Source organism: Dermacentor variabilis, chromosome 7 (assembly GCF_050947875.1).
Source record: "Dermacentor variabilis isolate Ectoservices chromosome 7, ASM5094787v1, whole genome shotgun sequence".
Classification (NCBI taxonomy): domain Eukaryota; kingdom Metazoa; phylum Arthropoda; class Arachnida; order Ixodida; family Ixodidae; genus Dermacentor; species Dermacentor variabilis.
Window position 1 is genome coordinate 100,680,047 of NC_134574.1, and position 121,896 is coordinate 100,801,942.

Sequence of the window (121,896 nt, forward strand, 5' to 3'; positions counted from 1 at the left end):
CTTAGTTTTGAGTAACGAACTTTACGTGCCTTCACCAGCGAAGCTAAGCCGTGTTAGACCTACCAGCCATAACATCCACGATCGAATTTGGCATCAGCGGCGTCTAATGAATCAATGTTCATAACGCACGCTCGTTGAGAGAAATCGATAACCGCAGTCACTTCTCCTAGCTTGCGAACTTCACGCGTTACAACGAATCGAACCCAGTTTGGTGCTAGGTTAGAGCCGTCGCTTCGATGGGTGCCGCCATGTTTGTTTACGCAAATCTTTTGGGGCAACTTTTGGGGCTCCCTCTAAATCAGGGAAATAGCGTGCCCGACGCGAAACCCAAACGCAGTTTGCGTATCGCGCATTCGCAATGGCTTCGACGCTATTTATTTCTTTGGGGCCTCAAAATGTTTGGGGCCCGTATTCTGAAACCCTCTACTACCGCTAACTGCCGCAATGTTTAAATGCATAAACTGCCAGTAACGACACGGCCGCTGACATTCAGTTCTTTTTTGATCGTGGCACTATAACACCGAGGGACACGTTTGTTTCTTGCGCAGCACTTTTCGCTCACCTCATCAGACGACCGTGGAGGAAATTGAACATAGATCATGGGGAAAAAAAGAATAGTACAGCACAAAATTTATGAATTTCATTATAGATATGATATCAGGGCGTAAGTGAATTAAGTTACAAGTTGAGTTACTGGAGTGTCTGGGATAATTAGAATTAATTAGAGATCACTGTGACGACCTAGGACAAAATTCAGAATAAATCAGAAAAAAATGCAAAACGTAGTAAAGCACAAAATTACTGACTTACTTATATATAGGATAACAGATCTTAAGTTTAGTTAAAAGTTTATTTACTGAAATGTCTGGAATAATTAGAATTAATTAGAAATCACTGATTACTGCACACCAATGCACAAAATCGTCCGCTTTAGAGACCCGCCATGTGAGCAGACTGGCGAAATTCCTGGAAACCCGAAAGTAGAAAGCAGAAGTAATGACGTCACTAATGAAGTGATACACAAGGTGGCGGCATGATATTTAACCGGCCAAATAATGGAAAACAGTTGCCTCCGAATTCGGTTCGCGCGGTGCGTTCGCCTAATGTTTAACTAGAGAACAGCAACGCCGAGGCGCGAGTGCCACCAAAGAGACACCCAAGTCAACGATTAGGGTCGCCTACCATGTTTTGTTGCACGAGAACACTGGTATAACCCACAGACACTTCAAGGGCGTTGCGATTGGACAGACCGTCACGAGATGCCCCCAACAGTGTTTCTGTTTCCGTCTATGGCGGCAGAATCCTGTTAATCCGTAGAGCGTTATGTGCTATGGACAACCTACAACTCTCTATTGCGAGATGAACATAGCGCAGATCCCGAACTCACCCACAGTCAAAGGAAACTGAAGTAAAACATACCAAGCGTGATGAGTAGCTGTTCATCAGATCAAAATAACGAACGGGCTATTTTCCTTCAGTGCAGACCTTTCGTAATTGAGAACAGCGGCTGGTGATAGAAGGGTAAAGACTGTACTCCATGACTGAACTCCTCGTGCAGTCGAGGATGGCAGAAAATTAGATAGGGTGATGAAATTAGTAAACTTGCAGGCACAAATGGAATCAGCTAGCGCAAGACATGGAAAATTGGAGATTGCTGGTAGAGGCCTTCGTCTTGCAGGGGTCATAAAAATGGGCTGTCGATAATGGTACTTCTGGGAGTGCTTTCGCATGACTCAATCCCGCGCAACAACGAAGCATGGTAATAAAGCAACACACCAATCAAGCTGCTGCGTTTAAAACTTCTAGCGCAGACAAGTTACTGGCGTAGCTGGGAAAGCCATTCACAACAGGCACCATTAGTTGTGCAGTATATCAATAGAGCGTGTCGCCACCACTCTTAACCGGCAATTTTTCGATGAGTACCGAGCCAGGCGCGTGGCTACACGGGCGCTATCTTCAAAACGATATCCGATGAGTACAGAGATTAGGTGCGCCGAGGGCAGATAGCTTCGTGTTCGCTGTGTTCTCGCCGCTCAGTTCGCGCTGAAGCGAGAGGCAGCACGAAGGTCCATTCGCTCGCTGCTGCTGCCGCTCTTACTCGTGCCAGCGTTTTGACAGCGAGTGTGTGCGCTCATGGAGGGAGACGTATTTGTTCGCTTGTGCGCGCGTGACACCATGCCTGCTAATTTAGTTAGTAAGCGAATGTTTACAAGTTTATACAGCAGATACAACTACTATATTTACTTCGTAGAGCAGTTTACTAAACTGACATAGCAATCTATGCTTCGCCTTTCGGGTGAAACTGCGACTTCTTTCCGCGCATGTGCATTTGGCTTCTACAAAGAGAAGCACAAACATTATTTGTCTGAGACCACTATTTGAAGGTGTGATTTTTTTTAGATGCGCTCATGACCAGTATTAAATTCGCCTACAACAGAAGGAAAACTAAACAACGAATACAGAAGGTGAATTTTTTGTGATGATTTAGTAGTGACGTAGTCGTTCAACATGTCGAAAAGGTCATTCTCATCGAGAGCACAACTTTTGTAAGCGAGATCATTTTGAAGTTGCAGTTAAAAAGTTGAAAGAAAAAATGTGTTTTTGTCAATATTTGCAACATAAAAAATACCTGCCATATATAAATAGATAGCTTTAAAGAGTCATTGCTTATCTGCTGGCTTGAAATGTAAAAATTTGTTTAAGCCGTGCAGGTCATGGTTGAGATTCCTACTCTTCATACGTGCGTGAATAGGCAAGGTCTTTGGCACATGGTCCTTTCAAGTTGAAGATCTATGTGGCTGTTTATTATTCCAGTACAATTGTAAAATATAGTGATGAAGCTCTTTCATGCATCGCCGAGATACACGTATTGCAGGAAGGCCACCATAAACCCACAATAGGGAATAATGTAGTTGACAATTCTTCGATCAGTCGGACTCCTTAAGATTACTGACAGCGAGTTAGCTACGCGGTTGCGAGTGTCTTATTAGGTGCCTGACTCTGGATATGAAAGACTTCGTGCACTGCTTGAGCTGACAAAGCGGGTAGCAGTTAGACATAGCACGGTGAAGAGCAGACAGAACAGCAAAAAAGTAAGAGCTGCGAGCATTTGGGCAATAGCTACTATAGTGTCTTCGAGTGATCTGCTAAGGATATCAGCATACAGAAATCCTTACCACGCTGGAGTTGTCGCCTTTTTGTCTACAAAGCCGGCTAAAGCATATATCAAATAGAAAAGTGAGTGCCAGACCTAACTGGACTAACTTTTAAAAAATGCTCTCGCCTTCCTTCCAGTCAAAGGGAGGAATGACGTCACTTCCCACGTCAACACCACCGGAGCCTGCGCAAAGCCACCGCTTCGCAATGGTGTTGGCCAGCTGCGGAGTCCCCGTTCTCCTCGGCTTCCTCGTCATCTTCCTTTCGAGCTCGCATCGGCACGCTGAGGGCCGATCGTTGCAGTGCAGCACCGAGGACTGCCGCCGGCACGCCGAGCTGCTCACCAAGGAGCTCGACTTGGCGCTGGACCCGTGCGAGGACTTTCAAGCGTACGTCTGCTCGGCGGTGGCTTCCACCTCCGATCCCAGTGACAACTTCAAAACGGTCATGGACGGACTGCGGCTCTCCTGGTACCAGCAACTCAGGGACGTGCTACGCGGCGGCTCGCTCAAGCTCCCCATCGGGAGAAAGGCGCTCGCCATGTACAGCTGGTGCCGGGACAAGTACCCGTCCGACGCGCCCGATTTGCCACGTTTCCTGGACTTCCTCAGGGGCCAAGGAATGAATTGGCCCGAACCGCCACGATCATTTCAACTACCGCTCCAATTCGTCATCAAGCTTGCCTATTTGTGGCATGCCCCGTTTTGGATGACAGTGAGTGTGCTGGATGTGCCGGATCATACTTCTCCAAGCACGGACCCAAGTCGGCGCATCCAGATCCGACCGAGCAATATGGTTCCCATACGGCTTCGCCACCACTGGGTCGCCAGTCGCGTCTACACCACGTACTGGGAGCGCTTTCTCTTCCACATGTATCCAGACAACAGTACGACACCCGCCATGAACGTGACTTTTGTAGACGAGGTCCGTGAAATGGAGCAGCACATACTCGGAACGTCGAACTCCTTGGTCAATTCCGCATCGCCGAAGCCGAAGGTATTCTCGTTCGGTGAACTGTCAACCCACGTTCCGAGCGCCTCGGCTCCTGAATGGCTTCGAAGCTTCCGGAAATCCATCCCTCTGCGACGGCAGCTCAGCTTCTAAGACGAAATCGTGGTCAGCGACGACCGCCTTCTGCCGGCAGTCAGCGGATTCCTCGAGAAGTACGACGAAGCGCTGCTTAACATGCACCTGACGTGGCTTTTCATGCAGTACTTCGCTCCCGTGGCAGATTACGACATGCTCGTTGACCACTATGGCAGCAAGCACAAGGCCGCGGTGTATTTGCCCGTGTTCTGCGGCCACCACGTGGAAGACACGTTCAAGGTGCTTGTCGTTGCGCTCGACTTTGTCTATCGGTTCACGGCGCGGGACGTCAAGATGGTTAACGACGGTTTTGACGACGTAGTTTCGGCGGCCGCGGAAAGGGTCAGCGCTTCAGACTGGATGGACGATGAGAGTAAGGCGCGACTGACCGAGAAGATATTCGCTGCGAAGAAGTCACTGTGGCCGCCCGACGCTCTTGTGAACGCTGAACAGTTGGAAAAGCTGTACCATGGGTTACCCGAGAATACTACGAGTTTCGCGCATCTATGGGTGGCCACGAAAATGGCTTCGACCGTAATACTCACGAATGGTAGATACGAGGAAGTGATAAGGCTGCCTTGGAACAGTCTGCCTGGCTACGTTGTCTACGATTACGTTTCGAACACCGTGGAAATAGCAACTGCCGCCATCGCGCCACCCCTATACTATTCGAACGGAGCAAAGGCTATGCTGTACGGTGGGCTGCTGTTCCTCATGGCGACTCACTTGGTTCGTGGCTTCGACAGAGAAGGCGTCAGGTGGACGCCCAACGGAACAGAGGTCGGCGGCATCCTGTCTAATGCGAGCCTTTTCGAATATCACGACAGGGAGCGATGCCTGGACGACGATATAGAGCACAGCCTCTTCCCCGAAGTGCCTGCTGTTGACATTGCCTACACCGCCATGAAGCAGTCCCACGTTCGAGACGGTAGCGAGCCCCTGGGACTGCGCATTGACCTCTCGGAAGACAAGGCGTTCTTCATGACGCTCTGCTACACTTCGTGCGAGATCACCGGTAAGGAGCGCTCCCACAATTTCGACTGTAACAAGATGGCAAGAAATTCCAAAGCTTTTGCAAAAGCTTTTCACTGTCCCACGGGATCTAAAATGAACCCCGATAAGAAGAGCAATTTTTCTTCTTGACGTAAGACGATGAATTGCCACAGTGTCGAACATTACCAGTGGCTCTCTTCTGCGGGTGAAAAGCATCTAGTTTCGTGTGTTTGAGTCAAATTTTTTTCGCAATTTTAAGATTACCGTCATGGCTTCCTCCTCTGTGCGTTTAGCTTTCTATGATGCCTTGGAGTTGCGCTGTGTGCATAGATGCGCTGAAAATCAGAGAAGCCTTTGTTTTTGGATAGAATGTGTGCAGCGCAGAGAACTGGACTGAATCCATTGGAACATTACTTTCATGTTTATTCCCCCACGTACTTCGCTCTTCGCTGCGTGCAATGCTATTGACTGGAAATGGCGTAACAAAATCCAGTTTCTACTATAAGTGCGCTTTCAGAAATCTGCTCTGCAACCACGGAATTTCCAAACGACATTCGCAACTTGTGTAGTTTTCTCCGCCATAACTAGAACCGAGATTTGCATGAATGCCGATAAAGTGGATGCGACAAAGCACCTTTCCCGTGTGTGAAAAGCGCGCCACGAGAGACCGGCATGCTCGGCTAGGCTGGCACGATGTGCCCCTGCTCGCCTTTGCACCCCCTGACAGTCGCAACCCGTCACTTGACTGCCAACCACAAGGTTCACATGCCGCGCTTGTGCACGGCCGTGCGGGTGCTGGCTGGTCCGCCCATGCGCCCTCAGACCCGCTCCAGCAATCTGGCGCTTACGGCGACGGCGCGACCCCACCTCGAACGTGTATAATTGGTACTGCAATAAAACCCAAGAAAATCCGTGTATTCGACCACCTACATTTAGGGAGAAAAAATGATAGGCGACCGTAATGTCTGACTCATACTGGCGCTACCACCTCAGCGTTGGGGTTCTTTAGGTTAAAGGGAAGCTGAAACACTTTTCGAAAAAAATGAGTTCTCTGCGGCATTCTACATTTTTGAGGCCCCTGAACACGAATATCTGGTTCAAAAAGTGCGGAGACAAACGCAAGCGGCTGTTTTTTCAAGAAAACGTGCACCGGCGCCTCGGGGCATCGCGCGAACGCCGCTGTTGCCCATGGTTGGTCGGGGCCGCTGTGACGTCATTCGCGGCAGTCGCCGGTCGGCGCCGCCGTTTCAGAGCGTAGCACGCTTTTCTGTTCTGGCGTCATAGCTGAGTTGTAAGCATTATGGAACGTCCTCGATGTCTCGGACAGCTTGTATTTTCGCCGTACATGTTCGAACCGACAGCCGATACGGAAAACGATAGCGGCAACGGCGGCAACGACGATGTTGAGTGTGGCAACAGCGAGAGCGATGTGTGCACCTTCTCGTGCGTTGGAAATCTTAGCTGGTACGTATGTTTTCTTTTTCCATGTAGCTGCACGTTCCAATGACGCTAAAGTGCCACTGGGAACTTGCTGCTGGAAGAAGAACATGGTTGCAATATCCGCGATGTCAAGCACCTTGCCGCTGCTTGTCTAAAGTCCCGTGGTTTTTTTTAGTGTTGATACACGATCGCGAACATAAGTGCCGCGTTTCAAAGCGAGCACATGCAGTGCTGCGAGGTACAGTCATGGAAGTTGCTTAGCACACACATCCAGAGATGGACAGAGGTATTATATGTGCAATATTCATACTATGGTCCGACGACTTTGCGATTGTGGCTCGATCAAGAATCGGTATGCGTGCTCCATGCTAGTGTTGACATAAAGATATTAGGCAGTATTAGCACCGCCTTGTGGTAAACACGATAACTGCAAGCGTACGTAGAACGTCACTAGGCAAGCCTATACTCCATTTCATACCTCCGGTGCAACGCTGTGGAAGCTACGCATGAAGTCCGGTCACCAAAATTTATTACTGCGCACGTTTCCGTCTATGCTTCGCAGCGTGCCAGCAGCGTTTGCTCGCGCGAGCATGCACGTGAAGCTGCCGCGACGGGCTGCAATTAAAAAATGCCGAAAAGAAAATTGATTTAAAAGAACGTGTTAGCAGCCATATAAGTACACGGATTGTTTCTATGGGTAAATTCTTTTTTTTTCATTCAGAACCACGTTAAGAATAGCTTATGTCAAAAGTACATCCCATCCGGGCCCACTCAACCTCTCGGGCCACACACAGGGAACTCCAACCCTGCCCTTGATGAAGATTTCAGCGTGGCAGAGATTCATGCTGCCCTGCATAAGCTGAACAGCCGTTCGACGCCAGGCCCAGACGGTGTTACGAATAAAACACCAAGAAATCTAGATGACCCCTCGGTGCAACAACTCACCGAATACATCAACAACTGCTGGCGCCAGGGATCCACTCCCCCGACATGGAAAACGGCCAAAGTAATCCTCATCCGCAAACCCGGTAAGCCGTCTAGCCTCGCCAATCTCCGGCCCATATCGCTAACTTCATGTGTAGGCAAGGTCATGGAGCACGCACTCCTAACCCGTGCAAACACTCACCTCGAAGACGTGCTTACCCCCACTCGATAATTGGCTTTAGACAGCATCTTTCCACCCAAGACGCTATGCTCCAACTTCAGCATCAAATCCTAGATGGCAAATCCCGTCACACGAAGGCGATCTTCGGCCTCGACCTCGAGCGCGCCTTCGATAACATAAGGCACTCCAACATCCTCGAGCGCATCTCCTTGCTCAACCTTGGAGAACGCACTTACAACAACGTAAGAGACTTTCTATCCAAACGGAAGGCCTTCCTGTCGGTCGGAGACATTCGATCGGAGGAACTCTCCCTCGGTAGCACGGGCACACCGCAAGGCTCTGTCATTTCCCCAAATACTGTTTAATCTGGTTATGCTCGGATTAGCACAAGAACTACAAAAACTTGACGGCATTGAACACACCATATACGCCGACGACATTACAATCTCGCCTGCAAAGGGCAGTGACGGCCAAATCGAAACTGCCCTACAAGACGCCACTGGGGTCGTAGAAAATTATCTTGAAGGCCCGGGACTCCGCTGTTCCCCTGAAAAGTCGGAGCTTCTCCTATACCACCCCATACTCTGTGGACGCCCCCCGCGGGGCTCCACGAATAAACGCCAATACGATGAAATAGAGCTCAACCTGAGGGATGGCAGACCTATACCCGTGGTCCCTAGCATCCACGTTCTTGGTATGACCATAGAAGCCAACGGAGCTAACTCTACGGCTATCTCCAAGATCCTTCGACAGACCGCTAATACATTCAGACTACTGAAACGAGTGACCAACCGGCGAGGGGGTATGAAGGAAGAAAGCCTCACCCGCCTTGTCCACTCTTTCATCGTCTGTCACATTACTTACGTTGCGCCCTTTCTCAACCGGTACAAAGCTGAAAAGACTAAACTGGACATTATCATCAGAGGAGCCTATAAGCAGGCCTTAGGACTACCCAACCACACCAGCACGGAACTTCTACTACAATTAGGTATCCACAACACGCTAGACGAGTTAATCGAAGCCCAACGTCGATCCCAACTAGAGCGGCTTACCCTAACGGAAACGGGCCGCAGCATTCTAAACAAGCTTAATATCACCTACCACCGTCAACATAGGGACAAACACCCAATACCACTCGACATTCAGCAATGAATACACGCCGACCCTATTCCAAAAAACATGCACCCAGACTACAACAAAGAACGCAGGAAGGCACGAGCCACCTCCCTCATCAAAGCTTATGCCAACACCGCGGGCGTCACCCTCGTCGACGCAGCTGAGTACCAAGATGGACGGTGCTTTGCGGCGGTTACCACGGCAGGCGGCTTGCTCCGACATGCTGCCAGCATCGTTACCAAAAATGCCGAGACAGCCGAGGAAGTGGCCACCGCCCTGGCCACTCTTGACCCAGCCTGTCACACCATACTGAGCGATTCTCGCGCAGCAATCGACAACTACATCAAAGGTCGTATTTCTCAGCAATCACTCCGTATCTTACGACAAGCCCCGCATTCGCCTGAAAATCAAATCACCCTCGTCTGGATCCCAGCACACGCCGGCGTTGTCCACCGGCACCCCACCAACCTCAACAAGGTTACACACTCCGTAGCACGAGGACTAGTCAACCGTGCCTGAGACGGTGCTGGTGCACCCGCAGGACACGACCGCCTTACAAGATACAACGACCTTGTGAAATCATTTTACCTCGCAAGAAGAACGTTCCCCACCCCTCACCGCAAGTTAACCAGGGCACAGGCAACCAACCTTCGCCTGTTACAGACGAATGCATACCCCTCCCTCACACGCTATCACACTATATACCCCGACATCTACCCGAGCCAGTCGTGCAAGGTCTGTAAAACTGAATCAGCAACACTCCCCCACATGCTATGGAAGTGCAAACGTCAATACCCAGACCTTAATCCCGTGACCCTCTCGTCGAGATGGCATGCCGCCCTGCGCAGCTCCCATCTCGACGACCAACTCTGGGCGACCCAGCAGGCCTACGAAGTGGCGAAGGGGCAAGACCTCGACGTCCCATCGTCGGAGGCCTAGGCCCAGCCGACTGAACTGCTGGTGCTCATTAAAGTTCACTCTCTCTCTCTCTCTCTCTCTCTCTCTCTCTCTCTTCATTCAGAACTGAGCTTGTATATGGAAAATTTCTAAAAAATCAGGTCAAGAAACACCGAACTTTTTCTAAGTGCGAACGCAGCCACTGCAAGAAGTATCCCAAGCCTCCACAGCGTTGCACCTGATGTATGAAGCGGAGTATGGCGACGCTAGCAACAACGTGTTTCCGCATTTGTCGTAAGGCTATCCGGCTATCACGGAAATGCTCCGAGCACAGCACAGTTGATTTCGTCGGCACGAACTTATCTCTCCTGACCGCAAGGACCCACTGCGCTGGAAGCTTCTTGTCCTTCGGGAACCCGTGAAACACCACATCGTCTCGCCCGCCTGTATTCGCGTAGCGGAATGCTGCACAGAACGAGGGTATGTTGGGCGCCCTTGGCTGTAGGCACTCACGCAGCACAGAAGGAAAGAACAGTTTACGAAAATCGCAAAACAAACGTGAGCGGCGGCGGCGGCAGATCTCTCGTAGCGTCGTTCAGTAAAGCGCAGGACGGAAAGAGGCATGCCAGCACATGCCAGCACGCCGGTCCGGCAGCTCGGTCCCCGCGAATGACGTCACTCTCGCCGGTTCTCTCCTCTGGGAACCACCTCACCCGGCGCTCGGGGAAGCGATGGGGGCGTGTCCGCGGGGGTGATTTAGAAAGCGATTTCCGCCCCTTATATTAGCAAAACGAAGAAAAAAATTTCGGAATCGTAAATTATTACGTCTGTTCTTCCCAATCCCAGCAATTCATGGAAATTGAAAACCGCTTCAGCTTCCCTTTAGCGAGCGAACGTCTTTTCCCTGGTACAATGCGCGGGCGAGGAGGAAGCGCAGCGCAAGCCATCTTGCAGGGCGTAGCCCCCTAGCTAGCGGCACACGAAGCGCACCTTACGCTCCCTATCTGGTGCCGACGTCAGAGCATGTAACGAGCACGCGGGCGCAGCTGTTGCGAGCAAGCGAGCGAGCGAGCGAACAGGTGAGCGCCGGGAGACATGCCAGAGAGGAGGGAGGGACGTTACAACCGCTCTGCTAGGCGGATGTTCAGTCTATGCCAGGTATCTGTTTTTCATTAATTAGCCGGTCAAATATTATGTTACCTTCTTGTGTGTGACGTCATTAGTGACATCACTACTTCCGCTTTCTACTTCCGGGTTTCTAGGAGTTTCGCCAAAGTCGTGCTTACATGGCTGGTCGCTAAAGTCTTGAGATTCTGTGTTTTGGTATGCGGTAGTCAGTTAATCCTAATTAATTCTAATTATTCCAGATGCTTCTCTAACTCAAATTTTAACTAAACTCATGCTTTGGTATATCTATAATGAAACCCCTGAGTTTTGTCCTCCACTATGCTTTATATATTCTTTTTTCTACTCATTTTGGATTTCGTCCCCGGTCGTCTCAGGCGCAAGAAACTGACTGCTGCGCAAGAAACAAGAGTGTTACTCGAAGCTCATGCCACTGAATAAACTAGGAGGGAGCGTAACGGATCCATTTCGAAGCCTCGAAAAACAAACCGGCCCGCCACGGGATCGATGTCAAGGTAGGCTTTAGTGCCTTCCGCCCGTTTATTCAGACGCCGTAATCACTGCTTTGGGCGCTACAGATGTTTTTATTCTGTCGGAACACAATAGTCCACCATGCAACAACGCTGCATCAGGTTTGGCACACTCGCAGAACCCGCACGTATTCAATGAACTACCAATAAAACGCAAATAACTAAGACAACTAAGGAAGCAACACGTAGGTGGGTTCTGCGCCAGTTAAATATATGTCCTAGTTATTTGCTATGATGCAGAAGGACTACCAAATATTATATGAAAATAAACATACATAGAGTAATTCGAATTAAGTATTATAGGTCAAGGTCGTACACTGCACGCAAATTGAAAATCATGGAAACATTCTTCTTAATTACGGTCGACACAAGCGTCCTTCCAGTCTGACTTGAAATCAATACGTTCTTCTCGCCTGGCATATCATGAGAATTTACATCTCTATTCTGCCTTGTTCTTCAAAAAAATAGACATTTTTCATCAGGGTTCATCTTCGATCCCTTTGAACAGTTAAAGGCTTTGCCAAAAGCTTCGGAATTCTGCGCCACCTTATTGCAGTCCAGGCCCAAGGGGTCCCTGTCTCCCGAGCTCCTGCACGTCAAATAGCAGAGCGTCATAAAAAAGACCTTGTCCTCTGTAAGCCTTTTGTTCAGAGCGAGGGGTACGCTTCCGTCACGAATGTGGGCTTGCCTGAGGGCTGCGAAGGACATCGCGGAAGCCGGCACTTCAGGGCGCCTGCTCTTGCCGAGATGGGAAAGGCAGGCATCTTTCTGCTTGAATTCACGCTGCGTCGATGCAGTCACGATGCTGCTGACCTTTGTCCCCACTGACGTCCACTGAAGGCCTTCGTTGTCGATGGCCCTCGCCAGCGCAGTTGCCAAGAGGAACAGCAGCCCTCCGTGCAGCATAGCCTTGCTACCGTGTGCGTAGTACGCCGGTTCTGCGATGACAGACATTGCAATCTTCACGGTGTTCAACGCGTAGTCGTAGCTCGCGTAGGACAGGGGAGTGTTCCAGGGCAGCCTCTCCGCTTCCTCGTAGCCTTCGGTCGTGTTCATCAGGAGCATGGTTCTTCTGCTGTCGATCCAATACTCGGCCAAAGAGGCGTCCTTTCCCGGGAACGCGAAGTAGATGCTGTCCAGCACGCCTTCCTTGAGAAGATCGTCTGGAGGCCAAACAGCCATCTTCGCAGCGAGCAGCTTCTTCGAGATGTGGTCCTTACTGGGAGGGTCCATCCAGCTCGACTTCTGGACATTGTCGACGGTCGCCGAAACGAGGCCGTGGAAGCCATCGTCGATGATCTTTCTGTCTGCAGCTGTGAAGCGAGAGACCAGGCTTAGGGCAAGGATGAGGACTCGGTACGGTGCTTCTACGTGGCGGGCGCAATACATAGGTAGCCAAGCTGCTGCTATCTCCGTATCGTTGCCGTAAAAATCCACAAAAAGGCGATAATCTGAGATGGGAGCGTAGTACTGCACAAGGAGCCAAGTTAGGTGCATGTTCAGTTGCCTTCTGTCGTAAGTGGAGATTAGCTTGGCGATTGTCTTCAGCAAGTTGACGTCGCTCACCACGATGGTATCGTCTAAACTGAGTTCCGGTTCCAGAAGGAGGGCACTCTGGAAGCTTTGGCGCCACACGCTGTTCGATACGTTGGGTACGTGGTCTTCTAAATTACCGAAGGAGAACGTCGCCGGCTCAGGTGCTTTCGATGTGAACACGGCGTTCAGTCTTTCGAGCACGTCCTTCTCTACGGCGATAATTTCATCAACGGCACTTTCGTTCAGGCGAGGTCTCGACGCCCTGTCCGGATATAAGCGCTTGCGGTACTGATCCCAGTAGTGAGTGTAGCCGTAGGAGCTTGTGGCCTTCTTGTGATTGCTCCACATGTCGGGGATGTGGAAACCAGGGTACAGCAGGACACGTCTCCCCCGAGAAGATTGATTCGTTGACTTAAACAAATTCACAGTTATCCAGAGCGGGGCTTGCCATTTGTAAGAGACTTTCAGGATGTAATTCAACGGTGAGGGCAATTGTGCAGGCAGCTCGGGCCAGCTTAGCCCTTGGCTCGCTAGAAAATCGAGAAAGAGTTTTGGCTGCGCCTTGTCCGACGCGTAATGAAGGCACTTCTCGTACATGGCCAAAGCTTTCTTTCCGGCAGGGATCTTCTCAGCACCATCACGCAGCATGCTGTGAAACTGTCCGTACCATGACTGCACGAAGCTGTTCATTACGGCCACTTTCGAGCTACCCGGACCAGAGGAATTACGCGCCGCCGAGCAGACGAAGGCGGAGAAATCCTCGCAAGGATCGAGCGTCCAGTCGATATTGTCGGTGAGTAGCTTCGCGTGCTTACGGCAGTCTTCAGTACTGCAGAGCGGCAAGGACTTCTGTCCGCTCGAAGACACAACGTAGATGATTAAGGAGGAAGCGACAAGGATTGTTCCGAAGCACGCCAAGGTTATTGCTATCTTGTTCCGTTTACCGTCCCACATGGCTGTTGACATACCGATGATTGAGGTCGCAACTGCCTTCTGCTGTAATAGACAGGAAAAGGGTTTCAGGAGGGGTGAAATGATGATCAGGGGAACACGCTGCTGAATTAGTTTGTTACACATGCGATGCTATAGCAGCTAAGGCACGGACACAGAAAGGACAAAGGCGGGCGCTTGCGAGCAGTGCTACAGAGAAGAGAATGATATGCGATATGCATGATATTAAAAAATAATAGTGCTAAAAAAACAGTGCTACAGAGAAGAGAATGATATGCGATAAGCATGATATTAAAAAAATAATAGTAATAATTTCTGGGGTTTTATGTGCCAAAACCCCCAATACGATTATGAGGCACATCGTGATTGGAGACGCTGGGTTAATTTTGAACAACTGGGGTCCTTTAACGGGAACTAAATTGCACGGTACACAGTTGATTTTGCATTTCGCCTCCATCGAACTGGTGCCTCCGGGGCCAGGATTCGATTCCGAAACTTCGGGCTTAACAACGCAACACCAAAGTCACTTCGCGACCACGGCGGGTGATATTCATGGTATCTCCAACACAAACAATATATTACATTGCTTACAATCGATGTCGGGAACAAAAAAGTCGCATGTAATATGACGGCTCGTGTGCGCTACTCCTTACAGATAATAACACTTGTGAAACGTGGTTTCTGTTCTCAGGGGTATAAATTAAACAGGGAACCACTGCTGTGTGGCGTGCCTCATACGAAACCTTCGGTGAAGTTTCGGGACGTTGAAACTTACAACTCACTTTTAATACTGATATTGTGTCAGTTTTCTGATACATGTTATTAAAGCAGCAGGTTTTAGCACCTTCGAGCCTTTACTAACTATTCACGCGTGTGGCTGTGTCCTTGCAGTGACACAAGGACATGACAGTTCAGATCGGAACCCTCATGAGTCTTATGACAGTGAGCGATAAGACTTCTCATGCACACAAGTATATGAGGAAACGAAATAAAACCAGCCGCCGTGGTTGCTCAGTGGCTATGGTGTTGGGCTGCTGAGCACGAGGTCGCGGGATCGAATCCCGGCCACGGCGGCCGCATTTCGATGGGGGCGAAATGCGAAAACACCCGTGTGCTTAGATTTTGGTGCACGTTAAAGAACCTCAGGTGGTCGAAATTTCCGCAGTCCTCCACTACGGCGTGCCTCATAATCAGAAAGTGGTTTTGGCACGTAAAACCCCATAATTTAATTTTTTTTAATAAAACGCGGTCAGAGCAGTACTCAAGAGCTTCGTCAAAATAGGGAACCTTTTCCAAGGAAAAAAGCACTAGGAGGCACTCTCAAATTAAACGGAGAGAATGACGGCCGTATTGAGACACACCGCTATGCATGGAGCCATAACTTCAATCCTTAGATCTGAAGTTAAATCACGCCTCAAGATAAAACCACAGAACTAGTTTAACCCTTTGAGGGTCGATTTTTCTTGCCATATGAGACCGCCCAGTGCAGGATCGATTTTTTTATTGCAGATTACTATTCTTCTGAGTGACCTATATCGAAAAAAAAGAATTCCGTAATTTTTCTAGGGTGACCGTAAAGTGAGAAAAAAATATTTTGGGTTGGTATATATCTACTGTTTATTCATGACTAACAACAATACAGAAAGGAAATAAAGTTACAATAATTGAAAATTTGATGCATTGTTATATACATAAGGCTTAGAAAATGTACACACGCGAATATTTTGCAAGTTTAAAATGTTCCTGTTCTTACACTAATAGACAGTCTTAGAATAAGTGCCCCAAACGATTTGGGGCCCCGAAGAAATAGCATCGGAGCCACCGCGCATGCGCGAAACGCGAACTGCGTTTGGGTTTTGCGTTGTACACGCTATTTCCCTGATTTAGCAGGAGCCACAAAAGTTGCCCCAAAATATTTGCGTAAACAAACATGGCGGCACCCATTGAAGCGACGGCTCTAACCTAGCTCCAAACTGGGTTCCATTCGTGGTAATGCGTGAAGTTCGCAAGCTAGGAGAAGTGACTGCTGTTGTCGCTTTCTCAGGTCTAGCGTATTTTCTGAAGATTGATTCATTAGACGCTGCTGATTCCGAATTTGATTGTGGATTTTATGGCTCATAGGCCGAGCACGGCTAAACTTGACTGGTGAAGGCACGTAAAGTTGGTTACTCAAAACTATAAGGGCAACTAATTGTTTTCTGCTTACAGAATAACCTCTAAATAAACTCTAAATTGTAATCAAACGCGAATACACGAAAATCAAAATTACTATTTTTATCATAAAATGGTATACTTTATTTAATTATTTCTAATAGCTTTTCTTTGACGCCGTAGTGGCGCTGTTAGCGCAAGACGCTATCCGCAAACGCAAAGCCCTATTCTGAAATTCTTCACTCCTGCATGCCCCAATGCTAACACCCACAAAGCTCTTTGGGGCCCCAAACTATTGGGGCCCCTGTACTAATAGCTCTAATATTTACGTCCATATGGCGTAATCGAACTGCGTAGGTGAGCGCACTCAAGAAAACTATGCTTGTGTGCCCGTCAAAAAAGCAAACCGTGTGACGAACATCCGCTAATCTTCATCTTATCGCTAACCAGATGCAATTAGATATCGCGAGTCTCCCTCCCCCCCCCCGAAGAAAAAGAAAAGGAAACGCATCCACGGCGGCATCCTTCCTATGCGCACCTCTGTGAGCACTAGATGAGCGAGAAGCAGGTGGTCGCCCGTTGAGCGATTAGTAACGAGATAGCCATCAGTTTTGTTAGCGCAAGAAGCCAAAAGCGCCTGCGGAACAAAACACAAACCGCCGCACGCCCGCGCGCGCGAGTAAAACCCCTTGTTGCGTTTCGCCTGCGACACGCGGTTTTGCCGGCGCGACTGCGGCGGGGCGGCAGACATTTTGGCCCGTTCGGCGTCGCCGCAACGCTCCCCGCCAGGCGTTTCCAGGCGTTTCCAGGCATGTTCCGATGCCACGTGTCTTCATGTGCGTGTGTGAGTGTATGTGCCATTGTGCCCGAACCAGGCGATGCGACAGCAGGGGTCACCCTCTCCTTCCAGTCATTGTGCCCGAACCAGGCGGTGCGACAGCAGGGGTCACCCTCTCCTTCCAGTCTTTGTGCCCGACCGGCGGCAGTGTGCGTCACCTTAGCCCATTGTACAATCACGTGCTCATCTATTGAGGGGTTCCTTCTTGCCCTCAACTGCGAGAGTATAAAAACAGCTGCCCCCGGACGCCAAAAGGAGGGCTCCGATTTCTTCTGTTGAGTAAAGTGCTCTCCCGTCTCTCTACTTCGGTCAACCTGACCGCCAACTCTTTGCGATGTTAAAATAAACAAGTTGTTTTGTTGTTACCAGTCGACTCATGCTTTGCCGGGACCTTCGGATGCTTCCAGTTGTACCCCAGGCCGCCAGGCCAACGCTACCCTTGGGGCTTGCGACCCAGGTACAACCACGGGCGTCAGCGCCGAGTTCCCAACAGATCGTACCAGCGGTGCGATTCAAACAACTGTCTGCCAGCGGTGAGATCGCGACAACGGAGGCCAGCAGCGAAGAGATGCAGTTGACTGTATGCTGAGCAGCTCAACGACGATCCGGGAGCAGTGCAACGAGCCCTGTGTGACGACTGGTTGCCTGCAGCGGAACGACTGCGCGGAATTCCTGCCTGCGAGGTTTGGTGAGTGCGGGACTTTCTTCTTCTGAGCTTTGCCAGGCTTTTGTTAGTGTCAGAAACAGAGCTGGTAATTGTGGTTGTCGTTGCTGCCGGGTTAGTTTGCGGCAAGACAATAGTAAGCAGTAGAGAAAGCAGCATTCAGAGCAGCCATGGATTTGAAGTCGTTGCGCAAACCGAAATTGTTGGAGCTTGCAAGAGAGTTGGGTCTGGATGTCTCAGACAAACTAAGAAAACCTGAACTGCTAAAGGCTATTCTTGAGTTAGAAGCTGAGGATGACGAGCTGTCGGAATGCCTTGAGACCATTGAAGAGAGGGAGACTGCAAAAAGACAGGAGCGCGAACTTAAAGAGCAAAAAGAAAAAGAAGAGCGCGAAAGTAAAGAACAGAAAGAGCGAGAGCAACAAGAGAAAAAAGAAGAGCGTGACCGTCAACACGCTTTGGAAATGAAGCGTCTCGAAATAGAGATGGAACGCGCTCGTAATGGAAGTCAGGCACACGGTGCAGGAGAACGCGTATTGTTCAAAATGACTGACCTGATGCGGCCGTTTAAGCTTGGAGAGGACATTGGTTTGTTCCTGGTTAACTTTGAGCGAACGTGCGAGAAGCAGGGGTTCTCTCGGGAAACGTGGCCACAGCGCTTGCTCACTTTGTTACCCGGCGAGGCGGCCGACGTAGTCGCTCGCTTGGATAGAGAGGAGGCAGAGGATTTCGACAAAGTAAAATCGAGTCTGCTAAAAAAGTACCGGCTGTCTGCGGAGGCGTTCCGTCGGAAGTTTCGGGAAAATGAGAAAGGCAGAAGTGAGTCATATACAGAGTTTGCGTATAGGCTTATGTCAAACATGCAGGAGTGGCTCAAAGAAGAGAAAGCGTTTGGTGACCACGATAAAGTTCTGCAGTGCTTCGGGCTAGAACAGTTTTATAGTCGGTTACCGGAGAACGTGCGATACTGGGTCTTGGATAGGCCAGACGTTTGTACGGTGGCTAAAGCCGCTGAGCTAGCCGAGGAGTTTGTGACGCGTCGGGCTCGCGGAGCTAAGGACGGTCAAAAGGGTGAATTTGGCTCGAAGTTTGAGAGGCCGAAGTTCACACCCATGAGAGCAAAGGGGAACACGCGTAGTGCGGATGCGAGTGGAAGCAGTGCGACCGAACCTAAGGAGACGGCGGCAGCCGAAGCCGAACGCAGAAAGCGGTTCGAGATGAGGCAAGCGCGCGTTTGTTATACGTGCCAGAAGCCGGGTCACTTTTCGGCGCAGTGTCCGGAAACAACACCAAAAGTTGTGTTTTTTTCAATAGGCAGCACTGACGAGAACATGAAGCTTCTCGAGCCTTACATGCGAGACCTCCTCGTGAACGGGAAAGAGTGCCGAATGCTTCGCCATTCCGCAGCTACGATGGATGTAGTTCACCCGTCTTATGTAGAACCCCATATGTTCACGGGCGAGTGCGCATGGATCAAGCAAGCCGTGGAAGCTCATAGCGTGTGTCTGCCGGTAGCAAAAGTGCTTATTGAAGGACCTTTCGGAGCGCTTGAGACGGAGGCGGCAGTGTCATCTATGCTACCCCCCCAGTACCCGTACCTATTTTCAAACAGGTCCGATCACCTCCTGCGCGAGAAGGGGCTTTTATTTGGTGAAGCTAGTGTTCAGGCCTTAACCAGATCGAAGGTTCGGGAGCTCGCTGCAAAGGCGGTAGTTGCGGGGCCGACGTTATCAAACAACGAAAAAGGGTCAGAGGCGCAGCAAGCTGATATTCAGAGCACGCCCGAACTGAATAAACTTGAGTCTGTAACGTTAAAGGCGCCAGATACTGGAGAGGAAACGCCCGACACGGGAAAGTTAGAAGAGCTATCTACTGATTTGCTCATCGGGCCTACGTCAGACGGACTTGATAGGTTGCTAAAAGTCAGCAGGTCGGCTTTGATAGCCGAGCAAAAGAAGGATTGTAGCCTAGAAAACATACGCTGCAATGTCAAAGAAGGTATCGCCAGGAAAACTGCGCGTTTTGTGGAAAGAGGTGGAGTCCTGTACCGGAAGTATCTAGACCGCCGAGGAGTGGAGTTCGATCAGCTGATCGTGCCTCAATGCTATCGTCAGGATCTGTTGCGCTTGTCACACGGGGGTTCGTGGTCCGGACACCTAGGAGTTAAGAAAACTAAGGACCGTCTCTTGCAAGAGTACTATTGGCCAGGGTGTTTTCGGGACGCAGACCACTTCGTGAGGTCATGTGACACCTGTCAGCGGGTGGGCAAACCAGGGGACAAATCGAGGGCGCCGTTGAAATTGGTACCTATCATTACGGAGCCTTTTAGACGGCTCGTTATTGATACAGTGGGACCTCTGCCGGTAACAGCCACGGGGTACAGACACATTTTGACTGTGATCTGCCCAGCGACAAAGTTCCCTGAAGCAGTGCCGCTTAAAGAACTCAGCTCAGTTGAGATAGTTAATGCACTACTGTCCATATTTGCGCGAGTTGGTTTTCCTGCGGAAATCCAATCAGATCAGGGCACAGTGTTTACTAGCGCTTTGACGACAACTTTTCTCGAAAGGTGTGGGGTAAAGCTGCTACACAGCTCAGTGTACCACCCACAGTCGAATTCCGTTGAGAAGCTCCACTCCGTCATGAAGCGCGTGTTGAGAGCGTTGTGTTTTGAACATCGAACTGACTGGGAGCTGTGTCTGCCTGGGGTGATGTTTGCTTTAAGGACCGCGCCGCATGCGGCTACGGGGTTTTCGCCAGCTGAACTGGTGTACGGTCGCTCGCTTCGGTCTCCGCTTCGCATGCTTCGAGAATCATGGGAAGGCAGGGGCGACGACCCAGTCGTGGCGGAATACGTGCTTAAGCTCCTCGAACGCTTAAGAAGGGCACAGGAGTTGTCAGGTGAAGCAATGGCAAAGGCCCAGCAGAGGGCCAAGGTTTATTATGATCGGACCGCCAGGGCCCGTCGTTTTGAGGTGGGCGATGAGGTCATGATATTGCGCACATCGCTAAACAACAAACTAGACGTGCAGTGGGAGGGCCCCGCACGAATTGTTCAGAAACTGTCGGACGTTAACTACGTGGTAAGTCTGCCAGGAAAGCGGAAAGCACAGCAAGTTTACCACTGTAATCTGCTCAAACCTTATAGACAAAGGGAAGCAGTGGTGTGCATGATGGTAAACGTTCCTGAAGAGCTTCCGGTCGAGCTTCCGGGACTAGGCTCAGTGACGAACAGGGAAGACACCGGTCAAGTCATTAGTGACCTTATCAGTAAAGCACCGCTGTCGCCCGAGCAGAAAACCGAACTACACCAGCTATTACAAGAGTTTCAAGGTCTGTTCTCTGAGAGGCCTGGTAGGACTTCTGTACTTACTCATGATATAGAACTTACCTCCCCAGAGCCAGTACGATCCAAGGCGTATCGGGTGTCACCCCGCCAGAGCGATATTATGGAGGCTGAGGTAAAGAAAATGCTACAGCTCGGTGTTATTGAGGCAGGTGAGAGTGATTATACCTCCCCTTTGATTTTAGTTGAGGTACCGGGCAAGGAACCTCGTCCTTGCGTCGACTACCGCAGGCTTAATTCCATCACTAAGGATCAAATTTATCCGATCCCTAACATCGAGGAGCGCCTTGAGAAAGTTAGTAGCGCTCAGTTTATTTCCACCCTAGATCTTGTCAGGGGTTATTGGCAGGTTCCACTTACAGAAGAGGCTAGTAGGTATGCGGCGTTCATTTCACCAATGGGAACATTCCGTCCTAAAGTGTTGAGTTTTGGTTTGAAGAACGCGCCATACTGTTTTTCAAGCCTCATGGATAAAGTGTTGCGGGGACAGCAAGAATTCGCTTTACCGTATCTAGACGACGTAGCGATATTCTCCGCATCCTGGTCTGAGCATATGGCACACTTGCGGGCAGTGCTAACCCGCCTGCGCGAAGCGGGCTTGACAGTCAAGGCTCCTAAGTGCCAGTTAGCACAGGCCGAGGTTGTCTACCTCGGTCACGTGATTGGTCAGGGTCGTCGCCGCCCCTCTGAAATAAAAGTGGCCGCTGTGCGAGACTTTCCGCAACCGCGCACCAAGACCGATATTCGGTCGTTCTTGGGTGTCGCCGGCTACTATCAGAGGTACATCCCTAGGTACTCTGATATCGCGGCTCCCCTGACGGATGCTCTAAGAAAGACAGAGCCTCAAACAGTCGTCTGGGACGAGACAAAGGAAAGAGCTTTTAGCGCCCTAAAGAGTGCCCTAACAAACCAGCCTGTGCTACGATCGCCAGACTATACAAAAGGGTTCATTGTTCAGTGCGATGCTAGTGAGCGAGGCATGGGCGTTGTACTGTGCCAACGGGAAAAGGGAGAAGTAGAACACCCCGTCCTGTATGCTAGTCGTAAGCTGACCAGTCGTGAGCAGGCGTATAGCGCCACCGAGAAAGAGTGTGCATGTCTCGTGTGGGCCGTTCAGAAATTGTCATGCTATCTAGCCGGCTCGAGGTTTATCATTGAGACGGATCACTGCCCTCTCCAATGGCTGCAGACCATCTCTCCCAAAAATGGCCGCCTCCTGCGCTGGAGCCTCGCTTTACAACAATATTCCTTTGAGGTGCGTTACAAAAGGGGGAGTCTCAACGGTAACGCCGATGGCTTAAGTCGAAGCCCCTAACGTAGGAATCAGCCTCAAAATTGTTGGTTACTGATGTTTTTCTTCCTGAGGCAGGATTTTTTTAACATATTGCTTTTGTTTAGTGTTTCAAAGTGATGATATGCTTTCTAGTGCAATTTTCCAATTTGTGGACGCGTTCTGAGTGATGCTAGACTACTGTAAGGAACTAGGCAGTGGTATAAAAAGGGGAAAGAGCCTGGCAGGGCTTAGTGAGGGTTGTGCCGTGCTTGCTGACTGAGCGGTTGAGTTTCAGCGTAGTTCTAACGCTTGCCGGGAACGAGAACAAAAATGTGAACTCTCCCGAAGTCACTTTGCAGTGTCCCGTGCGAACCTGAACGAGAGAACGAGGCCTTCTCTGTGCGCTGCGCTCAAGAAACGTCGAGGGACGCCCGACTTCGGTTATGAGCATCATCGAGCGACATCCCTCCGGACAGCGGATGCAGTCCCCTGTCCATCGGGATCTCCTTCCCCCGGCGGGGCGGTCTGTTGCGTTTCGCCTGCGACACGCGGTTTTGCCGGCGCGACTGCGGCGGGGCGGCAGACATTTTGGCCCGTTCGGCGTCGCCGCAACGCTCCCCGCCAGGCGTTTCCAGGCGTTTCCAGGCATGTTCCGATGCCACGTGTCTTCATGTGCGTGTGTGAGTGTATGTGCCATTGTGCCCGAACCAGGCGATGCGACAGCAGGGGTCACCCTCTCCTTCCAGTCATTGTGCCCGAACCAGGCGGTGCGACAGCAGGGGTCACCCTCTCCTTCCAGTCTTTGTGCCCGACCGGCGGCAGTGTGCGTCACCTTAGCCCATTGTACAATCACGTGCTCGTCTATTGAGGGGTTCCTTCTTGCCCTCAACTGCGAGAGTATAAAAACAGCTGCCCCCGGACGCCAAAAGGAGGGCTCCGATTTCTTCTGTTGAGTAAAGTGCTCTCCCGTCTCTCTACTTCGATCAACCTGACCGCCAACTCTTTGCGATGTTAAAATAAACAAGTTGTTTTGTTGTTACCAGTCGACTCATGCTTTGCCGGGACCTTCGGATGCTTCCAGTTGTACCCCAGGCCGCCAGGCCAACGCTACCCTTGGGGCTTGCGACCCAGGTACAACCACGGGCGTCAGCGCCGAGTTCCCAACAGATCGTACCAGCGGTGCGATTCAAACACCCTTAAACTTCGTAAAGTACTGCCACGCTTTGAAGAATGCCGCCTCCTCCTCGCGCGATCTGGCCGAGGCCGACGCCGCGTCGCTATTGGCCTAATAGCATCACGTGGGCCCTCGCGCCGTGCATCAGCGCCATTTTTGCTCGAGCAGCGTCTACGGAGTGGCGAGGAGCGCATGTTGGCGCCGTCGCTACGCTCGAGCAGTGTAGGCGGCGCCATGGTCGAGGAGGGAGCGTGAGAGAGAGGAGAAACGACGAGGAGTGAAGGCGGAGAAGGAAAGTGTCACTACTTTACGAAGTTTAAGGAATTTTATGCGCGAGCAGTAGTATGTAGACGCGCGGGAGCAGGTCTATTCGACTCAGCCAAGTTTCTCTGCGCCTTCTGGACCTATTCACTGTGCATTGCACCTAGACCCTCGATTGCCCAGGCGCAGCAGGGCACCCTGCACCCCCGTGCTCGACTGAACGGCGTGCAAGGCAAGGTGCCGCCACGGTGCAGCGCACCCTTGAACCTTGCAGCGAGTGGGTGCAGCCCGGCACACCGTAACTGACACCCCCTCCACCTTTTCGTTTGTGGTGCCGTGCACCTGTTTCTGAATCGAACAAACCTAGCAAACTGGCTCTAAAACAAACCGTGCAACGAAAACGGAGAGAGGGAGGCGCGAGAAAAAAATTCCCTGTATTGCCACATAGTGGCAGCACATGCCAGGAAAAAAAAAAGTTAGGAAATTGGCGCGCGTTTTAAACGTACAGACGGCGCCGTAAATATACGGCATCTACCATTTTGGACTTCTTCGCGGTGCCGTATATTCACGTCACTGACACTCAAAGGGTAAAGGCTAGCAGTAAGCGTGTATTAAAAGAAAGCGAAGCAGGAAAAACATGCGTGAGCTCTGTGTCCATTTAAAAGTGGGAAATAAGAATGAAATGTGCTTCGAGGAACGGCTGAGCAACACCGACGGGAAGAGGCCCGCCGAGCCACGTCTCAGCCCGTCCGCGGAGTAAATCAGTGCAAGGACCCCTTCTGCGGGTTGAATATAGCTTCACGAGTGCACGGCATTCATGCCTAATGCATGTTTTGCATTGACGTCATTGTCGCTGCCATCTTGGTGCACTAGCAGATCGAGAAGCTGCGCAAACAGGGAACGTGGCAGCAGCATACCGGGCGCATCTCACTCTGAGCGACAACATGCCCACAGCGATAATCCGGTGAAGAACGATGAGCGTCGAAAAGCAAAACAATCTACGCGTGATTGGACGGCACACTGAAGTCATCATGGCAGCCACGTTCGGGCATTAGCACGTTGAGATGGCGGGTCCCGTCCGTGATGTCACGCGTGAACTCTCTACACATCGTTCTAACGCCCTCCACACCAGCGCTCCCATCACCCCCTCCTAGCCCCTGTTAGCACAAAATTTCAACATCTGCTTCACAATGTTGTGAGAATCAATCAAACTAAAAGAATTTAATTATGGGGTTTTACGTGCCAAAACCACTTTCTGATTATGAGGCACGCTGTAATGGAGGACTCCGGAAATTTCGACCACCTGGTGTTCTTTAACGTGCACCTAAATCTAAGTACGCGGGTGTTTCCGCATTTCGCGCCCATCGAAATGCGGCCGCCTTGGTCGGGATTCGATCCCGCGACCTCAGCAGCCTAACACCATAGCCACTGAGCAACCACGGCAGGTCAAACTAAGTGTGCCGTCACCTGCGGTGTGGGGCCGGCTTGAGCAGCTTCTGGTCGCGGTGGATCCTGATTCTTCGCCGTGGGTGATGCCGCATCAGCTTTGCCGGCACCACTTGCCTCCTTTGTAGCCGTGGTGTTTCCTTTGGTGCCTGAGGGTACCGATGGAACGCCTCTTGCCGCAGGATCCTCTCCGGGTCCATCGCGGGCAGCGCCCTTGCCATGGCTGGTAGCAGCCCGGCGTCCCTTGCCCTCCTTGGCGCTCGGCTTCTGCGATTTACCCCGATGTCATGCGTCATCGAGAGTTATGCAAAGGTGTGAATACACAGCAAGCAATCGGTGCGTGAAATCACGGGACGACGCTGGGTGTGCAGAATGTGCAGTCATGTTTTTTTTTTTTTTCAATTCCGCGCCCACGTCACTCCACGCCTCCGGATCAATTCTGACCACCTCGGTTTCTTTAACGTATGCTTAACGGCCGGAACATGATTGTTTTTGCCTTCCGCTTCCATCGCAACGCGGCCGTCACAGCGGGAATTAAAAATTGGAGGACGCCTAAGGTGCGCATTCAAGAGTGGAACGCGATAGCTTCCCGGCAACTGCAGCTTATGTAACCGTAATGTTTACCGCGAAACAATGGCGGCCAGCGCTACGCGCGAAGGCGAGCTTTCTGGTAGAAACGCTGCCTCTTTCGTTGGCCTCCTCCGGAGGTATATAGTGCACAGCCGCGCCAGAAAAAAAAGATCATGTTCAGGTTTCTGTTATTGTTTCGCAATTTTAATATTTAAGTATGAAAAGAGTTAATGTAAAAAAGCATACACTCTCGGCGTTTTGTTTCATCACATTTGTTTGTGGGCTCGCGAAATTCGCGAAATTCCGAGGAATAACAATGTCAAGAATGTAAGAAAAGGAATGAGCAACGTTAGTGATAGAATGGTGTAGAAATATAACCTGCATATACCGAATGCCATACAGCAAGGCGTGTAATGTACATATACCTAAATATGTGCGGGAATTTTTGCTCACGGGACGTCGGCGCAGTACGCCGACGCCGACATCGCCTTTCCTTCGACACGGGGCCTTTAAAAAAAAGGACGACTGTGAACTCAGCAAGCCAACGACATAACCACTGGGCTGTGACAACGTGTCGCGTCGTCGCACATACCAAACATTGAATCCTAACAAACCAAAAAGAAGATAAAAGACGACACTTCGTTTTTAATAAGGAATTGTTGCAATCGCGGTAGTAGAAAGGAGCCCACGTTTGGTGCGACCAAATGCACGTCCTGACTGCCTCGACTTTCGTGCACTTTTCTATCGGGTTCTCATATTTGTCGAAACACGAATTGACGTCAGTAACCACGTTTACATCACTAAAATGCCCATCGGCTTAATTGAAGGACTTCATGCCTTTGCAATCTGCAATGAATGCACACGACGAACAAAAGCGACACGAACATGCAAGAGTAGCGCCCCGATGAGCTGGGGCTGCAATCACTGCATCTGGAATGCCTCGGCCGTTGCCTCTGCATGATGCACTGCATGGCCACTCATTTCGGGCTTCTGCTGCCGGGCCCTCGACGTCCCCACATGATAGGTCGAAAGCCACGGGTAAAATGACATCGGTTTACCAACCCACACAATTATACAACACTCACTGGAAATCCGGAGCGCTATCACAGAGAATGTAGACACGCTGACATAACTCCTAAGCCTCGCGAACCACTAGAACTAGTAATTTATGCAGAACGTCATCCGACAAAGGCTGCAACCATCTCTTGAATCCAAAGGCTTCCTTCCAGACACTCTAAGGTTACTGGACTAACATGTGTACGCGAGACATACTTCTATATTTAAAGGACGAAGTCATGAAGAGTCCATGTTTCGTGCAAACCAGAACTCTACAGGTGCTCTGGACCTCCGTGGATCGTTCGACGTCTCGCATGAAGTAATCCTGGACACTCTCGCCTCCGTTCGATGCGTACGACGGGTTCACGACTATGGCACGGCCATTCTCGCCGACAAAACTGCAACCACAGGATTAGGCCCATATCGCACTTACACCGTCAAGCTAGCCGGACGAGGCAGCCCACAACGCTCCGTATTATCCACAGAGCTACTTGAAGCCAGAAGGATGGAGTTAAGACAAAATCATGCTATATATACTGGGTATCCCACCATATCTAGAGCCAACAAATTAAAAATGAAAGGTTCGTCGGAGGCGAATTCAACCGAACGCATACTATTCGCAATAGCCTATAGTAACTCAGACAAGTTTCTGTTCTACCCATAACTCGCTAATTAATTAGTTTTAATTACCGAACCATTTATTTGTTGGCTGAGCACCCAAGTATGATACGCAGATTTGTACAGCACCTTAAGAAACTACAGATCTAGTTGTTTCCTCTACGAAACGTCTCACGTAGTCGTTTTTTCTGCGTTGCAAATACCGCGAAATATGAAAAAAGGCCACGTGATGGAGCGCTTGCGCAGCGGTATCGTGCTGCTCTCAAGCGTGCGTTCGGTGAACATTGTCGGCTCCTGTCGTATGACGGCGAAAATGCATGCTGCTGGCCGAGCCCTGCCGATGAGACAATTAACGCCCTGCCGTTCCCTCGTCGCCATTCATGATGTAGTCCACCTTGTTCACCAAACGCACACTTGAGTGTAGCACAATACCACTGCGCAAACGCTCCTTCACGTGACTTTCTTCACATTTCGAGGGCTTTACTTGCGACCCGGAAAAAAGGACTACGTGAGACGTATCGTAAAGGAAGCAACTCGATCGGTGGTTTCTGAAGGTGATCTACAAATCTGAGTATCATACTTGGGGTTCTCTGCCAATGATTAAAAATGTTGGGTAATTAAACTTGTTTAATTATTTAGTTATGGGGAAAACGATAAAATTGTATGAGTTGTTATAGGCTATTGCGAATAGCACGCCTTCGGTTCAATTCGCTTCCGATGCGCTTTTCATTTGTAAATCCTTGGCTCAATTTATGTGGGACACCCTGTGTATACGAAGGTTATATACCTGCGGCGAATGCTAGCAAAAGAGCCTATGTAGCCCCCCCGTACGCCGACCCATAAGGCAGTACCAGTGAGCAAATCCTTGCTCATCGGAATACCTAAATAAATTTCTACATGAAACCTTAACGTATAATGTTGGCTGTTAATTAGGTGTATAGATAAGGCGCCCTGGTGAATTTATACAAATAGTACATAATGTTAAGAGTATGTTCTATTTGATTTGCCCATTTGTGTACCACTGGGCCCGTGCCCACCATTGTCCAATCCTCCAGAATCACAGGAGGTAGTACGCGTAGGTGTCGTGCAACCATAATGCATCGGGGCCTTCCTGCTCGCGACATGGGTGCATTCGGAGACACCTCACTGTCCCTCAAACTGATTATTTGGTGCCAGCATTTTGCTTCATAGCTTGTGAGCGATCGATGTGAGGATCAACGTAAAAATTGCACGAGATTAAAAAAACTCGGTGACTTTTGGAGAGAACAAGCATAAATCGTGCATTCGGTCGCGCACTGCGTAGTATGAAAGTAAGCAGAATAGTATACGCGTCGCCGTTATCTGTTGGAATTTTATTACACGCCGCTCGACTGAAACTACGTTTGGAGAAAATTCCAACTTGTGTTCAAGATTTACAGATATGCTTTTCTTTTTTTTTCGCCCTTGCTTGCTTGTTCAACCTTGAAGGCTTGCCTGTTTCCGCCTCTTCCAACAGAGGGATCGTGGAGACACAGTAGCCACCATCACTGCCACACGGAGTAACACTTAACAAGGGCTCGAAACCGCTATTATGCGTACAATGTTTCAAACAGTCTAGTCATATGCGGGCGACATTGTGAACTATGCGAGTTAAATACAAGCAACATAAATTGTCATTGGAACTGTTCGAAAGAAACAGCTTTTCTGGAATTTGCGTTGCCAATCTGCAAGGACGCAAAGCGTTTTGTATCTCTTTAAATTATTGTTCGATGCTCACTTGTCAGGATGCTTCGGCACCCGTTGTGTGAGCATTCTTCTGCCCGATATGCTTGTGCAACTGTCATCGTTTATTGCAACGCATACACTCGCCCCTTTCGTTGGAACACCATAGTGCGGCAGCCGCTCCATGGTGTCGCATCCATTAGTCTTTGCGGAACATAGTGCGGCGTGCGGTGAGCCTTTCGGTTGCTGGGCCGACTTTCTCGCTCTAATTTGATCCCGTAAGGCTCCCTCCTATAGCTTTCCCTTCCTGCGTGATTCTCGTAAAGCCTGCATCGCTGTATATATATATATATATATATATATATATATATATATATATATATATATATATATATATATATATATATATATATATATACATATATATATATATACACTTCTGTCGCTGCTTTCACGTATATGAATTACTAATGTTTATATACCACCTAAGGTTAGGCCGTCTTCATACGTACATCAACATAGAGCGCTTAAACAAGTGTGTACCGGGTGTCCCAGCTAACTTTAGCGCGAGTTTAAAAATATTCATATGCGACGCAGCTGGACAGAACAAAGGTAATGTTATTCGCCGCCGCTGGGAGATACTCAAATTATATTATAATTAGATAAAGTATTATACTTAGATGAAAAGTGTTAATCAGAAAATTGTAGAGCGACGTGAAAACTCCCGATACAGCTCTGTGTTGCTGTTCAATACGTGCTGCATAAAAGTGTTTTCGAGCGTGAAAGAAGCCCAGAAATGGTCAAATCGCCACGCTACTGGACGCTCGAAGCACTTTGCGTGCATTCGCGAGCTTCATTCACGCCTGGGAAAAAAAAAAAAACTTCTTGTGGCCGCCGACGCCAGAGAACTGCTGGCTTACATGCGCGGGAGAACCCGGTGACGAGCTGACGCTTGCCGGAGAACCGAGTTTCTTCGGCGACAGCGATTGCTGCTTGCCAACAGCTCGCCGGATCTGGCGACCAGGGCTGACCGCGGCACCGGCGATCGGAGTAGCCGCCTCGGACGCTGCAGCCGCGGCATTCCTGGAAGGCGACTTCACGCCGTGCGCTCGAGAATGGTGCCCGGCTTTGTGCGGGGGCGCAGGGCTGGGAGAGCCGCTGGCGATCGGAGAAACGGCCTCGGTCGGTGCGGCCGCGGGATCATTGGAAGGGGACCCTGTCGGCTGCTCCTTTCCTTGCGGGCGCTCTTCGGGTGCTTGCTCGTCGCTCTTCATGTCCATAGTGTATTAAACTGTTGAACAGGGCCAGTGATATATATAAAAAATTACCTTCTGAGGCTTTACGCTCAAGTTCAACACTCACCCGTAAATACGGTCCGCGCGATCATTATTAATTTCTTTTTTTGTTTTTTGCTATTCGCCGCCACTAGAATGCAGCCTCAGCGACCGGGATCGAATCCATCACGTTCGCTTTGAGCACCGAAACGTCGTGACGACAGAGCTACCGCGGCGTGTAGTAGTTCGTGCCTGCGGCGTGATTCCCCGCTCGCAAGTAGTTGGGGACAGCCAGGCGGGAAGGGTACCGGATAAGACAAGTGCACATGCGTTGCCTATCGTCGTCAGATTATCTCTTCGCGCTGTCACCAAATGTAGAACATCTGGCCCAGTGAACGGGTGCTGTCTCTGTTCTGTCCTTTACCATGTATATATAGACACGCTATATAGCCATGGGCTAGCAAGTAGATATAGAAATCTAAAGAGCGCGAAGGACTCGAAAAACAAGAACACAAGCGTCAAAAGCGGTGATCGTCAACTGAGTTAGCGGTAGACCAGTGCTCTGTCGTTTGTATTCTTGCTTGTACTGCACTTATTGCTGTGTTTAGGCTTCGACCGCTGTGGCGCGTTGTTAGTCCCAGGTCAGGCGCTGCAATGAAACATGGCTCTTCTGATGTCAACAGAAAGATATAGCATTGCGGAAATGTGTAAGTGACGACGTATAGTACTGTGATACGTCCAGGGAGGTCATTCTGTAAGCGTCCAGTTAGTGGACATGTACATATCGTCTGCTGCTGAAGTGCTGTTTGGCTGGGGTCGCCTGTCTCCTTCTGACGTGTACTTCAGCGCAGCCAATCAGAACTTCAATAGCAGAAGAATGGCCATGTCCACCAGGTGGACATATACAGGATACATCCCCCCGTTCCCCTTATACCCAGGAACACCGCTGCTGGCGACGTCATGCGAGTGGGTGTTCATTAAAGGCGTAAACTTATTTTTCTTGAAGATGGTTGATTGTATTTCACTCACATTATACCTGAAACTTCACGACAGTGATACAAGCATCGCGCATCAACTTCATGCGGCATTTTGTTAGTACAAATGAGGATGAAAATGCGCGTAAATATGAATAAAAAAAGAACTTGATGTACGCTGGCACATCCCGGACCTCAAATATCCACCGATGGAAATGGCTCTAGCTTATTTTAGTGAGTTCAAAATAACCGCCAATCGTTTCTTTTTTCGCCGAAGCCACGCGTAGTCGTGACTTGCCACAATAACTGCTACCTTGTATTCCTATTTTGTGACGGAGGTCTCCAACTTCTCCTGCTGCCGGCTTCGAATGGAAAGACCTGCGAACACAGTCAACCAGTCTTTCTTTCAGTGTAACGGCAGCCGGGAAAGTGACGGCGTTTTGAGACAAATGCGCAGGGGGATTGCTTCTATCTCTTATTTGTATAGAGCTTACAATAGGCGTGCACGCAAAAACGAAAATGTTAAGTTGAATTTCATCCACGGTTTCCAAACACACTCCTGACTCCTCAGGGAAATGTTGAAATCTCAGAAATCCACATCTCCGACGAGGAAAATGAACTACTGCCGACGCTGAGTCATCGCACAGGTTACGCTACGGGCAGCAGGTCAAGTTACGCTGTCGTTTGTTTATTGTCAAGGCTCCCGGGCAATGTAACTGGCACTACTGTTGTCGGGCGGGTTTTTTTTGAAACACTAACCATGCTGAACATAAACATAACACGCTCCGTTTTTTATTATACACACTTTTCTTTTTGCATGAAGACAGTGGCCCGAAGCGCAACCAAGATAAGACGGTGCACCATATGGCTGGTGAGAGTGAATAAGTAACGTGACGGTGCAAGCTCCGGTTAAATCTGCCCCTATCATGGAGGCATCTTGATCCGACACCACTACCGGATTACATTAAGTGGCTCCAGAATAATAAGTGACATAAGAATTACTAACGTGAAAAGCAAAGCTGGCTTTATATATTAAATTACTAGCCACATGCCGTAAGCACACCATGTCTTAAATTTATCGATGGTGGTTGGAAAGTTTTACTTTCCCGTGCGGATATAAACAGTTCGCGGCAACTTGCAGTGACTGACCAAAAGATCTGTCCAATGGGTAAATTTTTCAAGAGAAACGTGGCTTGTGCATATGAAGCCCGACTTCCATATAATGGCAGGCAGGGAACAAAAAAGAAAGGTCTCCCTTGACTGGCAACGTACTCTCGAAAGGCCAGGGTTCGGATTCACAAAAATATTCTGACGCTAGAGCAGTTCGTGAGAGCAGATCTCATTCCATCGTGATGTTGAACGCATTAGGAAACGCAGCTGGTAAACGGCAAGCATATCTGGCTAGAGGGTTTCGATTTTGGGCCACGAAGTTTGAAAAAACTAGCCCACCTAGTACCATTGTTATTCACGCACTGCCATCAAGTTATAATGCTAGCCTGTGGAATAACCTTGTTATAAAAATCTACGTCTGCGCCATTTTGATCCCTCATTCATTATAATTCATTTTGATATCTGATCTAATACTACTGTGGTCTTCCTTCGAGACCAGAAGGCCTGTACGGATAAGATATAAGGGACAAGCCACTGTCGAGAAGAGATCGTTAGACTTTGGAAATTCATGATCAGAAACGAAGCCGCGGAAATAAGTATTGCCTCACGAAATGGTGGACGTGAAACAGCGCGTTGTTGCACTCTCAGGCAAAGTTGCACCCTTTGGCTTGCCCCTTCTGCCACACAACAATAATCGCTATCTGCCTTGATGCGTTTCCTTTCTCTAACGCAGCGAGCCCGGAACTTTCCAGTAACGAAGGGCACGCGCGTTATCAGAAGGGGCACTCCAAAGGGTGTAAACTGTTCTATGCTGATAACGCGCGTGCCGTTCGCTACTGGAAAGTACCGGGCTCGCAGCGTTAAAGAAAGGAAACGCATCAAGGCAGATAACGATTATTGTTGTGTGGCAGAAGGGGCAAGCCAAAGGGTGTAACTTTGCCTGAGAGTGTGTTATTACTCGTCTAGTTGCCAGCGTATATGACCGTGAACATCGCCTGCCAAAGACAGGACAGATAGGTAAACAAAGTTGTCCACAACCTGCTCGTTGCTGTGGCTTTACAGGTTTGAAAGCTCAGTATCGACTATGCACACTAAAGAAAATGTCTATTTTCTCCGAATGAAGTCAGAGAAGCTATCAGAAGCTTAGTTTAGGCGTAGATACCGAATGACAGCCAGTCCTTCTAACATCTAGAGTGCTAGTAGCTTGCGAGCTCAAAATGCTTTTGCATAAGAAGGCAGTAAGCGAACATGTCGAGCGTCCATACCTCTCAGTCCTTCTTGGCGAAACGGTTGCTGCTTCCTGAAACGGGGTTCTCTTCGGCTACCGCGTCGCGTGCTGGCACGAGCTGGTGCTGCTGCAGCTGACTTCGAACAGTGGTGCGTACCCACCACAGGTGATCGGCCAGAAATGGGTGGCGGCGGAGGAGAAAGAGGAAGAGATAATGGCACTGTAATAATGAAAATGATAATAATATGGTGGTCACCTTTATGGACACCATGTAACCATACTACCCAGATGCCTCAGAGTGCGTCTCAGCCACTCGGGGCGCTTACATGAACATGGAAAAAAACGAGTCGAGTCGGCTGGAATCGCCCTGTCGGTTTCATGTAAACGCTAGCCGGTCGCAATGAACGACCGTCGAGTCGAACTGACCCAGCCCGATTGCACGGAGCAGGTTTGACCCAACCCGACTCGCTTACAGCACGCTTGCAAATGCGAACGGGTCGGGCCAGCCCACGCTGAGAATTTTATGTGCTAGGTATGTGCCACTGGAAATGTGCCGCTTTACAATGAAGAAAAAGATCCCTTAAATTTCGCGGATGCTGAGCGGAATCGAGTCCGTATCGCCGAGGTTCCTCAAAGACAGCAGACTTATACGCATTAGCAGACTGCGCCACAAATACAATGCGTGTGTGGCCCTCTCCGTTGACCCTGTCGCTGACTTGAGTCACTGAGTATATGCCACCAGCTACGGTAATCGAGGGAACAATTCTCAGCGTTGGAAGGAACCGGCCAGCCACGTTTTTCGTCTTGGAGGCCACGCACGGACTTCTCGGCGGTGCCACATAATGGCGCAGCCGTGGCCAGAAAGAAGCGCGAACGATGAGCTCGGTTGCCGCATTGCATACGTTTCTCCAGGTTTGCACCCACCGCACCGCCATGCATTTCGGAGTCAATGCGCAGGCTTTGCGGCGGCAGTGCTAGATGGCGACGAGTGCTCTTGGGGAAGCGCGAAACAGGCTGCAATACATGTCTCATGCCTAACTCGTTTCGACGGTGGCAAGACGAGGTGTCACTATATTGGCGTTGTATTTTCGTCATTGTAGCGCGGCACATTCCCAGTGGTACGAATCTAGTAATCCGAGTCGGCATCAAAGACGTTCGTTGAAGAGAGGCGCTCACATAGACAAAGTGGCATATACCCCATACTCCAAATCGGCTCCAAAGAATTTCTTCGAACAGCGATACCTACCTAGTCCGGCATCTACAGTGACCCATGTCCGCGTGAAAGAGCTTTGTTGAAGAGCGGCCCGCATGTACACATTGCCATCTTCTCAGTGACTCAAGTTGTTCCGACGGTTGCTTTGGAAGCATCTTGCTTCAGCACAGAAGCCCGATGTGCTGCCTACCCAGTGAACACAGACAGGTGGGAGAACGGTTAGAAACAAACTCGGACGGGAAGACAGACAGACAGACAGACAGACAGACAGACAGACAGACAGACAGACAGACAGACAGACAGACAGACAGACAGACAGACAGACAGACAGACAGACAGACAGACAGACAGACAGACAGACAGACAGACAGACAGACAGACAGACAGACAGACAGACAGACAGACAGACAGACAGACAGACAGACAGACAGACAGACAGACAGACAGACAGACAGACAGACAGACAGACAGACAGACAGACAGACAGACAGACAGACAGACAGACAGACAGACAGACAGACAGACAGACAGACAGACAGACAGACAGACAGACAGACAGACAGACAGACAGACAGACAGACAGACAGACAGACAGACAGACAGACAGACAGACAGACAGACAGACAGACAGACAGACAGACAGACAGACAGACAGACAGACAGACAGACAGACAGACAGACAGACAGACAGACAGACAGACAGACAGACAGACAGACAGACAGACAGACAGACAGACAGACAGACAGACAGACAGACAGACAGACAGACAGACAGACAGACAGACAGACAGACAGACAGACAGACAGACAGACAGACAGACAGACAGACAGACAGACAGACAGACAGACAGACAGACAGACAGACAGACAGACAGACAGACAGACAGACAGACAGACAGACAGACAGACAGACAGACAGACAGACAGACAGACAGACAGACAGACAGACAGACAGACAGACAGACAGACAGACAGACAGACAGACAGACAGACAGACAGACAGACAGACAGACAGACAGACAGACAGACAGACAGACAGACAGACAGACAGACAGACAGACAGACAGACAGACAGACAGACAGACAGACAGACAGACAGACAGACAGACAGACAGACAGACAGACAGACAGACAGAGCATTTTGGAATGTGCGAAGTGTACCACTTTTCAATGACCTTTTGCGACAACACCCGCCGTGGTTGCTCAGTGGCTATGGTGTTGGGCTGCTGCGCACGAGGTCGCGCGATCGAATCCCGGCCACGGCGGCCGCTTTTCGGTAGGGGCGAAATGCGAAAGCACCCGTGTTCTTAGATTTAGGCACACGTTAAAGAACCCCAGGCGGTCGAAATTTCCGGAGTCCCCCATTACGGCGTGCCTCATAATCAGAAAGTGGTTTTGGCACGTAAAACCCCATAATTTAATTTTGCGACAACGTTTTAGCGAGCTGTGTCATGAATGCAACCGGTATCTGGTGCTCTTCAGTGCAAATATCACCAACTTGGTTAACTCAGTATGTGTCACTGGGTATGCGGCCAGAGAGGGAACAATTATCAGCGTTCGGATTCGCCGACGCGCCACGCGTCTCGTCTCTAGGGCACGCGCGCGGACTCCTCGCCAGCGCCACTAGATGGCGCAGCGTGTCCGTAAAATAACCATGGAGGGGGGAGCCCGCCATCTGCCGCGTGATGCCATTCTCGGTGAATTTCGAATACGTGTCCGTGGTATGGGACCCGTACACGAAGGATAATGCGAGTTTCCCCAGAGGGCGGTATGTCTGTCTCTACATAACCTCCTACAAGCCAACATAGGTCAGTGGGTATGTGTAATTGAGTATGTACCTCAGTGCAACGACCCTCTTTTATGCCAACTTGGGTGATTGGGCATGTACCACTGGTTATGCGGTGCTCCCCAGTGACAAAAAAAGTGATTAAGGCTGCATTTTTAGGATTGTAAAAGTGGAAAGAAGTGTGTGCGTATGAAGTGTGGGAAGCCGGTCATGGTCGTAGAGGCAAAAAGGGGGAAGGGAGAGCTTAGATGACAGGCAAATATATATATATATATATATATATATATATATATATATATATATATATATATATATATATATATATATATATATATATATATATATATATATATATATATATATGACTCATAGGAGTATTCCCTCGTACTTCGTATGATGCGAGGTGTGCAATAAGCATAAGCGTCTCCCGGGTTGCCAATCTGGCCTGCTGACAACCATTCCGCTCCGTCAGACTATTTTTCACACAATCGGGATTGACCCCGTCGGCCAATTACCAACTGCGGCAGCAGGGAACCGCTACACGTTAGTCGCAGTGCATTACTTATCGCAGTTTGTGGAAGTTGCTGCTGTGCCTTCTCTCGCAACTAGCTTGGTCATAAAATTTCTGCAGCACCGTGTTGGATAGAAACGCGGGCTACTGAATTGAAGCTGATTTCATGCAGAGCGACCACTTACTGCAGTCGCGAACTCCGAACTTACCACTGGTATGCTGGTGTCGAGCACCACTTCGGCATACCATCCACAAGCGAACAGATTAACGGACAGCTATAACCAGGCCCTGCGGGCTCGACTCATACCTTACTGCAGGAACAAGAAACCAAACGAAGCGGACTGGGACATCCACCTCCAAGTAGTTACGCAGTTGACACCGCGTTTCAGACTGCTATTTGAACTTTCCCGTATGGAGTCGTCTAGGGCTAAATTCCAAAAGTGACCGCCGTCCAAAAGCCTGGATGCAACTGTAAAGGTCGGATGCACCGCTTCGCGACAAACCATCTGCCTCAACGTTCGGGCTATGGCACGCAGAAGAGGTACCGGCAAACAAGACCCAGAAACGGTACTATATGATCGCCGTCACCGACCAGCGCCGCAATACCAGGTCGGCAAAGAGGTGTGGGTACAGCAATACACTCAGTCGCCAGGCAAAAAAAAAACTACTCAAAGTTCGAAGGCCCTTTCATCATCACTCAGAGACGGCGTGAGAACACGTGGTCTGCAGGCTACCGGGATAGAAAAACGCGTGTGGACCAACGTAGGAGAAACAACTTAAGAGGAAGCTTTAGCTCGGGGCCACCTCCAACACGGCCTGCTCAAATACATGTAAAAAGCCAACACGTTTTTCTGAGATAACCACTGGACCGATTTTGATGAAATCTGTTGAATTTGAGAGGGAAAGTCAAATTCTAGTGACTGTTGGAAGTGTAATTTGGATTTAGATCCTGAATTTTGTTAAAAAGATTTTTCAAAATCCGAAAACGTGAGAAAAATATACGCACGAAGTTTCCAAGTTTATTGCTCTGCATTAGGAATAAATATCGCGGTTCTGTAAACGGCATGCATTAGACCATTGAACGAGGACTAATTCGATACGTCATTTGATATCTTATGTCAATTTGTTACGTTGTTTACAAGGGTTCTGCTAAAGCTGTATTTCCATATCACCAAATAGCTTGAGATTCATGTGTAACATATCAATTTTGTCCGCTTTAGATCTACTATTAGGTGCAATTCACAGAAATGAACTATCATTTTTGGTTGATGACTTACAGGGTTGCAAACATGATAGTTTCGTTTTCTTGAATTTTTTTTTGCCAATTCCTAATAAAATATTGACGACCTAAATCAAAAATTCCAAACCAACAGTCTCTACATTTTAAGTTTTTCTGTTAAATGCAACAAACCTCGTTAAATGTAGTGCAGTGGTTGTTAAGAAAAACGAATTCTCTTTTTACTTGTATATAAATAGGAGCACCGGAGCTAAAGCTTCCTCTTAAGGAAATAGACCTTCGGCAGATTTGATGAGCCTGCTGTGTTTGTTTCTGCTTTTTTTATTAATTTTTACAGATGTGATGCAGTAACAGTAGGACCGAATATGACGATCGCGGTCCAAAAGTCAGAACTGTATGGTGGGGCATATATATATATATATATATATATATATATATATATATATATATATATATTATGAATATATACATATGGCATAGATATACAGTGAAGTAGACGCGAGAGCGATTTATGATCATTTCGTGCAGTCATTTCGGCCAGGGTCCGGCCTTCATCAGAATACAATGCATGGCCTAGGTAAAATTTATATACATGCGAATATCAACCAGATGAAGGCATATTTACATAAAAACCGAAGAAAACGCGCGAACAGAATGCGTGTCTATAGTTCTGACGAACAGTTGATATATGTCTAAACAGATGGCGTTTGCAAACACATCATTTCAATATATGCACGAAATATGAAATTCAAAAGAATTATCAGGTGACAGCAGAAAACGTCACCGAATTGGGGCTATGTCAGCAATCAAGAACAACAAATGAAAAAAAGCGAAAAATAGTGACGTGCTAGTAAAAGGGCAATATAGTGCCGTACTGGTAAAAAAGAAGGGAAATGAGGGAACATGTGACGGGCTCTGTGGCCAGGCAACTCAATTTTCCAACACTTTCATTCAAACCAGACACGACGGTATCAAGCTTACAGATAAGAAAGGATTCACGGGCTTCTCTATCATAATTTGAACGAAATCCAGATTCAAGCAACGTGACTTTCATCTTATCAAATGAGTGGTCAGGGAGATGTACGTGTTTTGAGATGGGCAGGTTGGGCAACGTATTAGGGTGGGATTAGTGATTGTTAAAGCGCAATCTAAAAGGCCCTTTTGTTTGTACAATATACTGTTTCTTGCACAGTGTACATTCAAGCATATATATTACGTTTTTAGTATCGATGTTGAAATCGCCTTCGATTTCTAAGTGAAAGTTTGAAGCCGTACTAGTGACCTGCTGCGATGTACAAATGTAGTGGCATACTTTGCATCGTGGTTTTCGGCAAGAATGGCTTCCGATGGCGTCAGGGCAGTTATTCTTAGATGATGATTATAGTATATCTCGAATATTTCTAGCTCTACGGTATACTACTTTAGGCGGCTATGCGAAGATGTCTTTGAGGCGCTCACTTTGCATCAAAATATTTTGGTGCTTCATTAGTACATCTGAAACACGCGGGACTGACGAAGAATGCGTTAGGGCAAGATTTGCCTGGAGTGAGGGACTCGGTTCCTTGCCGGTGAACAGAAGCGCCCTACGGTCATGCACGTCTGCGCATCTTATTGCGTCGTCAATTAATTGGGGTAGATAATTTTGTTTATCGGCGACAAATAGTCACTTGGCGTTTCATAAGCTACCGGCATTCTTTACATTATCATACTTCAGCACTCCGCCCATCTGCTTTTCCTCGTAAGCATACACCTGTGACTCTTATAATTCAATAATGTGTCTCCGGTGCTGAGCAGAATGGAACCCGGATCGTATCTGTTTAGACACTGGACACGCGCAGTCTTTACGGTGGCGCAACTAGATGGTGCAGCTTGTCTAGTGGGAAGCGCGAGACAGGAATCCGACTGCATTAACTTATGCCTCCTTCCTGATACATTTCGGCGTTGGCAATGGCAGTGACATTGATTCGATGCTAACCGCAAAACCGTGGGCATTCATAGCGAGATCGGTTTCGCCATATTTTATTTTCATCCACGTCCAATGAGTTGCTCGTGAAAACAATTTGTCTGAACACGAAAGTGTTTTATGCCGGGGTACACGCTTGACTTCCTGTAACGGATGCAACGGATGTGACGTCGGCTCCAAGGAGTACAATAGCCGGGTGGTTGCAACACTGTTGAAGGTACACCAATTCTTAGCCAGCAGGAAGGCCTAATGCCCCTCGAGATGTGTCCATCCGCGCCGCGTCGTCTGCTCTGCGTCTGCTTGTCATCCTGTTACATGCCTCATGGTTCGTGGATTAGCTGTCTTTACATGCATGCCACGGCAGGCCTTCGCTTTCCCTGTACGCTTTACCTGCACTTATCTTGCACCCACTTTCGCATGCAGTACGGGCGAATGCCCTTACATATGTTAACCTGCGCCACAGCGTCTTCTCGTCGTCTACTTGGCATTTACTCGCTACCGCCATCAAGTACCATGATAGAGCGGGGTGGCAAATTAATGACGCAGTGAACAATTAGGCATCGTCAAAGCATTATGAATCCTAGTGCTGTGGCGCCATCTGCTAATTAGAAATCAAACAAGCTTTACCCACTCGGTTCCGTGTCTGTAGTCCCAGCAGCGTGAAAATAAACAGCCGATCTCAATAATTACGATAAAACAAACCTAATGATTCGACCTCAGCTTGAGAAGAAACTTAGCGATGAAGGATTTTACCGCTTGTTTCTTGCTGACAGCGCGGTGAGCCAGTAACAAGCGGATATTCGGATCGAAGCGGGCAGTCTGGGCTGAATGGGTGCCGCCATGTTGGCTGCATAATCACGGTGGTTAGGGCGGCCATTACGGTGAACGGCGGTATCTGCCATAGTAATTCTCGGTATACGACGTGCATTCGCACAGGTTATAACATGTCACGTATCGTTGTGCCGTACTAAATGTAGCGATCAAAAATAAAACTATCTAGCGTATACCCAATAATCAGCTGCATTTACGCCCGGAACTATATACCGCTGCGCAAGGATATTACCTGTGTCCCCCCTCGTACCTTCAGCAGTGCTGCAACCAGCTTGAGAGGTGGAGATAGCAGTCATGGAGATAGGAAAAATATAGGAGGGAGCATTACTTCACGCAGCCAGCCTTGGCGAGAGAACGCTCAGTGAAACCACACTGGTGGCCCAACACGTGACATCTTGTGTCGAGATCACGAGATCAAGATTTGTTTAGATGTTTTTTTTTTCTTTTTTTTTCGGGGGGGGGGGGGTTACGTGCCAAAACCACTTTCTGATTATGAGGCACGCCGTAGTGGAGGACTCCGGAAATTTTGACCACCTGGGGTTCTTTAACGTGCACCTAAATCTAAGCACACGGGTGCTTTCGCATTTCGCCCCCATCGAAATGCGGCCGCCGTGGCCGGGATTCGATCCCGCGACCTCGTGCTCAGCAGCCCAACACCATAGCCACTCAGCAACCACGGCGGGTCTGAGATGTTTGGTTCCCAGTAGATGTGGGAGTAGGTTTTATTCGGTCCGCGCGTGATCAGCTGTAACAATAAAATTCAAACAGCGCTAAACGACAGGACCAGAATGAGGAGACACGTTGGGAGGAGACAAACACGGCGCTGATAGCAGGCGCCGTGTATCGGCGCCGTGTTTGTCTCCTCCTCATTCTGGTCCTGTCGTTTAGCGCTGTTTGAATTTTATTGTCACCATGCAACACCACCTCGCCCAATCCGCTGCCCTTCTGCTGATCAGCTGCCCTGCCGTGGCTCTGCCTGCAGAGGGGGAACACTAAGACCAGCCGCGCACTTTCACGTGTCGGTCGTCATCACGTGTTGGGCCATATCACTGGCCCGGCAGATTTTGGCTTCAATCGCGCTGTGGTATGCTCCCTCCTCTTTTTCTCCTTCCTCCATGATGGCAGTGGAGAAGCGGAGTACTGCGTCGTGACACTAACGAGCGCTCGCTGTCGGCGCTCGTTGGTGTCACTACGCAGTTTCTAGCCGGACATTCCGGCAAGAAATGGCACGCAACGATGAGGAGCTCCCGAAATGCTGCTGCACGACGACGACGAATATTGGGGTCATGCTGGCAGAGAGCCGCCAGCTCTGCCACTCGCATTCTCGAAGCTGAGCGCGTCGCAACTCGACTGGCTGCCCACGACACTATACGCAGGCGGACCAAAATGCTCGTATACCGTCGCCGAAGCGACTCGGCAGCTGGGCGCCGCTCACCAAGAGAACGCCGCACGCCAAGCAAACATCCAACACGGTCGCCGACGCGCAAATTGGTTGCCTTTCGCTGCAGCGAAAAGCGAGTTCACGAAAAAAAAACGTGCAACTGCTTCTGTAAAGGCACGTTTCACTTTCGTGTTCAACCGCTTGCTATGTAAGAGGGATCAACCCCAATGCTTTTCTTTGCTTTTCCGACGCGAAATGCCCAGCGCCATTGCGTGCTCGTTTACAATAGGTCCTCAAAGCCAATCTGCCCCTTCGCTCTTCAGTTAAATTTCACACGCGACAAGATTTCCTATTTGAAGTGCAAAGTGTAATTGGCGAACGTTAGCGCAGGAGGCCATTGCATCTTTTCAGGTTCTACGCACGCCTTCATAATTACTGTCCCGCTCCAAAGTACTGTTGTATTCCAGCCATGTCGCACGACAACGTGGCCGCTCGTAGGCCAGATATAACCTGCGAATAACGCGCGCATACTCAGCACTATCTTTGGTTCCCACTGTCCAAAAGAAGAGCAATATTCAGAAAGAGAACGGTTTTATCACACAAATCGCAGAGAACGCAAAGCAAAGAGAATACAAAGCGCAGAGCATTTCAGGCACTTGTTCAGCGGGCTCAACATTTCACGAATAAGCAACAGGAGCGCCGCACAGACGAGCACGGAGAAAGAAACTAAAACAAGTACCACACTCTGCCAAAAAAGATATTCACTTCAGAAAAATACCAAGTAAAATGCGAGTATACCGGTCCGATCGTCACTGCACAAGTCACTGGAAGAGGTGTTCTAAACACCGAACTACTTTTACCCGTGGCCATTGTCCCGAGCCGAACATTGCGGCTAGAAATAGTACACAATGGCAAGCAGCTCCCGAAATGCTAGTGCGCGGAGATGCCGAATATTTAGGCAATTCGGCGAGCGGATGGCTTTCGATACGTGCACTGTTTCACAAGACGCAAGTGTGCAACAGTGGAGCTCCGTGTCCATTCACTACAATCTCTCGCTTTGCGCACCGCTAAAAAGAAGCCGCACTTCGTGGCGTCGATCCTGTTGGCAAAGGTGATAATTTAACGTTACGTCAAACGGTAGCGAAAACCGCAATAACAGCATGTCGTCCGGCAAGAGTCTCTGTGGCTGCAGTGCTGACGTCGCAGTTCACTCGCTATATTAGACTTCTACAATTGCGTTGGCCATTAACAATGTGCACAGCGTCCAGAGTGAAACGCATGCGTCAATAAACGGTAAAGAAGCCTGCGATTAGAGCCTCTCGCTGTCGACTGCTTGCTTTAATGCACGTACTACCAGAGGAATGACTCAACCAATTTTCTCCACGCCAATGCAATAAGCGCGAGTTCAGATCGCAAGAAGGGCGAACCATAAGAACGTTCACAGAAATGTACCAACTATATGTAATAAAATCGTCCACAATTATATCCTAAAGCACGCATTTTCGTCCACAAGTTATGCAGCCACTTGTATCGTTCACAAGTGCTCTAATTCTCGTCTGTGTCCGGTCAAAAAATGGCATTTCTTGTCGGGGTTCATCCTGGATCCTGTAGGGCACTGGAAAACTTCAGCAAAAGCTTTGGAATTCCTTGCCACCTTGTTACAGTCGAAATTACGGGAGTGCTTGTCACCAGAACTGCTGCAAGAAACATAACACAGCGTCATGAAGAAGACCTTGTCTTCCGAGAGGTCATCCCGCAGCGCCAGCGGCATGCTATTGTCTCGAACGTGGGACTGCTTCATGGCGGTGTATGCTATCTCAAAAGCAGGCACTTCCGGGAACAGGCTGTGCTCTACAGCACCGTCGAAGCATCGTTCTCTGTCGTGATATTCAAACAGTGTTGCATTGGACAAGATGCTTTCGACTTCGGATCCGTTGGGCGTCCACCTTACACCTTCTCGGTCGAATGCACGGACCAAGTGCCTCGCCATGAGGAACAGGAGACCACCGTACAGCATGGCCTTCGCCCCGTTCGGATAGTACAGGGGTGCTGCGATGGTGGCAGTTGCCATTTCCATGATGTTGGAGACGTAATCGTAGTTAACATAGCCTGGAAGACTGTTCCAAGGCAGCCTCATCACTTCTTCGTATTGACCAGTCATCATTATTGCGCTTGCACTCTTTCTCGTTTCCATCCACAGGGCGGCGAAACTCGTGGCATTTTCGGTGAACTCGCCGTACAGCTTCTCCAACAGGTCAGCATTCACAACGGCCTTCGGAGGCCACAATGATCTCTTCACAGCGAAGATCTTCTCGGTCAATCGCGCCTTACTCTCATCGTCCATCCATTCTGAAGCGTTTACCTTTTCCACAGCCGTCGAGACCACGTCGTCAAAGCCCTCGTTCACGGTCTTGATGTCTCGCGTCTGGAACCGGAAGATGAAGTCGAGCGCAGCAAGAAGAATCTTGTACGATGCTTCTACCTGCTTGCCACAGAACACAGGCAAGTAAGCCATGGCTTTCTGCGTGCTGCCGTAGTGGGCAATGAGAATGCGATAATCTGACACGGGAGCGTAGTACTGCACGAGCAGCCACGTCAGATGCATGTTCAGCTGCCCCACGTCGTACTTTTGGATAAGCTCGCTGACGGTGCGGAGGAGGCGGACATCGCTGACGACGATCTCATCATCGTAGCTTAGCTGTCGTCTGAGCGGGATGGATCGCTGGAAGCTGCGAACCCATTCAAGAGCCGAGGCGTTCGGAACGTAGGCCGAGATATTGCCGAAGGAAAACACCGCCGGCTTCGGTGAGCCTGAGTAAAACAGCGAGTTCAAGGTTTCGAGTATTTGTTCCTCCATGACTCGGATCTCGTCGACATGAGTTTTGTTGGTGTCCGGTCTCGTACTGCTGTCCGGATACAAGTCATAAATAAAGAGTTCCCAGTACTTAATGTAAGCGTGTCTAGCTATCTGATGGTGGTGGAGCAGTGTAGGCACGAGCATGCTCGGCCGAATCTGGAACCTGAGCCTTGCAGCTGGTGGAGATTGATCCGGGGCCTCAAGCACACTCACCGACATCCAAAACGGGGACTGCCACGAATAGGCAAGCTTGAGGGCGAATTGTAGCGGTGGTTCTAACTCTCGCGCCGGTTTAGGCCAGTCCAAACCTTGTTCCCTGATGAAGTCGAGGAAAAGCGACAAATCAGGCTTATCCGACGGGTACTTGTCCACGCATCTGCTGTACATGGCGAGCGCCTTCATTGCGACGGGAATATGAAGCGTGCCACCGTTAAGAATGTCCGGGAGTTGCCTGAACCATGACAGCCGCAGTTCGTCCATGACTCCACTGAACATCAAGCGGTCAGAGGATGAGCGCGCCGCCGAGCAAACGAATCCATGAAAGTCCTCGCAGGGGTCCAGCGTCCAGTTGAGACCCTTAGTGAGCAGCGAGGCATGCGCACGGCAGTCCTCCGTGTTGCATAGCGGAAGGTGGCTCTCAACGCGCTGATGCAAGCTCGAAATGAAGATGACGAGGAAGCTGAGGGCAGCGACGAAGCCGCAGCTGGCTAACACGAGCGTGCAATGGTAGTTTTTTGCAGCGGTGCGTTCCGAGGTTTGCGACGAGACCGGAGATATCGCACCGTCTCTTGGCTGCAACGAACAATTTTCATTGTTATCAACGAAGGCTGTTTGCCGTAGATAATCTGAACTCCGCTTCTTCAATATCTTTAGCGTACACTTTACTAAGAGACCAAGGAGGATAAATGCGTTCAGTGGAGGCTTATAGGCATGACATTACCCTGGTACGTACCTCAGATTGCTTTACTGTACTTCTGTAGCAATTCGCCTATATTCTAGGTGTCTTGATTTTCGAACAGTGCTATAGCGCACCGATCGCTTTACATTCCTGTCTACAGCTGCGGACGAAGGAATCATATCAGGCGGTATGCGGAATCATTAACTAACCTAACACTTTCAATTGATAGTAAACAGATACACTTACAGTTCGTTTATACCTGCAATAGCATTTTTGCAACCACAATAGACAGTTGGCATAGTACTTTTTAATTTCATCACGAGTTTTTCTACTATAGCTTGAAAATATTCTTACTCAAGAAAGGTCCGCTCTTAATGATAATGGAACTTTTGACATCCTGAAGGAATGAACCCCGCATGTGCTTTGCTTTACGTCTGTACTTGCACGTAACTTCACAAAGTGGGCGTTCACGATCTGCGCTATGTCCATGGCGCAACAGAGAGTTGTGGCTTGTGCCTAAGCCCCTTACCATTGGCGAATTATCGGATTCCGGCCACTTTGAATGGCGAATGATTATGTTGATGATGATTTTATTGGCATCCCCTCTGAAAGGGGGCGACCCCACCGTCTCCTTGTTCTACAAAGACTCCTTGTCTTCTTGGTATAATCAGAATTCACTGCAAATATCCCTCTTTAGCATGTTGTTTACTTCTCCTTGATCGTTTATTTCTTGATTAATACACCTATCCCTTTATTGTATACATATATACACCTGTGACGATTCCAGTTCTATCACTCACGTCACTGCTTTTTTCTAGCAACATTACAAATGTCTTTCGATTATTTCGACAGCTGAACAGTTAAGGATTTTATCCTTGTTTAAATACTCCGTTTCTGGAAGGTGGACGGATTTCATATGGGTCTTGCGGGGTGAAAAAAACAATACATTTAACTTGTCCGTAGATACATTAGAGCTTGCCGAATTCCGGGTTACTGGAGAGCTGCGCGGCAGCAAAAGCGCTGGTATAGCGACATCTGAAGACGCATAGTCTAACCAGAGAGAACGCAAATATAGTACTACCGTTACTTGCATGTTCCACTTAACTGATGATGTACAGCGTTGGTGGTGTTGTCATCGTTAAAGAGACTGAAAACCGCGCAAAATGTGCCGTGATATGTGGGTGGAAATGAGAAGTCCATGATATACAGTGATTAAATCTAGGGATGTTATTCGCGACATAAAAGGTTATTAAATAACACAAAGAGCCGCGAGAAAGGGTACCTGGCACGAGCTGGACATGAAACTTTGGTACTTGGGATGTACGCACTCAGATTACGGTACTCAAATCGGCTGTTATTAAGTGCATCGTGCGTAATGTTTGACAATCGCAGTCGTTATATTACATTGACGTATGCGCTTTATGCTATGCCCATATTACGAACGTTTGTATTATCGAACGCATTGTAGTTGGACGCATCGTCAGAAGATGTTCACAACATTCTGGCATCTGACGGCTTCCGTAACCCAGTGATCCGGAAACGATATTTGCGTACAAGCTAGAACAATCAAATATATTGGCCTACTATTATCTGGACTTTTGCTACAGCAAACACAAGCCTCTTCCTGTCGCGAATATTTGTTGAGGTGTGTTTTTTCTCCCCAGGCAGCTGGCAGGACCTTGTATAGCGAGGCAAAGCCCTTTGTGTGGCCGTGGCTACACTGGTAGCGACAACATTGTGGTGATCTGTGCAAAGACAACGCATTTTAAGCATTTCCGTGTTACGCTAGTGTTCTCGTGAAATAAAATTTAGAAAATGGCTCAATGTTGACGGTCATGTTGAGCCTGACAGCTTATGGAGTAAAGCGGAAAATAGTAACGCTCTGCGGTTATATCTCTGTGTTCGCCCTAATTAATGTCTGCGCCATACAATGGCGCCAACAGCTCGTCCGCTTACGTAGACGCTTACGTCATCGCTAACCTGGAGACATATACACCGGGTACATTGGCCATCACCGGAGTAGTTTATTTATTAGCTGCCGCGTTGGTGTCGCCATTATGATGTGCAGTGTTTAATCAGTTTGGGCGCCAGTTTTTATTCGAGGGACCAACAATATTTTCTATTTGACTTTGGGTGCGAAACGTTTCAAGCGGCATATTCGTTACAGTCAGTATTTCTTTCCTTTTTCCGCCGACGTGAACACTGAAACAAAACATAAGCGTTTCAAACCGTTGTCGTTGGACAAAATTCCGAAAGATGTCGCCACCAGCATTGCTACTGCGATTCAAGGCTGTGCTAACGCAGTACTCTCTAAAGGGTAATACATTTATGAACGAAATAGAACTACCAAATCCCTCTCCCCCCACCCCCAGAATAAAAGAAGAAAATCTGAAATTTTCCTCGAGCAGCTGTGTTTGTCCGGAGTTTACATACGAGAGAAAAAGATGGTTCCACAAGAAGCAGGTGCACTCACCTTGTTGGCCAGTTTGGCAAAAGGACAGACTCTCCGCGCAAGCCCCAAGTTGCCGGGAGATGAGGCAGGCTGGTCGTTTGGCTTGCGTTCCATGTTGGGACTCACGGGGAGCTGCGCACCGCACAGCATAGCCTATTGTCAGTGGTGCCAACACGCTCCACGAATACTTCATCGCTTAGGGGGCCACGCATCGCGTGCAGTCCCGGCTAAAACTAGTACATTGGACAAATGTTTTTTATTATTACTAACACGCCTTATCTGATGCCTGATTCGTTAGCAACAGTCTGCGTGCCTGACACATTCAGAAATTTATTACGGGTTAACGTATACGGGCGGTGCTACCTTGCTCGAAAATTAAATTTTTTTTCTGCGGTACATACGATGGAATCGCCTGTCGTTAAATGGTACAGCCAGTCCACTCTCTTGAAGGAGATACAGCGCAAGCGTTAGCTTTAACGCTTGCGCTGAGAACACCGCAAGAGTCATCGAGAACACCACTGTCCTTATTGGGGTACTATTTTGATACGACGTGGGATAGGTAACTCTCACAGCTGCCGTTATTGTCAGACTGCAACGGAGTATGCCTCATTTATGCCGTCAGGTGTGTACTACATTAAAGTAAAAGCGAGGGGATGCACGTAACAGGGTAAGGTGTCGCAGGCTTAAAGTAATAACAAACTAATAGGGGTTGCCCATGGGAAAGGACTCCGAAACAAACAAATTTACATGGCTGGTATGACGACGATAGCTAAAAAAGGTTTAAACTACGGGCGAAGAGCAGGCGAGAAAAGCCCAAAAAGGTCACGTACATGTGGCACCTGAGGCAAAAAGGATATTGCACATCCGGGTCAAGGCCATGGGTGGTGGCGCTGGCTAACACACTCAAGTCTAGTTCTAGTCATCATCATCAGCAGCAGCAGCAGCAGCAGCAGCCTGGTTACGCCCACTGGAGGGCAAAAGCTTCTCATACTTCAACTACCCCGGTCATGTACTAACTGTGACCATGTTGTCCCTGCAAACTTCTTAATCTCATCCGCCCACCTAACTTTCTGCCGCCCCCTGCTACGCTTCCCTTCCCTTGGAATCCAGTCCGTAACCCTTAATGACCATCGGTTATCTTCCCTCCTCATTACACGTCCTGCCCATGCCCATTTCTTTTTCTTGATTTCAACTAAGATGTCATTAACTCGCGTTTGTTCCCTCACCCCAATCTCTTAACGTTATCCCTTAACGTTACACCCATCATTCTTCTTTCCATAGGTCCTTGCGTCGTCCTCAATTTGAGTAGAACCCTTTTCGTAAGCCTCCAGGTTTCTGCCCCGTACGTGAGTACTGGTAAGACACAGCTGTTATACACTTTTCTCTTGAGGGATAATGGCAACCTACTGTTCATGATCTGAGAGTGCGTGACAGACGCAGGCATACTCAGATCATGAACAGCTGGTTGCCATTATCTAGTCAGCAGGTTGCCACAGTTCTAGTAAATATAGATAAATTCCCAGAAAGTTGATGGGAAAACGGCGCTGCAGTGGCTCAACTGGTAGGAGGATCGCACGCGTAATACGAAGACTTGGGTTCCTGCCACACCTGCGGCCAGCTCTGCTTTCAAATACTTTGATTTCAATTTTTTATATATAATTCAATTGAATTAAAGCACACATAATCTCCCCTTTGCTGTTCTTGGTGCTATTCGTATTACATATATGTAATACATGTGAAAGGATAACCTTTTCAAAAGTTGCGTTGTTATTGTGACTTACATAGGCAGATAAGCCGGCCAGAGATATCCTCTGGTCACCCTCCAGGTCGTTCTTTTGCTTTCTCTGTCTCTCTTTTTCTCTCGGTGTTTCACGCATGAGGAATTGCATTCAGTAAAACATTTTTTCAGACTAGGTGGTTTAAAACTGAGGACAAAAGAGATGCGCGAAAGAAACAAGAACCAGACGATTATACAAGACTGGCGCTTTCTTTTAAATAAGGTTAATTCGTTTCCAAATCAGGTATAAACCTCAATTGGAGGTAGGGGCCAGTGCCATGTACTCGCCTCGTGCTTCTTTCTTTCATGCTATCGTTCTGCCTTGTAGTAGTTGATTCATTTACTCACCTACCACGCACTTCGAACGAGTGGAATCGCCGGCACCCATCAGTGAATACTGTTGCAGACGACAATAAATTCAGTAATGCACAGGCTAACATCGTTTCCACCTGGTGAATGATCATTTCATTTTTTTACCCCTGCCGACTACTGTGTAACAAAAAATAAATATATTCCAATTTTTCTTCGGTATAGCTAGCGCCGTACAAGCAGGAACAACCAACAGTTTTCATGCGTCCTCCCGTACTGCCTAGTTCTACCAGTGATGTCATTTTGCCTTCAGCGTAGTTGAAATAAGCATGCAATGATCCCGGACCTGTTCCAGACGACCAGCAGCTCCGGCTATCAGCTTGTGCGGCGACATCGTTCTCCGCGTAGTCCGTTGGCTCGGCTCCAGTTGACCTCTGGAGGCGCTGGACGCGCGACCCCGGAGGGCACGCCCTGCTCCTCCGTCCCGATCCTTGGCCGAAGCCTGCTCGGCGGATCCGCCGGCGCTGGTCGACGGGGCTGCGAAGGCCACGGAGGACGCCGATGTCACGCCGCTCGACACCGGAGCGGGCTCCACCGGCGAAGTGCCGCCTCCGTGATCGGTGCGCTGACCTCCGTCGGCGCTTGGTGTCGGTACTCCCACCTTGGGACGGGAAATCGATAATTTTAGCTAGGCGACCACTGGCAGCAGGCAACAAGCAACGATTAGGTTACGGGATGACATTGCGGGTGCCTATAGGAGGGAGTGCTAGTGGCCTACGTGAACTATGGTTGAAAAGCTCGGCGCACAGAGCCAGGGCACTCCATGTCGAGCGCATGCAGCGCTTCTTCAGAATTACAAGGTTCACGATGTGACTGTGGCCACTACTTGCCAGAGAGGCCATCTCCTGCCGGCCATCTCGTATGCCTGCAGGGCGACTCCAGCTAGGAGTTGAGGTGCCTCCTCGGCGTTTTGACAGAAAAGCCGCTCTTCTTGAGGCCTGAAACCGTTAACTAAACTTTGAAAACAACTTTATTCTGTACGTGTGTGTCTGAGTGTACGCGCTGTAGGAGCGCTTTGATCATCGCTGTGTTTGCACCAAAATTATCACTCACCATCTAGCAGCATGCCATGCGATCGGTGTCTAACATCTCCAGTTTATCGGCAATGCCCAAAAATCCTTTTTACATATGCCACCTTTCGTTTTTTTTTTTTTTTGCTCTTTAGAAAAATATTTTAAAAATTACCAGTGACATAAGAAATTTGTGAAGCCTTGCCGGTTCACTTCGGAAAGCTGCCGAAATTACCAGCACAAAAAATTGCATTTACCGGAATAACTAACCGCAATGCCGCTAATAAAGTAGATGTTATTGCGCAGTTTAGGGCACATATTACAATAGCGAAATCTAAGCCGACCGTAGTGATATCACGTTCGCTTAGCAGAACGTGCAAGTCTAGCGCCGCGTTTGAAGTACTCAGGCTTACACCATCCGATAAAAAAAGAGGAAAATGAATTGTGGGATTTTACGTGCCAAAACCACTTTCTGATTATGAGGCGCGCCGTAGTGGCGGACTCCGGAAATTTCGACCACTTGAGGTTCTTTAACGTGCACCTAAATCTAAGTACACGGATGTTTTCGTATTTCGCCCCCATCGAAATGCGGCCGCCGTGGCCGGGATTCGATCCCGCGACCTTGTGCTCAGCAGCCTAACACCATAGCCACTGAGCAACCAGGCTGGCAGAAGAAAATGCGAGGAAGTCGAATATTATGCACTGTAGGAATAGATCCTGACTAATCGTGCGCTGATGTCTGTAAGAAATACTGGTGTTCTTTATCGACCATCTGTAAGTACATAGAACACGACCAAGTGGGATGCATTTTGACGCAGATCGCCATCCCTCAGCGTTTACCGGGTGTCCTAACCTATAGTGGAAAGATGTAAACTGCAGATATGGTCGTTCGCATATTTTTGCGGTCCTAAGTTTTGATTGAGGCCATCGATTTCCTGTAGTTTTGCTGTTAATCCGATAAGACCCAGGTTAAACAGCATCGGTGATATTACTGAACCTTGACCCAGATTTATACACGACGGACGAGCGCAGACATTGCGACTCTAGAGCTACCCTGGAGCATATCCTAGGGAAATGTCTGGCTTTGGTACAGGACAACGGTGATGCAGTCTCAAACAGCGACAGCCTCCGCGCGCGCTGGGAGTCTGCACTGCTCAGCTCGAACCTGCAGCACCAACTCTGGGCCGTCCAGCGAGCCGAGGAAGCCGCCGAGGGCCAACAATCCTTGGCCGAAACCTAGGCGGGGTCCAGGCCCACACCACCAAATCGCAGGGCACTGAACAGCGTTATTTGTACGAATTGTATGAATTTTGACAAATAAAGCGAGTGATTGGACGGGAATAACGCTTCCTTTCGTTTACTCATTTATTTGCCTGCCACTTCTGCGAACAATAAATCAGGCACATTGTGAAAAGTTGGTGGCGGCGTGCGTCCATCGTCCTTGCCTGCGCTCTCTCCCACCGCTGGCCTAAAGTTATACATATAGCTGTCCAGCGCCCCATGACTTACTTCAGCTGTCCTAATAAGTCTGAACATGGGGAACAGAAAGAAGCTTGATAGGCGTAAAACAACGGATCGCGCAGGAATGCAGGCCCCACGATGTCTTAGACGAACATGGTTGAATGGAGGCACCATATGTACTGTGTGGCGTACGAGCAGCAGCTATGTGTGGTCAACGAACGCCAGGATTTCGAGTTCTGCAAATATTTATGATTTCCCAAAGATGACAGATAAGCGCAAGTCGTTTACGGGTGTTTTCCGCCGGAACTCGTTTGGCATGCCCACAACAGTGCCGCTGGAGGACAATGTTTCTGCGTCGGCAGGAGTGGCATAAAAGCAATGTTCGTTTATCATGGCTGTCACTTGTCTGTGCTGACGATGAAGTATTCGTAATGATGGTATTGCTTTCATTGTAGTTGGGCCAATCCTTTTGTCCAGGACTTTCTTTGTTCATGTATATTGCCCACACAAAAAGAGATTAGTCTACGCTTTACGAGATTTCAGTTTTAAAAGCAGGAATGACGGAACAATGCGCCAACACAGTTCTTTAATTTTGATGTGCCGATATTGTGACACTGACGCAGTTATAAATAACTACATTTCCCAAAATATTGTACTGCCGGCAGTTGTAGGAGTGGTCAGAAAAAATACAGCTCGAGCAAGTTTTAGCACCCGGTTATTGTTTTTCATATAGCTTTCTCTTGCAAGAACTTGAAAACGATTAGAAAATTTGAAGTTAGTAATAATATTTTGGCGCTTATGTTCGCCTATTGCATACGAAATATTGTTTTGGATAAAGATACGCTTTGTATTTTCATATTTGCAGCTTGCTTCGTGTCGTCTAACATTACAAAATGTCTAAATAAAAAATGAAGCGTTCTACTCTGAATTGTGTGCGCCCTTTACTGACTGAGGAACCAGTAGTCTTTAATTGCTCGACTTATAAATGCACTGCGCCTCACCAATGAAGGCGCAACGGAGTGTTCTTTCCGGTTTACAAGCGCCCACTTTCTGTGTTTGATGACAGCGCAAATAAATTAAGCACCACGAAAGCAGGACCGCCATATGAAGAAAGAAATTTGGAAGAGAAGGCGCATTGTTCGTGCGCCCGTGATGGGAGCGCAGTTCATGAACGCCCAACCAGATCATGCCACCCCACTCGCAAACTGTGAGAAATGGCGGCCACGCATTCTCTCTTGCTCTCAAAGTGAAAATGTCACCAGTGAGGTCAAAAAGGCATCTTTTTGTTTTGTTTGTGATTTATTTTGTGTAGGATGCCTGCCAGCCGCTAGTAGATGAAGCGGCCTGGGGGAGGGCATGGCGGGCTCGTCGGCATGTGACCGTGGTCAATGTCGACCTCCAGTGGTTGTATGGAAAGTTTCCGCACCCTCGTACAGCCAGCCACCTTCGAAGAAAGCCGACGTGAACTGTCGTCGCAGCAAAAGTCAGTCAAGGCTCTGTTGACTTTTCTACGTGGCAGTGGCCTATTAGAAAGACTGTAATGACCCCATTTCGTCCCTTTTCATATTTTTTTCGCTTTTATTTTTGTCACGCTCTTTCCGCCTTTACTTCCCCTTTCCCTTCCCCTAGTGCAGGGTAGCAAACCGGACGTTTTAAGTCTGGTTAACCTCCCTGCCTTCCTCTCCATTTGCATCTCTCTCTCTCTCTTCGTAGAAAGCATGGTGGGGGCCGCGTTACTCGATCCATCATGGCCGCCGAACAATCGCCCAAGTAGTGCCGCAACTGCCACTCCACCTGTCACGTGGCACTGAACGTCACAGTACTCTTCTACATATCCATGGCTCGCTGTCAACTGCCCTGCTGCCTCACAGAGGCCGTATACCCTCTTTTATTTCCGAGGGCCAAGTTTGGATCGGTGCAATGGTCTGACATTAGAAGCCTTGCGGGAACATATATCGTGAAGTAGCTGCGAAAACTGATCCCCCTCTCTCGATAAGCGCAAGCCAGTATCACACAGCTGTCAGTTTCGCGTTTTCGTCATCGACGAAGGCCGATGCCTTTTCGTATCGACATTTGCACTGTACTTTGCTATGTCATTTCACTACAACCTCGGATAAGATCAGACACGTACAGCCAAAGCTACGTCTTGCAATCCACTTTAGAACATTCCCAAGACAGACATACGATGAGTTGATCAGCGCATCCACTTATTACCACGCAAAACCCAACCACTGTTGGTAACTGACGGTCTCAGCAAAATTTTACGCTACCTAGCGCGATATCTCGTGTCGACTTCACACGTCGCCAGAAAGTACCTAAACGGGAGACGAATAGAATTTTTTTCCAAGCTGTCATGCTCCACGAGCATGCCATGCCGCCTGGGTCAAACCAGCCAAACCTCCCAATCCTTACCCGCATTTTTTTTACAGCGAATGTGTATATGGCTAGGTTCTGGAAAAATTCCGTGCGTCTATCGAGCCCTGTAGATCGAAAATTTCTCACCATACATGCACCGATCCCGAAGATAGTGTAATACCTGCCTGCCCGCGGCGGAGGTGAAGCCAGCTTTAAGCACTCCGCCAACTTGCAAAAAGAAGTTTAATATCTTAAGTCAAAACACACCCGTATGAGATATTAATGTTATAAGAACAGATACTACACTTTGACCCGCGTCGGCCATGTCTACGTTCACACCACCCTCTCTTTTTCGGCTCTCCAAGCGCTTCCGTATTTCCTCTCCTTTCCTTCCGCTCTCCCGAGGTGGCGGTGCCGTAAGCTTCCTGCACGCCAGGACCGCGAGAAAAAAAAATGCGAACCATCTACGTGGCTCCATTCCCGTAAACTTGGAACGTTTCAGCGGAGCAACGACCAGCTTTCACAGGAAGTATCTGTATAAACAAGTTTGTGTGGCTTGTGTTGTGTATGACCGCTTGTGGTTCTCGAGTCACCTCGCAACTGCCCCTGCACTGCGGGACGGCGACCAAAGCACGATCGCCTTGGCAACGAGGATGTATGTCGACCGAGTGCGGCGAGGTGCGCGTCTATTCTACGTGCAGGGATTCATTAGTGAAAGGTGTGCCGCGTTTTACGACAATACATTGGTACGTATACGCCCCGGTGCCTCATTATCTTGTGAGGCTCAACATCGTGGAGGAGTGCCTAGTCGCGCCTCGCCTTCCATTTATGTGCATACGACGTTTGACATATAGCAATGGAGAATTCGCCATTAAGGGGCCCCCATGCACAGCTTCGCTGATCATCCACATTCACAGAGTGGAATGGCACAGAATATCTTCCTTTCCTGCGATAGCTTGCCTCCTTACCGCTGTGGTGGCACCGGAGACAGTTGATGCCACAGCCTGATGACGGTCATGGAGGGGGTGAACGCCGCTAGCGCTTATTGGCGACGCCGGTTCCGCGCTAGTGGCACTTCCTGGTGAGGACAGTTGCCCGGTGACGAGTGTTCCCCGCGATGCTGGCTGCTCCGCGGTGGGGCCACCAGGCGAATGTGCGGATACGGGGCTTGCCGCACCACTCATGGGCATGGGGCTCAGATCAGCTGGGGAAACAATTCTGGCAGGCGAGGCGACTGAGGATGGCGCGGTGCCGCCCTCCACCGTCTTCCGCCGGTCATGGCGACGTCGCGCGCTTTTCTTGCCCACGTCCTTCGACATCGCGACCTGGGTAAGATGCAACAGCATGTTTGACGTAGAAGGGCGCCCGCACACTCTCGTCCAACTTCTCCAAAGATAACAACTCCGCCAGAGCCTTTGCAAAGGTATACGCGTGGCGTTTTTGATATAAAGAACAGGAACCGAATCATCCTCAGTCTCCCTGCGCCAAAATTTCCATTAACTTCCACTGTGTCTGTTCGTTTCATTACATATAGCTTTTACAGCTTCAGACATTTGTGGGAAGCTCTGTTCGGCGTTCGTGTTGCAAACTGAGAGCTGCCTTCACAAATAAAGAAGATTGTGCTCTGTCCTAGACTAAGCTGGTCTGGATACCTTTTAAAGCGAAAGCTTTACTGGCCGCGAACTTGTGATTTTGCCGTGGCCGTGCTCCGAGGAGTCACATGACGTTACACCGCGTTCCTCTTCGTTGCGTTCGCCTCCGCTCGCTCGCCAGCTGCGTCGCATGCTTGATAACATGTCGGAGGATTGAAAAGGAGAGTTCGCGTGCGCCGAAACCGCAGTTGATGCGGCAGTATGGACGATGACAATTCTGATAAGCAGGAGGCCTGGAATCGACATCGGAACGAGATGAAGAGGAAACGAATCGCCCAGGAAACAGACGAACTGCGCGCCGAACGACTGGCTAAACGCCGCACCATAGCTAGACAACCAGACTAACCTGGACTTGCAATCAAGATTAATCAAGGCTAACCATGCTATGCTTTAGCTTTCGCTACGTATATCCTGGCATAGCCGAGCTAAGCCACTGCTAATTTTTTCTAATGTAATGGCGTTATAGCCGGACTTCGCTCACTTTGGCGGTATGGCACTTCTCGACAAAACAATAAAGGTCGTTAACCAAGGCGGTGCCACCTAACCCTGGGCACGTCGCACTCAACGTCGTATTCATTGTCGTACTTGGTGCAGCATCGCTAACGGGTAGCGTTCAAATGCATTGGCCTGCCACAATATGTTAATCGGGTACGGTCCTAGCCAATATGGCGCGCGGTCACATCGAGAATAGAAAGAACCCGTGACAACTATTGCTGTAAAAGGTGCTGAAGGCGTACCTCTTAATCCTGCTGATTCAACGGTGTGCAGAGCGTGGCCGACTGGAACGCGACTTGTTCTTCTTCGACGCTCGTGGCGCGCGCTTGCGTGTGCTTGCACGGGCTGCTGCTGCTGGTCTGGTGATGACGTTGATGGTTTAGCGCTTGAATAATGCAATGTGCAGTCGCGATCAAAAGTTAGGGGACGAAAGGAGCCGCGACATCTCTCCATCAGCCTAGGCATTCCGGCTTAAATCATAAGCCAGAATCATATTAAACAAATTCCAGGGGTCCTATAACGTAAAACTATTCCAATCTGTTTTGATTGCAATCTCCTGACGTCAAATTTTCGTAACCACCCGCGCAAGCATCTGGCGGTAACTCGCAGCGTTGTTAAAAAGCCCAATCAAACGCTCTCCAAGCTTCTGTTTGCTTTCAAAACGAATAACATTGCCTACATTGAGCGGTTTTGCTTATCTAATTGACCCCGTTTACATGAATGCGACAGTGGCGCATCGCATTTTCAAGCGCATTTGGGAAAGGCGATGCGACGTCGTTTACATGTAGTGCATTACCTCTAGCGAGAACGTAGTGCCACATGGTGTCGTATAAGGGAAGTGCAGCCGACTCCCGGTCTAACTGGTTTCCGGTAGTGGGCCGAGCGCACGTTGGTGGCTGAGTCCATAGAGTTAGTAGAACAGCTGAGTCAACTGAGTGCCGAGAAATAGGTTCGCGTAGAGCACGCTGCGGCGAGCGAGGCTGCCATGGCGGACGCCATTTTGCTTCTGCTTCAGGCGTTGCTGTCTCGCAGCTTCACCAGCGCGGCAGTCCCGCAGCTAATTCCTTCCCATAATTCCTAATGCGACGATCCTGCGTTTACATGCTCCGCGAGAGTCGACTCGCCCCCGTAAATCTACCCTCGCCTGGCGCATTAATGCAATGCGCCTTCCTAACGCATTATCGCTATTTACTTGAATGCGATGCGCTAGAAATGCGATGTGATGCGACACTGTCGCATTCATGTAAACGCGGCTATTGTCTGACAAGCCGTGAGGAGCACGCTCTAGTGGAGAGAGTTTCTATGGGGCTGAGCGAGCGCAGTAAATAGATAACTAAATTCGGAGGGTGGTGCCGGCGTCTGCGGTTGGTCCGCTTCCTTTTATTAGCTTGCGGTGGCTTGTCGAAAATCGCGGCGGCGTGGAATGAATGGTTGAGAACTACGCTAAAACAGATCCTCAGCAAAGAAGAGTTGGCAGAGCGATGCGGCATACGTGTCGACAGGGCTCGATAACTTTATTCTGCCACGCAAAAAATGTTTATTACGTTCAAATAAATCCATTTTTTCTGGCAGCTTCGAGTAGCCAGAGTAGCCAGCGATCCTCCGGCAGCCATCTTCTCTTAATTTCGGAACCGGGAAGTCTCCAGCTATTCAGAAAAAAATTCAGTTTTGTTCCCCATGTTAATGCATATATAACGCATTCACGTCACTTTCACGCGGTGACGGGGAGTGACAGGCAGGCAAAGTGGGCCCAGCCCGAAAACTTCTGACCAATAGGAGAGGACTAACTGCGAAAAATCGTCAAATCAGAAATAATCATTTTTTCTTATTTTGTTCGGCCTGATCATAATCAGTGTGCACATGTCATTCAAAATGGATAACTATGGCGGTTTTCGTGACGTCGCCTAACAGACAGGACAAGTGGGAATGACCCGAAAATTTTTTACCAATCGTAAAGGACTCATATTAGAAGTGGAACGGAATAGTTCGGTACAGCTTTACATTATAGAGCTCCAAGCCGCGGCGCTGCGCTTCAATATATTTTAATTTTTTGCTTGCTCCATGGTCCCTAAACATCTGATCTCGACTGTACATGCGTAGCCGTACGAAAGAGCGTGAACAGAAAAGACTACCACAAAAAAAATACACTTTGTCAAGAAAATGCAAATAATAAACTTATTTCAACTAAAGTAACCCTATCAAATAAAAATGTATTTACCATGACGACGAGTTCAAATCTTGTTCTTCTTTGTTACCTCCTGAAAGCACTTTACCATTTAATGTCAGAACAAATTACATTGCAATGCCGACCTCATAAGCCGTCGCATCAGGAGGCTGTCAGTCCATTGTTAACATTCTTTAGGACAACGAACCAGCACAGGCGACTTTAGCAACCACTAGCGTTAACTGTTACATAATGCCTTAATCGTGTACAGGGATCGTCACAGGCTGTGATCGAAGACAGAGCACGGACTGTGTTTGTGTCGCGGTCTCATATTAATGAAAGGAAGTGCTTGTGCGAAGGATTTTTCAAAATGAAAAGCAACCCGAAGCGCATTATTTTTCTCGATGCATGCCTGACCACTTTGTTCAAACGTGATGTCCAACCATAAAACGTATTCTAGGATATAAAGAATCACTTTCTCAATTTCTAATTATTTACCATATATCTATTTTTGGAGGCCTACATTTCTCACGATATCGTTGTTTACCTCCACTATAAATGCTATCTTATGTTTAATTGTGATGGTCGTTAAAAATGAAATTTTTTTTTTACTTAAGCCATTTCACTGCTTTTTAGTGTTCTTTTGAAAGGTGGGAAGGGGGCTACATGCAATCAGGCATTTTCGTCTTTCTACCTGGCTCGTTCGTGAACAGCCGTTATTATTATCTGAATGAAATAATTTGATGTTTCAGTGGAAGTAGCACGCAACATATGTCACCTCGTTTAGGTGGCGATTACCTGGATTTATTTTTCAACGGGGTACCTGGGTTATTTTCGTGTACAGAGAAGGCCCTGCTACAAGAGCAGTTCAAAACGCAGTGCGGTGAACCGGAGCCGGCTACTCGAAGCTCCCGTGTGAAGGAGGACGATGTGTATCAATTAAGAAAGTCATATGTCTAATATATTCATACATCCTACAGGCAAACTGTTCTGCACGTGTTCGGTTCTCTACGCAGTTGACCGTCGCTCCAGTAGGAAGCCATAGGCGAAGTACTGTTCATGAGTGAGTTCTTGACCGGAAGTTCAATCACCTTCTATGACGCAATGACATGTGCCCCTCCAGATGACGCTGGCCGCCGCTATGGTGGTAGTACTCTCGTGAGCAGTTGCGGCTACTCGAGACGACGAGCTGCCGTTGCCGCTGCCATGGCCAGCAGTCATAGTGTTCCAGTGTTGCACATCAACCACGGCCGCACCGGACTCCCCCTGATGGTTGCAATGACGGACCTGCAGTTTACACTCGGCACCACAGAAGCAAAGTCGCTGGTACTGCGTCCTGCTCCATGCGACGTCGCCGCGTCAGTGTTTGACCCATTCGCCGACGCCATCGGAATCGGTGACTGAGCGGCCGTCACCAGGACGCAGACGCCCAGCACGGCGATGATCACGTGCAGGCCCTCGATGTGGACCGGCCCGACCGGAAGGCTGAGCCGTGCCTGCACCTCGGGTTCCATGGTGCCGGCAAGCTCCTGATGATGCTGTAAAAACGTCGCGCAACTGTGGCGCAATGACGGCTATTCCTGTAACTGGAATCGCCGGTCGCAGTCGGGGAGCCTCGAACGTTGGCGTCCGCGCGAGCTCTTCTTGTTCTTCCTCTCTCTCTTCTTCCCTTCCTTTCGTTTTGTTGATAATGATGATCAATCCTTTGATTATGATGGTGATGATGATAGTGACGAACATGAAAGCGAGACACATATGAGCAGAGAAATCGTAAGGTAAGAGCAGGGAGGGTACTTAGCTTTAGCCAGGTTGGCTACCCTGCATTTGAAAGGGGAAAGAGGGCGCAAAGCTCATTACAAGAAGAGAGCGAGAAACACAATCTATATATATATATATATACGTTGATATTTAAATTATGGCGATATATACATATAAGGAGCGCATACTCCCCTCCCCCCAACGGCCTCACAACGAGGTTATGAAATTCTTCTACATGTCTAGAAGGGCCTTTCCACCCCCTCACCCCAAGTTGAATAGGGCGCCAGCCGTTTCTCTTGGACTGTTACAGACTGGAACATACCCATGTCTGGCCCGCCCACACGAAGTCTACCGAGACGAATATAGCGACGATGCCTGTCCGTCCTGCGGGAAGACCTCCATCTCTAGCATGCATGCTGTGGGAGTGCGGGTCGAGATACTTCAAGTTCAGCAAAAAGGAGTGGGACTTGCTTCAGCGTAGCCCCGGTCTACAAATCCCGGCTGTCCGGCGTGCCCGCGACCGGGCCAATGGGCTAGACTTGCCAGCCCCGACGTGGGACTAGCTGGGTGCCCAACGAGTTCGCGTCCTCGCCGTACTTCCAATAAAGTGCTTCCACTCACTCACTGGTCACGCTGCGCCATCTAAGGCGTCACTGCTAAGCCCACGTGTTGCGTGTGTCAATACATGTTAGGACAATTCTGTCTGCATATATATTCAACAAACAATAAATACACGTTTCACCCTTGTATTTTCATTATTTTATTTTATTTTATTTTATTTTAATGCCATTGACGAGCGGCATCATACCCGTGGCACATCCCCAGTTACCCAAGTTGGCGTAAAGAAGGTTAGACAGGCACAGAGAGACGAACATATTGCACATAAGTGCAGTTCCCAACGACTGCTAAACGTATTAAAGCAAACAGGAGTTATGTCGATGTTTTTCAGCAAGATTCGACACAGTTTCAAAAGTTACGGGAGCACACGCCTCTCACGGTGACTGTCGACGGCAATGAGAATAGCAATGGAAAATGCAGTGACACACCATGTTGCAGAAGGCACGTTTTTTTAAACACGTCTAGCGGTAATTGGGTCTTTCGCTGATGCTGCGATATCGTCCCACTTTCCTATGGCACTCCCTTGCCAACGTCGCACATGAGCATCGAGGCATGACGACGACTGTATGACGCCGACGCAGTGGCAATGGAATGAAGAAGGAACGCTATTGATGGAACGACAAATGCGTATAAGGACAACAGCGTGACGACGATGAGATGTTGATATTGAAATTATGGCGGTAGTATGAGACGGCGACGTGACGACGACAACGGGAGGACAATGAGATGACGACGACTGTGTGACGACAATGGAAGGACGACGATGGTATGACAATTGGATGAAGAAGCGGGAATAACGACGATGGCATGACCAAGACGGCATGACGACGCCGGTGTGAAAAGGGATGCATGATAGCGTCTGTGTGACTACGGCTCAATAACGAGGATGGCATGACAACAGTGGCATAATCATGACTGCGTGCCGACCGTAATATTGCCATAAAATGACGGACAAGGAATGACGCCGAAGGATCGATGAAGGTGGTACGGCGACGAATTAATTAATTATGGGGTTTTACGTGCCAAAACCACTTTCTGATTATGAGGCACGCCGTAGTGGAGGGCTCCGGAAATTTCGACCACCGGGGGTTCTTTAACGTGCACCTAAATCTAAGTACACGGGTGTTTTCGCATTTCGCCCCCATCGAAATGCGGCCGCCGCCGGGATTCGATCCCGCAACCTCGTGCTCAGCAGCCCAACACCATAGCCACTGAGCAACCTCGGCGGGTTATGGCGACGAAGGCATGACGACAATAGGATGACGACACTGAAGTGTTGACGATGATGAAACGACCGCATGACGACGATGGCGTGACCTCAACGGTATGGCGAGCAAGATCACGAAGCTAGAACGACAACAATGAAACGACCCAGACGACATCACAACCAGGAGCACACACCTAGCGGGCCAGACAGAAGGAAGGAAGGAAGGAAGGAAGGAAGGAAGGAAGGAAGGAAGGAAGGAAGGAAGGAAGGAAGGACGGACGGACGGACGGACGGACACTCAAAACCGCTGATGTAAAGAAGGAATGATACTCGCACTAAAAAGTATCTTGTCCTGTGCTCCTGTCTCTAGATTTTCCATCGGAAGCACGCATGATTGCCAACCAACTAGACCACTCATCCTCTTCACTGCGTGCATCTCCATGGTTACCATTCGAAATTTTGTTAATATTTGGCATGTCCAATAATCTGGCATGAGCATACGCGGGCTTGTATTGTATCCCGAATGATCATGCAAAATTATTCAACATGAAGAGCACATGGCATATGGCCTTAACATACCAAGACCCCCGCAATAGTGGAGCCGAGGCAGCGCAGAAAGAGACAGTTGAAACGACAGTGCAATAGTTTCATTTACCCGGTGTATAGAAGAGAACACCATTCAAGAACGCACGGAAATGCATGCGAATGTGCGGGTGAAAAGCGACACAACACGATAGCGCTATGATGATAGGCACGAACTAAGGAAGCCGTCTGCACTAGTGAGAGGTCCCACAGGACGTGATCTCGACGTGTTCGCTTTTCTGCACGAGTTCATAGTGTTACGTTTCGCCTACGACGCGCGGTATAGCCGGCGCGGATGCAACGGACGCCGGGGCTTCGTTCAAAGCGGCAGACATTTTGGCCCGTTCGGCGCCGCCGCTACGCCTCCCCGCCAAGCGCGTCCAGGCATGTTCCAATGCCACGTGTCTTCGTGTGCGTGTGTGTGTGTGCGCATGTTGGTGCCCACGCTTGTCGAAGCGCGGCAGCCGGGGAGAGGAGCTCCCCCAACTGTGAAGCGAGGAGGTCTGACCGGCGCCGGCCCGGCGGATGCGCCACCTACTCTTCCCAACGTGCCCGAGCGGCACAGTCACGTGCGCGTCTATAGAGGCGTTCCTTCTTGCCCTCAACTGCGAGAGTATAAAAGCAGCTGCCCCCGGACGCCGAGGGAGGCTCCGATTTCTTCTGTTGAGTAACGTGCTCTCCCGTCTCTCTACTTCGGTCGACCTGACCGCCCACTCTTTGCGATGCTAGAATAAACAAGTTGTTCTGTTACCAGTCGACTCATGCTTTGCCGGGACCTTCGGATGCTTCCAGTTGTGCCCCAGGCCGCCAGGCCAACGCTACCCTTGGGGCTTGCGACCCAGGTGCAACAACGGGCGTCAGCGCTGAGGTTCCAACAACTGTCTGCCAGCGGTGAGATCGCGACAACGGAGGCCAGCAGCGAAGATATGCAGTTGACTGTATGCTGAGCAGCTCAACGACCATCCGGGAGCAGTGCAACGAGCCCTGTGTGATGACTGGTTGCCTGCAGCGGAACGACTGCGCTGAATTCTTGGCTGCGAGGTTTGGTGAGTGCGGGACTTTCTTCTTCTGAGTTTTGCCAGGCTTTTGTTAGTGTCAGAAACAGAGCTGGTAATTGTGGTTGTCGTTGCTGCCGGGTTAGTTTGCGGCAAGACAATAATAGGCAGTAGAGAAAGCAGCATTCAGAGCAGCCATGGATTTGAAGTCGTTGCGCAAACCGAAATTGCTGGAGCTTGCAAGAGAGTTGGGTCTGGATGTCTCAGACAAACTCAGAAAACCAGAACTCCTAAGGGCTATTCTTGAGTTAGAAGCTGAGGATGACGAGCTGTCGGAATGCCTTGAGACCATTGAGGAGAGGGAGACGGCAAAAAGACAGGAGAGCGAACTTAAAGAACAAAAAGAGCGAGAGCAACAAGAGAAAAAAGAAGAGCGCGACCGTCAACACGCTTTGGAAATGAAGCGTCTCGAGATTGAGATGGAACGCGCTCGTAATGGAAGTCAGGCACACGGTGCAGGAGAACGAGTATTGTTCAAAATGACTGACCTGATGCGGCCGTTTAAGCTTGGAGAGGACATTGGTTTGTTCCTGGTTAACTTTGAGCGAACGTGCGAGAAGCAGGGGTTCTCTCGGGAAACGTGGCCACAGCGCTTGCTCACTTTGTTACCCGGCGAGGCGGCCGACGTAGTCGCTCGCTTGGATAGAGAGGAGGCAGAGGATTTCGACAAAGTGAAATCGAGTCTGCTAAAAAAGTACAGGCTGTCAGCGGAGGCGTTCCGTCGGAATTAAGTTTCGGGAAAATGAGAAAGGCAGAAGTGAGTCATACACAGAGTTTGCGTACAGGCTTATGTCAAACATGCAGGAGTGGCTCAAAGAAGAGAAAGCGTTTGGTGACCACGAGAAAGTTCTGCAGTGTTTCGGGCTGGAACAGTTTTATAGTCGGTTACCTGAGAACGTGCGGTACTGGGTCTTGGATAGGCCAGACGTTTGTACGGTGGCTAAAGCCGCTGAGCTAGCCGAGGAGTTTGCGACGCGTCGGGCTCTCGGAGCTAAGGACGGTCAAAAGGGTGAATTTGGCTCCAAGTTTGAGAGGCCAAAGTTCACACCCATGAGAGCAAGGGGCGACACACGTAGTGCGGATGACAGGAGACGGCGGAGACGGCGGCAAAACGAACGAAAGGAGACGGCGGCAACCGAAGCCGAACGCAGAAAGCGGTTCGAGATGAGGCAAGCGCGCGTTTGTTATACGTGCCAGAAGCCGGGTCACTTTTCGGCGCAGTGTCCGGAAACAAAAACAAAAGTTGTGTTTTTGTCAATATGCAGCACTGACGAGAACATGAAGCTCCTCGAGCCTTACATGCGAGACCTCCTCGTGAACGGGAAAGAGTGCCGAGTGCTTCGCGATTCCGCAGCTACGATGGATGTAGTTCACCCCTCCTACGTAGAACCCGATATGTTCACGGGCGAGTGCGCCTGGATCAAGCAAGCCGTGGAAGCTCATAGCGTGTGTCTGCCCGTAGCAAAAGTGCTTATTGAAGGACCTTTCGGAGCGCTTGAGACGGAGGCCGCAGTGTCATCTATGCTGCCCCCCCAGTACCCGTACCTATTTTCGAACAGGTCCGATCACCTCCTGCGCGAGAAGGGGCTTTTGTTTGGTGAGGCTAGCGTTCAGGCCTTAACCAGATCGAAGGTTCGGGAGCTCGCTGCAAAGGCGGTAGTTGCGGGGCCGACGTTATCAAACAATGAAAAAGGGTCAGAGGCGCAGCAAGCTGATATTCAGAGCACGCCTGAACTGAATAAAATTGAGCCTGTAACGTTAAAGGCACCAGATACTGGAGAGGAAATGCCCGATACGGGAAAGTTAGAAGAGCTATCTGCAGATTTGCTCATCGCGCCTACGTCAGACGGACTTGATAGGTTGCTAAAAGTCAGCCGGTCGGCTTTGATAGCCGAGCAAAAGAAGGATGGCAGCCTAGAAAACGTGCGCTGCAATGTCAAGGAAGGTATCGCCAGGAAAAATGCGCGTTTTGTGGAAAGAGGTGGAGTCCTGTACCGGAAGTATCTAGACCGCAGGGGAGTGGAGTTCGATCAGCTGATCGTGCCTCAATGCTATCGTCAGGATCTGTTGCGCTTGTCGCATGGGGGTTCGTGGTCCGGACACCTAGGAGTTAAGAAAACTAAGGACCGTCTCTTGCAAGAGTACTATTGGCCAGGGTGTTTTCGGGACGCAGGCCATTTCGTGAGGACATGTGACATCTGTGAGCGGGTGGGCAAACCAGGGGACAAATCGAGGGCGCCGTTGAGATTGGTACCTATCATTACGGAGCCTTTTAGACGGCTCGTTATTGATACAGTGGGACCTCTGCCGGTAACAGCCACGGGGTACAGACACATTTTGACTGTGATCTGCCCAGCGACAAAGTTCCCTGAAGCAGTGCCGCTTAAAGAACTCAGCTCAGTTGAAATAGTCAATGCACTACTGTCCATATTTGCGCGAGTTGGTTTTCCTGCGGAAATCCAATCAGATCAGGGCACAGTGTTTACTAGCGCTTTGACGACAACTTTTCTCGAAAGGTGTGGGGTAAAGCTGTTACACAGCTCAGTGTACCACCCACAGTCGAATTCCGTTGAGAAGCTCCACTCCGTCATGAAGCGCGTGTTGAGAGCATTGTGCTTTGAACATCAAACTGACTGGGAGCTGTGTCTGCCTGGGGTGATGTTTGCATTACGGACCGCGCCGCATGCGGCTACGGGGTTTTCGCCAGCTGAGCTGGTGTACGGTCGCTCGCTGCGATCTCCGCTTCACATGCTTCGAGAATCGTGGGAAGGCAGGGGCGACGACCCAGTCGTGGTGGAGTACGTGCTTAGGCTCCTCGAACGCTTAAGAAGGGCACAGGAGTTGTCAGGTGAAGCAATGGCAAAGGCCCAGCAGAGGGCCAAGGTTTATTATGATCGGACAGCCAGGGCCCGTCGTTTCGAGGTGGGCGATGAGGTCATGATATTGCGCACATCGCTAAAAAACAAACTCGACGTGCAGTGGGAGGGCCCAGCACGGATTGTTCAAAAACTGTCGGACGTCAACTACGTGGTGAGTCTGCCAGGAAAGCGGAAAGCACAGCAAGTTTACCACTGTAATCTGCTCAAACCCTATAAACAACGGGAAGCAGTGGTGTGCATGATGGTAAACGTTCCCGAAGAGCTTCCGGTCGAGCTTCCGGGACTAGGCTCAGTGACCTTATCAGTAAAGCACCGCTGTCGCCTGAGCAGAAAACCGAACTACACCAGCTCTTACAAGAGTTTCAAGGTCTGTTCTCTGAGAGGCCTGGTAGGACTTCTGTCCTTACTCATGACATAGAACTTACCTCCCCTGAGCCAGTACGATCCAAGGCGTACCGGGTGTCACCCCGCCAGCACGATATTATGGAGGCTGAGGTAAAGAAAATGCTACAGCTCGGTGTTATTGAGGCTAGTGAGAGTGATTATACCTCCCCTTTGATTTTAGTTGAGGTACCGGGCAAGGAACCTCGTCCTTGCGTCGACTACCGCAGGCTTAATTCCATCACTAAGGATCAAATTTATCCGATCCCTAACATCGAGGAGCGCCTTGAGAAAGTTAGTAGCGCTCAGTTTATTTCCACCCTAGATCTTGTCAGGGGTTATTGGCAGGTTCCACTTACAGAAGAGGCTAGTAGGTATGCGGCGTTCATTTCACCAATGGGAACGTTCCGTCCTAAAGTTTTGAGTTTTGGTTTGAAGAACGCGCCATACTGCTTTTCAAGCCTCATGGATAAAGTGTTGCGGGGACAGCAAGAATTCGCTTTACCGTATCTAGACGACGTAGCGATATTCTCCGCATCCTGGTCTGAGCATATGGCCCACTTGCGGGCAGTGCTAACCCGCCTGCGCGATGCGGGCTTGACAGTCAAGGCTCCTAAGTGCCAGTTAGCACAGGCCGAGGTTGTCTACCTCGGTCACGTGATTGGTCAGGGTCGTCGCCGCCCCTCTGAAATAAAGGTGGCCGCTGTGCGAGACTTCCCGCAACCGCGCACGAAGACCGATATTCGGTCGTTCTTAGGTGTCGCCGGCTACTATCAGAGGTACATCCCCAGGTACTCTGATATCGCGGCTCCCCTGACGGATGCTCTAAGAAAGACAGAGCCGCAAACAGTCGTCTGGGACGAGACAAAGGAAAGAGCTTTTAGCGCCCTAAAGAGTGCCCTAACAAGCCAGCCTGTGCTACGATCGCCAGACTATACAAAAGGGTTCGTTGTTCAGTGCGATGCTAGTGAGCGAGGCATGGGCGTTGTACTGTGCCAACGGGAAAATGGAGAAGTAGAACACCCCGTCCTGTATGCTAGTCGTAAGCTGACCAGTCGTGAGCAGGCGTACAGCGCCACCGAGAAAGAGTGTGCGTGTCTCGTGTGGGCCGTTCAGAAATTGTCATGCTATCTAGCCGGCTCAAGGTTTATCATTGAGACGGATCACTGCCCTCTCCAATGGCTGCAGACCATCTCTCCCAAAAATGGCCGCCTCCTGCGCTGGAGCCTCGCTTTGCAACAATATTCCTTTGAGGTGCGTTACAGAAAGGGGAGTCTCAACGGTAATGCCGATGGCTTAAGTCGAAGCCCCTAACGTAGGAATCAGCCTCAAAATTGTTTGTTACTGATGTTTTTCTTCCTGAGGCAGGATTTTTAACATATTGCTTTTGTTTAGTGTTTCAAAGTGATGACGTACGTGCTTTCTAGTGCAATTTTCCAATTTGTGGACGCGTTCTGAGTGCTGCTAGACTACTGTAAGGAACTAGGCAGTGGTATAAAAGGGGAAAGAGCCTGGCAGGGCTTAGTGAGGGTTGTGCCGTGCTTGCTGACTGAGCGGTTAATTTTCGGCGTAGTTCTAACGCTTGCCGGGAACGAGAACAAAAATGTCGACTCTCCCGAAGTCACTTTGCAGTGTCCTGTGTGAACCTGAACGAGAGAACGAGGCCTTCTCTGTGCGCTGCGCTCAAGAAACGTCGAGGCCGACTTCGGTTATGAGCATCATCGAGCGACATCCCTCCGGACAGCGGATGCAGTCCCCTGACCATCGGGATCTCCTTCCCCCGGCGGGGCGGTCTGTTACGTTTCGCCTACGACGCGCGGTATAGCCGGCGCGGATGCAACGGACGCCGGGGCTTCGTTCAAAGCGGCAGACATTTTGGCCCGTTCGGCGCCGCCGCTACGCCTCCCCGCCAAGCGCGTCCAGGCATGTTCCAATGCCACGTGTCTTCGTGTGCGTGTGTGTGTGTGCGCATGTTGGTGCCCACGCTTGTCGAAGCGCGGCAGCCGGGGAGAGGAGCTCCCCCAACTGTGAAGCGAGGAGGTCTGACCGGCGCCGGCCCGGCGGATGCGCCACCTACTCTTCCCAACGTGCCCGAGCGGCACAGTCACGTGCGCGTCTATAGAGGCGTTCCTTCTTGCCCTCAACTGCGAGAGTATAAAAGCAGCTGCCCCCGGACGCCGAGGGAGGCTCCGATTTCTTCTGTTGAGTAACGTGCTCTCCCGTCTCTCTACTTCGGTCGACCTGACCGCCCACTCTTTGCGATGCTAGAATAAACAAGTTGTTCTGTTACCAGTCGACTCATGCTTTGCCGGGACCTTCGGATGCTTCCAGTTGTGCCCCAGGCCGCCAGGCCAACGCTACCCTTGGGGCTTGCGACCCAGGTGCAACAACGGGCGTCAGCGCTGAGGTTCCAACAATAGTCGCTCCCGTGTGGGAGATCGCGACGCGACGTTCAATCAATCTTTGTGATGCAGTGATGACGTGTGCCGTTCCAGCTAACGTTGATAGTCACAATGGCAGTAGTACTGAAGTACCACGGTGTTTATGGTACTATGATGGCTATAGTACTCTTTACCGGTTGCGGCAGCTCCAGATGGCTAGCTGTCGTCACCACTGCCACTGCTCACAGTCGCAGTGTTCCAGTGTTTCAGGCGAGCCGTGGCCGAGCCGGATTACTCCTGCTTGCCTGCAACGAAGAACGCGTCGCTGAAATTCCTCACAACAGCAGCAAAGTCGCTGGCATTACGTCCTAATCTGAGCGGCGATGCTGCGTCGACGCAAGACCCATTCGCCGGCGGCATCGGAATCTCGACGGTGACCGAGCCGCCATCGTTCGTCCCGGGGCCGCCAACGGCCGCCGCCCACTCGCCACCTTTGAGCTCGTCGGCCGCGGTTCTGATCCAGCGGTTCACGATGTAGTTACGCTCTTCCTCAACGTTCTTCTTCAGCTTGCCGTAATCGTCGAGCATTGCCAGGGCTATGGCCACTTGCTCCGCCCACCTCGGGGTCGCATGTGAGTACCGTGGCGGCGTTTAGTGTCCGCTGCGACGACGAGACCGCGACCACGACATCCCGGGCCGGGCCCCCCCCTCCCACGCCCCCCCCCCCCCCGAAGTTAAGACGCATACCTCCCCCCCCCAACCCACGCCACCACTTCTCACACGCATTCCTCAAGCGTTGCCAAATCAACGTTGAGACGTGACAGCTATTCGGCGGTCAATATTTTGTTGCTTTTTTCACTCCTTCTGGATGGCGGTAGTTGTCGGCGTCTCCTGGGATGTGAAGGCCAGTTTTCACATCAATTCGGTGCCCGCGCGATTAATTCTAGATGCAATCTGTTGTCACCGTCTATTCAACGGTCACGCGCATCATTGTTGCTTCGTTAGTTCAACCTTCTTCGTCTAGACTGATCCAGGGACCGGGGAAGGGATTCAGTTCGTGGTCAGCTGGTCTGCATGCACGTGGAACTAGTTGCGGCCAGAGAAAATGGCAACTGCGTTTAACTTTTCTTTTTGCTTCATTATTTCCTCGAGTGACGGCTCGCCGCGACGCTGACAGATCCTCGGAACCATACACAGTGATATGGGTTAGATAAGGTGGAAAATAAAATAATGCGAGACAGCGTCCATCATCAAACCCTGCAATAACCCTTAAAATCATAGGCGATATGACTGTCACCCGTTAACTCGTCTGGCTTTTGCCTAAGTGTACAGCACTTTTCGTGCAAAATTGACAACTGGAAACAAGACTCTCAAAGAGTTAAGCGATCTACTAAGCGATCTACTAAGGGAGAGGGCCGAGACAACAGCCAAACAAGAAGGAAAAGCGAAAATTAACAAATTTAGCCATTGTTTATGAAACAATTTATTGATCAACATCTCTTTATTTGAAAATGAACAGAGAAAACGCCGCCGGAAGTGGAGTAAAATTCCGTGTGTTCTGAATGACGCTTCTACAGTTATCATTAGAGCCGCCTAACGTAACAACGTCTCTGCTGTGCTTATGTAGGTGTTTTTCTAACCTTCCGCGGTGGGCGCAGTAGGTCTACAATCGCAGCTTCCTGCGCCATACGCGGTCGTACGCGACTGGGAGCCACGCATCGTTACGTAACTTCCCTAATAACAATACGAGTTGGTTGTGGCACTTGTTACAGCAGTAAACGAGGGATTCAAAAGAACTGTGATTGTTCCGCAAAATATGTTTCTGTATAATTCTTCCAGATGTAATTCAAAAAGCGCTAATATAGTCGGATACAACTTAAGTCTGCAATGAAGCCCCGCCCACGCCCTCATCACCGCCAGCCACTGTTCCTCCGCGAGGCTGCAAATAATTCGTACTTCAAACTTTTTCTGTTACCCAAATAAGGCGGTAACCACAAAAATAAAATTATTAGCGTGCAATTTTATACCTTTTCCCTCGCCTATATGGTGGAATGGCGAATACCCAATTCTTTATTGAACTGAAATAACATGCTTGGCTTCGCTAAAACTATTTGTTGTGAAGTTTCACTTCAGTTGGCAGCGAAGTTTCATGAGTAAAATGAAGTTTCATGAGTAAATGAAGTTTCATGAGCAGTGAAATGAACCGCACCGCGGACTTGTGAAGACTCCATACATTTTGTCTGTGTCTGTTGCGCACATCATTATTTCTGCCGATGAAAAGACTTCAAGAAGAGCAGACGCTCCAGAGGTATCAAGTACAATGCCATATTGAAATGGCCGCGTGACGACGATTTTCTTTGCTTCTTTATTTTACACTTTTGCTTCTTTACTGGTTCTTGGCAGTTTCCTTCCTGCGCTTCTTTCCTGCGCGAGTCCATTTGACGTGGTTCTTTGTTTGCCAAGTAAAGGAGAGCTGTATCGCACGGGCGTACATGTAAAATACACCTTATTTCATTTCTCTTCTGTTTTATGGCGAATGGTGGGCGTTATTCACATTTGTACTAGTAGAGGTACCTCCCCCCTTATTTGCATAGAAAAGTTACCTTGGGTTGCCCCCCCCCCCTCGAAAAAATATCCTGGGTACGTGCCTGGTTCCACACGTACGTTTCGCTGAATGAATGCGACCGTGATCAGGTCGCGGAGCTCGCAGGGGTGCTAACGTAAACTCTGATGGATCCTGGGTGTTCGAGCGAAAGTAGCAGAGCTCGCGCAAGATGCGCCGGCCCATCGTGGTGGTGGTCAATCGTCTCACCTGCGCTCTCTCCTGAACCTCAGCGGTCTCTTCGGGCGTATTGTGCACGCCGAGCTCAAGGAGTCATGTTTTTTGCCGCAATTGAACACTCACAAAAGAAAGACACATAAAGACAACACAGGCGGCCTGTATTGTCTTTATGTGTCTTTCTTTTGTGAGTGTTCAATTGCGGCAAAAAAACGTGTCTTTTAGCAAGCACCAACTAGGCCAACAAGCAGTTCTGTTGCAACATATCTCAAGGAGTCGATGCCTCAGCGTGGTGATCGGGAGCCAGAGGGCCCGCTTCACTACCTTTCATATGAGTGTATTGAGCTTGCCACGCTCCGATTGTTTCCACTTGTGCATTGCTATCGTATGTGTATTCTGTAAAATTTTTGTCCATGTGCCTATGCGCTTGGAGATTTGTTCGACATTAACTTTAACCAACTATCCTGACTCGCCAACTTGTCGCTTATCTCTTCTGATATAATTCTAAAGATGATGAAATCTAACGTCTATACGAGGACAAAATCCGAGGTCACGCAGATTTAGGTAGGCGGGAGCACCGAAGGTAGCCTTGGGCTGTTCTATAATGCACCACAGGTTTGAAGGAAGAATGAGCTAGGAGGGGATAAGATAATACACGAAATGAAGGATAGACAGGAATTAAGAAATTAAGGCAAGGTTTACGAAACTTATTTTGAAAAGAGGAAGCTGCTTGGCATGAACGTCTTAGAAGTAAGACGAAGAGATAGAAGGAAATAGTGACAGGTATCGTCAACGCCAACGGCAACGGGGAGGGGTCGGGGAACTAGCTTTTATTTAAACACACAAATCGATATATTCTTACAAAAGGCTGTGAGCTTGTTTGCTCGGGGTACACGCTACCGAGCTGTAAGTCAAAGCGCATGCCTATATCAGCGTACCTGGCTCAGTCGTGAATGACATTAAGTGTACTCATTGGTGTGCTGCACAAAGCAGAACAATCATATCGTAGAACGGAGAAAGAAATGAGGAAGACAAGTGTTGATGACTTGTAGCTCTTTTACGCAAGTTATTCTTTATTTACATAACGTTAATTACGCGCGGTGAACTCTTATCAAGGTGCTCTGGAGGCGGGTTCTAAACCATCCGCATTCTCTTTCGCGAATGGAATGATTGACGCAGATTTAAAACATTAACAAAGTCCCATGGCTCAGCCATCGCGCAGCTTCGCAATGTGGTCCTTCTGGTAGATCGAGGGGACGACGTGCCTGCGATGAGAGAAGGAGAGAAGCACAAGGGTTACTCCCGAGACGGTAATGATCCAATGACTTACAAATTCATCGTTTACCGATTATATTTGCACATTTTCGGTGCTCTTACGTATGTCCATTAATGCAGTGGTCCTTGCATGCGAGAAATGCGCGACGTACGAGCCACGCAACATAACATATTTCGCATGATTCCCTTGCCTTACATGGTCCGAGTCGCAAACTGCATACTAATAGGTCGTGCTGGGAAAAAATTGCAGAAGCATTCCACTAGTTCGGAAAGCTCACGTTTGGCTTTCCCTGTATTGCCGGGGCCAGAGCCAGCCGCGTTCAACGGAAGAGACACTGTAGCCGATCCGATTTCCTCGGTTCAGCCCGACCTCCGCGATTCGACCCGGCCGACAGACCTCCCCGGAAACCACATGTAACCGTCTCTCTGAAGGAGGACGCTTCGGTGACTCTGTGGTAGAATGGCAGCCGGTCAACACTGCACTTTTACAGGTGGTTAGGCAGCATGCAGAATTCCGTTAGCAGGCTTTCCCGCACACCTAACTTGCCCTAACAAATTTAAGGTGGCCGCGTTCCTGCTAGCAGCAATGTTAAAGCTATGGACACGCAATTTGAAAGCGTGGACGTTTCAGCAAACCCAGGTTGGCTGGAACGAGTGCCCCCAGTCTCCGCGCTGGCGCAATAATTACGATTCTAGCCCGAGGTCCGCCATCTTGCTTAGGTCAGACAAGATGTATGGAGAAAAGCACTTGCAGGTTTCTCGTATCAGTTTCGGTGATGTCACAAGTGCCGTATTAAGCAAGGCCTAACCAACTGCCCGGGCGCACAGCTTTCAACTTTGCTCAAACAGACGTACCTCCTGAATATTGTGGGGAAGTACTGGGCCAGGTAGGCGTACACGACAAACGGCTGCGGGCCGAACCAGATCTCGTCGAGCTTGTTGGCCAGCGCGAGCACGATGAGCTGCGCAGCACGGCTGGGCGCCATCTTGTTGCTCTTGCCCGCCGGCGCCGGTTTGAAGCTCTCGGTCTTTCCCAGCACGTCGCTAAAGCACTTCTGGCGGATGGGCGTGGCCACGGGTCCAGGACAGACCAGAGTGACGTTGATTCCCTTGTCGAACACCTCGGACCAGAGGCCTTCGAAGTAACCCTGCGCGCATCCCGACAAAGCCCGAAGAACGAGGGGTCATCAAGAAAGGCTACACGCTCTCTCTGTGCCATCGCCGTTCCTGTTATCAGGATTAAGTGTAAGCACAAATAAAACGAACGAAACGCATTACTGCCTCCAGAAAAGACTCAACGCACGTCTGCCTCAAAAAAGGAGGCGCCAGAAAAGGAACAGAAATGAAGAAAGAGGAACCACAATAAGAGGACACCTGAAGAATGAAAAGTTCGTGAGAGGGACGAGAGTATAATCTGCAAAGGAATGTTGCGGTCACTTTCTGGTCCCGTTGTATCTGCGTACGTTAGTATGTATGTATGTATGTATGTATGTATGTATGTATGTATGTATGTATGTATGTATGTATGTATGTATGTATGTATGTATGTATGTATGTATGTATGTATGTATGTATGTATGTATGTATGTATGTATGTATGTATGTATGTATGCTTGTTTGTTTTCTTGCTTGCTTGCTTGCTTGTTTGTTTGTTTGTTTGTTTGTTTGTTTGTTTGTTTGTTTGTTTGTTTGTCTTCGTTTCTGGCATGTCTTCCCTCGCCCAGCCACGCAAATTTCTAAGAATTTCTGCAACAGAGTGCCAGGGGCTGGGGTGCAGATGAGAGGTCAGGCAACACATATTATATAAACAAACAAGTACAAAATTTCTTTCACCACCAGCGTGTACGATCGTCAGTGTCCGGCGTCCTGTGTAAGGAACTTTGTAAAAAGGCACAAGAGTCTTCGTAGAAAGCAATACAGCTAAAACGAAATGCAAACGACGTGGTGTAGTATAACGTATAGCCAGAACTTTATTTCGAGGGCATCTGCAGCCTGCTATTAATTTTGGTTTTTTCCAATCGGCAAGCAGTCGGAAATTTAGCGGGTTTCTGGACACTTTATGAACTTTTCAGAAGTGCACAGCCCTCTGCGGGATTAAACCCGATTGCGAATTGCTTCAACCTACACGAGCATTTTATGGAGCAATTCTTTTCTTGCACTTCTTTTTTTGTACCGCCGATGCATTCAGCAGCCGTTGTAGAGAGTAACAAGAAACGAGACTAATCATACGCGTGGCACCCTCTGATGTATGGGGATGAACCTTTAATAATCGATGCAAAAGCGGAACTTACGTGCAAAGCCGCCTTGGTTGCGTTGTATGTGGCCGAGTCGGGCAGCGCTGAGCAGAAGGCATTCAAAGTGCGCATAAGTTGTTGCAATCAAACTAAGCAAACAGGTGTGGCAATAAAGGCACTGCGAGGATTAAAATACAGCTTTCTTTTTCCAAAAATATCTGTCTTTTTCAAGCACCCCTTCAGTGTCCGACCATACTCGACTGTTTTCGTTCACCGTTTTCGTTTCCTTCTTTTTCTTTTGTTCCCGCTGCTGTTTGTTATATCAATATGTAGCTCATGAGCTGAGAACTCTCAAATCATCAGTTTGAAGAATTTCAATGCAAATCGACCGGCTGAATCAACGAAAACAAAAGGGCCTGACAAGAGAGCTCGCGCGAGGGCAGACTTCTCATCACTTTTTTTTTCTTACGTCGCGTAATTCTATAGCACATCGACATATTTTCGGCGTAAGCGTCGTAAATTCAGCGCATAACCACATCACTGCAGCCAAGCATGATTTGCGAGATTTGTGTCGCGCGAATAACTCACGTGAAACGCACTGACGTTGAAGTGTTACACCGCGATGCCAAAAATGCGGTCCGAAAGAGACTATACAGCCAGCGTCTTGTAACTTCGAACTCAACTGGAATGTTTTAGAAATGCTATCTTCTATGAAGGTTATGTTTCTGATAAACGTTCGCACTTAGAGATGTGCTGAAAACCCTCGCATATTGCAACTGCAGATAAACAAACTTCCCAATGAAACTTCCAATGAATTTAAATTCTAGGGATCACCGTACGAGGCACGGCGAAGTGAGGGACTCCGCAATAATTTCTTCCTCCTGGGGTTCCTTATGGTGCAGTCAACGCACGTTACACAGGTGTTCTGGCATTTTCAGGTTACATGATGCAGGTTACATAATTGCGATATCTGCTTCTGGTGCACTGTTGCGGATTCGTAAACTTCGCGCTTCAATTTTTTTAAAAATTTCGGCAATTTCTTTAATATACTATGAGGGGCTAATTCAAAATTCGGCTTCCTAGAGTTGCTGGAATTCACCTTTCTCTCTCAAATGGGACAGACTTCATTCAAATTGACCTAGCGATTGACTCATGAGAGGATTTCTGCGCTTTGCCTGCATTTAATAGGGAAATCAGTAGTTGTTCCCGAGCTAAAGTCCCCAAGCTCTGAAGACTGAATGATTGTATGATGCTAATGAGATTAAATGCGCCTAAAGCAGAATCGTGGTAACCTTTAATATATTTAATTGCAATAACTCTAATCGAAGGCGTGTGTTCGCGTGCATGCATTTTGCTTTAACAGTAGTTAGTGTTCCGGTGGTAACCCTCCAAAAATTAACCGGCGAACGGGATCCGTCTTGGTCAAACGTTCCTGAAGCATTGCTATTAATGTTCACCGTGTACCACGACTACCCGTGCCTCGAAGGACGGGACGCCAACAGCGGAAGCGATAACAACACCCCAATTTCTGCCCCCAATTGACACACGCAAAACACGCTCGTCGAAGCACTCACCGATCTTGGAGGCGACGCTGGTGATCACGACCACGTGACCGCTCCTCCGCTCTAGCCAGTGTGGAATCACGGTCTGAGTCAGATGCACGTGGCTGAACACGTTGAGCTCAAACATGGCCTTGTGGACCTGCCAAAGGACGAAATAAGCAACGCAAAACATCGCGTAGTCCGCAAAGACGGCAGACGCCGTAGCGGCTGTTCATCGTCCCTACAGCATTCCACTACATTCCCTCGAAGCATACCAGCAGAAGCGTTGACGCAAGGTAATGCGTTGATTTGCACTATGTACAGCCTTTAGTCTTTGAAAATCTGTACTTTGGTGTAGCCTATAACAGAGAACTAATCACTTTTCAAAACGTGTCACCAGTGCACACCCGCGCTGACGTTACATCGCTTCATCCAGCCAATGGGAAGAACGCGTATATAGAAGTACATGGATTTGTCTCAACTCCAACCCTTTTAGCTTCGAGCAACATTGTGGTTTATTATTTCAGCCTAGTAGTGTCATACCAGATTTGGTGATATGGCAACAATTGCACTCATTCAATCTTTGACGTACACCGTCGCACTGCTTTCAGAACATTACAAAGAATATTCTATATTTGTAATACTTGACACAGCCGATCACGACGAAACATTTCTTGCGCCAAAGTCATTCTGATCTAGCGGCGCACGTAAATCTCGAATGTCAAGACCTATTTAATCATAGCATTTATGTAATAGAATTTAGCAGTTATTAGCGCGAAACGCTGAAGAAATGCTGTGTGACCAGCACGCTGCCCAGCTGAAGCCCAAAGCCCGATAACAGGTCCTGCAGCTTACTTGGAACTTTTTCTCAAGCTCAAGGGCCTCGAGTGGCCAGTCGCGCTTCAATTTTTCGTGTATTCGCGGGCTTCTCTCACGCTCGGAAAAACACTTTCACGTAGCACGTATTGAGCAACAGAAAGCTGTATTGGGGGTGTTTCATGTCGATCTACAATGGCCTCGTTGGCACTTTTTCATCAAATTATAATATTTGAGAAGTTCAATAATTAATTAAGACTAATTACCTAATTAGCCGGAATGAAAGAATACGTTGAGCAAAACTCCAAGCGACGGCAAACAAAATTACCTTGGTTCTATTCGCATAATTTTTTAACTCTGGCTAAAGTTGGCTGGCGCACCCAGCAGAACGTACGGCGTTCGGCCGTTAGTCCCTGGCGACCCAACATCGAGTTCTTGAAATGGTGTCTCGCACCCTGTCTTTTTTTTCAATATTGTTTTCTTTCATTGCACACCTAGGCTAAAGTTAGCTAGGACCCCATATATATATATATATATATATATATATATATATATATATATATATATATATATATATATATATATATATATATTTTAGCTGACAAACCGGTGAGATCAGATTCGACGACCGACCGACGACTGTGTTCGCCGCTGTCGCTGCGATTTTATCGTTGCTTATCTCCCAGGGCACAAGATAGTTCGCCCTTGGCGTTAAGTTTCTAAACTGACAATGCTGACAGTATTCGGTTCTGCCGAGTTGCTACAACGCGACACTGCGTCCGAGCGGCGGCAGATTGACGCCGGGCATGCATGTGGCGACGCACCTCCATGCTGATGTCCTGGAACCGGGCCGACTGGGAACGACCCGCGCAGTTGACGAGGATGTCGAGGTGGCCGAACCTCTCGAGTACCTTCTCGAAGAGCTTGGGGTGCTCGTCGAACTTGGTCACGTCCATGGGGAGGACCAGCACGTCTCTTTCGCTCAGAAGCTCCTGCGCTAGAAACCGCGATCGCCACTTTAAATTTTTACCAAGTGTGCGCTATCGCTACTCCTGCACACGTGTACGGCATTCCGAAATTCCTTTTTTTTTTCGCACCATGCCCACTACGCATGTTCACAACCTCCTCGACCCAGGCACATTTTCGCTCCTTGAGGAGCACGCTATGCGATACGTATACTGAGAGGCTTCATCGCCAGAGGAGCCCGATTCCTCTGCGCACGTATGGGCAACCAATGAATAATGGTACAGGCCGCGCTTTTTTTATAACTCTCGAACGAACGAGTTCCATCCTTCATGCATGACCATGTCCTCGGTGTTGGCGTCGGATCTGCTGTTCCCCGGCCGGCACCACAGCTCCAGTGCCATCTTTTAAGTCTTTACCACCTAGATTAGGCGGTAAGGAGTAATGCAGATTAGGAGATTAGGAGTAATGAGGAGGGAAGATAACCGATGGTCATTAAGGGTTACGGACGCGATTCCAAGAGAAGGGAAGCGTAGCAGAGGGCGGCAGAAGGTTAGGTGGGCGGATGAGATTAAGAAGCTTGCCGGGACAACATGGCCACAGTTAGCACATGACCGGGGTAGTTGGAGAAGAATGGGAGAGGTCTTTGCCCTGCAGTGGACGTAGCCAGGATGATGATGATGATGATGATGATGATGATGATAACCTACATTAGAGAGTGTCCCTCCCCCTCTGCAAGATCAGGCTGAGTCCATCAAATTAAACCTCGAGCACTTCAGCGAACGAACCGAGCTCAAAGTGCCTATAATTATTATTTTTTTTGAAAACATATATGCATTTATAGCAGGCTGGCAACTCCCACCGGAAGTGGCACAACGACTGCCTACTCTTCAGAAGGGAGGTGCCTCCTTGCTGGAAGTCTTTGCTGTGCGCAGGTTGCCGTAGGCAACCTGCGCACAGCAAAGACTCTTAAACATCGGTCCGCCATTCGAAACGAAGCATGTACTCACTGAAGGCGAATGCGCGTTTCAGTTGTTTCCTTTTTTATAATTATTGTCAAGATATAAAGAGATGTTGGCGCACAAATACGGGCCGACTACTAATTGGCTCTTCACTATGTGGTGCACACTACATACATTTAGAACAACAAACATATTGACACGTGTACTTGTTTGTCTTTATCGGGCGACATGTTTCACCGCCTAACAAATGTTATCGCACAGCGCAGGACGCGCCTGCATGTATCGGAAGTTTCTGGAATGGTTGGTTAGTTGGGGTTTAATGGCACAAAGGCAACTAAGGCCACGCTGCGCCAGTCACAAGACAAAAGGAAACGAAAGGTTAAAGCAGGCAAACCTGCATTGCATTATAGTTCGCGTAAATAACCAGTTGTCTCTAAAAAGTGGAATAGGTTAGTAAATGGCACTAGTGGGTCATCTGCTAGTAATAGGGCAGGGTGTAAAGGCATATTTAAATTATATAGGTTGTGTAAAAGCTTCCGTCGCTGTGTTTCAAACTGTGGACATGTTATAAGGATATGTATTACTGTAAGAGGTTGAATGCATTTTTCGCAAGTCGGCGGGTTTTCTTTACGGAGGAGAAAGTTGTGTGTTAAATGTGTGTGTCCGATCCGAAGTCGACACAGGATAACCTCATAGAACCGTTGCTGGTGAGTGCATGACTTCCACTCACCAATTACGGGTTTAGTAAGATGTAGCTTGCTGCTTAAGCAATGGTCCCATTTCTGTTGCCATTTGGACGTCAAGGCCTTCCTAATAGCCGTGATACTATCCCGATATGGAAGCGCCGTGTCTGTTATGTATTTGTGCACTGCCATTGATGCACACCTATCCGCTGCTTCATTTCCCGGTATACCGACATGGCTTGGTACCCAGCAAAACCTAATTGACCGGCCGTATTTGTTTAACGTTACCATGTTTAAAATGTCCTCTATCAGGGGTTCACATTCGGATTTCGCGTGGAGAGCCTTCAGAGTGCTTAATGAATCAGTGTATATTACTGTGTTTTCGTGTTTGTCAGCGATGCTCTTTTTAACTACAGTCCATATTGCGTATACTTCGGCTGTGTAGACAGAGGCATGTTGTGGTAATCGAATACTTGTATCCCAATTTTCCGTTACGGCCCCCACACCCACGTGATCTTTTGTTTTCGAGCCATCAGTGTAATATTGCATGTTATTTTGATATTTGTACTGAAGTGCACGGAATTCTTGTATAATGTGTTCGTGTGGGATGTCTCTTTTCTTTAGATGTGTTAACGTCCAATCACATAAGTGTGTGAAATCGAACCACGGGGCCAACCGTTGTGGTTTCTTGGCAACCTGGAGTACTTCGTGGGGAATGTCATAGTCCCGACAGTATTGCTCATGCCGCAGGACAAGTGGCCTAATCGTGTTCGGTTTATTTGTGCAGTGTAAGCGTGTGTTGCATTGTGTGAGGATGTTGTAGCATATGTGTTGTGGTGAAGACTGAATTCTGAGTACGTAGGAAAAAATGAGGAATGCTCTGCGCTGCAGTAAGGAGGGTTCATTACACTCGACGTATAAACTTGAAATAGGTGAAGTTCGGTAGGCACCACTTGCCGGTCGCAGTCCAAGGTTATGTACCGGATCAAGTCGTTGGATGTAGGACTGTCTGGCTGAGCCGTAAACCACGGAGCCGTAGTCTAATAGGCTACGCACAAGAGGCCGGTAAACTCGTAAAAGGCACGTACGGTCGGAACCCCAGTGCTTATGGGACAAAACTTTAAGGATATTTAGAGCTTTATTTGCTTTAATCTTTAGTGCTTTTATGTGAGTTAGGAAGTTAAGTTTGGTGTCAAAGGTTACTCCTAAAAACTTATGGTCTTGTTTCACCGGCAGTATGGTGTCGTTCAATTTTAGGACTGGATCGCTGTGTAGCCCTCGTTTCTGAGACAACAAAACAGTAACTGTTTTCTGTGTTGAGAAGCGGAAGCCATTTTTGTTAGCCCATTGAGTAAGTCTATTTGTTGTCATTTGAAGCTGTCTCTCACAGGTTGGCAAACTTGAGGCACGGCAAGCCACTTGGAGATCGTCTACGTAAACAGAGTGCATAAGAGACGGCGGTATAATCTTATTAACTGAGTTCATTTTCACTATAAACAGTGTCGTGCTGAGAACACAGCCTTGCGGAACGCCATTTTCCTGAGTAAATGTATGAGAATGTACTGTACCCAGACGTACCTGAAATGTTCTGTTAGACATAAAATCAGCTAGGCAATTTAGCATTTTACCACGGATGCCGAGGTCAGCCAGGTCTCTTAAGATTCCATATCTCCATGTGGTATCATAGGCTTTTTCTAAATCGAAGAAAACTGCAAGACAGTGTTGTTTGTGTAAAAATGCATACCGAATTTCATGTTTTAGGCGGACAAGATGGTCAGTAGTTGAACAACCCTTTTTATATCCACACTGGTGGGGGTCTATGAGGTTTCTTGATTCTAAAATAAATGAGAGTCTTATATTTATAATGCTTTCATATGATTTTGCCAAACAGCTCGTGAGGGCAATGGGTCTCTAGCTGCTTGCGGATGTTGGGTATTTACCAGCTTTTAGAAATGGAACAACTATTGCTTTTTTCCACTCTTCGGGCATTATACCTGATTCCCCGATTATGTTGAAAAATTTAAGGAGAGCTTCTACTGATGCCTGCGATAGATGAGCCAGCATGGCGTAGTGAATACGGTCGTGTCCTGGCGCTGTGTTTTTCCCTGCAGAAAGGACTGTTTATTTCTTGTTGTGTGAGGGGGGAATTGTATGGTTCATTTAACGTGCCAGTAGTGGGCAGCTTCTGTTTTTCAGCAGACTGTTTGTACTGTAGGAATTCCTTTGAATAATTCCCTGAACTAGATACATCACGGAAATGTTCGCCAAGTATATCTGCCTGTTCTTGTATTGTTGTTTGTGTGCCTGGACTTGTAAGTAACGGTATTGTATAAGATGAGTAATCTCCCCGAAACTTTCTAACCTGTTCCCACATGCGTTTAGATGTGACTGAACTGTTTATGGAACATACGTATTTCTTCCACGATGATTTTTCTGCCTGCCTTCTGATAAATCGTGCCTTGGCTTTGGCCTGTTTAAAGCATAAAAAGCTGGTATAGGTGGGGTGTCTTCGTAACATACCCCAGGCCCTATTTTGAAGCTTCTTTGTTTCTGTGCACTCAGGAGTCCACCAAGGGAAATGTTTTTTTCCCACAAGGCTGGATGTTTGAGGTATTGATTTTTCTGCCGCTGAAATGAAAACCGCAGTGAACTTCTCATTAATTTCATTTACGCTGAGTTCACTTAAAAGGACTTCTTCGAGTTTTGCATATTTCATAAAAAGCGGCCAGTCGGCAAGATGTGTTTTCCAGCGGCGAGGCTTAGAGTTTATGGTAGGTAATGGCGATGTTAGCTTGATAAATGCCGGCAAATTATCACTTCCATATGAAGTGTCCAAGACTTCCCACTCAAAATCGGTAAAAACAGACGGTGAGCAGAAGGCTAAATACAGACAGCTAAATTTGCGTGAGCGTGGTGAGAAATATGTTGGTGAACCCGAGTTTAAAAGACATATGCTGTTAGACAAAATAAAATCTTCGATTACTTGCCCTCTTTGGTGGTCTGTTCTATCGCTGCCCCAGAGGCTACAATAGGCATTAAAATCTCCTACTAGAATAAAAGGCTCCGGCAACTGGTGTATTACATTTTCCAATTGTCTAGTAGTAAAATGAGTATGGGGTGGGATGTAAAGTGAACAGATGGTGATCGTTTTATGCGATAGAACGGTGACGGCAACAGTCTCGAAAGAAGTATTCAGCTGAACATTTCGTGGAGGGGTGCCGCCCTGAACAACTATGGCAACTCCTCCTGACAAACGGCTAGAGTGTTCGCGGTCCCTTCGGACAACGGTGAAACCTTTGAGAATGTTACTATTTTTCGGACCAAGATTCGTTTCCTGAAGACACACTGCAACTGGCGAAAAAGTGTTGATAATGTCTTTGATGTCACCTATATTGTGTATAAGACCTCTGCAATTCCAGTGTACAATGAAAGCCATGGTTGTAAAATGAGAAATGTACTGATGTTTGTAAACTTAAAAGTTAAAGGTGGCATGCGGTATGGGACAGTACACGTTTAATGGGCGGTAACCGTTCAGCTTGCCTGTCCCTTTTTCTGTATAGTTATAAGGACCTTGTCCTTCTTGGAGCGCTCAGAAGAGCGCTGTTCTTTTGGCGTCAATGACACCGGGGTTTTGGTGTCGACCTCCATCGCCTTCTCCGAGGCGCTGGATGATCGAGAGCCAGGCGCCGAGACACGCGCCTCGGGCCTTGGCGTTCTGTTTAGTCTGGGGACCTGCGGAACAAGTGTCTGCAGGGCCGTCTTGGATGATGATGGAGTAGCACTAGCTGCTGTCACCGAGGGGGCGGATGGAGTTGCTACAGGACCACTGACTGCGACCTCTGTAGACTCCTGAGACCGATGTGGTGCTGCCCCCTGCCGCGCCACATTGGCATAACTTATTTGAGGTAAGAGTGAGAATCTCTTCCTTGCTTCGAAAAATGAAATCGTCTCTTTTACTGTGAGAGCAATCACTTCTTTCTCCTTCTTCCAACAGGGACATGATCGTGAATACGCTGGATGATCCCCTTTGCAGTTCACACAGCGTGGGGGAGCGTTACAGTTTTCAGATGGGTGATCGTTGGCGCTGCATTTCGCACATGCTTCTTTGCCTCTACATGATTGTGATGCGTGGCCGAACCTCTGGCACTTAAAACACCGCCTTGGGTTCGGTATGTATGGTCTGACATTTATCTTTAGATATCCTGCGTCGAGAGAAGTGGGAGAATGCTGGTACCAAATGTGAGGATTACATGTTTGGTGGGCAGTTGTTCGTTGTTCCTTCGGATTGTAATTCTTTGTACTTTAATCACATTCTGTTCTTGGAACCCCTCGAGGAGTTCCTCGTCACTCAAGCTGAGAAAATCTTCCTCTGAGATAACGCCCCTGCAGGTGTTTAGGGAGCGATGGGGAGAAATCGTGACTTTGATTTCACCAATACTGGCGAGTTCGTACAGCTTTGGCGCTTGTTCTTTGTTTCTCAGTTCTATAAGTAGGTCTCCACTGGTCATTTTCGAGGCTTTATAGTCTTTGTCAATTTTTTCTATGAGGCATTTCGCCACCAAGAAAGGGGATAGCTTACGCATACTTTGTGTTCCTTCACTATGCAAGACGTGGTAACGTGGAAAGTTGTCTAGGTCGCTTCGGAGGGTGAATTGAAAAGGTGCATCGGTGCGGCCTCTTTTCAGAGGTCGATCTGGAAGTCGCGGAAAAGCGTCTGCCATAATATGGTTTAAAATTCAGCGGCGGTGGTAGCCACCCACCACCGAGCCCAACAAGGGGACGCTACAGGTTGTGAGCAACCTGCACACGCTAGCTATGCACGGCCACTATAACCTAATGCATATAACCAAGACTGGATATAATACACACGGTTAACCCTTGCCGCCAGGAAATTTGGAAGTAAGAAGAAGTGAAAAGAAGACAGGAAAGATGAAAAGGCTAGAGAGAAAGACGAAGATTGAAGAGGAGGAGAGGAAAAGGCGACTGCCGATTTCCTCCAGGTGGATCAGTCTAGAGGTGCCGTCTGCGTGAAGCAGAGGCCAAAGGGGTGTGTTCCCTCCACCGGGGGGCCTTAAAGGTTCAAACACCCGCCATCGGCTCAACCCCCGGGATCCCCCTTTCCCCGGACACGGCAAAGCCGCGCATGGCTACACGCGGGAGGGTCCAACCCTCGTGTGCTAGGGTACGTGGTGTCGCAACACACCAAACGCCTGCTGACGCAGACGCCCCTGCGGGTTTGTTTTTTTTTTCCATCCGCTGTCTGTGACCGAACCTTGTGTAATGTGATCGCATGTGTGCGCGACGCGAATAATGTAGAAATTTGTGGAAGGCACGCGGGTCTCAGCGATTACTCTGGAACATTCGACGACTGATGCATAAAAGCCGACGCGCTTGACACGCAAATCAGATTTTGGCGATCGCCGACTATGTTCGCCGCTGTCGCCGTTCTTTGAGTGTAGCCTGTTTTTGAGGGCACAAGTTCGCCCAATAAAACGCTCGTTTCGTCTTTCTCAGTCTGGCTGCTTTCTTCACAGTCACTACCACGTGACATATGGTGGAGGTGCTTGTGCGTTCATGTACCGAACGCCCCCGCAAAGCAGCGATCCAAGCCCGAAGCCCGAGGACAAAACCGACATCGCACAAGACCAGCGTGCCAGCTGCAGACTGAGAGGACTGCCCCCAGACCTGAGACGACAAAGAAGATCGTGGCCAAGACAACTCCAATGGCTGCACCAGCGTCCCCCGTTATCCTGCAACAACCTCGGGACCCACCGACTTTCCACGGAGCAGCTACTCAAGACCCGGAATCCTGCCTGGAGACCTACGAACGAATCGTGACATTCAACAACTGGGACTCCGACGACAAGCTGCGGCATGTATACTTCGCCTTAGAAGACGCCGCCAGAACGTGGTTTGAGAACCGGGAGTCGACCATGACAACATGGGGCCTGTTCCGTAGCGGCTTCCTGCGCACCTTTACGAGCGTCGTGCGCAAGGAAAGGGCCGAAGCCATGCTGGACGCCCGAGTGCAGCTACCTAACGAGAACGTTGCCATATTCACGGAAGAAATTAACCGTCTGTTCCGCCACGCCGACGCGGATATGCCCGAGGAGAAGGAAGTCCGCCTTCTCATGCGTGGTGTGAAGGAAGAACTTTTCGGCGCAATGATACGAAGCCCACCGAAGACAGTAGAAGAGTTTCTTCGCGAGGCCACCAGAATCCAGAAGACACACGAAATGCGGAACCGGCAATTCAACCGCCGCACGAACTCTACCAACTACACAGGACTTCAATCTCTGGCCCCCGACGATTTGCGCGAGACTATCAGAGCGGTCGTATGGGAAGAGCTGCAGAAGTTGTACCCTAGGTCACAGCCTCAAATAGCCTCAATCGCCGAAATTGTCAAAGATGAGCTTGAGCGATCCCTGGAGTTCCTGAGGTGCAACCAGAATCACCGCAGCTTCAGCTGGAAGCGATGACATACGCCGCCGTCGCCCGCCGCCAAGGCCCTCCTGCACGACCGCACCACGGACCTTTAATGCCCCAATTCCGTCCTCCACCGCCACCGCCGCCAGCACGCCCGCCCGTCGCCCAGCGCCACTACGCGAGGAAGACGGACATTTGGCGCGCTCCTGACCACCGCCCACTCTGCTACTACTGCGGAGAAGCGGGTCACGTCTACCGCCGATGCCCATACCAGGAAATGGGACTGCGAGGGTTCGCCGTTAATGCACCACGACCACAGCTTGGCGAACGACCTCGCGATATCGCCAACTACCTCGCCGCCACTCAGTGGAGCGCTCGACGACCGTCCCGTTCGCCGTCACCAAGCCGCTACCTGTCGCCGCAGCGCCGACCATATACTGGCCCAGCCCGGGGCCGGTCTGCGAGCGCATATCCGGAAAACTAAAAGCAGCAACCGATGGAGGAGCGGTTGCTGTTCGTCGAACTGACGAAGATCCTGCGCCGCCGACGAAGACGCCGAAGAGGCCATCTCGACAACATAATAACCGCACGCCGCCGTCCCGACGAAGTCAGGAAGCCAAGACTGCACCGACGAAAGACGAGTGGACGACGCGACGTACCAGCTTCAGTTTAACACAACGCAGCCGTGATCAGACGCCAAGACCAAACTGCAACGCCAGACAAAGAACCACCGACCTCGACGTGCTTCTCGACGGCCACGCAGTTACCGCCTTAGTGGACACAGGCGCCGATTACTCCGTCATGAGTGGATACATCGCCGCCCAGTTGAAGAAAGTTAAAACTGCTTGGGAAGGCCCTCAAATTCGGACCTCTGGAGGCAACCTCATCACGCCGACTGGAATCTGCACGGCAAGAATTACCGTTCATGACCGGACTTACCCTGCCACCTTCGTTATCCTCCAACAGTGTTCATGAGATGTCATTCTCGGCATGGACTTCTGAACCAACACGGCGCAATCATCGACCTGAAGTCGAAGTCGATAACGCTGTCGGAAGATCGAGCGATACCGCCGGAGAGCTCTCGTAGCCACCATGCCTTAAGCGTGCTCGAAGGTCAAGTCAGCATCCCGCCTCGCTCCAGCATTGTCATTTCCGTCAGCACCAAAACACCTGCCGATGTACAAGGCGTCATCGAGGGTGACCAACGTCTACTGCTAGACCGTGAAATTTGCGTCGCAAGAGCGATCGCTCGACTGCATGGAGGGAAAACTGAAGTGTTGCTGACAAACTTCAGCCAGGAGTTCAAGTACATCAACAAGGGCACGATGATCGCGTACATCGAGGAAATTCTGGAAACCCGTAATGCGTTTTTGTCCTCTCGGATTCCGCCACATCTACCCCGACGAACAAGGTTTCTAACCAGCCTACGACATTAATCCAAGTCTCCCCGTGATTAAGCAACAGCAGCCCAGAAGTCTGCTCCGATGATACAAAAGCTGCTTTTCGACGTCATCGAGGATTCGACAAACACCAGTCGCCAAGCATCACATAATCCCCGAGGAGTGCGCTCGACCACTCCACCAGAGCCCTTACCGAGTTTCGCCGCGAGAACGTGAAGCTATAAGACAACAAGTCGACGAAATGCTGCGCGACGACATCATCCAGCCGTCCAAAAACCCGTGGGCATGCCCTGTTGTTCTGGTGAAGAAAAAGGACGGAACCCTACGTTTCTGCGTCGATTATCGTCGACTGAACAAGATCACAAAGAAGGATGTATACCCCCTACCACGGATAGACGACGCATTAGATCGTCTCTGCAACGCAAAATACTTCTCGTCGATGGGTCTCAAGTCTGGCTACTGGCAAATAGAAGTCGACGAGAGAGATCGCGAAAACACCGCCTTCATCATGCCAGACGGCCTCTACGAGTGCAAGGTCATGCATTTCGGACTGTGCTCGGCGCCTGCAACGTTCCAGCGCGTCATGGATACGGTGTTAGCAGGATTGAAGTGGCAGACCTGTCTTGTTTACTTGGATGACGTCGTCGTCTTCATCAGAAATTTTGACAATCACCTTAGGCGGCTTGCGACCGTACTAGAGGCCATCAAGTCATCAGGGCTCACTCTGAAGCCAGAAAAGTGCACCATCAGGCATGTTTCTTGGCATGTGTGCCTACTACAGGCGATTTGTCAAGGGCTTTTCACGCATCGCTGAGCCGCTGACACAGCTAACTAAATGTGACGTCGAGTTCAAGTGGGAAACGCTGCAGGCCGACGCATTTCCAGAACTCAAACGACGCATGCAGTCGCCGCCCGTACTTGTGCACTTCGACGAGCACGCCGATACCAAAATCCACAATGAGGCCAGTAGCCTAGGCCTCGGTGCAGTCCTGGTCCAGAGAAAAGATGGACATGGACACGTGATAGCGTACGCTAGCCGGTCGTTGTCAAAAGCGGAAGGCAATTATTCTACAACCGAAAAGGAACGCCTCGCCATCGTTTGGGCTACAGCGAAATTTCGAACTTACTTATATGGCAGGCCATTCAAACTCGTGAGCGACCATCACGCCTTGTGTTGGCTAGCGAATTTAAAGGGTCCTTCAAGACGGCTGGCGCGGTGGAGCCTAAGACTGCAAGAATATGATATCACTGTAACCTATAAGTCCGGAAGAAAACACTCTGATGGCGATTGCCTATCACGCGCCCCCATTGACTCGCCGCCGCAAGATGACGAAGATGACGCCTTCCTTGGCATTTTAAGCACGGAAGACTTCGCTGAACAGTAGCGAGCAGACACGGAGTTGAAAAACCTCGTCGGGTATTTAGAAGGGCACACCGACGTTGTCCCTAGGACATTTAAGCGAGGATTGTCTTCGCTCTCGCTTCAAAACAACCTACTCGTAAAGAAGAACTTCTCACCAGTGCGCGCCAACTACCTTCTTGTTGACCCGTCAAGACTGCGTCCAGAAGTATTGCACGCCCTACATGACAATCCGACCGATGGACACCTCGGATTTTCCCGGACATTATCGAGGATACAGGAAAGGTATTATTGGCCGCGCCTGACCACCGACGTCGCCCGTTATGTCAGAACATGCCGATACTGTCAGCGACGCAAGACACCAGCGACAAGGCCAGCGGGATTACTACAGCCAATCGAGCCTCCTTGCCGGCCATTCCAGCAGATCGGGATGGACTTGTTGGGACCCTTTCCGACGTCAACAACAGGAAATAAGTGGATCGTCGTGGCGACGGACTACCTCACCCGCTTCCCTGAAACTAAAGCACTGCCAGAAGGTAGCGCAGCCGAAGTGGCTGCGACATGGTGCCCCAGAAGTCCCCATCACCGTCAGAGGAACGGTCTTTATAGCGGAGCTCACCCAAGCCATTCTGCAATACAGTCAGACAAGCCACAGGAGGACGACAGCCTACCACCCACAGACGAATAGTCTTATGGAGCGGCTGAATAAGACCCTTGCCGACATGCTAGCAATGTACGTCGACGTCGAACACAAGACCTGGGATGCCGTCCTGCCAAACGTAACATTCGCTTACAACACGGCGGTGCAAGAAACAACACAGACCACGCCGTTCAAGCTGGTTTACGGCAGGAACCCGACGACGACTCTCGACGCCATGCTGTGTCGAGCTGACGTTGGTAGCCACGGTCGCCGTCACTGACTGCACGTCACTGACGAGGAGAATCCTGACGTCGCTACCTATCTCCAGCGCGCCGAAGAAGCCCGACAGCTCACCCGCCTAAGGATCAAGAACCAGCAGCGTACCGACAGCTGACACTACCTCCGACGACGCTTCGTCGAGTACTAGCCCGGCGACCGTGTTTGGGTTTGGACCCCGATACGCCGACGAGGGCTGAGTGAGAAACTATTGCGACGCTATTTCGGACCCTGCAAGGTCATTCGAAGTATTGGCGCACTTGACTATGAGGTCGTGCCAGACGGCATTTCGCAGTCACAGCGGCGCCGCGCACGATCTGAAGTGGTCCACGTGGTGCGTCTTAAACCATTTTACGGACGCTGACGAACTTCCTTATTTTGTTGTTCTCTTTGCTACGGGTGTTTTCATTTATTGCTTTTGTTTGCAGCATCGGGTCGATGCTTTTTATGAGGGGGGTATTGACACGTGTACTTGTTTGTCGTTATCCGGCGACACGTTTCACCGCCAAACAAATGTTATCACACAGCGCAGGACGCGCCTGCTTGTATCGGAAGTTTCTGGAGTGTTATCGATGCTTCCATCCGCTGTCTGTGACCGAACCTTGTGTAATCTGATCGCATGTGTGCGCGACGCGAATAATGTAGAACTTTGTGGAAGGCACGCGGGTCCCAGCGATTACTCTGGAACATTCGACGACTGATGTATAAAAGCCGACGCGCTTGACCCGCTGATCAGATTTTGACGATCGCCGACTGTGTTCGCCGTTGTCGCCGTTCTTTGAGTGTAACCTGTTTTTGAGGGCACAAGTTCGCCCAATAAAACGCTAGTTTCGTCTTTCTCAGTTTGGCTGCTTTCTTCACAGTCACTACCACGTGACAATATAACAATATACAACATAGTTACAACAAAGTTGCGCTATCACATGCCTGCCAAAATAACAACACGACATTACAAATACTCTTAAAGCAATATTACGCACAATGATGTCTCATAACAAAAACAAACAACCAAGCAACAATGAGAATGACAATAACTCATACAATGTGACAGTAAAAAATTATACAATACTCATCTCAGGATGACTGCCGAATTTAATGCGATTACCATTCGAGCAATGTAGCTATACACTGTATTTACGAAGTAACATTTATCGAACATCTGTATTAGTCGTTTAGGAAACTTGCGTTGTGTCGGCTACATGCGACACAATCCGGCAAAGTCACACTTTGCTTCAGCACTCGCCTGGCAACGCCTGCCATGAGCATGGCGGCATGACGATGACTGTATGACGCCGACGCAGCGACGACGGTGTAATGATGCAGAAGGAATGACAATGATGGGTCGACGAAGATCGTATAACGGACGACGGCATGATCACAATGGGATGCCGTTACTGAAGCAATGACATTCGTAATACGACGGCATGACGATGGCATGAAGACAATGGTAAGAACACAGCTGTGTGACGACGATGGTGTGAGGAGAGTTGGATGACGAAGTTTGAATGAAGACGATGGAACGAACGTGAGGCCATCATGACGACGGTATTACGACGAAAGCACGACGACGACTGTATGATAACGATGCAATGGCGACGATGGTTTGAGACTTGAGGTATGTGGACGTTTGAATGATGCCGAGCGTATGACGACAATGGCGTGTCGTCCTGTGAGTCCTGTGAGTCACACCACGAGTCCTGTGTGACGATGATGCCGGGACAACGACGGTATGACAGGAGTTGGACGATGAAGCTGAAGTTACGACGACGGCATGACCATGACGTCATGACGACGACGGCATGACACAGGACGTATGATAGCGACTGTCTGACGACGACGCAATGACGACGATGGCGGGACAACGGCGGCATAAGCGCGATTGAATGACGGCAGCATGATTACGAGAGAGTTACAAAAAAAAGATGGATTGGTGTGTGTGGAACGGTAACGATGGCATCATGACGACGCGATTACGGCCTACATAACGGGATGACGTTACTGAAGTGATGACGATAGGGCAGCTGACAACGACGGCATGAAGACAGGGGTATGACTACAACTGAGTGAAAATGATGGTCGATGGACGAGAGTCGAATGATGAAGCTTTAGTAACGGCAGTGGCAAAACCACGGCGGCATCACGACGGCAGTGACAAGGAATGCATGGCGACGATGGCGTGAAGACAACGGAATGACTAGAGTTGGATGACAAAACTGGACTGACGACGATATGTCGACGACGGCATCGCGGCCGCGAGTACATACTTAGTGCTTGCTGTAACACAAATTTGGCCGCTGGTTGGCGCAAAAGGCACGAACACGCGTCGGCGTAACGAAAGTCAGATGACGAACCTGGCATGACCACAATGCAACGACCACGACGGCATCAATACTACGAGCACATACCTAGGGGTCCAAGCTGGTAAACAACCTGGACCACGTACTGCGTTGGCGACAGACATACAGACAGGACAGACAGACTCAAAACGGCTGCAGTAGGCAAAGAAGGCTATTCGCAATAATAAATAGAAGCATCAGGGCAAAAACCTGGCATCCTCGCATTTCCTTGCTTTCCTTGGTGTCGGTGACTTTTGAACAAACTAATTAAGTATTTTAAAGACTAGCCTTAGAGTTAATAGACATACCTATAGCCTAGTTCCGACGCCATTCTCTTTTCCTGGCTGCTTGCTCTCGTCTCCTGGCGAGAATTATTCCTTTCATTCCAGATGTCGGTATTAGCCGTTTCTTTCTAGTCAATTCAGATCTCGATATACGGCCAATTGCCTTTGTGGCTGCAAGCCATGTGTTAAGGAATCAACATCATGAACCAGGAGACGGAAGAAAGGAAAGAAGAAGGAGTCCGCGCAGAGCGCGCACAGCGGCCGACGTTCTAGGGAATGCCAGTATATCACAAGGATCTACATCTACGTATACTTCTTGGCCAACCCTCAAGAGCGGATACGTCACTAACATCCAGCTTCTACATCTACTACATCTAAATCAACATCAGCATCAGCAAAGGACTACCTGCGACCGACACTTTGACGGTCGCGTAATGCCGGAGACGGCTCCAAACCCGAGCTCAACTTCCACAGCAACTGTCGTCGCTGCTACGCCGCTGCACAGCGTTTTCCAGCATGGCCAGCAGAGAGGGGGCACCATGGAAACCGAGGTGCAGGCACGAATGAGCCCTCCGGTAGGGCTGCTCGACCGCGATGGCCAGTACGTGATCATCGCCGTGCTGGGCGTCTCCATCGTGGGATTCACCTGCGTCCTGGTCTACACGTTCGACAGGTACGGCAAGCTGAAGAAGAACGTTGAACAAGGGCGTAACTACATCGTGCACCGCTGGGCCAAAGCCGCGCCCGACGACCTCAGCGGTGGCGAGCAGGCGGCTGCTATTGGCGGCACCGGGACCAGCAATGACGGCTCGGTCACCGTCGAGATGCCGATGACCACGGCGAATGGGTCGAGCGTCGACGCGGGAGCATCGCTCAGAGTTGGACGCCGTGCCAGCGACTTTGTTTCTGTTATGTGGAATTTCAGCAACGCGTTCTTCGTTGCAGGCAAGCAGGAGCGGTCCGGCACGGCCGCGGCTAACCTGCACCACTGGAACACTACGACTGTGGACACTGGCAGCGGCGACGACAGCTAGCCATCCGGAGTATACCGAAACCATGCAAGACTTCTACATCCACCGCGGTGCTTCGGTAGTATACAGTCACCGTGGCTACCAACGGCGGCTGGAACGGGACATGTCATCACTGCATAACGAAAGTTAATTGAACGTCACATCGCAATATCGCACAGATGCGCGAATATGAACTCGTGCATACAAACAAACACGTCGAGAACATGTCCTGTGGGACGTCTCACTAGTACAGATGGCTTTCTCAGTTCTTGTATATCATCATCGCACTACTGTTTTGTGCCGCTTTTCACCTGCACAATCCTGCACAATGTACCGCTTTCACCTGCACAATGTACTTTCCGTGCGTTCTTGAGTGGGGTATGTGTTTTCTTCTATACTTCAGGTCAATGGAATTCTTGCAATTTCGTTTCAACGGTCGCTTTCTGCGCTGCCTTGGGTCCGCTCTCGCGGAGGCTTTGCAAGTGAAGGCCACGTATCATGTCCTCCTCATGTTGAATAGCATTGCAGGATCATACAAAATGCAATTCAAGGCACGCATGCTGATGCCTGATTGTTCGATATGCGAACTATTAATCAATGTTGTTGTGATAACTATGCAAATACACGCAGTAAGCAGAATAAGTGGTCGATTTTGTCAGCAATCACGCGTAGTGCCGATGGAAAATCTAGAGACGGAAGCACACGGCAAGATACTTTTTAACACTTTTTAACGCCAATACTTTGTATACGTCACCGTCTTGAGCCTATTTATATTTATGTGTGTGTGTGTGTGTGTGTGTGTGTGTGTGTGTGTGTGTGTGTGTGTGTGTGTGTGTGTGTGTGTGTGTGTGTGTGTGTGTGTGTGTGTGTGTGTGTGTGTGTGTGTGTGTGTGTGTGTGTGTGTGTGTGTGTGTGTGTGTGTGTGTGTGTGTGTGTGTGTGTGTGTGTGTGTGTGTGTGTGTGTGTGTGTGTGTGTGTGTGTGTGTGTGTGTGTGTGTGTGTGTGTGTGTGTGTGTGTGTGTGTGTGTGTGTGTGTGTGTGTGTGTGTGTGTGTGTGTGTGTGTGTGTGTGTGTGTGTGTGTGTGTGTGTGTGTGTGTGTGTGTGTGTGTGTGTGTGTGTGTGTGTGTGTGTGTGTGTGTGTGTGTGTGTGTGTGTGTGTGTGTGTGTGTGTGTGTGTGTGTGTGTGTGTGTGTGTGTGTGTGTGTGTGTGTGTGTGTGTGTGTGTGTGTGTGTGTGTGTGTGTGTGTGTGTGTGTGTGTGTGTGTGTGTGTGTGTGTGTGTGTGTGTGTGTGTGTGTGTGTGTGTGTGTGTGTGTGTGTGTGTGTGTGTGTGTGTTTGCGTGTGTATATATCTATCTATCTATATCTGTCCTCTTACCCCAACCCAGTGGCTCAAGTTGTCTGCCTGCTTAGTCCGCCAGGTATGTGTTGTCATTGTTGTCATTCCAGCTTCGTGATCTTGCTCTCGTCATACCATTATCGTCACGCCTTCGTCGTCATCTTGTAGTTTCACCAGCGTCAACACTTCAGTGCCGTCATCCTAATGTCGTCACGACTTCGTCGTCATACCACCTTCATCGATCCGTCGACGTCATTCCTTGTTCGTCATTCTATAGTAATAATGCAGTCGTCATTCAATCGTGATTATGCCACTGGTGTCATGCCACCGTCGTCCTTGCGTTGTCGTCGCACAGACGCTCTCATGCATCCGTTGTAAACAGTCCTCGTCATGCCGTCTTAATCATGCCATCGTCATTATTCTCTCTTCTTCATCCGGTTGTCGTTTTACAGTCGTCATCTCATTGTCCTCATGTCATCGTCTTCACGTTCTCGTCGTTATACTATAACCATAATTTAAATATCAATATTTCATTGTCGTTATGCTATCGTCCTTGTACGCCTTTGTCGTTCCATCGATATCATTCCTTCTCCATTCCATCGTCACTGCGTCGGCATCATGCAGTCGTCGTCACGCCTCCATGACCATGGGTGAAGTTGGCAAGCTAGTGCCATAGCAAAATGGGACAATATCGCAGTATGTGGCATACAGCCGAATTAGTGAAAGTCTCAGAATTACCACAGGATATGTTAAAGAAACGTAACTTCAGGAACATGCATGTCGCTGCATTCCTCGATGGCTATACGCGTTGCCGTAGACAGTCATCGTGCAATAATTCTCCCGTAATTTACAGCGAAGCTGTTAGCCCCTCGTTGGTCGGCATTTTTCGTGTCGTCGTCTATGCACATGGTGAAATATGGACCGATCCCGGAGTTACTGCAACACCGGGACGCCCCGCAGTAGACGTAAAGCAGGCGGCAAGCACTCAGCAAAGTGAAGCGAAATTACATACACTCTTTGGAGTCACGCATACGACATACAGAACAGCATTCTTCATTTAAAAAACAGGTACAGAACAAGCAACCGAACCACATATTTGATGATAAGGCGCCCTTGATAACAATGCGAAGTACGTAGCGCTCCCCGCATACGTTTCCCGGTAAAGTTTACTGTTGTGCAAGCTGCCGCAGCGATGGCAGCTTGAGACGTGGGTAGTGACGTCAATAGCTTTTCCTATATGAAAGAATAAAAGAACCAGCCTATCAACTGATTTGATTGTTGTTGCAGCACTGATTTGGGTAGGTAACGCGTAATTAGAACTCCCGGGGACCAGCGTGAATACGAGGAAAGGCAAAGAGAAAAAGAAACGGCAATATGACCAGCGGCGGCGTGCTATGAAAATTACCAATGCTCACATCACTCTAAAGTAAAAATCATGAGCCATTCCGCTCTGTGAAGGCGGAGGACCAGCGAAGCTGTTTAGTGCACGGCACAGAGGTGACACAATTTTGAACAAAGGTACGAACACAGTTATTGTCTTGATCGGCGGTCATCGTTACGAAAGGTACGCACACACATTTGTTTATGTAGATTTGCGTGGACGACTATATATATCAAAGTATCATATATATATATATATATATATATATATATATATATATATATATATATATATATATATATATATATATAGCTTCTGCATTACGAGAGGGATGAGCCACTGTGTTTCTTGCTTGCGTAGAGGAGTACGAGCCATTGCTGATGATGATAGTTTGTGTTGACGCCGAACAAAAATACACGCAAGCCTTGCCATGAACAGCTTCGCTGTAATGCCGCATTGTTACCCCCACAGCAGATATAGTATGGTTTTCAGCAGCTTAGCTGGACATCCACTTTCACAGGACCGCGATGGCGAGTCATTTTTCTCTTAATGTCAACTAGAATATCGGGTATCTCCGTTTGCTATCTCTCTGGTGGACACCACACTCTTCCTGTCCATTAAAGTTACGCCTAACATTTTTCGTTCTATCACTCTTTGCGGGGTCCTTAGCTTGTTTTCGAGCTTCTATATGCCCCATATGTTGCCCCCATGTGTTAGCACCAACAGAATGCAATGATCGCACATTTTCTTTTCAACCACAGTGGCAAGCTCCCAGTCAGGAATTGATAACGCCTGCCGTATGAACTCAAACCGATTTTTATTCTTCTGTAAATTTCCTTCTCAGGATCAGGGTTTCCTGTGAGTAATTGACCTAGATAAACGTACTTCTGTGCAGACTCTAGAGGCTAACTGGCGATCGGGAATTCTTTTTCCCTTGCCAGGCTATTGAACATGACCTTTGCCTTCTGCATATTAATCTTCTACGCCACTCTTACACTTTCTTGGTTAAGACCCTCAATCACTTGTTTTAATTCTTCGCCAGTGCTGCTGAACAGGACAATGCCATCTGCAAACCAAATGTTCCTGAGATATTCACCGTCGATCCTTGCATGTAAGCCTTCCGTTTAAATTATTATTATTATTATTATTATTATTATTATTATTATTATTATTATTATTATTATTATTATTATTATTATTATTATTATTATTTGAAGACATATATACATTTGACAGAAAAGAGAAAGCGAAGAGCAGGCTGGCAACTGCCACCGGAAACAACGCTTGCCTGCTCTTCAGAAAGGAGGGGACACAAACAAAGAAATAGAAGATGGGAAGAAGGGGAAGGAAGAGGGAAGAAAGAGCAAGAGGACAAATGTCAAAGAATAAAGCAGAACACACACAGTGCAGGTCACGCGCAGTAGGGCGAGTCACTGCAGGTCGCGTTATTAAATAATATTGAGGTAGAAGGAATAGTGTACGAGGTCTTGTCATTTGAAAACCGAAATATGCTACAAACGTAAACCTAAAATAGTTACTTCTAGACAAGTAAGGAGAGAGCGATGAGCCTGATCCCTTGGATACTTCGTCTGAGTATGCAGTGAATTGGAGAGATTGCGTCTCCTTGTCTGACCCCTTTTTTGACAGGTAGGTAGATAGACTCAAAACGCCTGAAGCAGCAAAGGGGGCTAATCGCATAAAAATATTTTGTGCAGGCAGTGCCCAGCCGGAACCGATGAATAGGGTCTTCTACATTTCGTCTAAAGGTAACGGAATGTTGAATTGAATAGGCGGACGAATACCAAAATTCCAAAGAATTGTTTCTTCCTCGCCATGCGGATTTCCATCGAGCACTGTACGGACGGTACACCGTTTCTTAAACCTCGGAGGTCAAGCTGAACAGCGCTGAGTGCAGTGCAACGTGCAGAAGTGGTATGCGGGAGCTCGGCCAACATCCGCCACGTTGACCATGGGGCCGTACGCTCAGGTAATGTCACCTTACCTACGAGCGTGTACTTGACGTCTTCGACGGCCTGCTCGTCGACGTCGGAGAGGACAACTTTAACGCCATGAGAGGCGAGTTCGAGTGCGGTCGCGCGGCCCAGGCCGCTCCCGGCGCCGGTGATCCACGCTACCTGGCGCCTCAGGGTTGCTGCGTCAGAAGCATACAACACGCGGTTATTCGCCGCGAATGATAACACGGTCTATGCATACACTACCGCGCTACCACGTACAGAAGTACTGAAGAAATTTAGCTAGCATTCTCAACTACTGCTCATGTACCTCGCGTACCTTTTCAGAGCTTAAATTTATCCTGAAGTTCTTGGAAGCGAGAATCATGAAACTAAAGCAGTTGCGTTGTTTCGTCTTACCATGACCGCTATACTACAAACGTGACTGCCCTTTACGAAATAGAAGGATTGAATCCTTCAAGCTACGAGCACCATTACTTGGCTTATTATATAGAACTCGGCCTTCATACGCCTCGCTTAAGTTCGTTCGCCCATGAAGCCCCCTCCTTCCTACTCCCTCCCTGTGCGAGACGTTCAGTGTTCAACATTATCTGAACACTAGCCAGTTAACCTTGCACCAACGAACTATCCGCCGTGCTGGGTCTGCACATATTGGCCACAGAACTATTTTCGAAAAATACACGGGCATTAGCGATACTGTTGAACCACTTACACTGGCGGAGACGTTGGACGTTATGCAGCTGTGTATTTGACGTGTGGGGACTTAGGCGTGAAAAGTCGACAACGACAGAAAGTAAACCACCTGACAAGACAGCTGTCTAACAAATAGAACGGTATTTCTTAAGAATGGGCTAAAGCAAAAAAAAATAACATGAAACAATTAAAGCGCATTCGGATTGCCCACAAATTGTATTGCATTGTGCTGCGGCGCAAGGGCACAAGTTGCCTTACAGAGGCATAGAACCATGGTGTGAATATTTAGCGGGAAAATGTGGTTAATTAATAAAGCGACTCACTGCTGCCTCTTGTGATCTAAAAAGCAGATCCTGGAGATGTGTTCTATGTTCTTTTGTTTACAGTTTTCTTACTTCAACCCATTCTTCCGAAGAAAAAAATGGTTCAGTTATCGCTTGTGCTGCGTGGTCTCCTGTCAGTTCTTGTCTATTTTTCCCGGTCAAAATTTCAGCATCAGTGCTTCAGCAATTCGCTCAGTTTAACCTTCTGTGTATGGTACGTGTTTTACAACTGTGTAGCACGCTATTTACGGCTTTTCGCCTATTAGAACCAAACTTTACAAATCCACTGGCACACCTTACACGAATAAGACCAATTTTATACTGTTCCTAGTGGTCTTGAGTTGTTCAGACTATTTGTTGAAGTGGGACTATTTAGGAAATTATTAGCCTTAATTATGCAATATACTAAACATTTATTTCAGAGAGCATGTTATGTTTGAAAGGATGGAAAGCGTGCTCAGACCATTACGTTATCTTTGGCATGGTTCTTTTTTCCGGGGCTATGAAGAAAGCGCGCTAAGAAAGAAAAAAAAATTACGTGACTGCGCTCTTGCGTATTGTTGCTTTTTTTCTGACGTTTTAAAGATTTGACAGCGAAGCTCAGAACAATGTGAGAACGGACTCAATTGCTCGCATCTTGCATTTAGGGTAACAACTTCAATACGTACTGCTGAGGTAATACGGAATTCAGATTCAGTTAATGACGCCACGCGATACAACAATTCCACCCCCCCCCCCTGTTAAAGTGTGATGTGTGAGGAGAATGAAGTTTCCCGTAGTTTTAATAACACCTTTACTTGCGTCAGCTAGGAACTGCCTACCGGTGCCGTACAATTAATACAAATCGACTATTGCAGACGATTGCGCCTAGTGGCAGGCAACTTGAATTCATTGTTCTGGCGACACTCACGTGATCTTATCGCTACACTCACATTGTCATTCACTCTTGTATCTACACGCCCGTATCTTTTAATTTCTCTTTGTATTCTATGCCCCGCCACTTTTCCCCTTCTCTGACTCATAGACTTTGACAGAGCTCTACATCGCTACAGTTACAAAGATGTAGCGACGATTTTCTGTCTCCATCGAATGCCTCAGGCTGTAGTGTAAAACAAGCGACCTTAGCGCCCTGGAAATGTTCCTGATGTCTGGTGTGGCGGTAATATAGCTGATATTTGATATCGAGGGTACGTGACGGACGCGTTCGAGAATGAGTGAGTGATTCAGTGAGTGAGTGAGCGAGTGATTCAGTGAGTGAGTGAGCGAGTGATTCAGTGAGTGAGTGAGCGAGTGATTCAGTGGGTGAGTGAGCGAGTGAGTGAGTGAGTGAGTGAGTGAGTGAGTGAGTGAGTGAGTGAGTGAGTGAGTGAGTGAGTGAGTGAGTGAGTGAGTGAGTGAGTGAGTGAGTGAGTGAGTGAGTGAGTGAGTGAGTGAGTGTGCCAGCGAATGAGTGAGTGTGCCAGCGAATGAGTGAGTGAGCGAGCGAATGAGTGTGCGAGCGAGTGAGTGAGTGTGCGAGCGAGTGAGTGAGTGTGCGAGCGAGTGAGTGAGTGTGCCAGCGAATGAGTGAGTGAGCGAGCGAATGAGTGAGCGAATGAGTGAGTGAGTGTGCGAGCGAGTGAGTGAGTGAGCGAGCGAATGAGTGAGTGCGTGTACGAGCGAGTGAGTGAGTGAGTAAGTAAAAAAAAATGACAGAGTGTTTTCAATTTTGTACATAGTTATTCGGGAGCGCATTTCTTTAAGCAACGGATATTTCATAATCACAAATAAGCACACTTATGTGATTCGGTCACCCCTGAATGGTCTAACTGCAACAGCAGCAGACTGTCGCCGCAGACACTGCGTTCTTAAAAGACAAGTATTTGCGAGGCACACAACATCGTCGCCCTGCGCTACTGTGTCGCTGCCTTCGGCCTCCGGAATATATGAACAGATCTCGCCACTCTCAGGGCATGCGCGACGCGTAAAACGTCGTACAAATTGCAAGGCGCCAAAGCCATGCAGTACCTCAATGGTTAGTGGGTCCAACTGCCTACTGTTCATTACTGCAAGGGTGGGAGTTCGAATTGTGAACTTAACCTGTCAAGTGATTAATTACTTGTGATTTATTTTCTGAACTATTCACTTCTGAAACTTCGCTCCAGTGTATCAGAGGCATTATTCTATTCATGAGCCTTCCGCTCCCCCGCGCTTAATCCAATCAGAATTCTTGAAATGCGAAAATCAGCGTATGAAAAACTATACGCTGGGAAAAACGATACGCGATGTTTTTCCCTCTCCATTGAAGGAAGGGTTCCAATTTTCAGTCGGCTTGACCACGCTTCACTGAGCACTGCCGAGACGGATCAGCGACTGTGTACAGCGTCGTATACTGCTGAAACACGATGTGGTGGGTTCGACTCCCGAACGCGGCGACCGCACTTCAGTGGATGCACAACGCAAAAAAAAAAAAAAGCGCTCGTGCACTTAGATTCGGGTGCACTTTAGAGAAACTCCAAGTGGTAAAAAATAAAGTAACGCGGACCCTTCCACTGCCGCGTCCCTCATAGCTTCAGGTACTTTGGGTCGTTGAATAAGCCACGAACCTATCGCTGCTCGCCGACCGAGCCCCTTTGACCACCCAATGGTCCTGACGCGCCAAAACAAAACAAAATATGGACCCGTCCGCGCCGACGGCGACGAGAGCAGTAGGAAAGTGTGCGTTTAAAAAGTAGATTTCAAAACGAGAGAGAGAGAGTAGAAAACGACAAAGCTGGCTCACCCGGCGAGGTGCCGAAGTGCTCGGCAAAGATGAGGCTCCAGCAGGCATCGGTGTAGTAGCGAAACCAGTAGGCGACAGCAGCGAGGGCGGCTACGCCCAGTGCGGCGATGCCGAGGGCCGCACAGCACAGCATGATGGCTGCAGCAGCCGGCGCACGAGCAGCGAGGGATAGACTGGCACGCGCGCACAAAAAGCCGCTTAGATGCCGCGCTGGGCAGCCGACGGCGCGTTATCGGAGTCCGCAATGACCTGAGGGTCACGGCTCTCTCATTCCTTATCTCCCAGCCACTCTCTCTTACTCTCGGGCCCGCCAAGTCCTTTCTTTTTCCTTCTTTCTTTTTTATCAGCGAGTTGTCGGCTTCTAAGTGCGAGCGTGCGCTGTTTCAAGCGCTTTGTTTTCCGCTGGCCTGCGCGACCGCAGCCCAACAGCTGTTGTTTTAGCCCCGCGTCGATTCAACGCAGGCCCCGTTTCCCCTCGCCCCGTAGCTTGTTCGTCTGGGTGCAACGTTCTACTTGTATCGATATCGCTGGCGCGCGCGCATTTGGAGTCGAGAAAGTTTGCGGACCACGAAGTCTGAGGAAACGCTGATGAGCGCGAGTCTGCATCCGCGGCGCGGTCCTGGGGATTTTTCTGTGCATTCTAAACGAAAGTTATATCTGCATTTGGGGCTGCGAACAGTAATAGTCGTGTTGCGGGCTTGTTGTTTTCTTTCTAGAAAAGCCTGCGCTCGAGATTTTCGTAGAACGTACAATTTACGCTATGACACACCGATAAAGGCGCATGTCGTTCGGGACCTGCAGAAGCACCGGGCGCGCAGCGTTAGTGAAAGCAACGGCGTGCAGGGCAGGTGACGATAATTGCTCGCGAATTCGAGATAAGCCCCAAAGTGTCCGACGTTTTTTTTAACGTATTGATGCACGGTTTCGCTGACTGCGCTCACAAGATATGTTGGAAAATTCTGTTTTATGAGGTCCTGCGAACCGTATACAAGCGACGCCGGCTGTAACTGAAGGTTCGTGGCTGATAGGGGATTTCCGTCGATTGGCCTGCATGCCTTGCATCAGACATAATTAACGCAATTTAGAGACTAGCAGGATATTAAGTGTAAGCGTGCAACAATTTAGTTATATTTTTTTGTTGTTGCGCACATATTCCAGCAAGGATTTAATGATCATCCAATTGATTCCAATTTAAATGCTCATCACAAGCCAAGCGCTCTTCTTTTGTGAGGCTAACTGCTTAGCGTCCGGCATCTTCTAGAACATCATTAAGTTTTCGTGTCTCACTCAAATGCTTTGGGACCAACCACTGCAGCCTGTACCGCGCCAGCGGGTGACGAATGACGTCAGAAGCTTGTGAATATGACGTGGTCGGTTAGAGCGTCGTGGCAATTAAATACCAGCTGGAAACAACGGAAATTAGGCACACTGGCGACTTATACCACGTAGTCAGAGGGCCTCGTGATCGTGTTATTTACTTCGGGTGTGATTTTATCTGGCACTTAATAAGGACTGAATCTTGATCATGTATCAGGGCGAAAAGGGAAGGTGGGGTTGCCGCTCGTTCCTGTGTTGCTCGAATGTCGCAATTTGTTGCTCAAAGTACAGAAAACGTCGCTTTAAACGGGAGCTTTATCTCGAGGGCTCTTATCTAAATACACGGGAACGAAAAAATCGTTTATCTCGGTTACCGCTGCACCAACTTGATGAGGTTTGTTGCATTAAAAAGAAAGTTAAAGTCTAGCGGCTGCAGGAAGAAGAAGAAACTTTGTTAATGAGTGGTCCGGCAGTTTTTGTTGTGGTGGCCTCAGGTGGCGACTCGAAGTCCTTGGACTCGGGCGGCATCTTCGGCTTGCCGGATGGCTCAGAGCTGGTCTGCCAACTCTGAACTTTTGAGAGCCGCCTCCCAGCAGCGGCGACGCCGATGGAGAAGATCCCTGGCGGCTCAGCCGGGGTGGCGTCGGGAAGAAGCGACTTTGAGGCCTCCCGTACTCTGTCAACGGCCGCAGTTATGGACGCGTTGCGAACGGAGGTGGTTTCATTACCGTGGTTGTTGGCACAATCCCAGAGCATGTGTCGCAGCGTTGCTCTCTGTCCGCAAGCTTTACGCACATCTGCTGGATATGAACCCGGATAGCAGTGATGTAAGGCGCTGGGGCTAGTGTAGGTGTGTGTCTGGAGCAAGCGTAATGTTTGGCCTAGTTCCTGTTCAAATTATCGTGCGGTGGCGGGAATTTGAGTCTTTCGAGTCTGTAGTGTTGGGTGAGGTCTCTGAACGTGGCTAGGCGATCGCCCCACGCCCACCATGAGTTTTGTTGCTGCATTTCTGTCGCAGTGTGCCAATCCGGCAGATCCGATGCCTCGCTCTCGGGGGCGGAGGCGGCGTCCACAGAATCTGCGGCAGCGGATTTTTTTAATGAGGCCATCACCCTTCTTTTCTTTAATGAAAAGTATACAAATTTCAAAAAAGGGAAACTAATAAGTTTACAACTCTCTAAATCGGCAATGAACGAAGACGTCACGGTTCTGTAAATTTCATCTAACAATACATCGAAAGCAGACAAAATTGATGCGTTATACACCGCTCTTAAACACATCGCTAATTTGCGAGTAAGTCTTCTGCGAAACCCTTATGACATTGTAACACTGTCACACCGGGTGTATATTCATACACCAATGTTGTGCGCTTTAGACGTTCTAGTCCAGTGTTTCTCAAAGTGCAGGTCATGTGCCCCAAATGGGTCATTACCCTTTTTGAGGGGGTCATACAGAGTCCAACTGTAGGTACGTTCTGCTTGACGGTACCGAGATGAATCTTCCATCTCTGCGCTTACACTCTCTCAACGTAGTTTCTTTTTCCTTTTTTTTTTTTCAAGAGTAATATGAACATATATATGTATATCTCCCCTGAAATCAGGATACTGTAATAAAGTTCTTGTCACTGTCACTGTCCCCTGAAATGATGTCTGTTACACAGAGTGTATATTAGTTTCGGCCACAAGATGGACGGCGAAGCCGCAAGACAAATGGCATTCCAAACTTTCGGTCGTCACAAAGAAAACTTCACCGAACATGGTTCTCCCAAGCGTATCAGGCTCTGTCGCATAGGGCCACATAATGGTAGTGTGCTCTTTGTGGATCTTCGCCTGTCGCTTTGCAATGATCGCTTGTGCTGGAATTACGAGCCACGAGAAAACGATCCCCCCCCCCCCTCCATACTTCCACGCCACTCAACGCATCGTAAATTACTAAGAGGACGATGTAAATCTTCGTTTCAAGACTTCCCTAAAAGAAGTCGCGCCACAACCTGGTCGTTTCCGGTTTCCACCAACAAATAATGAGACCGGTTGACGCAGGCAGTGGCGTAGCCAGAAATTTCGTTTAGGGGGGGGGGGAGGGGGGGGCTCACATTGCAGCTGGGCCTCCTCCTTAAGGGGAAGCTTTAGCTCGGGTGCTCGTATCTAAATACATGTAGAAGGAGAATTCGTTTTTCTCGGCAACCACCGCACCAAATTTGACGAAGTTTGTTTCATTTATAAAAAAAACTTAAATGTAAGTGACTGTTTCTTTTGAATTTTTCATTTAGGTTGTCTATTCTTTATTGAACATTGGTAAAAATCACCAATTTTCAGTAAACGAAACTATCAAGTTTAATACTCTAAATCAACAATGAAAAACGATATCACAATTCTGTGAATTGCATATAATAGCACATCTACAACGGGAAAAGTTGATATGTTACATATGAATTTCAAAACATTTTGTATTATAGAAAAATGGCTTTCTCAGAACCCTTGAACACTACGTAACCAATTCACGTAAGATACAAATTGACACACCAAATTTGTCCGCTTTGACCGTTATAGTAGATGGTGTTTACAGAAGAGCGACATGTGTTCTTGATGCAGAGCTATTAGTTTGTAAACGTCGTGCTTCCATTATTTTCGAACTTCCGGATTTTTCAAAATATTTTAAACAAAATTCAGGCCCTAAATCGAAATTCCGCTTTCTACAGACAGTAGAATTAAACTTTCTCTTTAAAATGCAATAAATTTTATTAAAGGCGATCCAGAGGTTATCTCAGAAAAGCGTTTCTGCTTTTTAAATGTATTTGAATAGGCCGCGTCGGAGTTGGGCCCGAGCTAAAGCTTCCTCTTAAACAATTTGTCGGGGGATAAAATACATAAATAACTGCATTGCCATTGCCAAAGGTGCTGCAAACGAATTGTCGGACGCTGCGCACTGCCAAAACAAGTAAAATATGTATTTTTTTCATAAAGGAATATACCGGTATGTGCCAAAAATTGTGCCCAATATAACTGATATCAATGCTTCCATGTTTTTGTCTATTTAACAAGTAAAGAAAATATCACACGAACTTTAGAACTATAGCAGTTCGAAACCAGCTAAGCAGTGCATGCCACTGATACAAAAAATGTAAAGGCCATGAAATGAACAATTTGAGGATAAATGTGTTAATGAATCTTTGAACGAGAAGAAAGGGGGTTAACCGAGGGGCCCGAATTTCCGTTACTTTATCGTTTCTTTATTTCATTTATTATGCACAAGTAATTTCCCCTATGTTGTCCTTGGTGTCAGTGTTTGTTGGCTTCTTAATGAATCTTTGTCATTGAAGAACCTTGTTTACATTCTAGTACACATGCAACGGCCATCGAAAAATCTCAATGACGCGCTGTCGTTTGTTCCCGTGTATTACGCAGGAGCAGCTGTCACCAGTCATGTAGCCTGAGTAATTGCACCGAAATTATAGTCGCAACAGAGAGCACGTATAGAAAGGAGGAGTTCTGCAAAATATACGAGGGAAAGTCAAATGAAAATGAGCCACTGCGAATATATGACAAACGGGGTACTTTATTTAAAAGTAGTCTCTATGAGCATTTAGACATTTGTCCCATCGTCTAACGAGTCGTGTGATTGCCGCCTCATTAAGCTCCTTGGGTTGCTGCTTCAAAAAGCCTACAACTGACTCTTTCACGTCATTGTCCGACATGAATCTGGTTCCCTTGAGCTGTCTTTTCGGTTGCCCCAAAATGTGGAAGTCGCAAGGCGACAGGTCTGAGCTGTATGGCGGATGTTGCAGCGTTTCCCACTTGCACTTTGTATCAAACACATAAGCGACATGGGGACGGCATTGTCGTGGAACAAGATGACCCCATTCGTCAATTTTTCACGTAGCTTGTTCTTGATTGGGACACGCAGCCCATCCGGCTGCGTGTCCCGAAAAGAATTGATAGCCTCTCAAGATTTAGCAAATTCTATCAGTAATAGCCCCTGACGATAAAAAAAAAAGAAGTCAACAACGCCTTTCGGCAGGAATGACGGCCTTTCCTTTCTTTGGAAGTGGTGAATACGAATGTTTCCACTGTAAGCTTTGCCGTCGTGTTTTAGGCTCGTAGTAGTGGCACCATGGTTCGTCCCCGATCACAACTGCAGACAAGAAGTCGTCACCCTCATTCTCATACTGGATCAGATGAGTCAAGGCAGCGCCGAGCTTCTCCGTCTTCTGGCCGTGGTTCAAAATGTTGGGCATCCATTGCGCACACAAGAGCCGATAACCGAGATGTTCATGAATTATGGCGCGAACAGAACCGTGACTAATGCTCACGCGCTCTGCCAGTTCATCGATGCTTATCTTCCGTTCTTGTTTTATCAGCTCATCAACCTTTGCATTTTTTGCGGGGGTGATTGCACGGTGGCTTTGGCCGAGTCTTGGATCACCTTTGCAACTTTCACGTCCTTATTTGAACCGTTTGTTGCAACGCTTCACAGTGGCCAATCAAATGCAATGTTGAACGTACACGGCAGCCATACGGCGACTAATTTCTTTTCAGGAAAACCTTCAACTGTCAAAACCTCACGGCACTACGCTGCTCAACTTCTGGAGCGCCCATTACGTCACGCAACCATGTTCTACCCAGTGTATGAGGGCATTAAACAACATTTATCCTCGCTCCTGCATGTCACTTTTGTAACTAAGAGATGCATCTGTGCCATGTGCTTGCCTCATAGATAATGGGCCGAACAATTATTACGCGGGGTGGGTTGGCTCACTTTCATTTTACTCGCCTTCAGGCATTAGAAATGCTAAGATACAATGGAATATGCAAATGCGAAGATACAGCTTGATAAAGGGCAAGAAAGTGTCACTGGAAACAAAGTTCACTGCACGTATACACAAAACCCCGCAACAAGATATTTAAATATACGTATAAGCCTCCAATAACTCTACGTATCTAAAGAAATCACTGTATACAATGCGTCAAACAAGGCAAATAAACATGTTGCGCAATCAGAGATTCACAGAATCCTAGATCCCACCCCCATTCCATCCACTCCCTCCGATGTATCGCGCGCGACGGAAGACTTCGCGCTTTCTCTCCGCTTTTCTCTTTTGCACACACAAGACTCAGCCACCATCGTCGTCTCACCCATTCCAGCCCCCCAGCCCCCTCCCTACGCTTTCACTCGCACATACAGCATGCGGCGCGCTGTCACGATGTTATCGCCCTTGGAGTTTATACAGAACATGAGGGCGACGACAGGAATGCGCCTGGAGTGTCCATATAATTGCTATCGCAATAATATAATAAGGGTGTCCGGCAACTGAAGTGTCCCGTGGCCCATTACTCTCCGCAAAAGAACACAATCGAACTTTCACCATGCGACAATTCGCTGCGCCGCAACAATGTCTTTTTTTTTTTCTGTGGGGCGGTGGCACCGAAATAAAGAAACTCAAAGGAAAGTGTCTTGGCCACAATCGAATGCCTACGTTGGGCACCTAATGTGGCTACCGAAGGAGGAATTAGGAGGAATGAACGTTTATTGTGAGAAACAGCGAGAAAGTGTTCTTTCTTCGCCCTAGGTGGGCGGCTCTCTTAGTCAAGAAAGCCGTTGGCTAATGCCGCAGCCCGGGCCCGGTCCACCAGACTGCGCTCATCTTCCAGGCTCTGTGCCTCTAACATTGCCTCTCACGTTTCTTCGACGACTTGTAGCGTTTCTGAGGAATCAACTTGACTGTTTTTCTCGCGGTGCGAGCACACCAACACCGTGTGTTGGAGGGTCTCTTGTACATCACAATATCAGCATAGGTATGGGAATTTGGTGGGGTGCATCCGGTGCATGATAATTCCATGGACATGTCGACCGAAACGTGAGACGGTTGGTCCACCGAAAACCTTACGCATGCTGCTCGGTATCCTGCACCGGCGATACAAGACTCTCCGGAGAGGTTGCGCTCCAGCGAACGCGGTGCAATCCGTTGGGTCCCCACAGTGATGGCGGCGGGCAACCATTGTTTCTTTTTCTCGTCTGCTAGCCAGAAAGCGTCCAAAACTCTGCCAGGCGAAAATCCACTCGGCCAGACAAAACCGAACGCGCACCAAAGTGCGCCGCGCGATGGTCGGGGCAACATTAGAAAAACGCATGCGCTCTGGTTCGCTCTGGCAGCCCACGGGTGGGGTAGCGAGAACAAAAAAATTCAAGACGCTCAATATGCCCTCGCAAATAAAAGTCAAAGTAGAAAAATAAATAAGAACATAGTTACCTTTGCTGGTTTTCGTGTCTTGACATGGTTTTTTGGCGTTGGTAAAAAAAATGTTGATATTTTGTGTTACATGACGGCACAAATGAACCACCGCAATGTTTCGTCTCATCGGACCTCGCTGTGTGCTTTGGCAACTTGTCTTATAGTGTGCTGATGTGGCTTGTTTCGTTGTATGTTCCGATGTACGACTTTAGAAAAGTCAATGTACCTTTGGCGTCAAATGTTTATAACAATATTAAACCCCCAAACTTCCGCAATTGAAAATCTAAAGCACAACTTTGGAAATGCCAATGCACCTTTCACATCAAAAGTTTATGAGAACTTTATACCCATAAAGTTTCGGAATTGACATCCATGCGCTCCGCAGGTTCCGCGGACTCCGCGAGATGCCGCGGCGACCCCGCTCGCCATCAAAACGCCCTTGAAACTTTGTGCTCGGATGGGGCTGCTTGCGTAATGTGACTCCCTGTGCATGTGCGTTGCCGCGAAAACCAGCCCGAGTTCGTAATGTTCGCGGTGAAATGTTTTTTCGAGCATGAAAAAGACATTTTAGACAAAATCCAGAATGATTTCCGGCGCCGGGGGTTGCTTGGGTCGGCGGTGCATGGACAGCACAAAAAAATTATGGGGCTTCAGCCCCCCCCCCCCCCCTGGCTACGCCCCTGGACTCAGGTTATCGCGGGCTATTTCTAGCTTCTGCGGCTGAGCGAATGTTGAGAGACAGCAATAACCGTGGTCAATCCGCCGCCAGATCCAGTGAGCACGGGAGTCGAGTTACTGTGCTGCCTCATACACACACTGTCTCCCGTAATTTGAGAAGAAAAAAAAATTATCCGCGCACAAGTGTGAGTTTGCTTTTATCCGCACCTCACAAGCTGGATAAGCCTTGGAAGATCACTAATCTGAACGCGCTAAGAATTGGCGTAGCTGAGGAAAAGAACCACAAAAAGAAGTTTGTAGATTATGGCTTACTGTGCTGTTTAGCGCATACCCCTGTCATGGTGGTCGCAGTTATGTTGGGCCAACCGGCCGTTGTCTGAACGATCGGTTGCGAGATCACTCTTACGGTGTAAAAAAAAAAAAAAAAAAGCTATTGCTGGCAGTTTTCTTGCTACGCATTGTAAAACATGTGGCTGTCATCCGTTGTTTGACAATAAGAGTATTGCTAGCCGAAGCAGGAACATCAGCTTGCAAGGGGAGATTATCGAAGCAAAACAGATGGAAAAGCTAGGTTGAAATGTCTGTAAGCATGCCATATATCGCGCTAACAGGGAAACAATTTGATTTTCAGGGTGCGCCAACACGAGTTATTTAAAACTTGTAGGGCGTCAAGCTTTTCTGTATTTTTTTTTCTCAGTTCTGCGCACTGATTTGCTCAGGCTGCGTTGATGTGGGGTGCGTTTAAAATAGCAACACGATCGCAAGAATAAATTGTTGGAATAAGTAGTGTAAGTAGCGCTTGCGAGCATGTCTGTAGCATATATGTGCCTTTCAATCTGCACAGAAAGCTTCGCTTGCGTCGATTCCCGTAGTGTGTGGGATCTGCATAATTTCCTTTCTTTTTTTTTTTCTTTTTTGTACGAGTGCGAGTCCGAGTGGAGCTTTCCTGCGTCTGACTGCGCGGCAGGACCGAGGGAACCTGGCTGGGTTTCATTTTGGTGAGTCTGAGTGAGTTTCGTGTAATTAGAACCTGTGTATGGAAGTGTCGATGTTCCCATCGCTCATTATATAATGCTATAAATTATTAAACAGTCACTGCATAAGGCGTTTGCGTTGCTCACTCGAAAGAAAAGTAATAATGTTGACACACGTATCCTTCACGTACACTTCGCACGTCTTTGTAAAATATATATATACTCCGGGGAGATAGCTGAAGTCTGTGGGTTTCTTCGGGAGTCAAAGAATGTGAGCATTCAGCCACGTATTCAGTCACTAGGTAGAGTTAAGCTATCCGTACCTTTGGTGTTATTCAGTGCAAAACCAGAAGTTCCCAGCCGAGTACAAGAATCTTTAGCACCTTCCAGTTTATTTTTCAAGGCCTCTCCGCCACGAGAGAACTGCCGGTGGACAGCGCAATCTGCTTTCTAGAGTAGAGTGTATAAGCGCGACTGGACGAGGACGAAGAAAGAAACAGATACACAGACACAGCGCTTCACAGACAGCGCCTAACCTAACCTAACCAACTAGAACGCCAACGTGTTTTAACTGCTTTTTAGACCTCGAGCACCACCTCAGCCACACCTGTTGCGCGGGTGCCCCGCGCTCCAAGAAACTTCAACTGCTTCTTGTGCATCGGGTCATTCGAGAGTAGTCAGTCGTGCAATCGCACTTGGAGCCTCGCCCGCTCCTGTCATCATGAAATCAACCGGGTCCAGCGTCTCAATCCCTTCTCTCTTCCTTGACAGTCCAGCAAAACCCGGTCTCCCTGCAGGGGCAAGTCTTGGCCTGAACTTGACAGATCCAAACTAGCGGTTATCCCTTAATTACGTGCACGCCGCTTTCCCACCGTATGAAAAGAGCGGCACGGCGTCCAGGCGTACGGGTTGCGTTTTCGGCCCCCTACAAGCTCGGTTCCTCTTGCACAAGAGTGAATGAAAGCCACCCGGACAACAGGTCTTGCAGTAAGAACCACTCTTCGCGATTTGTGCCGTGCAACAAAGTAGTTTGCGAGATCCCCACTACGTGTGTGGCAGACAGGACGTTGCCTCAACGACCGTTTGTGGCAGCGTGCGTACAACACAAGAAATAAGGACGGGAGCAAACTGGCTGTTCGCTGCGCCGACTGCGGGTGCGCCCTGTTGCTTCAAGACACCGAGGTTATGTGCAGGCATCGAGGCAATCACGCCCGTCGAATATTCGAAACACTCGCGATGATGGGCAAAGGGCCGTCGTGCGTCTGGGCCGCTTCCCTCGTCCTAACCTACAAGGAGTACAGGTTCCTGCGGAACTAACCATGATATATTCGTTCGCTTTTATCTCCAGAACCATGCTGTACTTGAAATTTCATTTCCCCCTTATTTCCCTTCCCTGTGCACGCTCGAGAAAACCAATCGTTGACACCAATGCGCTACTCCTGTCTTCTTCCTTTCTCGTCCGTGTTTTTAGCGCTGTTTTCTCCGATAAATAGGGACACTCACGCCGTTCAACGACCCGGTGAACATTGAAGAGTGCGACAGCGGTCGCTGACGGCGAGGCGTTTTAATTAGGGTAGTGGGGTGGTAGCTAAAAGGAGGGGGGAGGGCGGGGCGCATAAGAGGCGTGAAGGACGAAGGTGGCGAAAAATTATGTTCCAAGAAATGAGCGTCTTGCCACTGCTCGATCCCTCGACACCAGATGGCCGAGGTTAGTCGCCTTTTTTTTCATGTAGTTGAGGTACGGTGTCTAGAAAAGTATTCTAGGCACTGCAGTTGAGATTCACTGACCCCGCCGTAACATGTGCTGCTTGCTGCTGAGAGCCCATCCTAACGAAAACGTCTCTGCAGTCTTCAGGACAGCCGGGTGCCGGGAGACGCGGTACTTCGGAGCTGCTATTTTCTGCGCACTACGGATGCCGTAATTCTGACAAAGGCTTTTAACGCACAAAGTAGCCATGTCTGCCTCATCCATTCCCGAGTGTGATCACAATACCATGATCGCAAGCTTCCTGCAAGCATCTCTTCAAACAAGTTGGACAGCAGGTCCCTGAAAGTGAGTGAAACTTGCATCACGTCACACTATCGAAGTTTTAGCGCAAATGCTCGTTCCTGTGCTCTAAATTATTTTTTTTTATTATTATCTGGTTTTACGTGCCAAAACCACGATATGATATGAGGCACGCCGTAGTGGGGGACTGCGGTTTAATTTTGACCACCTGGAGTACTTTAACTTGCATCCAATGCACGGTACAGGAGTGTTTTTATTTTTTTATTTATTTTTGCATTCCGCCCCCATCGAAATGCGGCCGGGATTCGCTCCCGCAAACTCGGGCGTAGCAGCGCAATACCGAAGCCACTACGACACCACAGCGGGTGTATTTTAAATGTAGAAGAATATAGTGTGCCTACAACGCCGGAAGCGTGATTGAGTAATATGCGACTTGCAAAATAGTGTGCCCCCTCTTACGTAGGTAGCCGTGGCCGAACCACTCACTAGAACATCTGATTGGGAAAAAAAAAAAACGCTTATCTCCGACATTGCCTAAGCTGCAACAGGCCTTTTTTTGCTCTTTGCCTTCCTTCCCAGCGCATGTGTCTCTGGTTACTTTTCTGCGTCAAGTAATGATTTTTAAAAAATAACGCGTCCTTTTCGCGCTCACTAAAAATAGATAGAAGGCGGATTTTCATAGACCATTTGCAAAAAAAACCCAAGTTTGCCGTCTTGCCAGGTTGTTTGGCGTGTTATTTATACTCGCCATCGAAAAGCTTCGCCTTCACCACTTCAAACCCCACTAGCCGGCCTTCTAGGTTTCGGTGATGGAAAAAGTACTTGAATCGCCACGATACATCTCTCGGCGGATCGGGTTGGGGTCGGGAATCATGAGGACCATAAATTACTCCTAGAAATTCAAAAGCCTTTTAACTCGCGCTCCTTCCCTTGAGAGACCGCACTTAATTTCAACGTTTCTGCCGGAGTCCGGTCATTATCGAGAGCGCGATTGCAAACACCCAGTGCTCAATTAATACATTTTCTCTGTAAGACTGAAAAAAAAAACACTATTAAAAAGAGAGAGAGAAAGAAAGCGTAGGTATCCCGACTACACAGCCGCGTACATTCAGGGGCGTCGTGAATATCAACGCGCGTTCATTCCTTCAAGTCGAAAAAAATAAAGCGTAGGTATAGTCTATGAATAGCAGCACGCGTACAGCAGTGGCGTGAGAAATATAAGATGGAAAGGCGCAGCCAGTGGACTGTAGGGGAGAGGTGTCACATGTTAGCTTGCGAGGGGCGCAGCTGCTAGAAGAGCGGTTCTCTCGTTCTTTGTTTGAAGTTAGTGCAACTTTTGGGAGACCACGAAGACGGTCGGTCGGTTTAGGTCAACGCACCTCCACCTGGCTATATGACAGCCTCGCTGCGACCTCTACTGACCTCCGAGTTCCGAGAAATGCAAGCCTCTTGCCTCTGCCTCATCTTTCAACATTTACACTGCTGCTCCTGTTGTCTGGCACACCGCGTCAGGGTGGGGTATTGGGCTAGAGGGGGGGGGGGGGGGGGGTCAGAGCGTGTGTATACATGTCAGGAGCGCGGCACGTGCAAAACTCGTTTGGACCTTTGCACCGCGTCGAATGTGCACAATACCCTCTGGAGCTCCCTGGGCGTCGCCACGTTAGCCTCTTGACAGCTGTAATTATGCGTGACCGCCGCAAAAGCATTGCAGTTTGCAGTGCCCACCTTTCTGCTAACGTGCAAGTTCAGAGGGAGAGGCTGACGCTGAGCCGTGCTCTCGCAAGGGCTGCAGAAAAACAGCGTCAACCTTTCCTTCTCCCTTCAAGAACCACTTCTCTTCAGAGGGAAGCAAGATAGAATGGCAGAGGGTACAACCAACGCAGTCGCGAAATGAGTAACAAGCCTTGCCACTCTTCGCTCTCAGTTCCAATATAAAGGGGAGGGGGAATCCGGGAAAGATGACATGAAAAGGCAAGGAAACGCTATTTCCCGGCGACGGCGGCGCCACCTGTAGCGTCGAAAACGCAACTCTGGTATTGATCAAACTTCAGTCGACGGCGTAGTGGCACACGTGTTGTTGTTGTGACCGCGTGTGGTTCGAAACTTCTGAACCCCGTGCGCCACCGTCCTGTGGGTAAACGTTCTCGTACCGCTTTTTTACGATGGCGAATGTGCAAGACATCGAAAACAGCCCAGGAAGGAAAGCGTGGGGACGGCGGTACTGCAGCGTCAAAGGCTGTAACGGCCGTGCAGGGCTGCCTGCTCTCCGACTCTACAGATTTCCTGGCCGGCCGCGGTTTTGTGCTCGCGCTTCCTTCCTGTGCGTTCTTTCTTTGTCCACCTTCGTTTTAGCGCCTTCACTTCAGATCATGCTTAACCAACACGCCCAACTATCCATCCTAACGTCCTTCCTGCATGATCGCACTAGAAAGTATTGGAGTCAGTAGACTGAAGTTTTTGGCCAAGAAAGACTCTTGCCGGGCAGCCGGCTTACATATTTTTGCAAATTCTCCATATCCTTTAGAGCTATTCATTTCGCAGTATACGAGGCGTACTGCGTGGTGGCCGCAGGTGTTCTGGCTTGCATGAGTCGCTCAGCACTTCGCGCTGTGTGGCTCTGCTTGGGTTCAGGTTGCCGAATACGGTCACCTGAGTCTTGGCGGCGGGAGCGGTCCAAGCTTGGTCGTGCCGGTGCCTCGGCAGTTGTAAACAAAGTACTGTGGTTGCCTGTCAGACCATAGCAGTCTAATAGAATTTTTGTGCAAGTTGTTTAAAAGAGCCTTTTAGTAACTCTAAAAGATATGGCGTCTATTATCCCTGGCCAATGATGCTTTGCAAGCGTGTCAAAACAGTACCACGGAAGGACACGTTTTGTCTACGGCTCGGGTCTACGGTAACTCAAATGGTTGGATAAGAACACCTACGGTTTCGTTTGTAGCAATTGCTACGAACGGGTGGGTGTTTGATTTTCCCTTCTTTAATTACTTTTCTCCACCTTGCGGGTTTACGCGTAACTATTACGTCAAACTCTTGCCTTTGCTTCGTGTTGTCGACAAATTCGAATTCGCCCTGCCATCTGCTAGCCGCCTGGTTAGCTCAGATGGTAGAGCGGCTGCCCCGGAAAGGCGGTGGTCCCGGATTCGAGTCCTGGACCAGGACGAATTTTTATTCAACTTTGAGGCTTTTCTTTCGAGGAACCTGTTTGGGTTTCCCTCGTAGCAATTGCTACGACCAGGTGGATGCCTGATTTTCCCTACTTTACCTACGCCTAACGCTTAATAAGCTCAGCCACGCCTGCACACTCAGTTGAGCTGCTTCATCAAAGCATAATATGAGAGTTAAGTGTACTCAGGCTAGAGATAGGCTGCAGTTGCGTTTTCCTTGGCGGAAGTGACACATCTCATGATTCAGTTCTTATGATATGACTAATAAAAAAATCGGGCCCCTCGGCTAATCCCCTTTCTTCTCGTTTACTTCGCCAGCACAGTCACACCGGCGGTTTCTTTCACGCTGTGAACGTGCCCGGCAGCGTAGAGCTTTTCCCCTTTACGACGAATGGCAGGCGTTTCCGACCATGTAAAGTTAAGATTGGTCTGAAACCACACAGCAAAACTTGCGCCATTTGTTCGTTTCAAAATAAGCATGACCAAGCGATCACGTTGGCAGATCCGCGTGAGTAGCGTGGTCCGTCAGTGTCAGTTTTGACGGAAGGTGCCGCAAGAGGCGCTGACGATCGCTGCTCGGACGCGCCGCCTGAGCAGTGTCAGGAGCGTATACCAAAACTCGATGTCTGCAAAGTTCGTCAGCGGAACGGTAACGCTATTTCCCTGAAGCCCGCTATTACGCTAACGTTAAACTAAAACTGTCTACTGTCTGCATGCATAGTTCGGTTTCACCAATACGAGTCTGTTGAGTTTGCGCCTTCGACAAACAACAAAGCGCTCGCTCGGAGCGCACTTCAGCGCTCCGCGGCGACAACTGATTGCCGCGCTTCTGCGCGTCGCGTTGAATGCACAGAGTAAAATTTTAGCCATGTTATACAGTGTCTCCGACATGATGTATTCGACTTCGCCGGCCGCTGCCTGGTACTGCCCGAGAAGGCTGAAAGCGCCCAACGCCGGACTCGTAGACTGACCGAACAACTAGCCTCATCTGCAGTAGAAGATGATAAGTAGTTGAGGCTCGGCATGGCCTCCGAGATTTGCGCATGGCGGCAGGTTTCTCTCATGAGTGTTTCATTTTGAGTGTACTATGTTATGGTTCAGTCGAACGAACGGCGCTCTCTCGCTGAGGCGCCGCGTTTGGAGAGAGAGAGAGAAAAATTTTATTGATTCTATCAAGGGGTTTAGCGGTGAGCCGTCTTGCGCTTGCTGCCTGGCTCTTCAGCACGGGTGTGCCCCTATTCCAGGGCTCCACTGAGCCTGGCCACTTCGCACGCGTGCTGCACCATTGCCCTTTGGGCGGTGAGCTCGCTGCTGGTGAGCAGGCCCTCCCATCGCTCCGCACTCGGGTGTTTTATGTTTATGGAATGTGTAGTTATGCTTACATTCCCATGTTATGTGGTAAAGAGTTGGTATTTCTCCGCACCATGGGCAGGAGTTTCTGTATTATGTCGGGTACATTTTACTTAGTATGTGTAGATTATAGAAAGTTCCGGTTTGTAGCCTTCTCCAGTCGGCTGCTTCCTGTTGTGTAAGTAGTGTGTGTGGCGGAGGATATTTGATTCTCTGCCCTCTATGGTAGTTTAATATTTCCGCACACGTCGGCTCCACCGTTGTAGAGTTCTCGAGAGGCTCTATCTGTCCAGCTCGGTATGTGATCTCGCGAACTAGACTGTCTGCTCTCACGTTCCCTTCTATCCCGGTATGGGCCGGTATCCAGAAAAGTTTGTGTTTCACTTTATTTCCGAGGGCTCCTGCTCCGAGGAGGATTCGCAGGGCCTCTTTACAGACTCTCCCCTGCATGTAATGCCTGCATGCAGCTTTTAGAGTCTGTTAATATGGTTAGTGATCTGTTACTTCGGCAGCCTTCGGTCGCTGCAAGCGCTATGGCGACCTCTTCCCCCTCCGCTACCGTGCAATTCCTTATGGTTGCGCAGCTGATTGTCTCTCCCATGTAGTCTACTACAGCCGTAGCTACTCTGTGTGTTCTAGTGTGCTTGTCCCACGGGTATAGCCCTGCATCCGTGTACACCGTGTTTTCCTGTGTTGCCAGGTGGCCTTCCACGTAATCTGCCCTTGCCTGCCTTCTGGCTGCGTGTAGGTTCGCATCCATGTTGCGTGGAATTCGACTTATTCTGAGGGTTTGTCTGACGTTGTCTGGGATGTCTGCCTCTCGATCTATTGCCCCTTTCGTATTGTATCCTAGTCTCTTTAGGAGCATTCTTCCTGTAGCCGACTGCCAAAGTCTCGCTATTTGTGTGTTTAGTTGCGCTTCTGCCAGCTCGCTGAACGTGTTGTGTATTCCTAGCTGCAGTAGCTTGTCGTTTGAAGTATTCCTCGGTAGGTGTAGTGCCGTTTCGTACGCCTTCCTTAGTGTGGTTTCTGCTTGTTCTCTTTCTAGCTTGTTCATCAAGTGGTAAGGTAGCGAGTATGTGACTCTGCTGACCACTAAACTTTTAACCAACTTGATCGTATCTGCCTCTTTCATGCCATGTCTTCTATTTGAAACTCTCGTAATCATCCTGCTTACTTGATTTGTCGATTTTTGGAGTAAGCTAATTGTGTGACTGCATTTTCCGCTGCTTTGCAGCCACATTCCTAGAATTCTTATCATGTTCTTTTCCGCTATAAGCTGGCCCTCTAAGTTTATTTCGATTTCGGCCTTGGTGGGGTTCTTTCCAATTCTGAGTATTTCCGATTTCTCTGTGGAGCAAGCCAGGCCTCTTGCCTTAACATAGTTTTCTACGCGGTTTGCTGCCTCTTGCAGTTTCTCTTGCTTTTGTCCTAGCCTTCCTTGGTTGGCCCATATTGTGATATCGTCCGCATACATTGCATGTCGTATGCCCTCGATTTCGCCTAGTTCACTGGCCAGGCCAAGCATCGCAATGTTAAACAGTATGGGTGAAATGACTGAGCCCTGTGGCGTACCTTTGCTTGGGGTGACAAAGGTTTCGCTTCTTATATCCCCTAGTCCTATTGTGGCCGTTCTTTTTGCTAGGAAGGCTCTCACGTAGTCATGAGTCCTCTTCCCAGAATTTATGTTTTGAAGCCCTTCCATTATTGCCGCGTGGCTGACATTATCGAAGGCTCCCTTGATGTCTAGTGCCATTATGATGTTTTCTCCTGTCTTGGGTGCTTTTCTTAGGACCTCTTCCTTAATCTGTAGGAGGACATCCTGTGTT

At 48.9% G+C, this 121,896-nt stretch overlaps 4 protein-coding genes and 1 pseudogene across 5 annotated transcripts; 1 reads left to right on the top strand and 4 right to left on the bottom strand.

Moving 5' to 3' along the window:
* The first annotated feature begins 4,341 nt into the window (after window positions 1–4,341).
* LOC142588752 (neprilysin-1-like) lies at window positions 4,342–6,117 on the top strand. The gene is made up of 2 exons (XM_075700571.1): window positions 4,342–5,257; window positions 5,963–6,117. The coding sequence occupies exons 1-2, from the start codon at window positions 4,342–4,344 to the stop codon at window positions 6,115–6,117; spliced, it is 1,071 nt and encodes a 356-aa protein (XP_075556686.1).
* A 5,373-nt stretch (window positions 6,118–11,490) lies between these two features.
* Window positions 11,491–30,423, bottom strand: LOC142587696 (neprilysin-like). Of its 2 annotated transcripts, none has more exons than XM_075698877.1 (3): window positions 29,954–30,423; window positions 25,110–25,355; window positions 11,491–13,977 (listed from the first exon to the last, which is right to left on the bottom strand). In XM_075698877.1, the coding sequence occupies exons 1-3, from the start codon at window positions 30,311–30,313 to the stop codon at window positions 11,905–11,907; spliced, it is 2,679 nt and encodes an 892-aa protein (XP_075554992.1). In that variant the 5' UTR covers window positions 30,314–30,423; the 3' UTR covers window positions 11,491–11,904. The 2 variants fall into 2 exon arrangements, with proteins under 2 accessions (XP_075554992.1, XP_075554991.1); XM_075698876.1 differs by having other exon boundaries at window positions 11,491–13,980.
* An 11,793-nt stretch (window positions 30,424–42,216) lies between these two features.
* Window positions 42,217–58,229, bottom strand: LOC142587697 (endothelin-converting enzyme 1-like). Its single transcript, XM_075698878.1, has 5 exons — window positions 58,110–58,229; window positions 56,689–57,045; window positions 51,181–51,495; window positions 48,770–48,880; window positions 42,217–46,190 (listed from the first exon to the last, which is right to left on the bottom strand). Exons 2-5 carry the CDS (start codon window positions 57,037–57,039, stop codon window positions 44,076–44,078), a joined length of 2,892 nt encoding a protein of 963 aa, XP_075554993.1. The 5' UTR covers window positions 57,040–57,045; window positions 58,110–58,229; the 3' UTR covers window positions 42,217–44,075.
* On the bottom strand, window positions 55,868–56,045 carry LOC142589098 (U2 spliceosomal RNA; annotated as a pseudogene).
* Window positions 58,230–74,728: 16,499 nt separating the features above from the next.
* Window positions 74,729–104,575, bottom strand: LOC142587698 (dehydrogenase/reductase SDR family member 7-like). The gene is made up of 7 exons (XM_075698879.1): window positions 104,348–104,575; window positions 100,600–100,749; window positions 80,362–80,534; window positions 78,755–78,881; window positions 77,238–77,284; window positions 75,802–76,094; window positions 74,729–74,936 (listed from the first exon to the last, which is right to left on the bottom strand). The coding sequence occupies exons 1-7, from the start codon at window positions 104,478–104,480 to the stop codon at window positions 74,879–74,881; spliced, it is 981 nt and encodes a 326-aa protein (XP_075554994.1). The 5' UTR covers window positions 104,481–104,575; the 3' UTR covers window positions 74,729–74,878.
* Between the last annotated feature and the right edge of the window lie 17,321 nt (window positions 104,576–121,896).

What these genes read in the sequence shown, in the direction of transcription:
- LOC142588752 (XM_075700571.1), top strand. Translation starts at nt 4,342, where the DNA reads ATGCACCTGACGTGGCTTTTCATGCAGTACTTCGCTCCCGTGGCAGAT. An exon ending in CACTTCGTGCGAGATCACCG is followed by an intron (nt 5,258 to 5,962) that starts GTAAGGAGCGCT and finishes ACCCCCTGACAG; the next exon opens with TCGCAACCCGTCACTTGACT.
- LOC142587696 (XM_075698876.1), bottom strand. Translation starts at nt 30,313, where the DNA reads ATGGACATGAAGAGCGACGAGCAAGCACCCGAAGAGCGCCCGCAAGGA. An exon ending in CACCGGGTTCTCCCGCGCAT is followed by an intron (nt 25,356 to 29,953) that starts GTAAGCCAGCAG and finishes GGTAAATCGCAG; the next exon opens with AAGCCGAGCGCCAAGGAGGG. An exon ending in AAGCCGGCCCCACACCGCAG is followed by an intron (nt 13,981 to 25,109) that starts GTGACGGCACAC and finishes TGTCTATTACAG; the next exon opens with CAGAAGGCAGTTGCGACCTC.
- LOC142587697 (XM_075698878.1), bottom strand. Translation starts at nt 57,039, where the DNA reads ATGTCGAAGGACGTGGGCAAGAAAAGCGCGCGACGTCGCCATGACCGG. An exon ending in TCTCCGGTGCCACCACAGCG is followed by an intron (nt 51,496 to 56,688) that starts GTAAGGAGGCAA and finishes TCCCGTCCCAAG; the next exon opens with GTGGGAGTACCGACACCAAG. An exon ending in CTGCTGGTCGTCTGGAACAG is followed by an intron (nt 48,881 to 51,180) that starts GTCCGGGATCAT and finishes TGCGGTGCGCAG; the next exon opens with CTCCCCGTGAGTCCCAACAT.
- LOC142587698 (XM_075698879.1), bottom strand. Translation starts at nt 104,480, where the DNA reads ATGCTGTGCTGTGCGGCCCTCGGCATCGCCGCACTGGGCGTAGCCGCC. An exon ending in GCACTTCGGCACCTCGCCGG is followed by an intron (nt 100,750 to 104,347) that starts GTGAGCCAGCTT and finishes CTTCTGACGCAG; the next exon opens with CAACCCTGAGGCGCCAGGTA. An exon ending in TTCCCCACAATATTCAGGAG is followed by an intron (nt 74,937 to 75,801) that starts GTACGTCTGTTT and finishes CTCTCATCGCAG; the next exon opens with GCACGTCGTCCCCTCGATCT.